Here is a 144179-nt window from a genome sequence, read left to right on the forward strand (position 1 = left end):
TTTGAAAGGATAAATAAAATTGACAAACCATTAGCCAGACTCATCAAGAAACAAAGGGAGAAAAATCAAATCAATAAAATTAGAAATGAAAATGGAGAGATCACAACAGACAACACAGAAATACAAAGGATCATAAGAGACTACTATCAACAATTATATGCCAATAAAATGGACAACGTGGAAGAAATGGACAAATTCTTAGAAAAGTACAACTTTCCAAAACTGGACCAGGAAGAAATAGAAAATCTTAACAGATCCATCACAAGCACAGAAATTGAAACTGTAATCAAAAATCTTCCAGCAAACAAAAGCCCCGGTCCAGACGGCTTCACAGCTGAATTCTACCAAAAATTTAGAGAAGAGCTAACACCTATCCTGCTCAAACTCTTCCAGAAAATTGCAGAGGAAGGTAAACTTCCAAACTCATGCTATGAGGCCACCATCACCCTAATACCAAAACCTGACAAAGATCCCACAAAAAAAGAAAACTACAGGCCAATATCACTGATGAACATAGATGCAAAAATATTTAACAAAATTCTAGCAATCAGAATCCAACAACACATTAAAAAGATCATACACCATGACCAAGTGGGCTTTATCCCAGGGATGCAAGGATTCTTCAATATCCGCAAATCAATCAATGTTATACACCACATTAACAAATTGAAAAACAAAAACCATATGATTATCTCAATAGATGCAGAGAAAGCCTTTGACAAAATTCAACATCCATTTATGATAAGAACTCTCCAGAAAGCAGGAATAGAAGGAACATACCTCAACATAATAAAAGCTATATATGACAAACCCACAGCAAACATTATCCTCAATGGTGAAAAATTGAAAGCATTTCCTCTAAAGTCAGGAACAAGACAAGGGTGCCCACTTTCACCATTACTATTCAACATAGTTTTGGAAGTTTTGGCCACAGAAATCAGAGCAGAAAAAGAAATAAAAGGAATCCAAATTGGAAAAGAAGTAAAACTCTCACTGTTTGCAGATGACATGATCCTTTACATAGAAAACCCTAAAGACTCCACCAGAAAATTACTAGAACTAATCAATGATTATAGTAAAGTTGCAGGATATAAAATCAACACACAAAAATCCCTTGCATTCCTATACACTAATAATGAGAAAACTGAAAGAGAAATTAAGGAAACAATTCCATTCACCGTTGCAACAGAAAGAATAAAATACTTAGGAATATATCTACCTAAAGAAACTAAAGACCTATATATAGAAAACTATAAAACACTGGTGAAAGAAATCAAAGAGGACACTAATAGATGGAGAAATATACCATGTTCATGGATTGGAAGAATAAATATAGTGAAAATGAGTATACTACCCAAAGCAATTTATAGATTCAATGCAATCCCTATCAAGCTACCAACAGTATTCTTCACAGAGCTAGAACAAATAATTTCACAATTTGTATGGAAATACAAAAAACCTCGAATAGCCAAAGCTATCTTGAGAAAGAAGAATGGAACTGGAGGAATCAACCTACCTGACTTCAGACTCTATTACAAAGCCACAGTTATCAAGACAGTATGGTACTGGCACAAAGACAGAAATATTGATCAATGGAATAAAATAGAAAGCCCAGAGATAAATCCACACACCTGTGGACACCTTATCTTTGACAAAGGAGGCAAGAATATACAATGGATTAAAGACAATCTCTTTAACAAGTGGTGCTGGGAAATCTGGTCAACCACTTGTAAAAGAATGAAACTAGAACACTTTCTAACACCTTACACAAAAATAAACTCAAAATGGATTAAAGATCTAAATGTAAGACCAGAAACTATAAAACTCCTAGAGGAGAACATAGGCAAAACACTCTCTGACATACATCACAGCAGGATCCTCTATGACCCACCTCCCAGAATATTGGAAATAAAAGCAAAAATAAACAAATGGGACCTAATTAAACTTAAAAGCTTCTGCACAACAAAGGAAACTATTAGCAAGGTGAAAAGGCAGCCTTCAGAATGGGAGAAAATAATAGCAAATGAAGCAACGGACAAACAACTAATCTCAAAAATATACAAGCAACTCCTACAGCTCAACTCCAGAAAAATAAATGACCCAATCAAAAAATGGGCCAAAGAACTAAATAGACATTTCTCCAAAGAAGACATACAGATGGCTAACAAACACATGAAAAGATGCTCAACATCACTCATTATCAGAGAAATGCAAATCAAAACCACTATGAGGTACCATTTCACGCCAGTCAGAATGGCTGCGATCCAAAAGTCTACAAGCAATAAATGCTGGAGAGGGTGTGGAGAAAAGGGAACTCTCTTACACTGTTGGTGGGAATCAAACTAGTACAGCCACTATGGAGAACAGTGTGGAGATTCCTTCAAAAACTGGAAATAGAACTGCCTTATGATCCAGCAATCCCACTGCTGGGCATACACACTGAGGAAACCAGAAGGGAAAGAGACACGTGTACCCCAATGTTCATCGCAGCACTGTTTATAATAGCCAGGACATGGAAGCAACCTAGATGTCCATCAGCAGATGAATGGACAAGAAAGCTGTGGTACATATACACAATGGAGTATTACTCAGCCATTAAAAAGAATACATTTGAATCAGTTCTAATGAGATGGATGAAACTGGAACCTATTATACAGAGTGAAGTAAGCCAGAAAGAAAAACACCAAACAGTATAATAACGCATATATATGGAATTTAGAAAGATGGTAACAATAACCCTGTGTACGAGACTGCAAAAGAGACACCGATGTATAGATCAGTCTTATGGACTCTGTGGGAGAGGGAGAGGGTGGGGAGATTTGGGAGAATAGCATTGAAACATGTATAATATCATGTATGAAACGAGTCGCCAGTCCAGGTTCGATGCACGATACTGGATGCTTGGGGCTGGTGCACTGGGATGACCCAGAGGGAGGGTAGGGGAGGGAGGAGGGAGGAGGGTTCAGGATGGGGAATGCGGGTATACCTGTGGCGGATTCATTTCGATATTTGGCAAAACTAATACAATATTGTAAAGTTTAAAAATAAAATAAAATTAAAAAAAAAAAAGAATCACAAGAAAAGTGGTTGTTGTCTTAAGGGCTTGAGTGGGATTATGACTAGGGTTGGGAGATGGGGTAGGGTGTTTCCAAGGTTATATTTCTGTACCAGGAAAAAGGTTACAAAAATGTCTGCTTTATGATTATGTTTACAAGGTATGTTTGTTTTAGTAGTCTTCTGACCATAGATTATATTTCTCAACTTGTAAGTCAGGGAAAGAAAGAAATGTAATTATGTTATTTTCCAGTTGAAAACGCACAGTGCTCCCAGTTGTCAGGATGACAAGTTGTATGCTCCCGGTGTTAGCACAGAGGCTCTTCCAAGTCTTGCCCCAGCCATCTCTGCCCCATTTCATCCCATGTACCTCAGTTTCTGACAGCACTGGCCCCCAACATTCCTGTACTTACATGTCACGGTCTTCTTTAATTCCCTGCCTTCTCACTTGCTGCCTTAAATGGCATTTGGCAGTTCTTCATCTGACTAACTCCTCTTCTTTAATACTCAGCCCGATGTCACCTCTTCATTGAAACTACCTCCAGAACCTCAAGAGTTTAGTGGTAATGTTTCTTTGCTCCCGCTGTATATAATATAGTTCTGCAATCATTCTTAACTAATGTGATTATTACAAGAGTCCCTTCCGGAGTTCTGTCTCCCCTACTAACCTGAGAACTCCCAGAATTCCTCCTCTTAAACATCACTGCATCCTTCAATAAAATCAGTCATTCCCTGTCTACAACTCTCCCCTCACACCTGAGGTAGCCCTCACCACGTTGCATATTTACTCTATCTCCTTACAGAGCTGTCTCAACCTTTGTCATACAATGCTTGTATTAAAAAATAAAATGAGATAGCGTAAAGAACCCGGCACAGCATTTAGAACATTTTAGTTTCACAAATTACACTTTGTAAAAGACTATTTAACAGTGCTGACTCAGACTTGTACTAGAGGGCGCTAATTCACCACATAATAGTTTTATTGTGCTCTGCGGGCATTTACACTTGACTTAACTCATCTAAGTGGAGAAGGAAATGGCAATCCACTCCAGTACTATTGCCTGGAAAATCCCATGGACAGAGGAGCTGGTAGGCTACAGTTCATGGGGTCGCAAAGAGTCGGACAGGACTGAGCGACTTCACTTTTAACTCATCTAAGGGCTTCCCTTGTGGCTCAGCTGGTAAAGAATGCAGGAGACCTGGGTTTGATCCCTGGGTTGGGAAGATCCCCTGGAGAAGGGAAAGGCTACCCACCCCAGTATTCTGGCCTGGAGAATTCCATGGATGTCTATGGGGTCACAAAGAGTCGGACACGACTGAGCAACTTTCACTAACTCTTCTAAACAAGAACAAAAGGAAGAATCAGATATTTAGTAAGCAAGCTATCAGCTGTCTTTATTCAAAGAAATAATATAATTAAAAATTTAAGTCTATAACTCACTTGAGATTATTTAGGAGAAGAACAATCCAACAGTCATACTGATGGCATCATAAACCTTATTCCCTAACCTGGGGATGGTCCAACTAGCAGTAGAAAAGTCAAAATAAGCAATGATGATTTAGTGCCCTCACCTGCACTAAAGTGCAGACATGCCAGGCAAGGTGTTTCCTCAACAATAAAATGGGAGGGCTGGACTATACCATCTTTGGGGTCCCTTTTAACTCTAACATTCTATAACACACAATTCTAGCCTTTTAAAGAAACAGTCATGGTCTCCAAAAATACAAACACTCAATCAAGAAGTGACAAAATTTAATCAAAAGTGAAAAACAGAGAATTCTGAGAATCTGTCAAAACAGAAGACAAAAGTTCCATTTTTCTTCTTCTATATAAGACTGGGGTTTAAAAAAAAATCAGTGTGACAAAGGATTGGAAGTCTAAGAGATGTATTGTTTGTGAAAGAAATATTTTTTAGCTTCTTCTATATCTCCACTATTGAGAATAACTATTGTCAATAGTTAATTCAGCCAAATCTTTTTCATCTTTAGGAAAAGGTGGCTTATTTTGTCGAGGCCAGCCAACCAAAAGCACTAGTTTTATAATGACTTTATTGACTTCAACCACCTGAAAAACCGAAAGCATCTATGACTAAAGTAAAAATCCAGGAAACAATACTAAATTAAAGATGGAAGTGAAAAAATTGGTAAATAATTTGCTTTATGTTTATGAAACTCTTCTACTTTGGAAGAAAAATAACTCACAGTTCGAGTGCAGGATGAGACTAGAAATAAAACATAAAAGTCTGATTTTGAGCTGATTGTATAGCTTATACTCTCTGTAAACCATCCTGCAGGGTCCTGAACTATGACAGAGTTGTAGTGATTTCTAAATTATGGGGATGTTCTTCATTATTATTTGATGATTTGAGTCCCAGTTTTCTTTTTTCTAAAATGAGGGCAGAGTGATGAAGTAATAATGACATTGGATGTGGAAGTATTACCAACTTATTTTTTAAAATAAATTATAGGGATGTCCTTTAGTCTGTCTTATTTTTTAAAAAAATCTACTTTGACAAAAAAAATTTGCTTACTCTTTTCAGTTTCACAAGATTAAAGGTAAAAAATTCGTATATCAAAATATGTTTGATATAACTATACTGATAACTCAATTAATAAACAATTATAATGTGGCACTTTGAACATTCTAAATAATTAATGGCAAATAGTGAAACATTGTTTTATATTGAACTTCATGCACTAGCCCATGAAAATTGCAAGCTGTATGGCTCTGGTCACATTCCTTAACCTCTCTGGGCCTAGCTTCCTACTTTATAAGACGGGGCTGTAGCTAGCGTCTTCCTTCCGTCCTTACAGAATCAGCGTGCAGATGTGTGCAGAGTTCTTGCCTATTATCATCATTGGCATCCATATGCTTTAATATAATTGTGGTATAAACATGGACTAGGCAACGTTTTCAAGAATCTTAGCACATTTTATAAAATAAGCCTAGCATGTGGGCTCTTTATATCCTATTAAAAAAAACCCACAAAATTTGTTTTACAGAACTATCAAATACTCTTTCATTCCCGATTTCTTCCTCTGGCATCTAAATTATTTTTTTAAATAAGAAATGACCTCTCCTCAGCAGTGAATTCACAAAGGTCCTCTCATCACCTATAAGGTTCTTAAAACATCCACTAGGCAACACAGAAACTCATTTAGAAACAGAGGAAAACATGCAATAACTTAGACAAGATCCTCCCCTTGCCAGAGCCTTTTTCAGGAAGTCGGGTGTACCCCGAGGTGCCAAGGTGTGACTCTCCACGGTGTAGGTGTGGCTGTAAAGCCAGATGAATAACCCACCCTCGCAGCCGCACCGCCTGCCCACATTCCTGGTGCCCACGTCACATTGTCTTATGTTCTCTAGGAAGTCAGCTGTGCTGGCATAGTCTCGCTCCCTAGATTGCACAATGACATGAACTCAAAAGGCATTCTCACAGATAATAGCTGAAGCTTAGCAAGAGTCTGCTGATTACTGGTGGTTTACAACATCCCACACTAATGGTGTGTTATTTTAAGTTGTGCTTTGACATCTGGGCTTTCAATCCCATGTGGGACCACCATATATGTAATGGCCATAGAGCAGCTGCAAGTGTATCTTGTTCACATCTGTCTTTGTCATGTACTCTGTCCTGAAGATTGATTTTTAGGGCCACCACGTAACCCAGAGATGGCCATGTTAAAACAGCTCCAGGATCTAATGTGTGGGAGGTTAATGATACCAGCTCACGGTAAGAGCTGGAGCTTTGTATGTTAAGGTCTTGGGATGCTGCAGTCTTCTGTGCTCCATTCATGTATTCAGTCAATCAATTCATCAAGTATCTTCTAGGTACCATGTATGTGCCAGGTACTGTGTTAGAACCATGTATATACAATAAGCAAGAGAGTGTAGTCCGAGTGTAGTCCAGCGAAGAAGACAGATGGAGTAGCAATTTTAATGATCTCTTTATGTCTCTTAAGTGTGACTCAAGGGCAGTATTCAATAACAGCAATGTTTAAAATTTTCTTTTCACTGTTTTAAATTATTATTGCAATTTATTTTCAACTTTTGACAAAAAGTTCTGTGAATTCATCTTTCAAAATAATCATACTTTCCTCTCTTCAAATTTTTTTTTTTGTATTAAGAACAGAGCTTTAAATAATACACAGGGCTCTAAGAATTCTCCTCAGAACCCTAACAAATGTCATGGATCCATTCTTCTGTCATTAAAATAAATTCCTCAAAGAGTGAGGTGAGGGAGCTAAGAAATCAAGAATATCTCACAGGAAGGCAATACATGGGAATTTCTTTTCTTTCACCTGTTGTCTCTTATCCTGGACAAAATTTTAAAAGTGGTAAATAATAAATGCTGAAAAATGGGGGAAAAATGGAAAGTAGGGGAAATTTACAAGATGTTCCCCTCAGACAGAAAGGTATTTCCAGTATCCTGCTATTACCACTTCTTTGAAAGGAAAAGAAGGTACCTAAACTACTGCGAACTCTTGCTCAGAAAATAATTCATAAATATATACTAAAATCAATTTTCATTGTTTGATGTGGAAAGTGACGGGCTGATTGAAGTGTTTTTAGAAGCTCGTGCCTCAAAGTCGGCCTTAAACCAAAGCCTCAAAAGCCCGTCCCAGATCATCGATGTTTCCTTTGAGATTCACCATTGATATCATGTGATTCTTCTGTAACGAAGACTTCCCAATTAGACATGTAGAAGAAGTACTTCACCTTTTCTCATTTAGAAGGTAATGCAACTGCCTAGATTATTCAAAATGCTCGTACAATTGGTGTTAATTTTTTTAATGAAAAAATTTTTAGGCCATGCAGTGGGCATGTGGGATCAGCCGAAGATCAAATCCTCAACCCCTGCGTTGGAAGTGTGGAGTCAACCACTGGACCACCACAGAAGTCCCAATTGGTGTTATTTTTTTTTAATTAAATGGAAAGAGAAGAAAGGAGCATCTCCTCCATAACCCTGTTTTTACCTTCTCAGTCTTGTTTCCCATCATCTTATATTATTACTCACCCTGCACTCCAGCCACATCAGTCTAGTTGAAGTTCCTTAGACAAGCAGGCTGAAAATAGAAATGGCAGGAAAATTTGGACAATTTTCTGTTTATTAAGGGACAGTCAGGTGAGACAGGTGATTGGGGCAGAGCCAAGGCAGGCAGCCTGCTCTCCTATAGTAAATGAGACTCAGAGACAAATATCCTCAGTTCAGTTCAGTCGCTTAGTCGTGTCCGACAAATATCCTCAGGGCCCCTTGATTCATCATGTTTTATCAACACGCTCCCACAGAACAGGCACTTCTTTGGTCAGATGTTTTGCCTATGAGCTGGGCCTTAAATATTCCCTCTCTAGACTTAGTCAAGGGAGTTGATTATCTCCTATCTAGACTGTTCGCCACAATACTCAGCACTACTTGGCAGAATGTTTTTGTCGTGATTGTTGCTCTTTGTTCCTCCCACCCACCCACTCACTCATATCATCAACTACCTGAGGACAATGTTTTATTTTGTGGTTGTTCTCTACCAAACCTCTACTTCCTCACACAGTACCTGGCAGGTTGTAGGTACCCAATAAACACATGTCGCTGTCATTCGTATTGTCAACTCACCTGAAAGGTGATGTGGGGCTTCTAGTCACACATACTGGATATGAACGAATTTATAATCCCTACCGAAACTCTATGCAATCCACTTAAGGGATTTTAAAAGTGAAAAAGAGACTAGGAATGAGGATGTCAAGAAAGACAATTCTGACTACCCATGACACCCTTCCCTTCTCAGATTTCCTTATCCCGTCTTTCCCTTACCCTCACAGCACCTATTAGCTTTTAATAGATTATAAAATTTACTTATGAATATGCAAATTTGTCAGACCATTCCTAGAAGGTAAGCACCAAGATGGCAGGATGTTTCTTTATTTTACTCACAGGTGGAGTATTCTAAGCACTAGAACAGTGCCTCATACTTAGTGGGTACTCAAAAATATTTTCAGAGTGAATGAATGAAGAATAGAACAAGACGGTGGGAGCTGAGAGTAGACGGGTGAATGGTAACTAAACAGGAGGCTGAAATCCACATAAACAAGAAAATGGGATTTGAGTTGACAGAAACAAGCCAATTCACTCAGCAAAAGAGCAAGTATGCTCAGGAATTGGTGCCTGTGGGTGTTGGAATGCAAGGGAGTGGAAAATGGAATCACAGCAGGCAGAGTTCACCTGGATGCCAGCGGAAGATGAGGCTGCGGCTCCCTAGAGGGACTGAGAAGAGGATTGTGGTTTAAAGACACAGCACAACCGAGGGGAGGCACGGGCTTAGAGAATACTTGTCTACTTACCAAACACTGAGACTCTAGCCCCTTTTTCCACTTGACTTTGAGAACACAACAGTTAGGCCTATTATGTGACTTCTTCCTCCAACATCTCTCCACTGAACTAACCAGGGAGGAGGTGAGAGACTTTCTCTCTAGTTAAAACTTCTGTCCAAGAGAAAACTCAGTAACAGACTTTGCAATGGCAACAATAGAAATTGGAAAGTCATGGAGCCATGACTTCACAACTCTAAGTTATTTCCAGAATAAATTGTTGGCAAAGTGATCAATCAAGTGAAGGAGAGAATAAATAATTGTTCAGAAATGGAAGGAGACAAAACTTTATTCCCCATTCCTCCTTTCTCAGGAATCTCAGGTAAGATATCATATCTATCCTACCTGAGATAATATTTTTAGATATTAATATCTCAAAAAGATATTAATAAAGAAAAAGGAAACTTGGGGCCAGGAAACAAAAGATATACACAGAAAAGAGGTGCAGAGAATCCTCAGAATCATGGAGAAATATTTGACAACAACCATCATTCAAGGATGGTCCCAGGAACAAAAAGAACTGCCAGATGACTTAGATGTGATTGAACAGAATAAGATGCATGTTTATATTGGAAAGTCTGGGGATAAGATGATGCTGCTTGACGACTAAGCAAATGGAAGAAAAAAAAAAGAAATAATCATTAACTCTGGGAAAAACAAAGTTGTATATGAAAGGAAGTAAGAACATGGCCAGCCCTTAAGTCATATTTACATAGTTTTAATATACAAATACTGTCAGTAAAATAAATTCCTGAGAGTGGGCCAAAAGTTATGATAGCTCTGTGAGAAGAAAGGTGGTGCGTGAGACAAGTGTGAAGAAAGGGGAGATGAGTGAAAGAGCTAAATCCTCTTTTCATTGGTAGGAAATTTTAGACTTTAACACAAACAAGGATGTAATGAACCCAACAGCTAAGATGGTCTGAAATTGGTTACTTCCAGGAAGCAGGAATCTAGAGTGAAAAGGGAGAGGGCAGGAGGCTTTTAAAACTACAAGCCTTCTAGTGCTATTTCAGTCCATGGGGTCGCTAAGAGTCGGACACGACTGAGCACTTCACTTTGACTTTTCACTTTCATGTATTGGAGAAGGAAATGGCAACCCACTCCAGTATTCTTGCCTGGAGAATCCCAGGGACGGGGGAGCCTGGTGGGCTGCCGTCTATGGGGTCGCACAGAGTCGGACACGACTGAAGCGACTTAGCAGCAGCAGCGGTGCTATTTTACTTTTCCAATGATGTGTGCTTATAACTTACAGAAAACAAAAACAGAAAGGAAACCCCCCAAAAGAAACTGCACTGCCAAGAAGAACAGGAAACTCATAATGTAACTTCATCAACTTTTATCTTTTGCATGGCAATCACATCTTGCTTAATAGGGTTTGAACCTATTAAAATAATTGATGACTGAAATTTTAATATTTAGACCATGTATTGGAATGCATGATTTCTTTGTCATTTCCTGAAAACTTGTCAGTACTTCACTAATACTATATAGTGTAAAGCACATATCTAGCTGAAACATTGCTGGAAAAACAAGTTACCTACACCAATAAGCTAAATAAGCTGCAGAAACTGAACTCTTCTCAATGCAAACCTAAAGAGGAAAAAATCAAGTGATTTGCCAACAGAAGTGATGTAAGTACAGGAATAAGTAGATAAAACCTCCCTTTGCTTGAGTTTGTTTCTGCACCTGGAGGCTTAGATTGGTGACCTTAAAAAAATGTGAAATGTGAGAGTTGTGAGTTAAGTTTTATTGGGGGCAATGTGAGGACCACAGTCGGGGAGATGGCACCCCAGAGAACTCTGAGAAACTGCTCCCAAGAGGCAGGGGGGAAGATCAGTATATATGTGATTTTGATGAAGGGGGATACTTGCCATCAAGCACATATTTTTCCAGATTTCTGCTACTCTCATGAAGCTTAGCTAGTCATGAGGAACAGTCATCACCATGAAGGATTTTAGTGCTTTTCTAGATATGGGGAGATGTAAGAATTGGGTTCATAAAATCAGCTCCTGAAAATATCTATCTGAAGACTTGTCTTGCCAATTTTTTCTGAGTATGGAGTGCCTCTTTTCTGCTCTCCACCCTGAACTCCTTTCAGGGGTTGTTGAAAATCAGCAGCTGCAGTAGCACATTATTTAATCCTTGTAGAGGCAGGTAAGTAGGTAAGCCAATGCCAAGTGGCAATTTGTAGTTGACAAGATCATCTCAAGCTTCTTTTTTAAGCACTGAACTCAGATGTTCATATACATCTCCCGCCCCTTTTATTTCCTGAATTACTCTAAGACACAGATGACCATATGTCCTAATTTGCCTAGAACAGTCTCGGAATCTTGTTTGCTTCTCTTTTAACTCTCAGAAGTGTCCAGTTGACCTTGATTTATATTTCTAACGATCAACATGCATTTACTTTTTATTAAGTAACAAAAATACAAGCATTTCATCACTTGTTTGCTCTCAAAAATTTGGGGAAATTTCCATTTCTTTTGTGGTGGTTTGTGAACTGTCAAAATTTTTTTAAAAGCAGTTTAAGTTGTAATATAAATTTTTCTTCTTAAAAAATTAAAGTCTGTATGTTAAAACTATTTTCTAGTAACCTTGGAACAGTTGGTACTTCTTAAAAACTATGACTAAAATCTTTGTGGCAGAATTAAATTCAAATTCTAGGTGACATAATAGATTCTAATTATTAAAACAGTTTAAGAACGTCTTCCAGTTGACTTTATTAAGTTATAACAAGGATCTCAAAAGACTTCTCTCAGCAAATAGGTCTCATCCATCATTATGGCTGTTAAGAATCTAATCAGTTACCAACCAGGAAACAGGCCTCTTCCACTACACAGACAAGCTCTGTAGGCTCAAGATGCCCAAATTTTCTTTAGGGTGAGGACTCAAAGTCCTGCCAATCCTCTGAACAAAGTTCCCATATTATCCAGTAAACCTGAAATACTCCTTTCAGTGAGCAGTGCTGAAACAGATTCCATAATTAATTACTCAGTTTCAAGAGAGATTTAACACCGCTTCTTTTTCTGGAAGATACAAAGAGTTCTTTAGTTTTATTCAAATATGCAGTCCAGTTCCAGTCCAGTTCAGTCGCTCAGTCGTGTCTGACTCTTTGCGACCCCGTGAATCGCAGCACACCAGGCCTCCCTGTCCAGCACCAGCTCCCGGAGTTCACTCAAACTCAAGTCCATCGAGTTGGTGATGCCATCCAGCCATCTCATCCTCTGTCGTACCCTTTTCCTCCTGCCCCCAATCCCTCCCAGCATCAGTCTTTTCCAATGAGTCAACTCTTCACATGAGGTGGCCAATGACCATTGGAAAAACCATAGCCTTGACTAGACAGACCTTTGTTGGCAAAGTAATGTCTCTGCTTTTGAATATGCTATCTAGGTTTGTCATAACTTTCCTTCCAAGGAGTAAGTGTCTTTTAATTTCATGGCTGCAGTCACCATCTGCAGTGATTTTGGAGCCCAAAAAGATAAAGTCTGACACTGTTTCCACTCTTTCCCTATCTATGCAGTATCCCTGATATAAAGCATGTCTTGTTATGAAGAGCTGTGATCTGTCTTAGCATTTTTTTTCTTGCTTCACCACTTAAGTCACTGACTATGGAAATATCTTTTCAATTAAAATAAATACAAGATCCACTAGAAGGAAAACAAATCCTGTAATTAATTTTGTTTTAAAGATGTGCAATTACTGTATTTTTAAAAGTTGCTTTTTAAGTGAGCTAATGTATTACACTGGATCATGCTATGGGGACAAATTCACTGCCTGCCCTAAACTAGTGAAAACCAAAGGAAAGCACTTTTCATCTCTATGAGAAAGTATGCCTGAGTTTTTGGGTCTGGGATCAGGTTTGCTTGGTAGCCTCAAAGAGCAATTTACCCTCTTTTTCAAAATTTGCTTTTGATCATTTCAGACAATTCATCCTTTCTGAATGAGAAAGAGTAGAAGAGAGGAATGTCGAATGAGGTTAAGTAAACGGAGAATCTGTCACATAAAGCAAGTTTAAAACCCCGTAACAGCATCCATGCAGGACAAACGGAAGCATTATTCTTTTGAAAACATTATTCTTTCAAACAGTGTGTAATGACATCCTCCCCAGAGATTTCTTCCATGAAAGAAAAAAAAAAAATACTTCCTCAGAAGTCATTCTCTAGATTTCCAGTATGAGTAAAGCACAGTGAAAAGTCAGACTTGTGGGTTTTTTTTAGTGTAAGAAGATTCAAAATTAAAACTGAGAAAAGGGGCTCCTAAGTTTCTCCACGTTCTTGTTTTCTGTTACTTATCAGTATTTTCATGAACCAAAAGGACATGTACAACGAAAAGGTGGTCATTATTACCTTGGATTTGTATCAGCGAATGTATTACTATAAACTTGAGCCAAACATATTCTGTTTTTGAGGGAGAAATACAGAAAACTCAAAATATGCTAAATGTAAGACAATCCACTCAAGTTCCTTTTAAGTATATCATTTTCTTATGCTGAAATACCAATCTGTGGAATACATATCCAGTATTCTGTACTGCTATTACCTCCTGAGGACTTAATCAAAATTCAAAAATTTTATGTTTTAAAAGTTTGGTACAGGGCTTCCCTGGTGGTCCACTGGTTAAGAATACATCTTGCCATGCAGGGGACAGTGGTTCAATCCCAGGTCTGGGAAGATCCCACATGCTTCGGGGCAACGAAGCCCGAGCACCACAACTACAGAAGCCTGAGTGCCCCAGAGCCTGTGCTCTGCAGCAAGAGAAGCCACCACAATGAGAAGCCCGCACACTGCAACCAGAGAGCAGCCCTTGCTCTTATCGAATTAAATAAAACTTTAAAAATAGTTTTTTAAAGTTTGATATTACCTAAATATCAGAGTTTGGCTTTTGTCTAACTGTTTAAAATATGTTTAAGCAACAAAAAAGAAAATAAGCAACTTATTTTGCTTATTCCAACTTATGCTTAATTAACGCAAGTTCAAATAAACAGTTTTCTTCAAAGATTTCAAAACTGTTGAATACATGTTGAATGGAATGGAAATGGAATGGAATGGAAAAAAGAAAGACACTGCAGAAAAATCACAATTATGATGTTTATTTAGCAAAATAAACTTAGAGAAAGTTTTCTATTAAAAAAACATGAGAATTATATTCAAATTTTAGCTTCCCCATCTTCTTTGGTACCGAAATCAACAGTCAAATATAAAATATTTTATTTTGAAGTTAGTCATTGGGTCTGTAACAGTTGTCCATAGAAGGAAAATAGGAAGTTAAGTTATCTGTAATTGTTTTACTTACTGAACAACCAATGGATGTGTAAAAGCAGTCAATTATGTGTATGCAGAAACCAACATCATCAAGGAAATGTTCATTCATTAATATATGTTTTCTGCTGGAGATATATCTCAAGTTTTTAACAACCTTTTGCCATCATTTTACCATGTTATCTGAACAATAACCCAATATGCAGACACTGTTATTCACATGAATTTTTCTCCAAGGAAGTCGACACCATCATAACCAGGACCTACCAACATTTATTTTCAACATGATTACAACATTAAAAAACTTTCTGTATTTTTCAGAATTGTGTGCCTGGGTCTTTCCATAAAATAGTATCTGGAGAGTGCTAAAAGCATTAAATTAATATTAATAAAATCCAATTCTATCTCTTTCTCTTAAAAAGAAACAGTACTTAAAACCAGACTTTTTTTTCTTTTAAGAGTAGTATTATATGGATTCCTAAATCAGCCAAAACAAACATTTCCAGAAACACTGTGTGACAACCAAGTTACCCTTATTCCTAATTCTTTGCCTCTATGCATACTGAGTTCTCCATGTTCCTGGTTTCTTATGTGGAAGTACTTTCCCCTTAATTTGTTAAAAGAATCTGAAAAAAAAATCCAGTAATAAACTAGGGCAATGAATTTTTCTCTTCTTTTTGCATAGACTTGTGACCACAAAACAATCAAGCCACTTATAGTTTCAATACTAACATTGTGATTGGGAACAAGAAGAATACAACCATAATAATATACAGCTATCTATTAGAAGGACTGCATAGAGACATCTTTGGCCATGAAGACTCTGGGCCCTCTGGAAATAAGTCAGTTGCATTGCCAACATGACAAAGAAAATAGCAATGTTGAGAATCAGAAACAGTCTGGTGTACGAGGCAGACAGAGCTGGGGCTCTGCTGTGAGTCGTTGTCACCATCCGAGCCTGGCCAAACCGGCCGTTCATCACATCACCGTTTTTGTGTTTCTCGTATGTTATGTCTGCAAAATCTAAAAGGTCTTTCATTTCTTCATCTTCATCTACAGGCAGTTCTTTCTGTGCTAAGATCTGAGCTTTCTGACGAACCTTTCTTTCATTGACTTCAATCTGTGCAAAAATATCAGGGACAGCATCCACAAATTTATAGCGCTTGCCTCCCCTTCGGTTCTTCTTGGACTTGCTCTGCCGCTGCTGCTGCTGCTGTGATATGGCAAAAATCCTGTCGATGGCCTCCTCGGTCTGTCTCTTATCTGAAAATCTCAGCAGGCGCTCGGCAGTCTTCCTAAAGCTGGCTGTGTTCCGGACGCGGGACAGGATCTGCTTCTCCAGCAGCTGGAACACGGGCTTAAAATGCTGCAGGTTCTGTTCCACCAGAACAGCGTAGTCCTTCACCTCCGGGACAACGCTGCTCCTGATGGCTGAACTCCGGTCAAACAGAATTTTCTGCCGGTCAGCAATGACCTGCGCAAAGGCAGACTGCCCTGCAGTCTCTCCTGTCCACAGGTAAGTGGCGTAGGCATGCTCGCTGGTGGCCACGAACACATCCAGTTGCTGAGCATCTCCGTGGATGCTGAAGCTCTGAACATCGATGGATGGCCCTATGAAGAGGTAAGCTGCCCTGGTGACAGGACTTCGGAGGTGCGTGGTGACATTCACGTAGTTCGTCCCGTTGTAGGGATAGCCGCGAGGGTATGTCACTGAGGCAAAGGTTCCTTTCTCACTGTAGCCAGTATCATCCATCCAGTACATTTTATAGAGGCCATCTCGCTGCCTGATGAGAGCTCCGTGGACCCCATCTACCACCGTCTCCTCGAAAGGAAAATCCACATTGTGGAAGAAGCTTGCTGCCCTCTCCAGGGGGCTGTCCTCTCCCAGGTGTATCTGATCCACAAGGAGGAGAAGCTGCGGATGCAGGAGGATCAGATTTCTCTGAACGTTCCTCAGGTGAAGCTGGGGGTTATAAGCACCCACACCCTCTCCTCGGATGAAAACCACCCCATTTTTCTCCACTGCGGCAACCACTCTCCCCTGACAGCTAGCTGCTGGGTCGTGCTTATATTTAGACCATTTTGATGAACAGTCTTCTGTGACCTGGCCCTCCCAGGGAGAAAAGCAGCTCTTGGAGGCAGCTGGGGAAAACATCAAAACATTGTTGAAGAAGGTGTACTTCGGCCCATAGAGAGCCTCAGTAATGAAAGGCACACCGTTGGGAGCGAAGGTAAACGAGTTTTGATCAGGATGTTCATGCCCTGCGTTAAAATTCCTCCAGCCTTTGATCCAGTCTTTGTATTTGTTTCTGTGGACAATGTCATATATTGCACGTCCCCCAAGTTTTCCTGACTTGAAGGAAAGGAAAGATCTATTGATTTCTGCAGGCAGCGCACTTCCATAAGTCACAACGCCCCAGTCTTCGAAATAATGCAATGTCGGGGTGCCGAAATCGGGAGGGGGGACAGATTTCAAGCTGGCATCGTACCTGAAAGAATTAATTTTTAAAAATTACGTGATTTTCTGATAGAAGTGAAAGGACATATCAGAACAGTGATGCCACATGGCAACGTGGCTAGAGGAAACAACACACAAATGCTACCCAGAGCACTGGCAGTGTAGATTGCATTATGGACTTTTCTGAAACACCCATGCACAATCAGCATGAGTAAAGGAATGTCCTTGGTGAATGGGAGACGAGTGTACCTTTACATCTGTGAAGGGTGTGAGCCTGAAATGACCGCTGTTGATCATCTCTACATGGACCTTCCTCACTTAATGATTTCAGAACTGCCACCCAAATAAGACTGGGGCTCAGAGAATTAAGCAGCTCACCCAACCTCTAGTTGAGGGGCTCCTATTCTAGGAAACCACACACTAAGATTTAGACTCTAGGGACTTCCCTGATGGTCCAATGGTTAAGACCTCACCTTCCTATGCAGGGGGTTCAGGTTCAATCCCTGGTTGGAGAGCAAAGATCCCATATGCCTCGTGACAAGAAAGCAAAACATAAAACAGAAGCCATACTGTAACAAATTCAATAAACACTTTAAAAATGGGCCACATCAAAAAAAAAAAAAATCTTTAAAAAAATATTTAGACTCTAGCAATCCTTGAGTGGGCTTCTCTAGTAGCTCAACTGGTAAAAGAATTTGCCTGCAATGCAGGAGATCCCGGTTCGATTCCTGAGTTGGGACAATCCCCCAGAGAAGGAATAGGCTACCCACTCCGGTATTCTTGGGTTTCCATGGTGGTTTAGTTGGTAAAGAATCTGCCTGCAATGTGGGAGACCTGGGTTCGATCCCTGGGTTGGGAAGACCTGCTGGAGGAAGGCATGGCAACCCACTCCAGTATTGTTGCCTGGAGAATCCCCATTGACAGAGGAGCCTAGCATGTTGCAGTCCAGGGAGTCACAGCGTCGAACACGACTGAGTGTCTAAGCACAGCACAGCACCATCACTTAGTGATAAGCAAGTATTGTTCTGCAAAAAACTGAAATTCAAATTTGGTACTTACCTCCCCTCTAAAAAAATAAATTTAAATACAGTCCAACTCCACATATTAGATAAAATTTACTGTCAATGCAATACCTAAGAATATAAATGCATGAAATTCAGGAAACAATCTAATAGTGGGGGGATTTATGATTGTTCCTCCCATTGTTCAATCCAGACAAAAATCCAAAGGTTTTGTTTTGTTTTAATCTGCATGCTTTTTTAATAATAAATTTCTTATCTTAATTTATGATACAGGTTTATTATCAAAGTAAGACAATAATTAACATTACTTAATTAACCCGTGATTAAGAACACAGGTCTTGATTCAGAAAGGCTGTAAAAATAATAATGAAGATGACTTTTTGCTTTTGGTGACTTCAGACAATAGCCTTGACAGGTTCACATGATCTGCTGCTCAAGGGAAGAAAGGCAGACCTGCACTAGCTCTTAGGGCTCTAAAGCGAATCCATCAGCTGTGGCAGTTTGGCTTATTGATACTTGATTTGCGCTGTTTTGTCTATTGTTTTGGAGTTTGTTTCAGGACATCAAAAACCTCTACTTTGAGTAGAGGGTTGGCTTAATTACCACGGTTTAACAAATCCAGATATAAGCAAACTGGTCATCCTTCTCTCAGGTTTTGGTCATTTTTTCAGGTATTTACCATTTATTTCTTTCTCTTTTTTTTTTTTTTTGGCCACACGGCATGCGGGATCTTACTTCCTCAACCACTAAGACCACCAGAGAAATCCCTTAGTCAGTTTTCATATTTCCATAAAGGCACATTCTGAACCAAGTTAGACTTACCATTGATCTAACTCCTAGAAGCAACTTTATAGAATTCTCTTGGTTTTTTATTTATGGGTAAGTGAAAACACTATTTGGAGAAAGCAATGGCACCCCACTCCAGTACTCTTGCCTGGAAAAATCCCATGGACGGAGGAGCCTGGTGGGCTGCAGTCCATGGGGTCGCGAAGAGTCGGACACGACTGAGCGACTTCACTTTCACTTTTCACGTTCATGCACTGGAGAAGGAAATGGCAACCCACTCCAGCTTTCTTGCCTGGAGAATCCCAGGGACGGGGGCGCCTGGTGGGCTGCCGTCTATGGGGTCGCACAGAGTCGGACACGACTGAAGCGACTTAGCAGCAGCAGCAGCAGCAGAAGACGCTATTAAGTAATTACTTCGTACCCCTAAATGGAGTCAGGAATGGCTACATATTAATATATGTAGTTCATCTGTGAAGATTGTTCTTAAAAATGATGGTTAAACTATGACAGTTATCACTCTACTAATATTTTTCTTCCTCTTGTTTATTTTTTTTTTTAATGAAAAGAAGCAATCAAACCATGCAAGCTTACTTTGTAGTTGAATGCAAATTTCAATAGCTTGAAAAGACATCAGGGATTAATGATTAACCAATTCTCTGTACCTTTTATTTTAACTTTAATTTATTGGATGCCAACAATGTATTTGGCAGTACTTTAAAAAAGGAGACCCTGGCTGCTCTTTCTAGGCTTAAAAGATTAAGGCAAAAAAAATTACATGGTTCTTTTATTATCAAAGTAAAACTGTCAAATACTGTCAAACACTTTTAAATAGTTTTGAAAATTTAGTAACAGCTTTGCTATTAGAAGATTATAATGCTCCATTTACCAAAACAAAACATTTTACTACCTTTTTTTTTCTTTCGGTGTGATTAGCAGAAAAACTAGGTCTAAATTTTGTGGTTTTTCTCTTTAGATGATTTCAAAAATGATGTAAATCAAAACATGCGTATCTATGAAAGTGTGAGCCAAGGATATCTCTGATACAAGAAAAGCAAAAACAGCAAACAGTAATTAGATCTTAAATGGAAGGAAATGTTTCTAACAGAGTCTCAATACTGCAATATGAACTGAACAGAAGCTGCGAGTGCGTAGGTGGCATGAAGAGATGAGTTTTTCTTTTTTTAATGCAAAAAAATTTAACACACGGTGCCCCTGGGTACAATTTCTCTTTCAAGCCAGTACAATGTAGCATACCAGAGAAATTCCGTGTGAAGAGTACACCAGCGCTGCCCTTTGGACGGCGTCCCTGGACCTTCCACCACACGGTTCCTTCTGATCTGGTCAGCCAACCAGTTGCCACTGCCGTTACGCATGACAAATTTATCCAGGAACACTAATTGGCTTTCCGGACCATAAAACCAGTTGTAATTTGAGTCTGCAATAGCCACAGTTCTTTGAAACCCTGAGGAAAGATGTTTGACAGAATTAAGATAAATTTAAAACTACATACTTCCATAAAGCCCCAATCATTCTGAATCCTTGTTGCAAATTGGAATCAATTGTCTTCTAGGATAAAAATAAGAAACAGAACCATGATCCTTTTGCTCTACCCCAATTAATCAAAATCCTTCCAAAGGTCTTCCACAAACCTTGTGTATATATTTGTTACGTGGCAACTTGTCAGTGGTAATGGAATGCTTACGTGTTGCTCAGCTTCCTCATTTTCCAGTGTCCATGCCATATGCTATTATACTTGTATGGATACATGGGCTATCTATCCTCTTGTGCATGGTGAGTCCCTGAACCTGGAATGAGCACTAGCTTTTCCACCAACACATCCCACATCCCAGGCCAAGATAATAACATGAAGTGTTTCAATTTGGCATTCAATACAGTAGAAGTAGAGAAGACTCTTGAGAGTCTCTTGGACTGTAAGTAGATCAAACCAGTTGATAATCCTAAAGGAAATCAACTCTGAATATTCACTGGAAGGACTGCTGTTGAAGTTGAAGCTCCAATATTTTGGCCACCTGATGCCATGAGCCAACTCATGGGAAAAGACCACAATGCTGAGAAAGACTGAGGGCAAAAGGAGAAGACAGTGGCAGAGGATGACATGGTTGGATGGCATCACCGACTCAATGGACATGAACCTAAGCAAACTCCAGGAGATAATGAAGGACAGGGAATCCTGGCTTGCTGCAGTCCACGGAGTCGCAAAGAGTCAGACATGACTTAGCAAATGGACAACAACAACAGTAGAAATTAGAAGGTTAGAGGAGAAACTGAGTATCTGTAGGAAGAAAACAAAACCATTCCCAGAGAAGATCCTGCCCACATGTACTGTCAGAAGTTGAAGAAAAGAGAAAAAAAATGTAAAGATCATATTGGAATAGGTCAGAAAAACAGAAGCAAGTAAGAACCGAATATTCCAGGCATCCTTGAAAAAGAATAATGGAAGAAAACTCTGGTTCAGACAGGAATAATTGTCACTATAATAGATAGTATAGAGGGAAAATGTTGTTGAGAACAGATTGACTTAACACAAAATCCCTTCTAAAAATCCCTGCATGATCGTATTTACATAATTTATAGATAATGCTTTTGCTCCTGCCAGATTAGTAAATGCTTGTCCAAGTAAATCTCGGAGAAGGCAATGGCACCCCACTCCAGTACTCTTGCCTGGAGAATCCCCTGGATGGAGGAGCCTGGTGGGCTGCAGTCTATGGGGTCGCTAAGAGTCGGACACGACGGAGCGACTTCACTTTACTCTTCACTTTCATGCATTGGAGAAGGAAATGGCAACCCACTCCAGTGTTCTTGCCTGGAGAATCCCAGGGATGGGGGAGCCTGGTGGGCTGCCGTCTATGGGGTTGCAGAGTCGGACACGACTGAAGTGACTTGGCAGCAAGTAAATCTTATTATAAATTGTGACTTTCTGAATCTTCTGCTAATCTGTGAGTATCTTAAAAGCAGATGGTATGTCTTATTACTCTTTGAATCCCTTGCCTATGATAGTGCCTGGCACATCAATGTTCAATAAAGGCTGTTTCACTAACTGAAACAAACACATGAATTCTCCATTTAAAGGTGATTATATTGTCTTTTCCACTTTAGGAAGTGGCCATATACACAGTTCACAGCAAGTCAAAGCCCCAGTGTGGCGGATTATTAGATCTCAGATCAAATTACAAAGCTTTGAGGCTCCTTAAAGGCCTTTGCTTTAGATGGCCTGTGTTTACCAAGATAAACAAAGAAACAAGAGGCTTCTCCTGAATGTGCAAGGATAAGCAATAAAACAATAGGGTTCTGAATGTGAGTCTAAACCAAATCATAACATGGTTCTTCTGAGGGCTCTGTAGTATTTTTTTGATAACTAATGCAATAATGGAGGTTCTAGCCAATCCACGTGTATATAGCCAGAGCAAAAAGATTTAAAACCTGGATTGTTTGCTGTAGGTCCAGAATCACTCAATTAAAAATTGCATTTCACTGGGGAAAAATCCATCCTGATGAAAATTTACTCCTGTTTAGAAGTAAGCAGAGTTATAGTCTGTCCTAGAAATGAATTTAGTGAGAATAAAAGGCTTCTCTCTTGAAAGCCAGTTCTCTTAAAATGCTTACTTAAAAGCTTACAACATAACAACAAGAAATTAGGGGTTTCATAGAAATTCGTTTTTTGGTTAGCTTTCTATATTTTATACCATTTATTTCAATATGGACTATTGCCCACCAGGCTCCTCTGTCCATGGAATTCCCCAGGCAAGAATATTGGAGTGGATAGCCATTCTCTTCTCTAGGGGATCTTCCTGACCCACGGATCAAACCCCAAAATATTTAAAGAGAATACTAAACCTCCAAGTGTAATCTCTATTTTGAATTATGTCTGTATAGTTTAGAAGAAAAAATTTTAAACTAAAAAAAAATAATAATAAATAGGATTAACTAGGGTTTACACATAAAGGAAAATAACATGTAACCATAAATATTTATATTTTTAGGTTCATGAAAAAGAGTTTGTATATGTACCCAAGTTTGTATACACACACAAAAATAAAAGTACCATGGGACTACAAATTATATTTGATCTGTTATACTCCACGTTTTATAATATTTAAATCAGAAATCCTCACATTAACATCCAGAATATTCTTGGCTATATACAACTCTTAAATTCTTTGATTAAAAAAAACATCCCTTTAACCTCAATATGGCTCAAATCCCACATTTCTTAATCTAACCCATCTTCATAATCAGAAAAAATTATAATAAAGTTTTTTTCACTTCTAAGTCTTTACTGTACCTGGCAGAATGGTTCTATACATAAATGCAAAGTGTTGTTTAAGCCATGGGTGGCCAAAGTGGTTGATGTCAAAGTGCCTTTGAACAAGAAACATATACTGGAAGAGTGATCTAGTGGTGTAGCTGCCATATGCAACTCCTTCATAGAGGGAGCCATCTGTCACCTCTCGGAGCAAGACCAGAGACTTCTCCATGATGCTCAGAACTTGTTTGGTCCATAAGTAAGCTTCCTGAAGGTACCCTAAAGGATGAAAACACATGAAAACAATGACTAAGGATGTAACAAAGCAAAAACAAAAATGTGGCCAAATTAAACCCTCTTAGTTATCTAACTATTTTATGCAAATTGCACTTTGTAAAACTCTTACTTATCAATGTTATAAACAGCATCTTGCTAATCCAGGTTTATGATGAGCCCATAATTTAAGAAGTTCTTGATACAGGTCATTTATTAATTAAAGGCAAACCTTTAAATAAGTATCAGTAATTTAATAATCATTAATAAATTGAAATCACACCACATCTGAGGTTACAAATTGACATACTTCATGCCTGCAAGAAAAGATCATGTATACTGAGGCTTTTATTCAATTTCTCTAAATCACCAACTGATAATATTTTTGAAGTTTTCCACTTCACAACAACTGTTGTCATTATTTTACAGAATCTGTAATAAGCTGCAAATTCTAGAAATGCTAAATGAACAGTCTCCAACTTATCCTGTTCTTAGAAGACAGCATCTCGTCCTTTATGTGCTTTTAGATGTCACAGCATCGGACCAGGCAGCACAGAGGGGTGGAGAGAGCACTGGAGTGGTGATCTAAGGTGACAAAAGTCACCTGCGAGTCCCACGTCTGCCAGAAATGAGCTACATGATTTTGTTCAAGTACTTCTTCACCTGCCACCGTTTTCATTTTCCCCAACTGAGAGTTAAAGGTCTAAAATACTTTATAAAATGCTTTTGACTCAGAAATGCTATTTTTCTATCATTTTTGTGAAACCAGCATTTAGGCAACAATAACAATTCCTCACGTTTTGTAGCATTTAGAAGTTACATAGCACCAAACATAACCTTACTTAATCCTTTTAACAACTCAATTATGCACTATTTCTCCAAAATTACAGAAAGGTTGACTTGTCCTCTGGCATACGACTAAAAGTGAACAGAGCTTTGATCTGAACCCAGGTCTTTAGATTTAAAGTTTGTTTTGTTTGCTTGTATTTAAAATACACAACTCCTAAGGATCAAATTAAGCTCCCAGTCTCCTAATGTGAGTAGACTTGTTATTTCTTTCCTATAGACATGTGCATGGTCATCCATGCTGAACTTTCTACCTTGGCCTACTAGATGTGCTGGGTATGGGGGCTTCCAGAGGCCCAGGTACCACCAGCTGTGTCCAAGCCTAAAGCCAAAGTCCCAGACTAAGTAAGTCCCAGATCTCATCTCATGGGGGCAGCACCATTCTCAGGCTCTGCTGTGAACTGGCCCCTTCTCCTATCCAGCTCCACACCTGACATACCAGCCTTCTGGATAGGTTTTAATTTCCATTTTCTAATTATTAGGGTTTAAATCCCAATCATCTTCATCTTTTCCTCATCTGTATCCTCCATCTCCAGCCAGATACAAATGTGAATGATGTTTAAAATCAGGACTGCTATTCCACTGCTCCTCATATTTCATTACCTGATTTTCCTTATTTTTTCCTTCTAAAAAACTTTATCCAGGAGAGATGAGGTAATGTCTACCTTTGTAAATTTCGAATCTATCCACACGAGGTACCAATATTGTTGTTACTAATGTTCTGCCCTGTGTTTTTTCCAACACCCATATATCTTGCCTGGATTTCTCCTTATTTTCACTTATCCATATCCTATCTATCCTTCAAAGTTCTATGAACCATCACCTAAACTTGTTCTGCTGAATGCAAACTTAATACACTCATTTGATATTTAATCATAACTTCATGAGACTCTTTATCTCATTCCCTGGTCTTATTACAAGTATGGCGTAATCATTTAAACATTTCATTTCTGTCTTCTTTCCACTTGATTTGTAAACTGAATACATGTGATCCTGTGGGCTCTCTGTACCAAGCCTCAGACTGGGTTAGCAGAACAGAAAGTGAAAGTGTTAGTTCATTTAAGTTGCGTCCGACTCTTTGTCACCAAATGGACTGTAGACTGTAGCCTGCCAGACTCTTGTTTTTTTTTTTGTTTTTTTTTGTTTTTTTTTCTAATTTTATTTTATTTTTAAACTTTACATAATTGTATTAGTTTTGCCAAATATCAAAATGAATCCGCCACAGGTATACATGTGTTCCCCATCCCGAACCCTCCTCCCTCCTCCCTCCCCATACCATCCCTCTGGGCCGTCCCAGTGCACCAGCCCCAAGCATACAGCATCGTGCATCGAACCTGGACTGGCAACTCGTTTCCTACATGATATTTTACATGTTTCAATGCCACTCTCCCAAATCTTCCCACCCTCTCCCTCTCCCACAGAGTCCATAAGACTGTTCTATACATCAGTGTCTCTTTTGCTGTCTCGTACACCGGGTTATTGTTACCATCTTTCTAAATTCCATATATATGCGTTAGTATACTGTATTGATGTTTTTCCTTCTGGCTTACTTCACTCTGTATAATAGGCTCCAGTTTCATCCACCTCATTAGAACTGATTCAAATGTATTCTTTTTAATGGCTGAGTAATACTCCATTGTGTATATGTACCACAGCTTGCTTATCCATTCATCTGCTGATGGACATCTAGGTTGCTTCCATGTCCTGGCTATTATAAACAGTGCTGCGATGAACATTGGGGTACACGTGTCTCTTTCCCTTCTGGTTTCCTCAGTGTGTATGCCCAGCAGTGGGATTGCTGGATCATAAGGCAGTTCTATTTCCAGTTTTTTAAGGAATCTCCACACTGTTCTCCATAGTGGCTGTACTAATTTGCATTCCCACCAACAGTGTAAGAGGGTTCCCTTTTCTCCACACCCTCTCCAGCATTTATTATTTGTAGACTTTTGGATCGCAGCCATTCTGACTGGCGTGAAATGGTACCTCATAGTGGTTTTGATTTGCATTTCTCTGATAATGAGTGATGTTGAGCATCTTTTCATGTGTTTGTTAGCCATCTGTATGTCTTCTTTGGAGAAATGTCTATTTAGTTCTTTGGCCCATTTTTGGATTGGGTTGTTTATTTTTCTGGAGTTGAGCTGTAGGAGTTGCTTGTATATTTTTGAGATTAGTTGTTTGTCAGTTGCTTCATTTGCTATTATTTTCTCCCATTCTGAAGGCTGTCTTTTCACCTTGCTAATAGTTTCCTTTGATGTGCAAAAGCTTTTAAGGTTAATTAGGTCCAATTTGTTTATTTTTGCTTTTATTTCCAATATTCTGGGAGGTGGGTCATAGAGGATCCTGCTGTGATGTATGTCGGAGAGTGTTTTGCCTATGTTCTCCTCTAGGAGTTTTATAGTTTCTGGTCTTACGTTGAGATCTTTAATCCATTTTGAGTTTATTTTTGTGTATGGTGTTAGAAAGTGGTCTAGTTTCATTCTTTTACAAGTGGTTGACCAGATTTCCCAGCACCACTTGTTAAAGAGATTGTCTTTAATCCATTGTATATTCTTGCCTCCTTTGTCAAAGATAAGGTGTCCATATGTGCGTGGATTTATCTCTGGGCTTTCTATTTTATTCCATTGATCAATATTTCTGTCTTTGTGCCAGTACCATACTGTCTTGATAACTGTGGCTTTGTAGTAGAGCCTGAAGTCAGGTAGGTTGATTCCTCCAGTTCCATTCTTCTTTCTCAAGATCGCTTTGGCTATTCTAGGTTTTTTGTATTTCCATACAAATTGTGAAATTATTTGTTCTAGCTCTGTGAAGAATACTGTTGGTAGCTTGATAGGGATTGCGTTGAATCTATAAATTGCTTTGGGTAGTATACTCATTTTCACTATATTGATTCTTCCAATCCATGAACATGGTATATTTCTCCATCTATTAGCGTCCTCTTTGATTTCTTTCACCAGTGTTTTATAGTTTTCTATATATCCACAAATCAATCAATGTAATACACCACATTAACAAATTGAAAAATAAAAACCATATGATTATCTCAATAGATGCAGAGAAAGCCTTTGACAAAATTCAACATCCATTTATGATAAAAACTCTCCAGAAAGCAGGAATAGAAGGAACATACCTCAACATAATAAAAGCTATATATGACAAACCCACAGCAAACATTATCCTCAATGGTGAAAAATTGAAAGCATTTCCTCTAAAGTCAGGAACAAGACAAGGGAGCCCACTTTCACCATTACTATTCAGCATAGTTTTGGAAGTTTTGGCCACAGCAATCAGAGCAGAAAAAGAAATAAAAGGAATCCAAATTGGAAAAGAAGAAGTAAAACTCTCACTGTTTGCAGATGACATGATACTCTACATAGAAAACCCTAAAGACTCCACCAGAAAATTACTAGAAATAATAAATGACTATAGTAAAGTTGCAGGATATAAAATCAACACACAGAAATCCCTTGCATTCCTATACACTAATAATGAGAAAACAGAAAGAGAAATTAAGGAAACAATTCCATTCACCATTGCAATGGAAAGAATAAAATACTTAGGAATATATCTACCTAAAGAAACTAAAGACTCTTTTATCTGTGGAATTCCTCAGGCAAGCATACTGGAGTGGGTAGCACTCCCTTCTCCAGGAGGTCTCCACCCAGGGATTGAATCCAGGGTTCCTGCACTGTAGGTGGATTCCTTACCAACTGAGCCACCAAATCCTAATTCTCCCACTGCTGAGTGTCATGTGAATTCAGTGGGAGCTATACCTGTCAAAGCTACCACAGTCAGGACCTACAAGGCTGCTCTGAGCACATGGAATTACCGGTGCAGTGTGCCCAAGGTAGCTCCTAGAGTGAGAGCGAGGCAGCTGAGACAGCCAGGGCTGTAAGCCTGATGACTAACAGAGACGTGAAGGACCAGGGATTCCACTCTTTTCTCTGCTCCCTCTTCTCATCAGTGTGGGCCCTGCTTGTGGAAAAGCCCTGGAAGACTGCATCCCAGAGCAAACCATGACTTTACTCAGAAAACAAATGCCTGTGAAAACTCCTGCCAAGGCCAAATACAAACTGTGATCCAATTCGAGCCAGTATTTTAGGTGCCTGTTTATCATCTGGAACAATTTTATCTACTGTGGAGAATGAAGAAATAAGCTCTATTCCTGCTGGTAAAGAACTAAAAATTTATCTAAGGGAATTAAACTGTACTAGACTAAAATCCAAGGCCCTAGACTACCATCCAGCTCACTCTAGGGTTCCTTCCACCAATTCATGATGCTATCTTTCCACAGGCCTGAGGATTTATAAATGGTCTGATGGTAGGTGTTCACGTGGCTGGCTTTTTGACTTTTAAAATTTGGTTTGTATTCGTGAGAGTGGGGGGCAAAAATTTACACTCTTAGTCAAGCTTTCCTTAAGTTACTATAAACTGAATTTTTATTTTCAGAAAGGCAACAAAATATAGTGGAAAGACAATGAAGTTTGAATTTGGCTAGAATTGGGTCCAAAGCCCAGCTACCTTATATAGTTGATGTGAGAATTAAATAAAATATGGGCAAGGATTAGCACATGCCATATGCTCCATTAATTTTAGTTTCCTTTCCTCTAAGACCTAATTAAAAGTGATGGTTGATATGACAAGGGAGAAACTTAGGCTTGGGTAAAATCTGATGCTGGATAATCTACAAAATGCTTACTAAGTCTTATGGGGAAAATAATCAAGAGTTAAAATCTTTTAATTTTTTTAATTAAAAAAATTTTTTTTGAGTTAAACTATTTTAGATTTTCCAGTTATTAGTATATATTTAATATTCTAATAATTCACTGTGAACCAAGGGTCATTTTTCTTATACACAACCTTATTTAGTTATTTAAAGATGTCTCTCAACAGGAGTTGTAATTAAGTCACAATTACAAGAACAAAGAAAATGTGATGGCAGAAACCAACACAATTATTATAAAGCAATTATTCTTCAATTAAAAATAAATAAATTTAATTATAAAGAAAGAAAATGTGATATTAGCAATTATAATAATACAATAAGGCAAAGCAGCTATATGGTCCATAAAAGTCAACTGTAAATTTGACCTGAATGATCTAGATTAACTCATTTTATTTTTAAAGATTTTTTTTGATGTGGACCATTTTTACAGTCTTTATTGAATCTGTTACAATACTGCTTCTGTTTTATATTTGGTTTTGTGGCCCCGAGGTGTGTGGGATCTTACCTCCTCAACTAGGGATCAAACCAGGATGCCCTGCATTGGAAGGCAAAGTCTGAACCACTGGACCACCAGGGAAGTCCTTAGACAGATTCTTTTAAAGTCTTTAGAGGGGAAAAAAAGAAGCAATATATTGACACACAACCTGTGTGTAAGGAATATTCAGTTCAAATAATAAACCACCTGTTTAGCTTTTATAAACTCTATCCAGGCTGGTTGCCTTCACTGTCAAAAATTGAAAAAAGGAATATTCACCACTGATCCTGTGTGTAAGGATATGACTTGGGACAATAAGAGAGCATACTAAAGTAATAAGCAGGCTCATGTAACAAGCAGAAATGAGGAAAGAGAGGTCTCTCAACTCTCCACGTGGTGCCCGAGGTAGTATTATCATCGTCTGGGCTTAGTTAGGAGCCAAGTGTGACCATGTACTTAGACTAGTTATAGAAATGTTTGGTTCACAACATGGTAACTGTGACTGATGTCAGTTCAAGGCATTCCTTGGCTGTACCTACCTTGATTCATCAGAACCAGGCTTCCTGTGAGCAAGGCCATGCAGTTGGTGGGCTGATGGTTGTGCAGGTATTGAAATCCCCATCCTCTCCTGTATGAAGTCTCATACATATACCCCGAGGCATTGGCAATCACTTCAAGAAACTTCTCCTGTTGTGTCTTGCTCAGGTAGTTGTACAAGAAGTCATAGGCAGTGGCAAAACCAACCAGGGAGTGAGCAAGTGGGACTTCATCCCAAGGAGCATCTTTCACCAACCTATAAAGGAAAAGAGACCATGCAAATGAGGGCCACACGGCTCAGAGCTGTCAGCACACTTTTCAAGAATCTACTTCTCAGAACAACAAAGGACACAAGTGAAGGTACAGTCCAGAAGGTTTAATGGCATAAAAAACAGATTTCCCTCCACGTAAGACACAAGCATAAAAGACTGTCTAACGTGAAAATCACAGACTTAACATTTTCTCTTTCCAGTTTCAGGCAATATTAAAATGTTAATTTTTAGGTTTGTTTTTTTTTAACTCTTGATGGGAGATAGAAGAGTATATTTATATTCTCAAAGGATTGAAAGTACATAATATGTAGTGGCCGAGCAAAATTCTCTGGACTAACCCATTAACTAGTGCTCGCCCTCCCCTTTCTACCTGCAGTAGGGTTCTTGGCTCTGTTCTACAACGGTCATGCTAAAACAGTTAAAAGCGTTTATATATCCCATCTTACTTCCCATAGGCTGATCCAGGTGAAGGTACCATGGTATATAGTCTAGGTCCTCTCAGTCTAGGCAGATGCACTTGGTCAACATCATGATGAGGAGAGTGGCTAGAAAGCTGGTGTAAGTGAGTAAAGTGAGCTGATTGCAACTCAGATTTCTGCATCTCATTTTTTTCTCAGAGTGAACTGCATCGATTTCAAGGATCGTCAAGCACTTTTTTAGGGAAGTCTAAAAGCTAATCTGTGAAGTATTAAAATTGTCCTTTTCTAGGAAGGAAAAAGACATGTCTGCTTGACTTGCTATGTAATTCTGCAAAATTGGGTTGGCAAAAAAAAAACCTGAATAAACTTTTTTGGCCAACCCAATACATTAATAGTATGTGGCCTACAGGAAACAGGAAGCTAAAAAGGATCTTTCACAATCACGGTTCTATGGAATGATCCAGGAAACCCTCCCTATCTGTTCAGGATGTATTTGAGTGATCTCTCAAAGAGGGAAACAAATGAAGGGTGTACTGTACTTGTGGGAGGTGGAAGACAGCTCTCAACTAGGGATTAAACGAAAGCTTAACATTTCTATGCCAGAGCCTTTTTTTGGCAAACTAGTAAAGCCTCAGCTTCTTTCTCAATATGTTTTAAAACTCCTAACATATAATACATAGGGGTACCAGGAAATGTATTATTTTGAAATATAATGATCAGTACAGATATTTTTAAAAACTGTGATATATGTGCTCCTTTATTAAGATATTAAGATTCAAAATGTAATGGCTAGGATAGTAACTATGGTAATTTGTAAGTAGTGATGAATATATATAATATTTTGAAATGTATACAGTAACTGTATGATAGGAAAATATCTGTGACAAAGACACAGGTTCTCAGATTGCTATAGTTGGTTATCCAGATACATGATTTAGAAGAGACGCTAAAATTTCAGGCACAGTGAAAATTTAGATGTAATACTTCTCTCATACAAACCCCACAGACATAGATTAAGAAAACTTAAGTTCTGAGAGACTACTTTTTCTAGATTGTGTTTCTCCTCTAGGACTTTATATCAGGTTGGCCAATAGGATCATTTCCATTTCCATAACGGAAAACCCCGAACGAACCTTTCAGCCAACCCAATACTAAAGACCTGATCATGTTAGAGAGGCCTTCTCTGCCCACTCTGTCAGTGTTACTCCTCAGCCCACAGCATTTCTTTCACCTTCTTCATGTCTTTGTCCTCCTGGCATTTAAGTACGTCTGTCTGTGTGTGGGTTTCTCAGGTGGCGCAGTGGTAAAGAACACACCTGTCAGTGCAGAAGCCAGAGACGTAGGTTTGATCCCTGGGTTGGGAAGATCCCCTGGAGAAGGAAATGGCAGCCTACTCCAGTACTCTTGCCTGGACAGTTCTATAGACAGAGGAACCTGGCGGGTTATACTCCATGGGATCACAAAGAGCTGGACACGACTGAGCAAGTAACACGCAATAGACACGTGTGTGCTCAGTCGTGTCCAACTCTCTGTGACCTTCATGGACTGTAGCCCGCCAGGCTCCTCTGTCCATGGAATTCTTCAGCAAGAATACTGGAGTGGGTCGCCATTTTCTTCATCAGGGGATCTTCCCAACCCAGGGATTGAACCCAGGTCTCCCGCATTGCAGGCAGATTCTTTACTGTCTGAGCCACCAGGGAAGCCCAGGTTTATGTGTACGTATCCTCTACCAGAACTGAAGTTCTAAAAGGCAGGGTTATTTTTTCTCCTCTGCTGTATTCACTGCTGGATCCCCAATCCCATAACAGTGACTGGCACACAGGAAACTGTCAATAAATCTTTTGGGGAAGCAAGAAAAAAAAGAAGGAACAAGCCTGTAGGCCACACTGTTGACAGTGAATATGTGATGATTAAGAAATCAGCAGTTTGGAAGAATCGCTTGGTATTTAACAATAATCTCAGTGTTTGGTTAGCTGTGCTAATTATACAGCCTGGCGCTAACATGACTGAAGTGGATGAGCTTCTTAACCAGTTGGCCACGGACAAAGCCACCCTGCCAGTCCGCTTGCCAGTGTGTGTACTGATTGTAAACAGACTGTGAGGAGGGTGAATTAATTCCCTATTTCTAGGAAAGAAAACAACTCACACTGCAAGCTCACTGCCAGGGAGTTAGAAACACAGTCTTCACTGATTCATGGTGACCGTGGAGCTGGACAGAGAACCCAAGGCATTTTTCCCCCAGCCCTGCGTCTCTGCAACCATGTCATCTATAAATGACAGCACACGTGCCCAGTTGTGATAAAGCTGACATCAACGAGCTGCGACCACCTACTGCAGGCTGACATGTCTGATACACCCATGAACTTACCAGTCAACTTACTTTTATAGATAAAAAACAATGTCCAAGCTCCCACATACAGCTGCTTATTCTAAGCAGTTTCCAATTCAACAAAACACTAGTACACTGAATTTTTTTTTAAGTTCCTCATTGTAAGTCAATGCTTCATAAAAAAAAACTTTAAATTATGTAATAAAAAAAAATCTTTAAAAAAAGTTCCTGGTACCATCAGATGCATCACTATATCATTATGAAATCTGACCTGTGATAGCTACATTTCTAAGAGATTATTTAAATTCTTTGCTAATTCTTATGCAGATACAGAGAGTAATTACAGATGAGAGTATAGTTTACTATCATGGAAACCAAAGGAAATGTGCTTCTAGCTCATGAATGGCAGTAAAAGATCTATCTTACTCAGTGTCATCCTAACCATCAGTTTGTCGGTTTATACTAAAGAATCACATTAAGAGGTGAATCATAAAAAAAGATAGATATTAATTTATGAATTTTATCTCACTTTAAAATATATATATGTACATATCCACCAATCTTTTGAAGGTGAGCCAAAAGCCTTCTCTTTGAATGTGGGTCTATGGATCAGTGTCATCATTTTTCCCTGCAAAGAACACATAATAACACAATTTTCAGCCTTGGTTTCTCTAATATAGGAAGAAATTAAAGATATTTGTGAAGGAATATAGAATCCTTCCAGAATTTTGAGTTTTTCCCTAAACTTTTTCTAATCTCATCCATATTAAATTATGATGGAAGTTTTTTATAGTAAGTCATTCCAAAGCATTTAAGCATTTAGAAACATTCTTTTTTTTTAACTTACACTTATTCTATTTGTAGATTATTAAAACTGTACAATTAAATGTATTAGTGATTATATGTATTAGGAAAGATATACCCATCTGAATGCAGAGTTCCAAAGAATAGCAAGGAGAGAAGAGGAAACCTTCCTCAGTGATCAGTGCAAAGAAATAGAGGAAAACAATAGAATGGGAAAGTCCAGAGATCTTTTCAAGAAAATTAGTGATACCAATGGAACATTTCATGCAACAATGGGCAGAATAAAGGACAGAAGCGGTATGGACCTAACTGAAGCAGAAGATATTAATAAGAGGTGGCAAGAATACACAGAAGAACTATACAGAAAAGATCTTCATGACCCAGATAACCACAATGGTGTAATCACTTACCTAGAGCCAGAATCCTAGAATTCGAAGTCAAGTGGGCCTTAGGAAGCATCATTACAAAGAATGCTAGTGAAGGTGACAGAATTCCATTTGAGGTATTTCAAATCCTAAAAGATGATGCTGTTAAAAGTGCTGCACTCAATATGCCAGCAAATTTGGAAAACTCAGCAGTGGCCACAGGACTGGAAGGGTCAGTTTTCATTCCAATCCCAAAGAAAGGCAATGCTGAAGAATGTTTACACTACTACACAATTCACTCATTTCACACACTTGCAAAGTAATGCTCAAAATTCTTCAAACTAGGCTTCAACAATATGTGAACCAAGAACTTCCAGATGTTCAAGCTGAATTTAGAAAAGGCAAAGGAACCAGAGATCAAATTGCCAACATCCCATTGGATCATAGAAAATGCAAGATAATTCCAGAAAAACATCTACTTCAGCTTCACTGACTACACTAAAGCCTTTGACTGTGTGGATCACAACAAATGGTGGAAAATTCTTATACTAGACCATCTTAACTGCCTCCTGCGAAACCTGAATGCAGGTCAAGAAGCAACGGTTAGAATCGGACATGAACAATGGACTGGTTCCAAATTCCAAAAAGAGTACATCAGTGCTATATTGTCACCCTGCTTATTTAAGTTATATGCAGAGTACATCATGTGAAATGTCAGGCTGGAGGAAGCACAAGCTGGAATCAAGATTGCTGTGAGAAATATCAGTAAGCTATATGCAGATGACACCACACTTATGGCAGAGAAAGGAAAAAGGAAAGTGAAGTCGCTCAGTCGTGTCTGACTCTTTGCGAACCCATGGACTGTAGCCTACCAGGATCCTCCGTCCATGGGATTTTCCAGGCAAGAGTACTGGAGTGGGTTGCAATTTCCTTCTCCAGGGGATCTTCCCAACCCAGGGATCGAACTTGGTCTCCCTCATTGTAGGCAGACGCTTTACTGTCTGAGCCACTGGACAGCCAAGTATGACAAAGAGTGAAGAGGAAATAAAGAGCTTCTTGGTGAAGGTGAAAGAGGAGAGTGAAAAAGTTGGCTTAAAATTCAACATTCAAAAAATGAAGATCATGGCATCCAGTCCCATCTCTTCACTACAAATAGATGGGGAAACAATGGAAACAGTGAGAGACTTTATTTTCTTGGGCTCCAAAATCACTGCAAACGGTAACTACAGCCATGAAATTAAAACACACTTGCTCCTTGGAAGAAAAGCTATGACTGACCTAGGCAGCATATGAAAAAGCAGAGACATTGCTTTGCCAACAAAGGTCTGTCTAGTCAAAGCTATGGTTTTTCCAGTAGTCATGTATGGACTTGAGAGTTGGACCATAAAGAAAGCTGAGTGTCAAAGAACTGATGCTTTAAACTGTGATGCTGAAGAAGACTCTTGAGAGTCCCTTGGACTGCAAGATCAAACCAGTCCATTCTAAAAGAAATCTGTCCTGAATATTCATTGGAAGCACTGATGCTGAAGCTGAAGTTCCAATACTTTGGCCACCTGATGGGAAGAAAATAACCTGATGCTGGGAAAGACTGAAGGCAGAAGGAGAAGGGGATGACAGAGGATGAGATGGTTGGATGGCATCACCAATGGACATGAGTCTGAGCAAGCTCGTGGAGATGGTGAAGGACAGGGTAGCCTGGCGTGCTGCAGTCCATGGCGTCGCAAAGAGTCAGACATGACTGAACAACTGAACAACAACAACGTATTAGTGAAAGTGGCATAAACTGATTTGAGAACAAATACAACTGATACTTGCTAAGCACATAATCCTACTGGTGGCAACAGAAATGAATAGACACAGTAGAAGGTGGCCCAGCAGCCTTGACATTCAGCAATCTGTGAGGGCTGCTGCCAGTTACACAAGGCATGGAGGTTAATTTCATTGGCAATTCAGTTAAGCGGTGGTTAGTTAAGAAAATTAAAGAAGTTAAGAGGTTAGTTAGGAAAATTTTTACTGTATTCCTCTTTTTATAAGCTGTACTTTGACCTGTTTAGACAGCTGTTCTTAAACTAAGGCCCATGAACCCCTGGGGTCTCTTGAGACTCTTTCAGGGGATTCATGAATAAAAATTATTCACATAATAGTATAAAGATGTTATATATTGATATTCACACTGATGATGCAGAAGCACTAGTGGGTTAAAAATGTTGGCACCTCGGCAAGAATCCAGGTAGGAGCAGTGAACTGCTCTAGTAATCCTTGTAGGATTCTGCACACTGCCATGCACTCTAAGTTTTAAAGAAAAACAATTACACTTACGAATATCTTTAATAAACCCAGTTTCATTTAAGAATATCCTTCATAAAGTGGTAAAAATGATTGATTTTATAAAATATCAACCTTTTTAGTACATATCTAATATCCTGAGTGATGAAATGTAAAGTATGTATAAAGCACTGTGGGTAGCAAAGTACATAACTGTCATGAGGAGAAGAAATTGTGCATTGAGTTGAGAGAGCAACCAGCTCCTTGTTTTTTTATGAAATATCATTTTTACATGAAAGAATGACTCACTGACAAATTTCAGTTTTTTAGACTTGGGTATTTAAGTGGAAGTTCTCTTGAAACAAGGAAGCCTTCCAGTTCAAGGAAAAGGTTTTGCTGACAGTGACAAAATTTGAGCTTTCAATCAAAAAAAAAAAAAGAATTTTGGAAAACTTGTTACCATGAACTTAAAAGTTTAACAATATTTTAATAAGACTTTTCTGATGAGGTCAGTGATAACAAATGTGCAGGAGATGTAAAAGACGCAGGTTCAATCCCTGGGTTGGGAAGATCCCCTGGAGAAAGAAATGGCAACCCACTCCAGTATTCTTGCCTGGAGAATTCCATGGACAGATGAGCCTGGCAGGATATGGTCCACAGAGTTGCAGAGTTGGACACGACTGAAGCAGCTTAGCATGCATATACAAACGTGTCAACATTTCAGAGATGGGAATAACTCAGAGAATAAACATTCAAATAAATAGGCATGACATTACAAAACCATGCAAAGATAAAAGATTCATTTTAACTGCAAAACATAGCAGTGGACTTTTTACCAGTTAAAATATATAAGGAGCTTATTAACTAACATAATTTCAGAATCCACATTGAAACTAACTTATAAAATACAGATTCCACATAAAACTAACTTATACAAAACTACCATATGTCAAGTTCTAGTATGGTATCAAAGAAAGTGAAAGTGAAGTCGCTCAGTCGTGTCCGACTCTTTGCGACCCCATGGACTGTAGCCTATCAGGCTCCTCTGTCCATGGGATTTTCCAGGCAAGAGTGCTGGAGTGGATTGCCATTTCCTTCTCCAAAGCTATGCATAATTATCTGAAAAGACTCCTCAAATACCCCTCCCTTTTTAGTCACATGTCTGTATGAAGCTGGATTTTCTTCATGTATTTCAACCTAAATACTACATTGCAACCAACTGAACACAGAAGCAGATATTCACGATTTGCAACCGTGTAAAACAATGACCTCTTTCACACTGAATATTTTGTTTCCAAAAATCTGGCTATTTTTTCCTAAAAATATGTTACCTATGTTAATATGAAATTGACTTCTTTTTTTTCAAATGAATGAATAAATATTTTTTAAAATTTCTTAGATTTAGTTTCGCGTATGGTAAATTTTAATGGGCATAGCCCACATAAACAAAGCTCTTTGATGTTCAGTGTCATTAATTTTTAAGAGTGTAAAAGAATTCTGAGTCCAACATTTAAAAAATCTGCTGCCTAGAATATTTCCAAAGGTGAATTTAAGTGAATTTATGTGAAAAAGAATGATGTGAACACAGAAACTATGAATTGCCCAGGTTGGAACACACAGTATTGATAGGGAAAGGCATAGGATTTATCATGATGTGCTGTTACCATAAATCAAGTTATGACTGTAAAAGGAAGAGACATAGTAACCTTTCCAAAATTAGTAGCTTCATTAATCAGAATTTTTATGATAATTTTATGGAGACAGATTGCTTCTATTATCAAAAACGCATTTGAACTACTACGTAAAGAGTACAAAAATAGGCACTCTAAGGAGCCTATTACTTAAAAGCTTGACAGCCTACTTGATGAAATGATAAAACAGTCACCATAGTAACAATGTTGGCATCTACTTTCATTTGCATAGATTTGAGTTTTAAATGATCAAATAATTATATTAAAAACTTTTTCATATAGTCTTAGTAGAAACGTAGTCTGAAACACAGTCTGTAGAAAATTATTATCTGTGAAAAGATTAATACTTAGATATCTAAGATTAACCTTAGGCACTATAATGTTTGCAGAATACTCTGTATAATATCATTTAAATTTTTATACTATTTCATTGACAAATACTGTTAAAGTGAATATTTGGAGTAACAGAGGTTCTATATTCAAAAACCTCAGAACTGTCAAGAAATCACTGATATTTATTTAAATGCATCAATAAATTATTTTTTAAAATACTAGAAACAATGGGATAATGTAACTCCCTTTATAATATTTTGATTATTAGTTCTGTTTTCGAGCACTTTTTACAGCTTGACAATTTTATACCAGGCTTTTCATATGTAACTACATTTTGAAGGTCATGATTTGATTGATTCATGGTATAGGTAAGTTTATGTGTTTTCACAGGTATGTCTGAATGAGGTTCCACTGTTTATTAAACCTTCCCGAAAAGCGGAACTCAAAATAATCCTTCTTTTTTTTTATTTTAAGATATTACATAGTTTTATGATCTATAAAATATTTATATAGTAAATTCATAAAGTAGAAGACTCATATTTAAAAATCTGGTTTATTTTAGACAGTAGATGTTTATGTAAATATAAATTTAAGAGAAAATGAAGTAAGATTTAAAGGAATTAAGAATTTGAATGTAGAATACAGTGATAAACTCTTCAGAAATTCCCAAATATAACTTTACAGAGCAGAGCAGCACCAATTTCACATTTGCCAGCTTCACTGAAGTTATGTCTACTGCACATAAGCCACACCTTTGCCTACAGCATGTACTTGGTCACACCAACAAAACACGCTAATATAAGGCCAGTTCTATTTTTAAATGTAAATCAATTCATTCAAAAGTGTCCTAAAGACAGTTACCAGATAGACAGTCATTCCATTTTTCAACCAAATGCCTCTGTATGCTTGGAAACAAACTCCTGTAAGTTAGGAGAGTCCTGTGTTACCAAGGCTTTTAAAAGTATGACTAATGGCAGTTGTGATTCATCTTTTTTTCCGTGAAGTTAAACATAAAAACTAGCCATAAATGTTAAATGTCAGTAATACGTTACATTTTGTAAGTAATTCCTACAACATTTAGCCAAAGGAAGTGGATTTCTAACCTGGCCGTGTCTGTGAAGCACAGTGGGACCCTGAGAATTGTGAATTGTGAACGGCCAACAAGAGCCAAGTAAGCCTGGAATACACAGAAACTTGATCTGGGGGCCTCTGAGCAGGAGCAAGCTACCCAAGGGGCATGTTCAACTCAACTCTGGCCTGGCGTGTAGTCCATATTCCAAGGGTTTGATCAGGAGACTAAGGGGTGGTATTTGCAACATGAAGCAAAATTAAGTATAGCTGGGAGGAAAGAGAAATTTATACTTCATGTTAATTAAGCACGTAGTGTGTGCCACACCCTTTACATACTTATTTCATTTAATCTTCAAAACTGACATTAGATATAATATCCCCATTTCATGGATTGTAAAAGTGGTATTTGGACAGGAAAATTATTCATTGAAGATCACATAGTTAAGGTAAATGATGAGTCATGAACGGAATCCAGGACTATCTGAATCTAGAATTTTTACTTCTTCTTGGTGGGAAGTACTGTGCTTTTAATCCATGGGGTTGCGAAGAGTCACAAGACTGAAGCGACTTAGCACACACGCACACAGTTTTGTTTCTTATTTAATGTTTGATAGTATTCATTTTTGAAGTCACCCAAGCAGGAATTTGTGTGTGGGAGTAGGGGCAGAGACAAAACTTTTAACTACAGATTCAGTGTCTCAAATAACTAGAGCTCTACAAGGTTATTTCTTTTTTGGTGGACTTTGGTGATTTTTGGTTTTTTAAGAATTCTTCCAGTTGCCAATTTAGTGAAATTTTTGTCATAATTTGTTCAAAATACTCCTTTTTTCCTTATTTTATTGTCTGTAGAATTTACTGTGAGGTACTTTTTTCCATAATGATATTGCTAACCTTTTTATTCTCTATTTTTTCCCCTAATCTTTCTGGCTATTGATATCTCCAGAATCCAGGTTTAAGTTTCACTGATTTTTTTTATTGTTTTTCTAATTTCTATTTTATTGATTTCTGCTTTTTATTATTTCTTTCTTACTGCTTCCTTAGTGTTTAATTTGTTCTTCTTTTTCTGGTTTCAAAAGGTGGAAACTTAGATCATTGATTTTATACTTCCTTTTCTAACATAAAGATTGAACACCATACTACTTAAAATATATTCTGCAAATTTATATTCTGCAAATTAAATGCTATGTTTTAATTTTATTCAATTCAAAATACTTAAAAATTTCCATTGTGATTATTTCTTTGACTCATTCATTATTTAGCATTGTGTTATTTAGTTTAAAAATATGTTAGAATTTTCAAATAGGCATATTTTGTTTTATATATTATAATGCTCTGGTATTGAATACATTTTCATATAGATTGTTTTGTCTTCTACATAAATTGACCCCTTTATAAGTATGTAATATTCTTTTTTATCCTTAGTAATATTTCTATACTTAAGTCTACTTTGTCTGATATTAAAATAAGGGATGCATTCACTCTTGCTCATTCTCTCTCTTCTCATATCCTCTCACATATTTATTTCTATTTTTCAAAATTAATAATCCGGTAGGAGAAAGAATATGTCTTCTTTAAGACCCTCCTTAGGGCTAATAGTACTTCTATAAATTATAGACATTTTCACTCTAAAGCCTTAATGATATATTTATTGCCAAAGTTTTATATGCTACAATAGTTGTTTTAAAATGATGAATTATCCTATAGGCTAAGGTTCAGTCATACATTTATAAATGGTAGTAATAATGGTGCCTGCCATATAATAATAAATTACAATGTCTACCAAATCATAATAAGCAAATATTTGTTCAATTTACTAACATTTTCAAAAGATATATTTTTATTGTTGCTTGAGAAAGTATGATAATAGACAAAAAACATGATGATATATATAAGAAGATAATCTAGTCTTCTTTCATTCAGTTCCCATAAATAAGAAAGTTGAAGGGATTAAGACAATGACTAAATACACAAGAAAGAAGAACATACTTTCAGAAGAGTTGATTTTTTTGAAAAAGCATGTCTGGGCTACACAGGTTCTATAAGTCTCAGAGGACCTAGCAATCCATGCAGGTGACCTTGGAAATGATGGACAACCCCACTTGACCTAAAGAACATGATCTATGACTGACATATCTTATCATTCATGGCACCTACTGGAGTTCTTTGCATGTATAAGTATTCACTGAATCTTTCATGAAGATGTGTATGAATCAATAAGGAAAAGGAGAATTATATCATAGAAGAGTGAGCTCTTCAATTAAAAATTGTAAATGTCAAAAAAAAAACCAAAACAAAGAAAGTCACCAATTTTGCATAAGAACCCAGCCAGAAGAAAGAGCTAGTCGGCAAACCTACCAAGAGCTAAACTAGGCAGAAGGGAACTTATGCTGAAATATAACACAGGATTCCAAAGCCCCACCATGTTCAAGACAGAAAGAAGGTACAAGATGTGGGGAAAGGGGCAGACATGAGAAATGACAATGTGCTTACATGGTTCTTCAGGGTCCACCCAAGGAACATGTGATTCCAACCACAAAACATTCCTGAAACAGTTCTTCTCCCTGCAGACCTCTGGTGAGCCTGGGGCTCCTAATGTACTGTTCCAGGGGCGGCTGGTCCAGGGGCTGTTGGGCTTGAACCTGCATGCTGAGAATCTTCAACTCCTTAAGCTAGCCAAGACTAGAGACACAAATAGACAATGAGTTTTCCTTTTTGAACTTCTACTTTGCACCCTGTGTGTGTACTTAGTCGTTCAGTCATGTCCAACTCTGTAATTCTATGTACTGCCATCTGCCAGACAGGCAAGAATACTGGCGTGGACTTCCCAGGTGGGTCAGCAGATAAAGAATCCGCCTACCAATGCAGGAGACACAGGAGATGCAGTTTCAACCCCTGGGTCAGGAAGATCCCCTGGAGAAGGATTTGACATCTCTGTGTCTAGTTCCCCAGGGGATCTTCCTGACCCAGGGATTGAAACTGCATCTTCTGTGTCTCCTGCATTGGCAGGCGGATTCTTTATCTGCTGACCCACCTGGGAAGCCCACTTTAGAACAACCGCTAGGATAGCAGAAGGACAGAACTAGAATTGACTGTATACAAGGACATCTTCCATGAAATTAGAAGACACTTACTCCTTGGAAGGAAAGTTATGACCAACCTAGATAGCATATTCAAAAGCAGAGACATTACTCTGCCAACAAAGGTCCGTCTAGTCAAGGCTATGGTTTTTCCTGTGGTCATGTATGGATGTGAGAGTTGGACTGTGAAGAAGGCTGAGCGCCAAAGAATTGATGCTTTTGAACTGTGGTGTTGGAGAAGACTCTTGAGAGTCCCTTGGACTGCAAGGAGATCCAACCAGTCCATTCTGAAGGAGATCAGCCCTCGGATTTCTTTGGAGGAAATGATGCTGAAGCTGAAACTCCAGTACTTTGGCCACCTCATGCAAAGGGTTGACTCATTGGAAAAGACTCTGATGCTGGGAGGGATTGGGGGCAGGAGGAGAAGGGTACGACAGAGGATGAGATGGCTGGATGGCATCACTGACTCGATCGACGTGAGTCTGAGTGAACTCCGGGAGTTGGTGATGGACAGGGAGGCCTGGCGTGCTGCGATTCATGGGGTCGCGAAGAGTCGGACATGACTGAACGGCTGAACTGAACTGAAAGACATCTTCGGGGAAAACGATGTATCAACTCAGAACTAAAAAAGACCATTTTCTTCCACAATCTTCATTTCTATATTCATGAAATCACTGGATTCAATATAGAGCACTACCATTTAACTTCATTTTAAAGCTACACATTTAATATTGCAAATATTAAATTCTAAAATTAAAAAGTTTAGGTCAGGTCTCATTGGACGCACCAGCAGCATTCCAGGTTGCTGACTCTTTCAGCAGAGCCGGGCCTACGCTTTTGCAACCATGTCTAAAGGACCTGCAGTTGGCATTGATCTTGGCACCACCTATTCTTGTGTGGGTGTCTTCCAGCACGGAAAGGTGGAAATAATTGCCAATGATCAGGGGAACCGAACCACCCCAAGCTATGTCGCCTTTACTGATACCGAACGGTTAATCGGTGATGCAGCAAAGAACCAATTTAATTTCTTTTAAAAAAAAAAAAAAAAAGTTTAGGTCAGTCTGGCCCTACTCAAGAATACTGAGGAGTCAATTATGCAAAAGCAGAAACTAAAAAGAATATTCTTTTTTACTTAAAAAGTATTCTATATGGTTTACAGAGAAAATGAATTAGTCTGAATGTCAAAACATACCAAGTTAATATAAATAAAACATAGAAGAGTGTTGTTAAATGGGAAATGGCACTGCCATGTCATTATTCCAATGTTTAATTCACTGACACAAAGTCTTTCTATCCAAATACTCAATTTATGCTACCCCAAGTATAATCTACATAAATGGAGCCAAACAGCATTCATAATTGTAATCCATTTTTGCTGGCCAAGTGTGCTTTGGGCTATTGCCTAGCCTAAAAAGGTAAGTAGGAGAAACACTGTAAGTATGATTCAAATTTGATAACAAGACCTCTGTTCTGTAAGAATGGCAGAGCTCAAAGGAGTAGAGTTTAAAACAGGCTTACCTATCAAATTCTAATAATGAATTATGAAAGAATCAGTTATAATGGAGAAATTTCTGAAACTTGAAAAGGTGTAGGAGAGAATAACACAGATTTTCCTGTATTGTTCAGAAAAGCTTAATAAAATGACTTCTGGCCATTTAAAAAGTAGCTTGGTATTTTATATGTTTAGCATGCTTTATATTTATATATGTAAAACATTTCTAAATGTTTCAGTTCAACAGTTCATAGATGTCATCACTTTAGTCAATGACTATGCAAGCATCCAGTGATTATGTGAGAAAAAAATGCCAAAAGTAGACAATTTAATTTTAAGAAAAAATTAAACATGCAAGAAGAGCCAGGGAAGTCAATGAGAATAACAATGATGGAGGGTGACTAGCTCTGCCAGAGAAGAAAACACACTTCAAAACTTCACTCATCAGAACAGAGTGGTACTAACATATGAACAGATATACATACCAATGGAACAAAACAGAAAATTCAGAAATAGATGCAAAAACATATGGAAACTTGGTATATGATAAAGGTATGTGATCCAAAATCAACAGTGAAATGAATCACCTTTTAACAGGTTACATTGGAACAATTAGATAGTCATTTGAAGAAAAAAGAAAACTGAATTCAAACCTCACAGAACATAAGAAAATAAATTCTAAATCAATCAGGCATCTAAATGTAAAGTAATAAATATAACTCTTAAAGCAAAACATTGATGAATTCCCTTGCGACCAGAAGGGAAAGCCTTTCCAACTAAGATTCAAAAACAAGGAGCAACAGAAGAAAAGAGTGACAATTTTGGCCATTTATAAATGAAATGAATCAAAAATAACCCAAAAACCTTTTGCATAGGAAAAAAAAGACCACAAATGAACATGAATAAACTGGGGAAAATATTTTAATCATGTATCTTAAATACAGTTAGACTTATCCTAATATACCAGAGGCTCCTAAAAATAAGAAAAAAAAAACTCATTGGAAAAATGAGCAAATGACAAACAAGACAGTTAACAACAACAAAAAGGCAAACATCTCCCATTCAAAATTTTCATCTCCACTTATATTAAATCTGCAACAACTAATCTAATCAGTGAAAAAAAATCAAGTATGATAAACACTCCAGTAAAAGCTGTGGAGAAATAGAAACACTCTTAAAAATGCTGTCAGGGATGCAGAACAGTATAAATCCTATGGGGTAGAGTTTGGCAACAAATTTTATATGGATTTTATATTTTGACCCAGTAATATCACAAACTGAAAACCATATATGCATAAGGTTATTTATCATGGCATTATTTGTAATATGATCCTAACATGGTAAATTTTGAACCATGTAAATATTTCAGATGTTTAAAATTAAACATAAATCAGAAATAAACACTGAAATGAAATGATACACTTGGGATTTGATTCAATATAAAAAGAACAAATAAGAGAATATGTTCCAAACAAAAGAACAAGATAAATCTCTAGAAATCAAATATGTTCCAAACAAAAGAATAAGATAAATCTCTAGAAATCAATCTTAACAAAATGGAGATGAGTGATTACCTGATAGAATCAAAACAACAGTCATAAACATGCTCAAAGTTAGCAGAGCAATGCATGAACAAAGAGCACTTCAAAAGAGATAGAAAATATTAAAAAGCACCAAGCATTGTAGTCATAACACTGAACTAAATTCAAAAGGATTCAACTGCAGACTACATTAAGTGGGGAAAAAAAAGGATCAGTGAACTTAAAGAGAGGACAGTGGAATTCATCCAGTCAGAGGAGAAAAAAGGGAAAAGAACAACAAAAAACTCCAGTGAAGACAGCATAAGGGATTTATCAGTTCAGCTCAGTTCAATCACGTCTGACTCTTTGCGACCCCATGGACTGCAGCACGCCAGGCCTCCCTGTTTATCACCAACTCCCAGAGTTTACTCAAATTCATGTCCATTAAGTCAGTGATGCCATCCAACCATCTCATCCTCTGTTATCCCCTTCTCCTCCTGCCTTCAATCTTTCCCAGCATTAGGGTCTTTTCAAATGAGTCAGTTCTTCACATCAGGTGGCCAAAGTATTGGAGTTTCATGTTCAACATCAGTCCGTTCAATGAATATTCAGGACTGATTTCCTTTAGGATGGACTGGTTGGACCTCCTTGCAGTCCATGGGAAGGGACTTTTGGGACACCATTAAGAAGACCAGTATACACGTTATAGGGGTAAGAAGAGGGAAGAAGAAAGAGAAGTTTATGCAAAGATATGATTGAAAACTTCCCTAGCCTGAGGGGAAAGAAACAGACACCCAGATAAAGGTAGCCCAGAGTATCAAAAAAGATGCTTCTAAAGAGACCCATGGCAAGACACATAACATAAATAAATTAAAAAAATAGAAAGACAACAGCAACTTATTATACACAAGGGAACTCCCATAATACTATCAGCAGAGTTTTACAAAGTGAGATGATACACTCACAGTGTTGAAAGAAAAAAACAACAACTGTGGATCAAAAATAACCAAGTAAAACTGTCTCTCAGAATTGAAGGAAAGATGAAAAGTTTTCCAGATAAACATATGCTGAAGAAGTTTATCACTACTAACTGGCCTTACAAGAAATGTTAAAGGGAGTTCTTCCAACTGAAATCAAAGGACACCAATTAGTAACATGAAAACACATGAAAGTATAAAATCCAACGGTAAAAGTAAATATACACTTAAATGCAGAGTAATAGTGTAACAGTGGTGGGTAAATCACTTATAACTCTAGTATAAAAGTTAAAAGAAGACTGCATTAAAAAATAACCATATAATAATAATTATTAGGGACTTCCCTGGTGGTCTGGTGGCTAAGACGCTGCACTCCCAATGCAGGGGGCCGGGTTTATCCCTGGTCAGGGAACTAGATCCCACATGCCACAACTAAGAGTTTGTATCCTGCAACTAAGAGATTCCGTGTGCAGCGACTAAGACCTGGTACAGTCAAATAAGTAAACATTTTTTAATAATAATTTTTATTAGATACACAATGTAAAAAGACAACCAAGGTTTCAAAATTTACCTCTCATGAATACTTCCTCTGGAAACCAGTGGAGAAATTAAATTCTCCAAATTAGGATATATACCAAGGAGAAGACAACATGAGATTCATGGCACAGGGGATCCACCACACAAGAGGAAAGAAGAGTAAGTCAACAGCTATACAGCAGATCTAGATTATAATCAGTCAAACGCTGTGGCAGTTTCCTCTTCAAGAAGACGAATTGTTAAGAATGCCTTATTAAAAATATCTTGTTGGAATGGGTTAAGAGATTTACATAACTGCGTGAGAGTCTGGTTGGCAACTGGTGATAAATGCACAGGAAACTAAGCAAATAAAGCAAAAAGGCTATAAGTAATCCTAGAGAAAACAAAAAGTTGTACGCGAATGTAATCACAGTGTAAGATATGGCTCAGCTGCCAACAGCTTTTGCTTCATTATGCAAACACAATACTTATTCAATTAAATATGCAAACACAATATTCATTCAATTAAAATCACAACATATCTACCTTGGAAAGCTGGAGGGACAAGAAGTCTGTACGTGTTTATGGTAGATGGTATGTGTGAGACATGGTGAGTGACGCATCTACAAGCCAAAGGATGCCAAGGGTTGCCCACCTGAAGCTGGGACAGTGGCATAAGACGGTTCTTCAGCGCCTCCAGAAGAAACCAACCCTGCTGACACCTTGACTGCAGACGTCTGGTCTACAGAACTGTGAGAAAATCAACTTCTCTTTGTTTTCAGCCACCTAGTCTGTGGTACTTTGTTACAGCTGCCCTAAGAATAAGGCACCGACCTTACAGAATCTGACTTGTCATCACCGCCATCTGCATGCACCATCTTCCACCTTCCCGCTGCTGTCTGAACACGTGGTGACTCCTACTTATTTTAAAGCAATCCTCTTACATTCTGACTTCACCACATGCCAAAGGGCAAATAATTACCTGTGACATTGAGTTTAAAAACTGAGAGAGATACTTTAAGGGGGAAGGGGAGGGTGGGATGAATTGAGAGATTGGGATTGGCATATATACACTATTGATATTATGTATAAAATAGGTAACTAATGAGAACCTACTGTATAGCAAAGGGAACTCTGTTCAAAGGTCTGTGGGGACATAAATGGGAAAGAAATCCAAAAAAGAGGGGATATATGTATACATATAGCCGATTCACTTAGCTATACATCAGAAACTAACACAACACTGTAAAGCAACTACACTCCAATAAAAATTAATTTAAAAAAAACACATTAAAAAAAAGTGAGGGACACTTTAACAATGGCAAAAATGGTACTCAAATTGCTAAGTCTTGCCACCCTGATGGCAGCAAAATATCAAACTCAAAATGAGGCTGACCCTAAGGTGCTAGGATACATAAAACAATATTTTACTTTCTATTATGGTTTCCTCAATACGGTTAATATTTACCCAAGATCACTACTTTTTTTATGCTTTATCAGAATTTTTCTCTTTTACAATATGCTTTTTCAAGGTTTTGCTGAAGTTGCCTTTTTAAAACAGTGAATGAACTGTGGTTGATTTTATGCTAGGTGCCAATTGGAAGTAATGTGCTGCAGAATTTATTCCACTCAGCCCTGGAAACCTGAAATGTAATCATTAATCACAGACTTGCACTGTTTCCTAATGAAAAAAAGATGCTTAATAATATATCTTAGGAACAAATATTCTGAACACTAGAATTATGGAATAAAGAAGCCACCTCAAAGAGTGAAGCAGTGCCCTCACTGGAGATCTTCAAGAAGAGGGATACTAAGAAGGGATTCTCTGAAAGGGAATGTGTCTATCAGCATGTTAGAAGGAGATTTCAAATTACAAATCACAAGCTATTAATAGATTGTGGAATGAATACAAGGGGCTGTGACCAGCATATTTTTAGTGGAATTTAATGGCATGAAATAGAAAATAGAGTGCAGAGCATAACTTAAATGCTAGGCCTGGTTCTACTTACACATTTACATATGTAGTGTACATCAGTAATATTACATACATTTATGTGTATAAAGGGTTATGATGTCAATTTTACTTCTTACTATAGGTCAGAGTCAAAAAAGGTTTGAAAGTCACTGTCTTAGAGGATAAATGTGCCACATCAGATGCCTCCTGTAGGCAGAGAGGACCCAGGCTCAGGGCTGGCTTCCGTGCGTGGATCGAGGTCAAGACCAGGTTGCCCCGAGCACTTTCCAGCAGAGGATCTGGAGCTAGCCAAAAGGGAAAACCCACTAAGAGTTCACTGGAAAGGAACCCAGACCACTAGAGAAGCTCAGAATGTTCAAAGAGGGCAGAAGATGGTATACAATGGAGGCAGGTATAAAACAGCAAACGGGTCCACACAGTCAATTCAAGAACGAAAAATAATTTGTCACCATGTAGAAAAGCAACAAAAAAACATTTCTCATCCCCTCAATCTGTTTGGGTTTGAAGTCATTTATTTTTAACAGAGATAATGAAATAATACTTATGAACAGCATCCTGTCCAATAATGTTTATTTTATTCATGTCCTGGGGACACAATTTTAAAGAGTCCTTCTTAAAAAGTCATCTGGCAACAAAGTGGGAAAAGCCAGTTTAGGATTTTTCTTTGTGAATCATAAAAAATTTGGAAGATGCACTATTTGCCATAAAACAGAATTAATGGGTAAAGTAAATTTAGATTAAATTATGAGCCACACTTGTAAGCCCCTTCAACATGCCATGGGCACGAAACACATCCCCAAGTTTTAGATCCAGAGTTATCTGTTATACTGAAAATAAAAGTGTTATACTGAAAATAAAAGTGAAATGGCAATCCACTCCAGTATTCTTGCTGGATAATCCCATAGACAGAGCGGCCCGGTGAGCTCCAGTCCCTGGGGTCGCACAGTCAGAAACAACTGGGCACATTAACTCATTAGCCTCCCCAAAGGCTGAATGTAACCACATATGCTTTAACCAAGCAACAGGCTATGACAGAAAAGCAAAGAGCGGAAGAGTCAAACGGGCTTTAATAATAGTGTCAAATCCTTCCCATGTCAACAGGTTCTCCAAAGAAAGTAAAATAGTAAACTTCATATGGTTTTTCAAAATAATGGCTCAAAGTCTAGGGTGGGAAGATACTAAAGTTAATGTAAAATTTAAGCAGTATGTGTGGATTTATTCTCATCTCTCCCTTTCCCTAGATTTTTTCTAAGAAGAGTGAATTCCCTGTAATTGAATCACAGAAACAAACCAAAAGCTGCACATTAAATAGTTAGAAGCCCAAATTGCCATCCATACCTCATCAAGAATCTTTTTTTCTTTTTTCCCCTCAACTTCAGAAAAATAGCATGATTCACTCAAGTGGATACTTTCCTCCTGGAGTGCCGCCTGCATGATGTTTCATCTTGGCTTCACATCCAGAAAGTGATTTGAGGACACCCAAGTGGCTGTAATGTTCTTTTAGCACATTACCTTGCCTTCTCATTCTTCTTGTTGTTATTCATTTATTTATTGTGGTAAGCCTACTTTAATTAAATCTGACCTGCTCTGAACTTTCCTTCTGAATTTTCCTATCATCAACAGAAACTAAGTCCATTGTATTTAGAAGCAAATTTTTTATTGGATAAAATCATTTTTTTTCCCTAATGACATTTTTTAAAGTCACAGTATACATCCAGCAAACAGGAGGCAGCTAAAAATAATGCTGGAGAGACATGAACTCAACATCTCCTCTTGGGCCCATAGGCTCTTCAAACTTTGCTGATCCCAAACCAAACCCTCTATTAGTATTCTCCAAGAGTTCCAGGTGTTGCTATCTCACTGAAAGGTCCCACCATCCTCTCAGCATCCCATAAAGAACGTTTCTTGTCCTTCTTGTCCTCAAATATAATTGTCAAGTCTTATACATGCTAAGGGGCTTCCCAGGTGGCGCTAGTGGTAAAGAACCTGCCTGCCAATGCAGGAGACGCAAGAGACATGGGTTTGATCCCCAAGATCATCTGGAGGAGGGCACAGCAACCCACTCCAGTATTCTTGCCTGGAGAATACCCTGGACAGAGGAGCCTGGTGTGCTACCATCCATAGGGTCGCAGAGTCGGACCTGACTGAAGCAACTTAGCACACACAGCACATACATGCGAAGCCCTAGAACTTTCTGGAACCCATCAATTCTTTCCCTTCTCAGAACCCCTAATCCAGGCTGTCACCTGGATAAACACTAAATGCCTAACTGGTCTTCCTGGTTTGACCTCTGCAATCTACTCTTCCCGTGTGATCAGAGATTCTTCCTACAACACAAATCCTTCCCATGGAGAAACTGGCAGCCTGCTTGCGTCTCCTGATGCGAGAACAGCCACCACTTATGCTTGTGTTAAAGTGATCAAAACAGGAGTTGGATCAAGCTTTGGCACCCAGCTGTGGGTGGAGGAACTCACTACACTGCATCTTGAGGCTGCAGTCAACAATATCCAGACGGCAGGACGCTGAGCAGGTCAAAGGGTCCAAGTTCTTCCACAGATAAATTGTAACAAAAATAAAGGGATGGAGGGGAAACTGCAGATAAAGACTTAAAAAACATTTTTAAAAATGAACAAGACTAAACTTATGCCTAGGGATGCACACTTGAATGAACTATAAAGAAACATAAGGCGTGACTGATGACCCTAGAAGTCAGGGGAGTCTTTGTAGGAGGCAGAGGGAGCTGTGACTAGGGGGCCAATGAGGGGCTTCCCAGGGTGGCTGGCAAAGTTCTATTTCTGGAGTTGGGCTGTGGTTACCAGGGCTAGGCTTTAAAATACTTAACTAAGCCACACATTTGTTCCTATGCTGTTCTACTTTTATTTTACAATGAAAAAATCACACACACCCACACACACACACAGATCTGACCATGTTGTTACTCTGTTAAAACCCTTCAGTGGCCTCACAGTTCTTGTAAGAAAAAGTCCAAACTCCTTCACATGGTGGACAAGGTCTTACAGCATCTGGCTGTCCACTTAAGCCTTGATGCTTGTTTGTGCCCACCCTACATTAAATTTTCAGTTCCTCAAAAGCACCGTGCTTCCTTATGTCACAGTCTCTGAACATCAGTTACTTCTGCTTAGAACTTTGAAACATGCTCTTTCCCTTTCAGTTCAGTTCAGTTCAGGCGAGTTCAGTCGCTCAGTTGTGTCTGACTCTTTGAGACCCCATGAATCGCAGCACGCCAGGCCTCCCTGTCCATCACCAACTCCCAGAGTTCACTCAAAGTCATGTCCATCGAGTGGGTGATGCCATCCAGCCATCTCATCCTCTGTCGTCCCCTTCTCCTCCTGCCCCCAATCCCTCCCAGCATCAGAGTCTTTTCCAATGAGTCAACTCTTCGCATGAGGTAGCCAAAGTACTGGAGTTTCAGCTTTAGCATCAGTCCTTCCAAAGAAATCCCAGGGCTGATCTCCTTCAGAATGGACTGGTTAGATCTCCTTGCAGTCAAAAAAGTAAAGTCTGCCACTGTTTCCACTGTTTCCCCATCTATTTCCCATGAAGTGATGGGACCAGATGCCATGATCTTCGTTTTCTGAATGCTGAGTTTTAAGCCAACTTTTTCACTTTCCTCTTTCACTTTCATCAAGAGGCTCTTAAGTTCCTTTTCATTTTCTGCCATAAGGGTGGTTGGCTGATTCCTATTTGTCCTTCAGGCCCCTGGAGGAAAGCCTTTCCAACACTCCAATGCTGGGCATGCTGAAGTATTAACTACCTCTCTGTCTTCCACCGCACACTGTACTTTCTCAATCACAGCCTTATCATCTGCATTAATATTGTCTATTAGTTCATATTTTCCTTAGATCAACAATTCTAGGCAAGATGTATAACTTGTGTCAATTTTTTATATCCCAATGCCTAGGTACAACATCTAGAACAGAGTAAGTACACAATAACCTTGCATAAAATGAATTATATGCATACATTTGTTTATAAATGAAAACTACCTTTACTGACATCAAAGTATAAGAACACAAAAGCAAAGCAATAAAGATAAAAATAATAGCTAACACCTTATGCCAGTTACTGTTTCATTAATTCATTTAACCCTCTAAACACTACGAGGTAAGTATTCTATAATGTTTATCACCAATTTACAGATGAGGAAACTGAGTCATGAAGATATCAAGTAACATGTTCCATGTCATATGGTTCACATATGGGATTAGAACATGAAAGTCTGACACCATGGTCCTTGATCTTAATTCTAATTAAGTATCACTCCCACCACCTAACATCACTACCATTCATTCCAAATACTGAAGCAGGTGGCTTTAAAATAAAAACAAAATTCTATTGGGGTTACCTGACCAGGAGTACCCATGAATATTATGTGGAAGTTAAGATGATGGACACCAAAACTCAAGAGATTAGGCAGGAGAGACTACCAGGTGCAGGAGAAGTGCTTCAAAGAGCAGGGAATCTGAGACTCCCTGGGGAACTAGAGACAGAGATGTCAAATCCTGACATACCCACTACCAGCCTCTGAGTGGGCCAAAGGTGCAACACCTCTGATTACAGATAAACAGCAGGCAGGTCCTCAGAGTGAGAGTGAGGCCAAATAAGTGTGACCATCCACAGTGCACAAGGCACCAGATCAGATTCGAAACTGAAAACAGATCTTGGACTCCTGCTCATGGTAAGCCTAGACTACTCATCAAAATATGATCATTCATTCATTCCATTTAAGTTATTATTAGTGTCCTTGTGGCCCCTATAGCATATTCCACTCTCAGGCCAGAGAAGTAAAACATGATGATGGTACTACTCTCAATAAGCTTATGTGCCAGAGGCAGACAAATGGTAGAATCTCCACAATTATAGTGCAGGCGAAACATCCTGTGAGAGTTCTGCATGGGTTCCCTGGCACACCTGAATTACACTGGCCAGGGCAGGGTAGAAACTGGAGTTCAAACGGTTTTTACGAAGAAGTTTCTTTAAGCTGCATCTTGAAGACACACACTCCTCATCAGAGAACGAGGTAAGTAACCCCGTTACCACTGTAAAACCAACAAGTTCACATGAAAAATAATACCTCTGAGAACTGAGATGGATGAGGGGCTAGAGAAAATGTTATGGAAGAAGGAGAAGTTAAACAGGATCCTGACGTCTACATCGAGTTGGGGAAAAGGAGGAAGGAAAGGGGTGGATGAGTCTGGATCTCTGCAGGCAGAAAGGTCAGCTCAGGGCTGGTCTGTAAACTTATTACCACCCAGATTGAGGCAGAGTTGAAAATGTCAGTGCACACGGCCCAGTGAATCACTGAGGAAGCACATCAACGCCTGCCGGTGAAAAGCTTAAAACACTAAAATCACAACATTCTAGGAAATAAAAAGATTTCAAGAATCCGAAAGCTGTGGATGGGGGCATGTTTTACAGGAATGATGACAGGCTGATCTTTTTTAACCACCTAAAGATAATTCTTCCTGAAGAGCTCACCCATATCCAACAATGTCACCACCACCACCAACAGCAAAATGTATTCAGGGTAGTGAGAGTGAAGCACTGAATAAAGGGGAGGAAGGAGAGAAACGGCTAGAGGTAAGGAGTGTGGCACTTTCTCTGTTCTGTGGCAGCCATAGAACAGAGAAAGTGGTAGGTGATGAATGTGTAAAAATGAACGGATATGGCCAGGAAGTCTTTAAAATTATACTAATAAATATATACCAAAGTATTTGCCAAGAGAATCTATGAGCACTTCTAATGATTACAGGGACAGGGGGCTTTGAATTCATCTCTCCATATAGTTGGTGATACCAACAAAGTGAGACCATTAAAGTGGAGGGAAAAGTCATGCAAAAAAGTGAACTACGGACTTCCCTGGTAGTTCGGTGGTTGGGAATTTGGCTGCCAATGCAGGGGACACGGGTTTGATCCTTGGTCTGGGAAGATCCCACGTGCCGAGGAGCAACTGCGTCTAAGCACCACAGCTACTGAGCCGTGCACCACAGCTACTGAGCCCGTGCACCACAGCTACTGAGCCCACACGCTGCAACTACTGAAACCAGCACACCCTAGAACCCATGCTTCACAAGAGAGGCCACTGCGGTGAGAAGCCCACGCACTGCAACTAGAGAACAGCCCCACTCACCACAACCAGAGAAAAGCTCGCACGTGGCCATAAAGACCCGGTGCAGCCAAAAAATAAATAAATATATATTTTTAAATGTGAACTATCTTTTCTCTCCCACACACCCACTCTACCTTCCATCTCCTGTCTGCATCACTGTGCACCCATTTGCCCAAGACAAAAACCAAGTCCCAAGCTTTCTACCTCCCTTCCCTTCACTATTTAATTTGTAGGTACCTTAGAACCATAGGGGTAACTTGTTAAAAGGAGAAGTTCTTTGACCTACTCCAAATGATCGTGTTTCCCTGAGTCTGGGCCAGTTCCGGGAAGCTCTGTTTTTAAGAACACCTGTATGATTCTGATGAAGGAACCATAGTTTGAGGAACAGTGTCCCATATCCAATCAATCTCTTTGTAGATTCTCTGTCTTAAATGTCCCTTAAATTCATTCCTTCTTGTTCCTCTTCTCTCTGGCTTAGCCGTGATCTTCACTTCCTCCCTAAGCTTCCACCTAGTTCCCCTCCGCCTGATTCCTCTCCTCAAAGCCATCCACACACAAAGCTTCTAAACTGCAGGCTTACGTGAGAAACATAATGATCTGTCTCCTGACTATGGTTTTTCCTGCTATCCTAAACCAGCATGTTGACATTGCAATGAAAAAGGAAGGATGGAGGAAAGAGACTGTGTTAAACACAGCTAAAACATGCTCTCTTGACAGATACGGCAGAAGGAGATGAAGAAGGAAAGAGCCATTCTGAAGATAACTACGGCAAAAAGAACCAGCCAGCCTTACAAAAGACTGCACAGACATACTCATGTCACTGCTCCTCTCCAGTAGTTGTAAATATCTCTTCATACACTACTAGTAGGAACTTAATGTCGACAAGGCCCTACATCTTAAGTGGTACTAGTACTATTTCACTTAATAAAGGCAACTTAAAAAAAAAGATTATAAAGCAATATTGAAATAGAATACATACATACATATATATGTGTGTGTGTGTGTGTGTGTGTGTGTGTGTGTAGCACTTGCTAACTCAAATCTCTCAAGATACAGGGCAAGGAATGCTTACAATTTAAGCAACATACTTGGCAAGTTTAACATTAGATAAATTTGAGAGCCAGACTGTAAAGATGGTGTGGCACTTACCGCATGTGCATCTTTGCTGTATATATGGGGTGAGCAGCCCAGATTTAGAACCCCTTCAGAAGAAGGATGACGATTCCTCTGGCCTTAAGCACAGCTCCCTAGGACAACTCTAAAAGCCCACAGTGATTTTTTTTATTAAAAAAGCAACAAGTGACACTAAAAGAGCAGGAGGTAGGAGAGAGTGTTACTCACTGTGGAGACAGTTGAGGGTTGCATCAATACTGAATGTTATACTCAAACAACAAACAATACACTCAAACAACAAACAGACCCCACAGGAAAACTAACTTCAGATTTCTTTTCAACTGGGTATGTTTAGAGGTGTATGCAAGACACAAAGGGCTTCCCCAGTGGCTCAGTGGTAAAGAATCTGCCTGCAAAGCATGAGACCTGGGTTTGATCCCTGGGTTGGGAAGATCATGTGGAGCAGGGCATGGCAATGCACTTCAGTATTCTTGCCTGGAATATCCCATGGACAGAGGAGCTGCGTAGGCTGCAGCCCATGGAGTCGCAAAGAGTTGGACACAACTGAAGTGACTTAGCACGCACACATGCAGGACAAGAAGCAAAAGTTAGATCGGGACATGGAACAATGGACTGATTCAAGATTGGGAAAGGAGTACGTCAAGGCTGTATATTGTCACCCTGCTTATTTAACTTACGTGCAGAGCACATCATGTGAAATGCCGGGGTGGATGAATCACAAGCTGAAATCAAGATTGCCAGGAGAAATAACAACCTCAGATATGCAGATGATACCACTCTTAACAGCAGAAAGCAAAGAGGAACTAAAGAGCCTCTTAATGAGGGTGAAAAGAAGAAAGTAAAAAAGCTGGCTTAAAACCCAACAGTCAAAAAACTAAGATCATGGCATCCAATCCCATCACCTCATGGAAAATAGATGGGGAAAAAGTGGAAACAGTGACAGATTTTCTTTTCTCAGGCTCCAAAATCACTGTAGACTATGACTGCAGCCATAAAATTAAAAGATGCTTGCTCCTTGCAAGAAAAGCTATGAGAAACCTAGACAGCATATTAAAAAGCAGAGACATCACTTTACTGACAAAGGTCCATATAGTCAAAGATATGGTTTTTTCAGTAGTTATGTACAGATGTGAGAGTTGGACCGTAAGAAGGCTGGGCGCCAAAGAACTGATGCTTTCAAACTGTGGTGCTTGGAGAAGACTCTTGAGAGTCCCTTCAACAGCAAGGAGATCAAACCAGTCAATTCTAAAGGAAATCAATCCTGAATATTTACTGGAAGGACTGACACTGAAGCTGAAGCTCCAATACTTCGGCTGCCTGATGCTAAGAGCTGACTCACTGGAAAAGACCCTGATGCTGGGAAAGATTGAGGGCAAGAGGAGAAAGGAGAGACAAAGGATAAGATGGTTGAATGGCACCATCGACTCAATGGACATGAGTTTGAGCCAACTCCAGGAGATAGTGAAGGACAGGGAAGCCTGGTGTGCTGCAGTTCATGGGATCACAAAGAGTCAGACATGACTTAGCAGCTGAACAACAGAGATGATATAAAATGTCTCACATTTGTTGTTAGAAAGAAGCATTATTAAACTATTTTAACCTCACTTCATCTGAATGGAGAAGTCTCCTTGTTGTGTATGAAAACCAGCACTGAGATGCTCAGCTAACCTTAACACCTGATTTGGCCTCTCCCTGAGCAATTCCTCACCTGCTTCCTTCTGCCACAGGTCTCGCAACACCAGTCCTTGCCCACTGCCCTCACCTGGAATGATGCTGGCAAAAACCTGTTTATTAAATGGTATACCAGAAAGGAATTCCCAATGGCCAGGTTCCTAAAATGTGTTTCTGTCAATATTAAAGAATCTGATCATCATAAAAAGCCTTGTTGTCATCAGTTTCAGACTTCTGTTTGCAAGGATTTATAGCAGGGTAAAAGCAGTGTCTTTCTTGAGATCACTGAATGAATGGAACAGAGAGAAAAAGAGAGGCAGAAGGGGAAGGAGATGGAAGGGCAGAAGGGAGGGAAAGCATGAAGGAGAAAAAGCCAGGGGACTTGGGGGCTGGGTTAATAGAGACCCTGCAGTTGAGTCCACTGGATTTGTTTCCTTGGATGGATTCCAGGTGCACTATGGGCTACGCCTCCAGGTCTTCACCACTGTAAGGTCATGAGAGGAAAACCCGATCTTTTTACTTAGGGTGCTGTGGCTCTACATCCTCCCCTACTTTGATCCCCAGCTTTACTGTGCAATTTAGAGAAGTAAAAAGCCTGAGAGACAGCTGTAAGGAACTGCATTTGAAGCCCAGCACACCATGCTGAGTGACGTGCTCACCCTTCATTTTGGAACATACAGGAAGAAAACTGATTGGTTCACTATGATATGCCAAGGGCATTTTTTTACTTTATTATTTTTTTTGTATTTTATTTTGCAAAGGGGCCCTCAGATGTCACTCTCCAGAAGTTTGCATTGCACAAGCAAAGAATTTAATACACCGTCTGTTGCAAATAAAATAATTACTCCTCTGTCCAAAAGTTCAACTTTCTTTGTTTCCCTCACCAGTTCTGAATTCCTGTAGCTGACTGGCAGCCATGCAAGAGTGAAGTAATTTCTTTCCTCTATGATTTATTTTCTGATGATAAGTAAGCAAAAATACTGTAAAGGGAAGAAAATGATGCAAAATGAGTACTTCTCAAAAACCCAACTCCAGAGTGAATAGGTAAAATGAAGTCCTGTGTGTCAAGAATAAAGCTACATGATCATATCTATTTCTGCATAGTAAAAATAAACTTTTTAGTAAAATATGTATCAGGCACATAATGCTAAGAGCTTTACATGCATTATCTCATTTAACCCTTGGGACAACATTTTTCACATGGGAAGAATCAATCCACATTTTAAAGACAAAGACACTGGGGTTTTATAGAAGTTAAAAAAAAAAAAAAACCTGCTAAAGGCTAATAAAATAGAATCAAGATACAAGTGCAGCTCTGCATCCGAGGACTGCTATGCTTGGCCCCTTCCCCAGGCTTTACAATGTTTAGACAAAAGCCTTGAAAAGCCCGTTGCTCAGAAATGCACATGGGATAACTATATGATGTCAGTAGAGCTTGAACAACAAATCTTTTGTTACAATTCTATTTTAAATCTATGTTCAATACATTCATTTCTTCATAGTAGGTGTGATATGGCCAACTTATCTATATCTTTCTTAAGTGACTCAGGTGTGGTGTGATTTCCGATGATCATTTAAGTGAATTTTTTGTTTGTTTTTAGGTATAGAAGATTACTGTAAGAACAGGCAGAGTAGTGTAATACCAAGCTCAGAGAACCCATCTATCATAAGCTCAGCTGAGACACACAATGTACAGAGAGGCCACCTGACAGGTATACGTCATCTCACTTTTCTGCATGAGCAAAATTCTACTGAAGGACTAAGCTAGAGTAGGAAAGAAAAGTAGAGTAGCCTGGGACTAAACCATATGTCCATCCCCTCTACCTCCACTCTAGTTTTAGTCAATTTCACTTTGAAGAACCTTCATCCAAGGATACTAGAGCACTCATTCATTGGGCAAAAATATACCTGATACTCTGTTAGGAGATAATAGAGGTATGTATGAGCAAAACAGATCCAGTCCTGCCCTCAGTCTAGTCTAGTATAGTATAAAAAAGACAGCACTGTGCAATTCATCACACATGCACTGGAAGGATGTTCATGAAACTACCATGAGAGTTTTTCATGAAAATTCCAGGAGAAATTTCTTTCTGATCCTTGAGTTAAGAGTAGTAGTTGGAGTACCTGATCTATTTTTAATCCCAGGGACACTATACTTCAAAACTAACTGAACCTACTTTTTTTACTTTTAAAATAAACACTCTTCCCAGTTGGCATTTGCAAAAAATAAAAATAAAAAAAAAAATAAAAGAATTTAGGGCCCACCTGTGGCCCATTCACTCATCGGACATAAGATGCATTTCAGCAACTGCCTCCTTGCTAGTCCAGCTGATATTCTTAATCTTTTCCTTTCCTCTTTTGTTTCTCAGCTAGTTCTTATTTGAGTATTATACTTTGTTTCCTTAATCTTTGGGAAGAAAGGTACAGTAGAAAAAAGTAAAGATAAGTAAATAAAAATATACATACATATGAAAATTTTAGGAAAACTGAGCAATATGTGCTTATTCCAAAACTTCAAAAACCGACTCTTTAGAAATCTCTTAAATCTTGACTAAGATCTGCTTTTATTATTTTCTCACCTTAAAGTTTAAGCTCTTGAGGAAAAAAAACTGATGGAAAATTTTTCATTTTTTGGCACCCAACAGTGTTCCCTTTTTAATTAGGTAAGGACTGAATGCAGAAATCAACCATTTATAAAGAGAATTTCCCCGTGTGCCAACTGACATATATAGAACTTGCTCTGGTGATTAAATGATATAAAAAAATGAAATGACTTTAAGTGTAATAGAAACACATTTTCTATTGTTACCGGTCTAGATTTATGATCTCAGCTCATTTAATTTCTTAAAGCAGTTGTAAAATGAAGTTCTAATCACTCTTTTATATAAAACAGGGCCAACTGTAACCCAAATCCTAGCTCTCATTTGGAACAGGAGATCTATAGAGGAAAAAAGGCTTAATTTAAAAGGTCAAAGACATTATTGGTGATGCTAAAAATAATGTGCCATTTTATATATAGGTTAAAGTAACATCTTTTAAAATTTGATTTTTACAACCAAGTTCAGAACAATTCAATTACCTTGTTACTTTTACTGTTATGGAGAATGTATTGAAGAATGCATGACATTCAAAAGGTAGAAGAACAAAGCAGAGACAGCTTCTGAAAGAGAATATGGACATCTCCACAAAAGCAGATACAGGACTTAGACACGTCTCATCCTTGTGTACTCACTGACACACAAAATTATAATGTTAAAAGATGACAGTACTGCATGTGGTTGTTTTTCAATCACCAACATCATTATCAATCTATGAGATCCCTTTCTTTTTATCAGATGAACACATAAGATCAGTATAGAACTAGATAATATTTTCCATTTAACTTTTCCAATGGCCTTAGACTGTTAAGTAAATCTACAGCTGTGACCTTTTAGCTCTTTACTTTAAAAATATTCAAATTAAATGAACTACATTAATAAATCTGTATGCATATGTATGTCAGGTGTACTTCTTTTTAATACCAGACAAAAGACACATCATTGTTCCTTTTCCCTAAGCCGTCACAATTGGTGCTACCATCAGATTCTTATCTGCTAACAAAAAGGGCCCAAGGGAGCAACACTGAAAGTTTTAATGGAACAATGCCAAAAGGAACATATTATACGTTAAACAGATGTTCTAGTTTTGAGAGCAATTTGAACAAAGATAAGCAAAGTCTCCAAATAAATCCCAAACAAACACTGTTTCCTTACAGCCTACATACACCAAATTATAAACTAAACAAGGTCTAAATACTAAGTAAATACCAGTAACAATAATTATCATTGTCATTCTTATTCATAGAAGGCTTACTGTGTGACAGGAACTGTGCTAATAAAGTATTTTACAATATCTCATTTATTCCTCAAATCTTTAAGTAATTCATGAATAAAAACTAATGACCACCACCCCCCTCCCCGCATTAAGTGATCCTTACACTTAATTCTGAGCAGAGAATATAGTCCTAGCTTAGGTTTCAAATACCCAGTGTTTGCAGCCCTTATCCTTGGTGCAAATTTTAAAGGTACAGAGCTATTTGTTTTTTCATCATTGAATCCCCAGCATCTATATGGTACATGACATATAACAGATGCTCAATAAATGTTTGTTAATGTTTATTAATTGAACAAGTGAATGGACACAATTTACTCATAGGTTTTTATAAAGAGTAGGAAGGATCTTCATGGAATATGGCAAATGTATTAAGCTTGATGAAGCCATTGTAGGAAGCTTTTAAAAATTAAATAGTATTAAATATTGATCTCTTTTATAAATAAAAGTCTTTTATTTTCCCCTGAAACCAAATATAGGTGAACTATATTCTAAAGACAGTGACAACACCTACAATACTTTCTCTGGGCATAATAGGAACATACGATTTAGTTTATTTAAATATAGATAGTTGAACTACGAAAACATTCAGCAGTATTTTAAGTTTCAAAAAGGGACTGATTATATTGAACTCCAATTTATTAAAAATTTAAGAGTCTAAATCTCTTTAACAAGTGGTGCTGGGAAATCTGGTCAACCACTTGTAAAAGAATGAAACTAGAACACTTTCTAACACCATACACGAAAATAAACTCAAAATGGATTAAGGATCTAAACGTAAGACCAGAAACTATAAAACTCCTAGAGGAGAACATAGGCAAAACACTCTCTGACATACATCACAGCAGGATCCTCTATGACCCACCTCCCAGAATATTGGAAATAAAAGCAAAAATAAACAAATGGGACCTAATTAAACTTAAAAGCTTCTGCACAACAAAGGAAACTATTAGCAAGGTGAAAAGGCAGCCTTCAGAATGGGAGAAAATAATAGCAAATGAAGCAACGGACAAACAACTAATCTCAAAAATATACAAGGAACTCCTACAGCTCAACTCCAGAAAAATAAATGACCCAATCAAATAATGGGCCAAAGAATTAAATAGACATTTCTCCAAAGAAGACATACAGATGGCTAACAAACACATGAAAAGATGCTCAACATCACTCATTATCAGAGAAATGCAAATCAAAACCACTATGAGGTACCATTTCATGCCAGTCAGAATGGCTGCGATCCAAAAGTCTACAAGCAATAAATGCTGGAGAGGGTGTGGAGAAAAGGGAACCCTCTTACACTGTTGGTGGGAATGCAAACTAGTACAGCTACTATGGAGAACAGTGTGGAGATTCCTTAAAAAACTGGAAATAGAACTGCCTTATGATCCAGCAATCCCACTGCTGGGCATACACACTGAGGAAACCAGAAGGGAAAGAGACATGTGTACCCCAATGTTCATCGCAGCACTGCTTATAATAACCAGGACATGGAAGCAACCTAGATGCCCATCAGCAGATGAATGGATAAGAAAGCTGTGGTACATATACACAATGGAGTATTACTCAGCCATTAAAAAGAATACATTTGAATCAGTTCTAATGAGGTGGATGAAACTGGAGCCTATTATACAGAGTGAAGTAAGCCAGAAGGAAAAACACCAATACAGTATACTAACGCATATATATGGAATTTAGAAAGATGGTAACAATAACCCGGTGTACGAGACAGCAAAAGAGACACTGATGTATAGAACAGTCTTATGGACTCTGTTGGAGAGGGAGAGGGGGGAAGATGTGGGAGAATGGCATTGAAACATGTATAATATCATGTATGAAACGAGTTGCCAGTCCAGGTTCGATGCACGATACTGGATGCTTGGGGCTGGTGCACTGGGACGACCCAGAGGGATGGTATGGGGAGCGAGGAGGGTTCAGGATGGGGAACACATATATACCTGTGGCGGATTCATTTCAATATTTGGCAAAACTAATACAATATTGTAAAGTTTAAAAATAAAATAAAATTTAAAAAAATAAATAAATAAAAAAGTTAAAAAAAAAAAAAAGGGTCTAGGGATTGGGTGCGATAGCTCTTAAAACTTGTAATTTCCATAAAACCATTTAAAAGTACCACCTCCTAACAGTCCTTCCCAAGATAAAAATATTCCAGTAGCTTGACTTTTTATGCTAGGATAACTTCTGGAAATACACAGCAGATATAAAGGTAAATTCTCAATTTCTGACCTTCATCTACCAGGAGGTCAAGAGAAAGAAATCAACTGTTCAGCTCTATTAAATCACAGGCTGGCTTTTGGGTTACTGGATAATGGCATAGAGTTATACCTGTTTTTATTAATACTGCCACAAAAAAAGTGCCAGGCCTCTAGTATATTTCTACACATCTCCATCAACCAGTAATTCTGAACCTGTAGAAACTATGAAAATGATCATTTTTAAGTTTTATTTTCCTTCTTTTAATCCTTTCTAATGACAGCATTTGTTTAAGTTAGTGTTTATATGCCTGAATGTTTTTTATTATAATAAAATTGCACAGGTCTTGTGCAAGTCTCTTAATGTGATTGTATTTATACTGATAAAGTCTCCATTATAAAGTGGCACTTCCCAGTTACCTACTCTTTCATGAAGTGAAATTAATGTTCCAGAATGGCTCTCTGGAACATTTTCATCAGTATCTTAATCTGTCAAATTTCACTTATCTATCTAAAACAAAAAGGACTTTACCTTTATAGACAAAAGAGATTTTTTCCTCAAATACTATGAACATGGCTGCCATTTTTAACTAACTGTACAATGTCAAGTAACTGTGATATCTGCTAACAGAAATGTATAGTTCAAATATCCAATTTTCATACATCATTGTTTTATTATTTAAAAAAATTTTGCAAGCTTTACTGAGGTATGGTTGGCAAATAAAAACTGAAGTCATACATCTTTTATGTTCTTTCTTGGAGTCAGGAATAGAATGAGTTAATCAAGAACAGAAACTATGGCATATATGGATCAGCTCTGAAACAATCCAAATAAAAAGCTTCTTTTCAATCTAAAATATTGTAAGCTTCAAAATGATTATACATACCTAACAATAAGCCTTAAAAATAAGCTCTGATATGAATGTAATACCAATGCTTCTATAATCTTTTTCAGTAAGAAATTTCAGGAAATCCTTCAAACTCTATAAGCAAACAACATTCTTTATAATATTGCAGAAATTTAGGAAGAATTACATTTATTTACTGTATTGGCGGAATTCAGGAAGCTTGCAAGCTACCATTCTTCACCCCTATGATATGGGAGATGTAACTCCCTACAACATTAAATGCATTCACTGATTTTTCTAATCATTTAAAAATGAGCTCTTTCTAACCCTAGGACAATTAACAGCCTATGTAATTTTAAAAGGATATTTCATATAGTTTGCAATTGTTTTAATGTAATTGGTCCTTGACTATGATTAAAACACAGTTTAAATAAGAATACCCACAGAATCTCTAATTAATTCATCCCATACCTTTTGGAATCAGGTAGGCACATCAATTATAAACAAATAAATTTAAGCTAATCAAGAAGTGACAGGAAGTTTGTTCTCAAATTTTGAACTTCTGAAAGTAAATTATTACATAATTAGAATTCCTCACATAATTATACTACAACTTTGGTTTTCATACAGGTTTGGGCAATTTGCTGGTTATTGGATAAGATCTTGTTTATAAATTGTCAGTTAATCCTATCACATTTACTTTTAGCTCTTCAAGCTCCTAATTGTGCTAAAATGGAAAGAAATCTTAATTGGAGGAAATCTCTTGCTGGCAAAAGGTTTTAATCACTTGGGGGTCAGTCAGAACCTAAGACCTGATGATAGTAATACAAGTGTGTTAAACAAGGGGGAAAGAAATCTCAACAATCAAGATGATACTGTTTACTCAAGGCAGCAAATTAGTTTTTCTTTGGTTAGATTGTATCTATAAATATTTTTCTTCTAACTTTAAACTTGGAAGTTACTAGGTCTTTGAAACTAGAGACCATTCAGAAGCCACTGACAACATAAATAACAAGCAATCTTTCCCCCTCAATCACACACACATACACAGTATATGAAAATCTGGCTTCTGAGATTTCATGTCCCTATGCATTCATTCCTTAAATCACAGGGTTAATACAGTAAGAAGAAAAAGACAAAAATCTACCAACTAGGCTGAGCTGCCATCCTCTCCATGTAGTCTTTGGCCATATCTCGGGCTTCCATGTTCTCAGGATACAGCACACAGAACATTGCTAAGGCCCCCAGGTTGTTGCCGTAAATCTCATTCCAGCGGGCGCTGTATTCCTTGGGATCCCAAGGAGGGAGGTACTCCAAGGGGCTGGACAGCATGGTGTTCACGGCCTCAGTGAGCCGGGCGGCAATGTGCTCGTGGGAGCTGGCGGCCCTCAGCTGGAGCTCGGCCACCTCCGCTCTAGAGAAGTACAGCATTGGGTGGCTGTCATAGTTGGCATTGGTGAAGGGGATCATGACTTCTGGATTCTCGTCAGTGACGCAGGCTGACACGAAGCAAAACAAACATATGAAAAACACACTGGGAGCCCCCCGTGTGTGAGTCCTCATCGTGGCATCAGATCTCCAAATCTCCAAGGCAGCCAAACCATCTTCGAAAGATCCTACAGGAGAATAAAAAGGAGAGGAGGTTATGTCAACCAGGGGACCGTGGTGAAGCAGGAAATATATGGTAGGCAACCACTTTGCATACTATGAAAATTAAGCTTAAGAATTTTCAGATATTTCAAAAATGCAACAAAAATTTGAACTAGAAAGAAACTAAAACCTAATAATTTAATTACATAGGATACATCAGATATATTCATCATGGAAAACAGAACTTTGGATTTGGGAAAATGGTGTAATATTTGCTAGAGTAGAGAAGAAAAACCCTAGCTGGCATTCTTCTCACATTTTATCACACAAAAGCGTTTCAATTTTATGGTATTTTTGGACATTACTATGAAGGCTACAATAACCAAAAGCTGATGGTGAAATGTCTGGGAATCTGAATGGACGTTAGGAAAAAAATAAGAAAATCCTGTCTTAATACAGCCTCCTGCACTCTTAAGTTCTCCCCTCCTTCTAACATTCTCCATTCTGAATGAGGGATTAGGATCAATACATCTATATGAATGTGAGCAGACAAAATATTATGAGTAAGGCTGAATATCCTCTTTGTGTCAGCAGAAGGTGGGGACAGGACTAACAGAAGTAGGGTAAACATCTGCTAAGCCCGTGCGCTCCCTGAGATGACATCAGCAGGCATGCAAGGCAAGATCAGACATGGGGCTGCTGGGACTGGAGACTGACATGCCTTCATTCAGAAAATACAATTCCAAACTTAAAAGGCTGAAAGAATGCGTGTGCATTTTCCCATTATTATTTGAAACCACTGTCTACTTTTTTTAGTTCGCACTCGGGATTTTGGTGTCATTCAGTTAAGTCAGACATTTAAACCAAGCTCACATCTTTTCTTAAACTGCTTAACTTTCTTGAAAATCCTTTTCTTCAGTGGCAGCTTTGCTCACTAGTTAAAGAATGTCTTTCAAAGTAGGAACATTAAAAAAAGAAACCCCTCAGCCTGGTCTATGTCCCACATCTGGGATAAAGCAGGCATAAAATCCCCCAGAGGCAAGTCAGGGAATTCTTAAAATTCTTCAGAGGGGAAAGGTTATGGAAAGCAGACCAGAAAAAGACAGTTTTATGTAAATAATGAACAGTAGTTTTCAATTATTAAAGGGAGAAACTGATGGGGAAAAAAATCAATCTCCCCAGCTGAACGCAAACCATTTTTCCAAGGAAAATCTGCCTCATCACATTCAGAAGAAAGAAAACCAAGGGTTTAACACACAGTGGAGAACAATCCATACTCTTAACTTGGTCTGTGTCCAAGTGATGCAACACAGCATCATTTGCGGATGCTGCCATAAATTCTAGTATTCTTTATATTTCTGAATGTGCTTTAGCCTATATATAAAAAAAGTCAGTGGCAGTGTGTGTGTTAAGTATTTTAGACTTACTTCAAGAACAGAACTTTTAACGAATACAAAATGAATATAGCCAAGCTACATAAAATATATAAAATAGAAATAACTCTTGGACTCTACCCGTATTATGTCTAGCACCCAAATCTTCAAGGCGGCTGGCTGGATCCTTCAAGGTCAGAGAGCTGGCCAAAAGAAACAAGTCTTAGGTGGTTATGTCTGAGGAGGGGTGTGGTATCTGGTAACACAAGAGACGTGGCTTGGTCTGAAAGCTCACTCCCCACCACCCTCACCCTGGAGTTTATTTTCTGCTCTTGAAGAGAACAAGTGCGCTAATTAAAAAAACAAGCCTGCATTATTAAATCCCCAAAGGTCTAAAACTGGATGGGGCCATCAATGCAATTAGCACTTAATTAGCAATTAGCATCCCAGGGTGAGGATGGCTTGGAGGTTTCTCCTTTAACTGACCTCTACATAGATAGAACTGAGAATCTTCTCTGAACTACTGGTTTTTAAATGTGCAGCTCAGGTTCTAGGTGGGTAAGCAGGTGGCGTGGGGTTTGGAGGGATGGGTTGGAAGCTCTGTGAAGACTAGAATCTATATCTCAGATTTTGTACATGCTAAGTTGCTTCAGTCATGTCTGACTCTTTGCGACCCCATGGACTGTAGCCCACCAGGCTCCTCTGTCCATGGGAATCTACAGGCAAGAATATTGAAGTGGCTTGCTGTGCCCTCCTCCAGAGGATATTCCCGATCCAGGGATTGAACCTGGGTCTCTCATGTCTCCTGCACTTGCAGGAGGGTTCTTCTATACACACATTCCCTAAAAGGGGCTAAGGCTGATATGTTTTATTATCTTACTTTCTCTTTTTCTAAGAAAAAAAAAGTTGTATTTTTAAAATTTTGGCTGCACCCTGCAGCATGTGGGATCTTAGTTCCCCAACCAGGGATCAAACCCACACCCCCTGCATTGGAAGGCAGAGTCTTAATCTCTGAGAAGTCCCTGATTTGTTACATTCTCTTTCTCCTGCCTTATGTACAGCACCCTCCTACCCAGGTCTGGAGTCGCTGAGGTTAGAGAAGCTGCTCCAATGAGACCTTCCCAATGCAGGACTGAACCACGCTGTGATCACAGCCACTTCTGCCACATGGCTTCCAGTTACATAGGACATGCCCGAGTATATTTAAACTAGAAGCGTTGCTCCTGAAGCACAGACCTCATTAAGATGTTGTTTTGGGAATGATGCCATCTCAATATGCCAACTGTTACTGAAGGTTCCCTAGTTATTGCTTCGAATTCATGTGGAGGTGTCAGGGCAGCAAGGCTTGAGTTACCACACATTGAAAACATTCCTGTTGGAACACATGTGGGCCAGGGTACAGCCCACAGAAATTCTGCTAAATGATCATCTACGAAGACGGAGGAGAAAAGACTATGACACTCACAGGGACACAAACTGTGCTGCTCTCCTTACGGCATACATGCAACCAGCTATGAAGGCCTTTGCTGATCTACCCAAAGAGTTAACATCTCCTGTATCTGGCTGATGGCTGTATTACATGGGACTGTTTCAGCTGTTTATGCCAGACCTCACCAAAGAGGGGACCACAGCTTCCTTTTTGCATCACAGGGGTTAGCAGTGTGTGCCTGGCATGTACAAGGCAGTTCACAGACACTGAACTTCTGGGCTTAGGAAGTGATAGAGGGGATCTTATCACTAAAATGAGCAAGGAGAAATCTTACTCCTCCTTACTTGAAGCTAAAGCAAGTTCAGAATTTTCGAGATACAGTTTCTGCGAGGAAACAAATACAGAAAAATACTCATGAGGCCTAGACACTCCTGTAGCCTAAAAAACATTCAGTAGTTTACCAAAAAAAAGAAAGAAGAAATGAAACTTAACTAAAGTCTTTAGGCTGGTAACCCAAAGGGAGACCTAGTTCTCATCTACCATCTTAAATCTGTCTAGGTTTTTATTGAAAAGCCCCTATATCCAGGTTTTGGGTTTCCCTTTAACCATCTACCCTCAGTGTTCTGTGTACCCTCTTTGCCAAGGGAAGAGCTGGAATTAGATGAAAGGAGCATTTCTCAAGGTAATTTTAGGTGGACACTGGTGTCTAGGCTTTATGCTAACTTCATGTACTTATTTCAGTGCACATTAGGAAAAGCTATAACTATCATATCAAACCAGATTTCAACAGACACATAAAGTTCCTGTTTAAAATACATTTAAGTTTAAAAGTAAGTTTAAAAGAAAAGCAAATGGATAAGGCAAAAACTGTTGAAGGTGGTGCCTGAATGACTAAAGTTTGGAAGATGCTGAAAATGCTGAGTGAAACAATGGTTATTAAAGGCTAAAGAGTTTACCAAAATGACCAACCGTGACTCTCCCCATCTCTTTAACACAAAACAACCGCCAGTTCCCTTACATCTTTAAGCTGCCCTTGGCCCAGTTCAGGAGCAAGGCACCCTCAAAATGGCAAAATCGTGAGCTCTGCTCAGAGGCTGCCTATGAGTAGTGCACAGTTTACTCATAATTCAGTTCTCAGAATGGTTCTGAATGACGCTTTTTAGCCTCATTTCCCCCAACAGCCCGTCTTTCCTCTTCTCTTCCACCAACTCTCTCTCCTAATTCAGTTTTCCTTCCCATTCTTTCATCTCACTCGACACAGCTCAGAGAGCAAAACATTCCTAATTTTAGACCTAATCAATGAATACAGTACAGTTGAGATAATTCAGACAGAAATATAATCATTTATCCGCTTGTATGCACCACATATATCTGCAGCCGTCCAACTGGCATTATGCTAAGGCCAAGTCAAATAACATAAAAAGGATTTAACAAACCGCCCGAATTCCAATTATCTTAAGTAGGTCCACACAGAGCAACAATAAGCCTAAAGTTATTTTGCTTTAATTCTGGTTCCAACAATCCACTGCAGATACTATGATTGCTGACACACAGCGATTTTGTGTGAAATGCTCTTCACATATTTAATAACTTAACATGGCAAAACAGTACTAAGAGTTACTCTCACAATATCTCAGCATAAATATCTAGAGACAGAAATAAACCTGAATCTCCTAAGGCGTAAACCAAAGTTCTCTCCTTTAGCCAAATGTTTAACATTCAATAACATTAAAAGTTTCCATTTTTGTCGTCCTTACACAAAGAAAGCACAGAAAGCATATACCGAGAAGGAACAGAATTGAAAACTATACCAGCACGTTGGGTTTCAAAAATGAAGTGGGTTTCCAAACAGTCTGGGGTGATTTATAAACGAAACACAGAGTAGTACAAAAGTTCTTTCAGTTCCTCTGGTTTCAGAAATATAGAAAGTATAAAGATGGAAGTAAGAAATCACCCTATAGAAAGTAAACCATGTCCCAAATTAAGATGGATTTAAAAACCCCTTAAAATATGTGCCAAGTCTAAGGAGCACAGCACTAATTAACATTATGGGCGTGGAGTTGGGCAGACTTGTGTATAAGTTCCAGCTCTGTTGTCTACTGGTTTTGATCAACTGACTTCGGCTCTCAGAACCCCCATTCTCTCATTCATAAAATGGTCCCAACTTCCTGAGGCAAATAAATATTATATAATGCACTTAGCATAAAACCTGACATGAAATAAAGAGCTCCATAAATATTTGTTATTTTTAACAAAAAGGAAGACGTTTCAGACATGCAGAATTATATTAACCTAATGATACTAAAGCTGAAACTCCAGTACTTTGGCCACCTCACGCGAAGAGTTGACTCACTGGAAAAGACCCTGATGCTGGGAGGGATTGGGGGCAGGAGGAGAAGGGGACGACAGAGGATGAGATGGCTGGATGGCATCACCGACTCGATGGACTTGAGTTTGAGTGAACTCCTGGAGTTGGTGATGGACAGGGAGGCCTGGCGTGCTGCGATTCATGGGGTCGCAAAGAGTCGGACATGACTGAGCGACTGAACTGAACTGAACTGACCCATAAAATATTTTATTTGAAAAAAATTAAATATCATAAGTAAAAGAATGAGAACTAGAGATGTCAACTGACTAGGGCAAGGTCATGCCACATGTTAAGAGACTTAGCTGAAACTACAACTCAAGGCTCCCGATTCTTTAAGGCATCATTCATAGTAAACTCAACGCTCATTGGAAAGGAAAGCATATAATCCTTGACATTTTTCAAAATTTTTTGGGGGGTTTTGCCCCCAAAGAAAAGCATAAACATTAAATGAACTATTAACTGAGTTCGATTGCTTTCCAAGGCCAGTTAATTACTCTCGGTGTACAAAAAGTGACTGCTTATTACTGTAGTCTTTGGAAGGAAAGGCATAGTGCTGGGAAAAACAATCTCTGGTTGGGGAGCTATTTCCTAGTAACAGGTTTATATCGTGGAAGGAGTACATGAGTACTTGGAGGATATCTACTGCCATTGCCAGAGTTAATGATTTCACCTCAGTCCAGGGTCTGGTCTTGGCTCAGATTATTATCTCAGCTGATCATCCTAGGAGATGGCAGCTGATGTTATGATAATAAAACTAAATTCCTCCTCCCTCAGCATATATAAATGTCAGTGCATTCATTTTTCAGAAATACAACGATCAAGAAGACTGGGAAATATTTTCTGGCTTCATTAGAAAAATACACAGGAAGCAGAAGTATTAGATAATTGCCTGGTGTATAAGGAATCAGAACCAAGGCAGTGGGAAGGGCCCTGGGCTTGGAGCAATTCAAACGGTCAAGAATACCACCACAACTGCACTTGAATGGAGTCTGCGTTGTCAGCCCCTGTCACAAATGCCCCTGGGATACCACTAAAAATAAACGCTAAAAAATGAATTGTAATAGGGTGATTGCAGCCATGAAATTAAAAGACGCTTACTCCTTGGAAGGAAAGTTATGACCAACCTAGATAGCATATTCAAAAGCAGAGACATTACTTTGCCAACAAAGGTCCGTCTAGTCAAGGCTATGGTTTTTCCAGTGGTCATGTATGGATGTGAGAGTTGGACTGTGAAGAAGGCTGAGCGCCAAAGAATTGATGCTTTTGAACTATAGTGTTGGAGAAGACTCTTGAGAGTCCCTTGGACTGCAAGGAGATCCAACCAGTCCATTCTGAAGGAGATCGGTCCTGGGTGTTCTTTGGAAGGACTGATGCTAAAGCTGAAACTCCAGTACTTTGGCCACCTCATGCGAAGAGCTGACTCATTGGAAAAGACTGATGCTGGGAGGGATTGGGGGCAGGAAGAGAAGGGGACAACAGAGGATGAGATGGCTGGATGGCATCACTGATTTGATGGATGTGAGTTTGAGTGAACTCCGGGAGTTGGTGATGGACAGGGAGGCCTGGCGTGCTGCAATTCATGGGGTCGCAAAGAGTTGGACACGACTGAGTGACTGAACTGAACTGAATGTTATTTAGGAAAGAAGAGTAAATGTGCACCACCCACCCCTCCTCAGACCTCCTGCACCACCTCCACACTAAGCTCAGCTCAACAGTAACCATTCTAGTTTGCCCAGCCCAATGGACAGGCCCAATAGTTAATACTGTGTTGGCCAAAAAGTTCGTTTGGGTTGTCTTGTAAGCCGAACAGACTTTTTGGCCAACCAAATATATGTCAAGGATAGCTGACCCTCCCACACTAGAACTGGAGGTGCCCTTATTGATGAAGGACTAAAACAGTCTAGTAAACCAGACAACTGAATGCCCCTGACATTGTACCTTATGCCCTGGTAAACACGTGGACCTTGCAGAAGTCTGCAGCTACAGCTCATTCTTCTTCACGCTTCCAATGAAACCCAAGTTCCCTTCCTGTTTAGGCCTCCAGTCAGGTTTTAGGCAAACCAATGGTCTGAGAGCACTAATATCTCCCAGCAGAGCTATATATTTCCTTCTCTAATCTATTTTAGGGTTTGACTCTCAAAGAAACCTATTTCCAAGTATTTGAGAAACATCTTGCCGTGGTCTCACACATACTACTGCACCGTTTCCATATGTTTTAAGTAGAATATATATATATTTAAAGTTCTCCTCGCTTTTCTATTTCAATTTTATTAAATGCATCATTAGGATAATTTTAAAAATTATTTTTCCTCAATATCAAAATAAAACCTTATAGGTCCTTGGTAGACTTTTGTAGTGAAATAAATCTAATATTATTCTTAAATACATCAAACGCTAAGAAAACATATGGTTTTGGTACCATACAATCATTCCCTAAAATTATACTCCCTGATGTGTAAAGCCTATGGACTCAGCCAAAAAAGAAAAATTTAAAAACCAAGCACTCTTAATCAAAATGAAAGTTCTTTTTTTTACTGATGGCTTACTGTTTCCTTACTTAAGGGTGAAATGAAATATATCTCCCCAAAAAGTCATTTCCAAACAAAAGTCCACAATATGAAATTATAACATGCAGAACCCCAAGAATTTACACAAACTACTGAGGGAGTAATCATAACCCTGAACCCACACGGCAAAACCACACTGTGTATAATAATGGTGTTCACCCCCTTCACACTCAACGCTGGAGAAACTTTAGGTTAGGTCTGTAAGTTAAGTGCAGCCCTGCACAGTCAAAGAAAATTTCCATGTGTCTCTAGGAGAGTTGTTTAAAAGATTCCACATTTTCTCATTCCACATTTTCTCTGAAGTTCACATCTTTGCAGCATCAACAATAGTAACTGTATAACTTCTTTATATAAGAAGAAGAATTAAGCTAGATTATATTTTTAAATGGTCATACATATTTTCTGGTGTCAAATCTGAAATCTCCATCTCGCATGCACCACAGACTTTTGTTTGAGTAATTTAGTGGCTATCAAACTGACGGTATAATTCAGGCGGAGAGTTTTGCCTGCTACACATTTCTACAAAACTAAAAACCATTAAGATTCTTCTTTTGAGAGAGTGGTTGTCCTACAGAAAGCAGAGAGGAAGTAAAATTTTCATGGAGGCAAACAGAGAACAGGACAGAGAGTAGGGGGAGAGAAGTATCTACAACGTCACTGATGAGACTACTACAGTACTGAATTTTGCCCGCAAAAATGCTCAAAGAGAAAATGAAATGGTTTTATACTTTCTAAGACAAGCTATAAGTAAATTCTAGTTTATCTAGCAGTGTAACAGTTGGATATCTTCTGATTGGTACTTGTTACAGTTTTAATGGATTTTCTTAATGATGACATTGGATGACAAAATCCTATTTTCAGAATTTTTTATTCTTACATTATTTTCAGAACAATCTAATGCTGAGTATGAAAGTGAAAGTCGCTCAGTCATGTCCAACTCTTTGTGACTCCATGGACTATACAGTCCATGGAATTCTCCAGGCCAGAATACTGGAGTAGGTAGCCTTTCCCTTCTCCAGGGGATCTTCCCAACTCAGGAATCGAACCCAGGTCTCCTGCATTGCAGGTGGATTCTTTACCAGATGAGTCACCAGGGAAACCCAAGAATACTGAAGTGGGTAGCCTATCCCTTCTTCAGCAGATCTTAGTATAATTAAGTGTATTTCTTTTTTGGCATTCTGAATCTTTTAAAAAGTGGTAGCTTATGTATTTTAAGTTTTCCACTGTATTGTTTTCCAGAATTGGAATACCAATTCCCTACCTATACTGGGAGTAAGACTTTCTTGTATTTATTCATTAATTCAGCTATGTATTGAGCAGCTATAAACCTAGAAACTATATTAGGCATGAGGCTACAAGGTAAAACTTCTCCCTTAGTCCAAAGCAATTTATTTAACTTATTGTACCTGGCCCCAAAGAAAATTAGCAATCTTTTTTGTTTTCAAAATTTTTCGTAATCAAAGATTTTTCTAGAAGAGTTTCAAAAACTAGCTGTGACTTTCTCAGCAATAGCTTTAAACATGAAAACACTATTTTCTGGCATAACTGACTAAAAGCATAAAGCATGTAAAGAAAATGAATAAAGATAATGAAGCCAAGAGCTAAATATAACCTCATACAGTTTCAAATAACAGTTAATTTAAACCAGGAAATGTCCATGAAAAGTAAAGGAAAAATTTTCTTCCTGCCACAGATTCATAAGGGCAGACTGCTGAGGCAGTTAAGAAGGCTGGCCCAGGGGTCAGAGTGGCTTTTTTCACCACTGTGTGACTGTGGACAAGCTAAACCAAATCCCTTATTTAAAATGAAGAGGACAATGGTATTTGTCTCACAGGCTGGTTGGGAGATTAAACGACATAACACCTATAAAGTAATTAACACTTTCTGGTAAGGGTTCCCCCGAAATGCTAGTTCTCATCATTCACCTCAGAACCCGATTAGTGATTGAGGGCACAAGCGGGAGCCAGACTTAAGAGTTTGAATCCCAGCAACACCACATCCTTAGCGATGTTCCTGTTTCCTCCTCTGTAAAATGGGTAAAATAATACATTCCTCACAGGGTTTCTGCGATCTTAAATTAGCTTCAAGCACTAAAAGGGTCACTGGGATTTAGAAAGTGTTCCACAAACGCTAGCAGTTGTCATCATCTTGCCAATGAGAACACCAAGGTCAGTCCCCATGAGAGAAAGCGTGCTATGACACCAGGAGGAAGTGCTCACAAACCATCACTCACAGAAGGTTATTTTTAAAGCAGGTACAATGCACCATGTATTCATAACCTTGTAGAGTCTTCAAAAGCCTACAAATATCAGATATTTTGACAAATATAAAGTATTTGATGCCAAGAAGTTGGTCTTTCTTCCTGCTCAATGGCACATTTATAACTTTGAGGCTACACATTCCAAGTAACTGAACACATGTGAGGAGAAAAGAAGTTTCTACATTTAATACTATTTCTTCGGCAACCAAATTTTATACAGAGAGATAAAGCTTCCTGATAACCATTCTGATTGTATATGTGCTCACCCAGTCAGAAAAATATCCTAAACATAGAAACAACAGTTTTGAAGTTTAAAGATGAAAAACTTACTTCTGAACTTAAAATTTTTAAATCTTATGTTTGATCGAAATACATTTTCTACTTCCCAGGAAAGTGAAAGAAAGTGAAGTTGCTCAGTCGTGTCCGACTCTTTGCAACCCCATGGACTGTAGCCTACCAGGCTCCTCCGTCCACGGGATTTTCCAGCAATAGTACTGGAGTGGGCTGCCATTTCCTTCTCCAGGAGATCTTCCCAACCCAGGGATTGAACCCAGGTCTCCCACATTGTAGGCAGACGCTTTACTGTCTGAGCCACCAGGGAAGTCATAAATGGCATTATATATTAATTTTCAGTTAGCAATGTAATTCTTTGAATTTGTGTACATAAGTATCTTTAATTCTGTAACCAAATCTCCTCCTTTGATTTTTGAGCTATATGACTTCTTTTCTTAGCACCTGTGATGATTACTTTTATACGTCAACCTGACTGCAGCCATACAGTGCTCAGATATTTGATGAAATGTTATTTCTGGTTGTGTCTGTGAAAGGTTTCCTGAAGAGATTAGCATTAGAAGTGGTAGACTGAGTAAAGCAGATTGCTGTTTCAAATGTAGGTGAGTCTTGTTCAATTCACTGAGGATCTGAATAGAACAAAAAGGCAGAGGAAGGGAGAAATCCCCTCTTCCCTCCCACTCCCTCCCTTTCTCTCTGCCTTACTGATGAGCACGGACATCATCTCCTCCTGCCCTTAGACTGGAACTTGTACCATCAACCTTTCCCGGGTTCTAGCTTGCAGACAATCAGCTTCCATAGCTGCATGAGTTAATTCTTCTGCCTCAACATCAACTTCCAGGCTACCCTCTCTCCTTTCTACCTCTTTCCTGACTCCAATCAATACCACATACTAGCGCAGTATCTGCAAACTTCTGTGGAATAAGTCATAACAACAATTATATATTTTTCAGGCAAAGTACCACAAAATACATTTAACTTCTCATACATAATCTACTCTGGTTCATTCATTTACCTATTTACCTAAAACTATGCATATTTAGAATATGTCCTTATAGCATAAATTTACCCTCTAATAATAATGACTCTAGGAAGCACTAATACCATGTTCAAAGCCCTACCTAGCTATGCAGGAAAGTGAAAGTGAAGTTGCTCAGTCGTGTCCGACCCTCATCTACCCCATGGACTCAGCCTACCAGGCTCCTCCATCCATGGGATTTTCCAGGCAATAGTACTGGAGTGGGTTGCCATTTCCTTCTCCAATGCATGAAAGTGAAAAGTGAAAGTGAAGTCGCTCAGTTGTGTCCGACCCTCAGCGACCCCATGGACTGCAGCCTTCCAGGCTCTTCTGTCCATGGGATTTTCCAGGCAAGAGTACTGGAGTGGGGTGCCATTGCCTTCTCCTGGGGTGCCATTGCAGGAAAGGGTTAACTCAAATCCTACACATTTCTAAGAAAGGACTGGCCCATGTCTGGTTCATGGGAGATGAGTTCTAAGCTCTCATTATATTCTATGTGATAAGAGGATCTTGGGGTGCCTGAGGCCTTGGGCCATGTGGTACTATTAAGATGGGACAGTTTATACTAACAATGGGATTCACAATGAACTGTCTTTGCTCTGGGGGACCAGAATCTGAATAGCTACAGTCAGTCATGCAGGCGCTACATGCTTCCAAGACTGAACCCCAATAAAAATCCCTGACCGCCAAGGCTCAAGTGAGCTCCTCTGGCTGGCAACTCTTTGTGAGTGTTGTCACAGATTCGTGCCAGGAGTGGAACTTCATTAGCAGAGGACAGTGGAAGCCTGTGCCCGGTTCCTCCCAGACTTCACCCCGTGCACCTTTTCTCTTCGCTGATTTCAGTCTCTATCCTTCAGCTGTGTTAAACTATAACCACAATTGTAACAGCTTTTTGAGTCCTTCTAGTGAATCACTGAGCCCAACCGTGGTCCTAGGGAACTCCCTGACCTCCTTTTTAGTTCAATGATGGAAATTTCTGTTAGAATTCTGAAAGTCTTGCTATAGCACTTTGTCCCATTACATAAGAAAATGTCATGATACTTTTCACCAACTCTTTCTCCTTACTTAACTTCTGATATTGTTCTACTTTAAACCCCTCAATATGATTGTGTCCAAGGATGTTGCTATTGAAGTAAAGGACACAGCAGAATACTGGACTTAGGATTAAACAACTTAAAAGCCTTAGATATTGTCTAAAAATGAAATACATAATGTTAGGTGGAAAAGCTTAGAAGATTTTCTCTAGGAAGTAATTTGCTGGCACTAAACATACAATTTCAGTTCATTTGTTTAAAATTAAAATGTCGTTTATTGGATGGCAGGTATGCAGTGATGCTTTTAACACTATACACAGTTCCTTTTCACCTCTTACTTATATTTAAGCATTCTTCCATTTTTTAATCTTCTACTTTTTTTTTTTTTTTGCCGTCTTCACATTCTCAAACATTTTTATGTGTACTTTTGTTCTCATTCTCATTTTTGTCTAACGGATCATAGTTCCTTGGCATTAAAATCCCTGAGTACTTTCCAAATGTCCTCCTATGAATCATAATCAAAACTCAGAATACCACAGACTTGGTTTGTAGAACAAAGATACAGAGATGTAATTAACCCAAAGACGCAGGCACTGCTGTCTCAGACTTCCCCATCTCAGTCTCAGTTACTGGCAATCAATCCTGCCAGAAATTCAGGCCCAAACTCCCTTCTTTCCCTTCCCTGCTTTGTCTCCATATTCAAACTATCAGCAAATTCTGTTGGTTCCATTCTCAAAATACATCCAGAATCCAGCCACTTTCGCCACCACCATAACAGCCTAAGCCACATCATGTCTTGCCCAAATCACTGCAATAGCTTCCAAACTAATCTCCGTCTTCGCCCTCACCTACAGTGGTCATTCTCGACACAGGAGCCAGAGCTGACCTGTTCAACCATAACTCAGATTATGTCACCACTCTGTTTAAAACCCTCCAAAGGTTTCCCATCTCATTCAGAGTCAGCACCAAAGTACCAACATGCATGCTTGCTCAGTCGTGCAAGTCATGTCTGACTCTTCAAGAACCCGTGGATTGTAGTCTGCCAGGCTCCTATGACTGTGGGATTTGCCAGGCAGGAATACTGGAGTGGGCTGTCATTTCCTCCTACAGGGGATCTGCCCGACCCAGGGACTGAACTTGCATCTCCTGGATCTCCCCCATTGGCAGGAGGATTCCCTACCGCTGCATTACCTGGGAAGTCCCCAGGTACCACCAATAGTTCTCAAGTCTTTATGTGGAGTCTCCACCTCCTACAACTCTCCCCCTCTTTCCCCTCCCAGTCACATGGCCTCCTTGCTATCCTCATACACATGTGGGTGCTCTGTCCCCAGTGCCCGTGTGCTTGTTCCTCCCCCAGACGTCTACATGGCTTGCTTCCTCACTTCAAGTATTTGCTCAAATGTCACTTTCTCAGTGAGGCCAGATGTGACCATCTCATCTAAGTTATATCCTTACCACGTTTAACCACCATCACTCCCTAAACTCCCTTCTGGGTTGTATTTTCCTTCATGGCACTTATAACTCTCTAATTACTATACAACCTACTTATTTTTTGTGTGTGCCTGGCTTCCCCCTCTAGAATGTAAGCTCCATGAGGGCACTTTGCTGCTTTTTGCTATATCCCCACCACCTAAGCATGCCCAGCACTTAAGAAACAGAAAATATTTATGGAATTGATGAATTTAATAAACGTGTTTAAGATGCAAAGCTCTAAATACTCAGAGATAACTAAACATATAGTTAGATAACTATATAAATACAACTACATAAAAAGAAGAAATAATGATCTTTTGAGTATAACTTTTGGAGGTAAAATGTATTACAATGCCTGAACCTTAGAAGACTGCTGAGTGTGATTATTAATGACAGAGTTGACTGAGAGCTGCCCTCTGCCCAGTGCCCTTCCAACCCTCACTCAGGCAAAGCCCCACGTATACCCTTGATTGTGGTTGGCTCCCGTACCCCCAAGCCCACCATGTCCTGGTCAACGTGCCTGGCCTGCCTCTGACCACAGTCCACTCCCTGAGGATTCCCTGCTGTTTCCCAGCATTCCACAAGTGGTTTTCATGGGTTTCCTCAGAGTTTTCTCCTAAATGTCACCTCAAAACTTTCAGCCCCTTTTGCATGGGATTAGACATTCTGCCGCTCCCTTCTCCTCAAGCTCAGACCAGCCAGGCCTGCTTCATGCACGATGACTGCATATGCTAAGACTTTCACTGAGGATCTTCTGTTTTGAAATTTAAAGTAATTTCCTTCATGTCCCTTCTTTTAACCACATTCCCAAAGATTATCATCATAACATAATAGTTTGTTATAAAGGCTTTATTATTGCTATTATTTGGATATTTTATTTTAAATTGGAGGACAATTGCTCTGTAATGTGTGTTGGTTTCTGCCCTACAACAATGTGAATGAGCATTAATTATATATATATATATATTCTTTTCCTCTTGAGTCTCCCTTCCACCCCACTCCTCTAGGTCATCACAGGGCACCAGGCTGAGCTCCCTGTGCTATATAGCAGCTTCCCACTGGCTATCTATTTTACACATGATAGTGTATATATGTCGATGCTACTGGAAATTTTTCTAAAAAATCCTCTGTACTGCCAATATTTCTTTTATGCAGAGATGTCAAAAGAATAAGGGTGCTTTCTAATGAATTATTCTTCCTTTCACACCTACATTATTCCTATTATTTTGTGCTAAAAACTTCTTGTAACAGTTTTTATAGTTCAGTCTATAAAACATTACTAGTCAAGAAACAATTTTTGCGGAGATATGTTACTAGACAGTGGAGACCATGCATGCTGTGAAGAATAAGACAATAATTTCTGAATTGATGGTGACAGATTCACAGGCCAAAACACATTTTCCAGTAAGAAATAGCCCAACTCAGAGCCTGAAACTGCCAGATATCTAATGTTTGTGTCTGTATGTTCCAGGTCATGAACATTTAACTTGGTGTCTATAACCTCATATCGGTGCATTTACTGCAGTTTTTCCTGACTTTAGCATTCTACTCTGGTAGTGGTAGCCCCATTCTTTGTATCTCTTAAACTAGGAATGCTAAGTCACTTCAGTCGTGTCCGACTCTGTGTGACCCCATAGATGGCAGCCCACCAGGCTCCCCCGTCCCTGGGATTCTCCAGGCAAGAACACTGGAGTGGGTTGCCATTTCCTTCTCCAATGCATGAAAGTGAAAAGTGAAAGTGAAGTCACTCAGTCATGTCCGACTTTCAGCGACCCCATGGACTGCAGCCTACCAGGCTCCTCCATCCATGGGATTTTCCAGGCAAGAGTACTGGAGTGGGGTGCCATTGCCTTCTCCGAAACTAGGAATACACCTCTCATATCCACCCTACTCATTTCACCCCATCTCTGCTCATGGCCGGATTCTACCTAGCTATTTCTTTTAGTCAAACCTGAAGGAATTCTCTTCATCTATGCCAGAGAAAACTCCTCTTGTACTGATTTTATTTCTTAGACCTTCTTCTCATGTCCTGTCCTACATGAATGTGGAGACTAGATGACCATCTGCCAGGTCAATTCCTGAGGTAAATGGGACAGGGGGCAGAGATGACACCTAAGATGCTCCAAATTAAAGATTCTGTGAAGTAATTTTGACTCTTTCAGTGATACATCCTGTATTGTGCTCTCCATGGAGGCTGAAAGCCATTCTCCCCAACCCACAAGCAAGATGGGAACCAGCCTCTTCCGTTCCTGGAGCCACCTTAGTTTCCTCAGTGACTCGCCAGGGGTGACTCTCCTGGCGCGCTCATCTCTTGCAAATGTTATTTGTCTCTACTCTTTTTAATCTTCATGGGTCATTTCTATTGTTTTCGAATAGTTCTCAACCTCTCAGTGACTTGGGAAACTCAACCCTACTAAAAACCTGTGTGCATGCATGTGTAGTCGTGTCCGACTCTTTGCAACCCAATGGACTGTAGTCCCCCAGGCTCCTCTGTCCATGGGATTGACCAGGCAAGAATACTGCTGTGGGTTGCCATTCCCTTCTCCAGGGGATCTTCCCAACCCAGGGATCGACCCACATCTCCTACATCTCCTGCACTGGCTGGCAGATTCTTTACCATTGGCACCACCTGGGAAGCCCAGAGGCATTAATTTCCATCTTACCTCACAGCTGCATACCTACTCACTTACTCATTTTCAATTAACTCCTCAGCAAAATCCTTATTCTGAAACATTAGATTTTTGCCTCTTCTCAAAAGTATTCAGTTCTTCCTTTATCACCTATATTTGGGGACAGTGACACATCATCCAAATTTACGGAGAAAACTGAAATTATCCGGTGTAAGTACAATGTCCCTAAACTTATCTTAATATCTTTATCTCTAATCCTAAATGGAAAGAAGTCATGGAGAGTGCCATCCTGGAAAGATAGAAGAAAGGCAAAAAGATCTTTTCAGGACTTAGGGAGCACACAAATATCCACGGCCAACCAGGCACAATGTGTCCACTGCTGTTCAGGAAACACTGCAAGTCCAGACAAAGAGGAGACAGGAGAGCCATGGATAGCTCATTACTTATTTCCCATGTAAAACCACAGAGGTCTCCTCTTTTCTACAGTCCTTTAGGCATGTCATGGCATAGTATGGTAGACTCAAAAGATCTAACTTGAAATTAGTAATGGGTTGAATTGGGTCCTACAAAAATTCCTGTGTTGGAGTTTTAATACCCTCAAAATATGACCTTAGTTGGAAACAGGGTCCAAATAAACCACAGATATAATTAAGATATAACAATTATAATTAAGTTAAGATGATGTCTTACTGGAGTAGGATGGGCTCCTAATCCAATACGATGGTTATTTTTATAAAAAGGGGCAATTTGATGACAGAAATGCATAAACAGGGAGAATGCCATGACAAGATGCAGCGTGAGATGAGGGTGAAGTGTCCACAAGCCAAGGAACACTGAAGACTGACGGAAACCACCAGAAGCCGGGAGAAAGGCATGGAGCTGGTTCTCTCGGCCTTGGAAGGAACCGATCCTGCTGATGCTTGCATTTGGGACTTCTAGCCTCACAGAACTGTGAGACAATAGATTTCTGTTGTGTGAGCCACTCAAGTGGAGGCATTTTGTTATAGTAGCCCTAATAAACTATATGCAGTCCTAGTCCTACAGTGTTCTCATTCCTAAAATTGTTGTTCACTAAGTCGTGTCCAGCTCTTTGCAACCCCATGGACTGCAGCACTCCAGGCCTCATTCCATTCCTAAAGTAGGGATCGTAATTTTTATTATATATACACCAAAGGCTGCTATAAAAAATAAACATATAGTGCTTACCAAATACTAGGAACTACGCTAGGTAATTCACATGGGTTAACTCATTTAATCTTCACCACAATGCCGTAACACAGATACTAATATTGTCCCCTTTTCACAGCTGAGGAAACCGAGACACAGCAGAATAGTAAGGAAAAGCAAAGTGAAAGTCATTCAGTAGTGTCGGACTCTTTGCAACCCCATGGACTGTATAGTCAATGGAATTTTCCAGGCTAGAATAGTGGAGTGGGCAGCCTTTCCTTCTCCAAGGGATTTTCCCAACCCAGAGATTGAACCCAGGTCTCCCACATTGCGGGCAGATTCTTTACCAGTCAAGGTCACACAGAAAGTGAAGGGGCCAAGATATAAACCCATGCAGTCTGACAGTATTACCCATGAAATAACTATCTTTGTAAACTATCAAGGTCCTTCCAAATTAAATAAATCACCATCATCATAACCACTTCCCTACTCAAGAGCCTCTATTTCCCACAGCAGAAATAACAATTTTCTCCTCCAAGAGCTTCCACAGTCTAGTTCTGGCCTGTCTCTTCAACTTTAGCATTCACTTCCTCCCCACACAAACTCTCCCTTCATGCTTAACTGCTCATCCTTGCTTGAGCACAACTCGTATTTTATCCTCGATTCCCACTGTTACTCTCTATGAGGGTTCCCTCTACCTGCTCCACATCAACCTCCTATCTTTCTCAAAGAGCACAGTACTATCTAGCAACAGCATTCCCTAGCAACTCTATCCACAAGTGGCCTCCCCTATGGCCCCATACACGCATTGCTCAATACTCTTTGGGAATTCAGGGATGATGCCAACCAAGAAAGTGCATCTGCCCTTTTATAAAATGGTAAAACAAAGAAAATATCTACACAAACTACTAAAGAAAAAGGAAGTAAGAAAATTCCCTGACAGTCCAGTAGTTAGGACTCTGAGCTGCCATTGCAGGAGGCATGGGTCTGATCCCTGGTTGAGGAGCTAAGATCCTACAGGCCAAAAGAAAAACAATTATACGAGAATTACAAAGTACTACTGAAATTTATAGAAATCAATACTTCCAACTGAGTTGAAGAAGGATGGATACACTGAGGGGCATCTGAACTGGGTCTTAAAAAGGGATCAGGAAGAATGTCTATAGCTATCTATCTATAACTATCTTTAACTATGCCCACTAATTAATACACTCAGTACTAATAACATGCACACTGAGTTACTTGAAGATACTTGTTTTCTCCTTTTCTCACATTTATTGTTTCAGTCCTCTCTGAATCCAAAAGGGCTCTGAGACAGATCACACCTGCTCAGGTATAAGCCTCTGGGAGGCAGGGATCTTAGATCCCCTTAGATCTTCTTTGTCTTCCCTATGGTGTCATGCACAAATGACTACGTGCAACACAGGCCTTCAAAAATATTTGTGGAAAACAAGGAAAGAATTCATGAAGAAGGTACAGAAGATAGGAGAGAGACTGTCATGAAAGGAGATAAGGGAATTAGCATGATTTTTCTAAGAAGTTCTCCTTGACCTGGCGGCTACCCCACTCCTTAGCTCACTCCTCTTCCTGCGCCTTTGCTTAGCTGGTGGCTATGCGTGCAAGGCTTTCTCTCCTCCCATTTTTGGCATAAAATCCTCTGAGGCCCAGTTCATTCTCCCCTCCTTGCTGAGTATTCTTCGCCCACGTAACCTTCACAGACATTTTTCTTCCTGCAATCCTGTTGCAAGGATTTGTCTGTTCAACACTTAATTGTTCTCATAAAGTTTCATACTCAGTTATCCTTCTCCAACCAGACTTTATAGCTCCTAAAGGCTGGAAACCATGTTTTTTTTTTTTTTTTTTCTTTTTTGCATGCTGCCCTGCTTTGGCTTCAACCAGACGTCCCCTCAAACATGAAGTACCTGGCAAGTACTTGCTGAATGACTAAATCCTTTCAGTATTTCTATCGCTAAAGTAGAACGTTCTTTCATCTGACTCTCAGGTTCAAAAGTACACTGGAAAAAATTATATATCAAAGCATTCATTCCTGGTAACACAGATTTATCTTTTCTAAAACTTGCAATCACTGAACCAAACTTCAGTGGCTTCACCAACAAGAAAAAAAGGTGTAAGCGCACAAAGAAGGGTCTGTTACATAACCACCCGAACACTGCTAGCTCCATTCAACTTCTTTAGGCACAGGATTTATCATTTTATGGCAATTTAGTAGTATAAATACTGCCAACACATTTCTTCCCCAAGAAAGAGATATTGAAAGTGGCCCAACTTACCCTAAAACTTGCCAGATTACATTTAACAAGTTGAAGTGAAACTGAATTTTTCAAGTTCCTGCAGCAGATACTCAAATACCATTTGTTAATCTGAATTTTATTTAGAATAACTCTATGCAAGTCACAGTAAATCTAAAAACTATTCATGCTGAAAAGCTTAGAACCCTAACAGAGCATGTGATTAACAGGATCTCTTACGGAAACAATACTGGTTTCCGTAAGAGAAAAGAAGTGGATCTTAAATTTTTACACTAGAGTTTAAGAAATGATAAACTGAACTATTGCATAAAAGTAATAGATCAATTATTATTCTGCTCTCTATTTCACCTGGGTTCTCATTAGAACCAACATGCTCTAACTTGTGAAAGACTTACATTCAAATTAGAGGAAAAAAGAAGAAATCAACCTCATACCTAAGGGAGACAGCAAAAGACACTTTAACTGGTTAACTCTGCAGGCTTTTCAGTGATTCTAAGAAATCAGTTTCCTCTGAGAAAGGTAACTGTGAAAAACATTTCAAAATTGCTTTAAAACTATGGGCTGTAAAACTAAGTGGAAACATTCCATTTCAGCTGCCTAAGACATTGACATTGTTGGGCTCCTGTTCTTGGCATCCCCCAAACCCACTGACCCAATATTGGCTAAGTCTGCTTTCTAACACCTTTAGCAGCATCAGTATGAACATGCTTTTAAAATGATTACATCTTAAGTCCTGCCTAATTTTATTACTGTGAAAAAACACGACCACTGGCCTGCAACCACAAATTAATTCTACTAGAGTCTATTTTCCTGAACAAAAATGAAACAAAGCTCACGTTCTGTTTCTATACATGCCATTCTTTTTAACCAAAAATACTGCTGTTAAGAAGTCTGGAGTATAAGCGAAGTTTCCGAGCTCTTTCTGACATGGGCAGCCTCTATGTTTTGACCACATGGCTAATGAATGCCCCATACACTCATGTGACCACTGTTGCCAGTCTCACTCTCCCATAAAAATGGGGTAGAGAAATGTAAAAGATATTACTGAAAGTCCAAATGCAACACCACAATCTGCTGCCAAGCCCTTTTTAAAAAAGATTTTCTAAAATAAAAAAGAAATGTAGAGGAAAGTGATCCGTTTGAGGAGAAAATAGATTAGACATAGGGGAGAAGGGCTTTCAGACACTGTTATGTGTATCTGAATGAAACGCTGAAGCAATCTTATGCATGATCAATACTTAACCAGTTAGCAAATATTAATACTTTGCTCTAACAAATAAAAGTGCTAAGTAGAAACTATACACAACTTGTATTTCAAACACTAAAACTCACCATATCGTCTACCTTCACATAATTAAGTCACTTTTAATTTCCAAGATTTTCAAATCCAGATGAGCAGCAGTCATAAAATTAGAACCCCAGAAGACAAATGCTTACATCCCTCCTGGACAACCTCACTTAAACCTTTCTAAACAGAGAAGAACTCAAAGGCCTCCTTCATAAATCCATTCTAAAGGTTAAAACATTCAGAAAAACTTCCCCGTATTTAGCATAAATCCCTCTTGATGCCTGCTGTAAGTCGATTTCCTCTTCTTTTTCTTCAGGGAAGATGGAAAACAGCTGTTCAACATTCCCTTTCAGGCCCCTTTTTCCTTCCTGCCAGGCCCATTTCCCCCTTGGGAGAAGTGTAAACACTGCAGGTGATTCCTAAATCCAGCTGGCCCCTACCCGATTATCCAAGGGGCTGGTGAGCTCGGCCCCGTGCGAGCCTCCTAGGATGCTGTCATCCAACTGCCAAGGCCCCAAGAAGAGCTCTTTACCAGAATCTGTGGAATTCCAGAAATCCTTTACTTAGAGTCTGTCCTCAGATATAGTCAAGACAACAAGAATAGCACTGTATCAAGAAGAAAAGCTGACAGTTGCAACTGTAAAGAAGGTAAGCAGTGTTATCCTCCAGCCTGGCGGGCTTCACTACCACTCTGCCCGGTGTCAGGGTGTTGAGTGCACCCTGGCATGAAACATTTTTAAACTACTTGATGATTTTTATCATGCAATTCTTGAGTTCCTTTGTCACTAACGCAACTTTCTGGATGTAAGCTAACTTTAGAAATGCAATAACCCTTTCAATACTCCAAGGTGCAGAACTACTCTAAATGAAGGTGTTAATTTGTAGTCTTTTATTTCTTTTTTTTCACTTTTTAAAATATGTTTATTTGAAATAAATGAGCATTGTTCACAGCTCTTCTCTGCTCCTTTTTCCCTGCCACCTCTGTTTCCTTTGCATTCTGTCCTGTTTTTTTTCATAATAGGTATTTTAGAGGGATGACAATCCCTTCTCCCCTGCCAACCTGCCAAAGATCCCTACATCCATCTCATACAAATGCAGATGAGCAAATTCTAATGAAAAGTGACTTCAGCATGGATTTCCAATCCCTAAGAAGTAGAGACCACACAGTCTGAAGAAGAGGATGTGACAGTAAAATGTATGCAAAGATAAAAAAGGGCACTTTTGGTTTCCGGAACAGAACAGACTTGTTCAAGAGGCCCATGGGCCTCAGCCAATTACCATGATCCATTTGATCTTTCTGCTAGGGAGGACTGTCGCTTCATCTAGGACATCACTGGCATCCCCTGGTTCACCAACTGTGCTCCCAGTCTATTTTTTTTAAATTAGTAATCTCTAGGTTCACAACACAATATGCAGAGCACTACGTTTTACACTAATGCTGTTAACTCCCACTTCAAGAATTGCTAACAAATATCCCCATTTTTCTCACAATAGTCATTAGACTCCAACAGTAAAGCCAGTACATTGCCTGTGTACTTCATCAATAAAAATATTATAGACCCACAGCTTGGTGAGCCCATTTCCTTTACAAATTCTTTTTAAGAGTTATGAAATGCTGACTCAGCTTTGTTGTGGTATAACATCTGCACGCATTAAATCCCTTTTGCTTAGTAGCTAAGTTTGTTACACATGAGAAAAAGGCAAAAACCTTAATTTAATCAACAAATTTACAACCCTATGGCATCTGTATATGAAATGAATATTTCAAATGGAAACATTTAAATGACTGTGCTGCTGCTGCTAAGTCACTTTAGTCGTGTCCGACTCTGTGCGACCCCATAGACGGCAGCCCACCAGGCTCCCCCGTCCCTGGGATTCTCCAGGCAAGAACACTGGAGTGGGCTGCCGTTTCCTTCTCCAATGCATGAAAGTGAAAAGTGAAAGTGAAGTTGCTCAGTCATGTCTGACTCTTAGCGACCCCATGGACTGCAGCCTACCAGGCTCCTCCATCCATGGGATTTTCCAGGCAAGAGTACTGGAGTTAAATGACTGTGGACCTACTCAATTTCTACTGAATGATCATGTACACTAAACACACAGGGAATTTTACTATGATAATCCTAATATTTTCCACTAATTAAGTAGAGAGGCCCTGTTAATTCCATAAATAATACCAAAAATATTTTTCGCATGTGGACACACACATACACTCAGTTGCAAATTCTCTCTGTCTAGAGCAAAGCAGATGGATGCAGTCTACAATGGATACACGACATACGCATAACTGAGAGTTAACTACACACATGTGTTTTGTTATATTTTTAAAAACAGGACTACACTTACCTAATGGTTATAACTATTCTCAAATATAAAATGCCCAAACAAATCATGCTATTACCAGGATGTTTATAGCTTCTACATATTACTAAAGAGGGAAATTCTGTTCTTTCAGAAATTGTTTACTAACATTTGATGACAACACTTACCAAGATCATGTTTATGGACTACCCTAAGGGAGCTGGAACAAATAGAAGGAAATCCAGTGGTAATCTTAAAGCACACTAAAATTCATAGTGTTATCTGGAATTAAGGACAGAACTCCATTCAAGAAATAAACAGATGGAACTTGCCTGGTGGTCCAGCGGTTAAGACAGCACGCTTCCAAAGCCAAGGGGTGCAGGTTCCATCCCTGGTCTGGGAACTAAGATCCCACATGCTGTGCAGCATGGTAGGGTGGGGTGGGGGTGGGAAAGCAATCATTCTCCAATAAAATTAATTTAAAAAAAGCAATTGTACTCCAAACAAATTAATTTTAAAAAATTAAAAAAAAAATAAACAGATGGTCGCAACCATCATTTCTTCTTTTTCCAAAGTAAAATCATTCCCTTTTCTTTTCTGTGGTATTTAACAGACTCTCTAAACACTGCCTCCTGCAGGTTTATACTCTTCTGGGCATCTGACAGAGGATCTGAAATCCATACCCTTGATATGCTGGAGCTTGCTGAGACATGCAGACGGAAGCAACACAACTGGTAAAACACCCAAAAACCTGAAGCCAGCAAATGAGAGCTGAGCAATGAGCATAGGGCTCTATGGGAATCAGAAGGGGCCCCAGGATGGAACCCTGATGAGGATGATAAGAGATAAGCAGAGTGAGAGGAGCGTGCTGTGGGAAGAGGGCCCCAAAGCAGCCAGTTTACAGAAGCCTGAAAAACACATAAGCAAGCATTCCAGGGAGCTGACAAATCATGGACAGTAATGAGTAGTAAATGGGATAATAAATTAGATCTGTAAGAAAATGAAACGTAAGAGTCTTTAATAACATGGATGTGGAATCATAAAGGAGAAAAGTAGAATAAAATATGCCATTTAGGTTAATCTGAAATTTAAAATAGGCCACTGCTACTGCTGCTGCTAAGTCACTTCAGTCGTGTCCGACTCTGTGCGACCCCATAGACGGCAGCCCACCAGGCTCCCCCGTCATTACTTGTAAATGACAGACAAGTCTCTTCTTTTCATGGTATTTCCATTTCTACAGCTCTAAAATAAGGATAAGACACCTGCTCTATATCACTCTTCATTTCCGCTAGGCTAAAAAATGAAAATATTAGAATTCTTTGGAAAAATATTGAATTACTTTCTCACGCTCACGCTCAGTCATGTCTGACTCTTTGCCACCCCATGGACTGTAGCCTACCAGGCTCCTTTGTCCATGGGATTCTCCAGGCAAGAATACTGGACTGGGTAGCCATTTCCTCCTCCAAGGGATCTTCCCCACCCAGGGATCAAACCCACCCTTCCTGTGCCTCTTGCATTGCAGGAAGGTTTTTCACCACTGAGCCATGGGGAAGCCCTAGGCAGTTTTAAATAGAAGCATTCACATAGCTGTATGATCTACCAGGGACTCTTGTTTTCCTTCCATTGTCTAATGCACAGGAATTCATAAGCAAGAGTTTATTAGGCTCCTTTTTATCCTGTCCACAACACTACCTTTTTTTCTAGTATGATTCTTTTCAGTAATATCTCTCCACCACGCCCTAATCAAACCACTCTTCTACATGCAAGTAGGAGCTGTGAAACACTAAAGTTAGATGGGTAAGAACCTGGGACTACATTTATTTATTAAAATATATAGAAAGATTTTCTTTAAAGAAAAATCACTTCAATTAAAAATATTATCCACTTAATGCAAGGTTTCACTTTTAAAATATATAATTTATATTAGAGTTGGGCATTAGAATCAGTAAGACTTTTTGAAATTCATCCATTTCTAATTACTGCCATCATCAAATAGAAGCATGGATCAGTGCCACTGAGATCTAGGACTTTAAACTCTACTTCCATTCTGCCCTTAATTCATCAGATGAATTTCACTGAGAAGTAATTTCTTTTTGGTACTCTGAACTTATACACTTGCCGAATTCCCATGTCAGGCACTGACTCTTGGTTTAGATTACACTGTGTCATCCAAATACCCACTGGTAATTTGGTGACTCCCAACAAGTTTTTTTTCTACAAATCAACAAGCATACGTGCTAAGTCACTTCAGTCACATCTGACTCTGCGACCCCATGGACTGTAGCCCACCAGGCTCCTCTGTCCACGGCATTCTCCAGGCAAGAATACTGGAGTAGACTGACATGCCCTCTTCCAGGGAATCTTCCCTACCTAGGGACTGAACGCATGTCTCTCATGTCTCCTGCAATGGCAGGCAGGTTCTTTACCACTAGGGCCACCTGCAAAGCCCACAAATTACCATGGGTGAAGATAATGTAATTCCAAGATGAGAAAATCCTAAGGCATTTTATAATATAGTCAAAAGAACTGTCCTGTCCTCTACTTGGAGCCATTCTTTCAGAAGGATTGATGGACATGGAATCTCCACCTTACCCACTCCTTCATAATAGTAAAGATCCAGCCCTTCTCAGTAATCGGAATAAAAGGATCCACTACAATGATGACCTTCCCTCTACAAGAGGGTCTTGATCTCCTCAAAGGCCTGCCACAAACATATTCTAACATAAAAAAAGTTTTGGTTTTTTAATTTATGGGGGAAGAAGGTGAAAAAAGGATAAGAACATGTACAAACATGCTAATGATATCTGGGCTTCTCACATGGCGCCAATGGTAAAGAACCCCCACCAATGCAGAAGACATGAGAGACACGGGTTCAATCCCTGCATGGGGAAGATCCCTGGAGGAGGGCATGGCCATCTACTCCAGTATTCTTGCCTAGAGAATTCCATGAACAGAGGAGCCTGGATGGATACAGTCCATGTGGTTGCAAAGAGTTGGGTATGACTGAAGCGATTTAGCATGCATGCAAGTAATATTTAATACACACTGCAACTACAGAATGCTAATTTTTTACTAGTTTCTTTACCCCTTTGGGAAACAAACATTATTGATACAGTAAAACCCCAATCTAAATGCTGTATCTTCCTTATTCCTTTCCAATCATTTGTTGCAATTGTAATATTGAGTGGAAATCATGTAATTTCTTTCATGGGACAGAGTGTCATCCAATGCAAGTAGAAATAAATACCAAAATATTCAACTACAAATATTAAGAAATGTATAAACAAACATCTTATTGCTTAATTGCAGAATGTATTTTCATCTATGATCTTAAAATACTTTTTCAGAGATTAAAAGAAACCTTTATAATGAGGTCTTGGGAAGGGCAGTACAACCTCAGTGAAGTTAAGAACCTCCTGGATGACCATCAGATCCCCTCAAGGCAGCATTGTGGGATATTGGACTGGTCAACAAATCTCACTGAAAACATGTTATTAGCTAATTTGTGGACTAACTTTATAAATACTAAAGTAGATAGACACACAAATGTTAGGTACTATGATGGTCCTGACTTCATGTGGCTAACTTCTTACCCAGTCTTTCCATAACCAGGCCCCAAACCTCAGAGAGAGGAACTTTAAAAACCTTCTACCCAGCAGGCCCAGGAAGGTGCTAATAAGTCCTTCAGTGACAAGGGGTCTATCCTGTTTTCTGTTGCAAATTTCCCTTTTGTCCACATTTTCTCTTCTCTATTTTTATAGAACACATCTTACCTGCACACTTTACAAAAGGACACATATCTATCTGTATGGTAACCTTGTAGTACATGATATACAAATTTCTTGCATGAATCCTGCAAACAATTTGGGGATCTCATTTTAGAAGTAGTCAGAATATTCTACAAAATATTGCATATCCTATTTCATTTCATACAAGTTATCATTTATTGCGAAATTAAAAAAAAAAAAAAAAAAACTGAAGAAAAGGAAATTCCTGAAAGGTTAAGGTCTATTATGTGAAACATAAAATACTGGGGGAAAAAATTGTTTTGAAACTATTTCTCAGTGAGAACGTCCGTTCTCAAATTTAATGTCAACTAAACCATGACTCTCTAAAGCATGACTAATGAAAAAATGTTTAAAAGAACCCTATAACACGGAGATCCCTAGAAACTAAAAGTGTCATTTCCTGATCTAAGGAATTCCAAGTAAATGAGGTTCACCTCCTACTTATAAGCAATCGATTCGGTTTCAGCCTTCAATGCCCGCCAGCCTGAGCAGAGGTTGATGCCTCAGCCGAGCGATGAAAATGAGAAAATTCTGAGGTCACAAACAGCTTAGATTCCATCCGCGACAGAGCCCATATGGCATTGCTCACAGAGCTTCCCAGCCTGTGAGTCAAGCACGCCCCACCCCCCACCCCACCACCAGGGGCTGCCTGGGAGTGAGGTTTACCAACAATTTCTTCAAGTGTCGGTGGAGCCTGGCGGCTTTGGAATCCGGCGTCTAGGGAGGCTCGAGACGTGCTTGCCTGGCTTCCACAGTCGCAGAGGCTGGCTGCCAGCGCCAGGATCGGCACACCCGACCACCACCACCCCAATTAACAGGGAGACGGAGGGAAAGGAGGGCGCGAAACTGTGCCAACCTACCGGGCAGAGGGAAGTCGGAGCCCCCGGCCGTCCGGGAAATCGCGGCTGGGCCGGCCGGACCCGACGCACAGAAAAGTGATCTCCGAGTTTTTACCGTGCGCCCAGCTCTGCGCTGGGCGCCCAAGGGTTGGAAAGGGACTCAAAGCTGCCCTGCCGCCGGGGAAACTCACGGCTCCGGCTTCACGCCTCGCGCGCCCCCCAGTTGAGCTGGGCTCGGGCGCGCAGGTCGCGGCGCTCGGCGCCCGGCGGGGGACGTGGCTCTGCGCTTGCCTCCCGCCGGCTCCCGGCCAGTCTGGCCGACGACCCGCCCGAGACTCCGGAAGAAAGTTGCGCGGCGCGGGGTCCAGAGCGACGTCCGCCGCGCGCCGCTGCCCACCACTCGCGCGCCCCTCCGCTTACCGCTCCCCGCCGCGGTTTCGTCCTCTCGGGCGTCGCCTCTCCAGCTTGGGCCCAGGCTCCGGAACCCCTTCCCGGCCCCCTTCTCTCCAAGGCGCCCGGGCCCCCGGCGCCCTCGGAGCCGAACCCTCAGCGCGCCAGCCGCGCCATGGGTGCGGGTGGGCGCCGCGCCACAGGATGCGCCGCTGCAGCCTCGGGCGGCGCTACTGCGAGCCGGGCCGGCGCGGGCGGGTGGGTGTGGGCGAAAGGGGAGGAGGGCGGGACGCGGCGGGCGCTGAGGCTCGCTGGAGGGAGGAGGAAACCGCAACGTCACCAGAGCCCCGGGCGGCGAGGATGGGAGGGGGAAACGGGGACCCCTTCCCGCTGCGGGACCCCAACCTCCGGCCCGCCCCGCTTTCTCGCCCTCCTCCTCCTCTCCGAGGACTCGCGGCTGTCGGCCTTCCCCTCCACTCGGGCCCGAATGCACGTACCCCTACCCTGCCAGGCCTCTTTGGCTTCAACTTGCTCTAGTTTCTAAGGACCCCACACGCTTTGGGTTCGACTCTAGAATCGCCCCAACCGCGGGGTACTTTTGGAGGCCCGAGGGGAGGAGCTGATGGATGCTTCACAACAGCTCCGGGAGAGGAAAACGTGGAGAGAACTTTACACCGGAGACTGTTCCCCGCTCCCCGCGCCTTTTCCAAAATTGTTACTCCGTTTCTCCCGGATTCGGTTTTTACTCTCTTCAGAGAGAAAGGAGGAAATCATCTATTTAGAAGCAGTTCCCGCTTTAACCCTTCGAACAAAATACAGTAAATCAAAAGCAGGGGACTCTACAAATGAAACAGATTACAATCAAAGGTCAAGGGTCAGGAACAGAACATTCGAAATATACAGCTGACAGGAAGAAATTTAATTTACCCTATCTCCTATCCTGGGGGGACAAGAGAGAGAGACTGCCATCCGAGTTTTTCAGGTGGACAATCTGCAACCTTAGTAGTCACAGTCTTTAGAGAATTTTCCTACATTTTCTTGAAGCAGCCATTGCACACAGCCTGGTTCAATCTGACCTCAGAAAGGTGTCAGATAAGACCAGAGCCATCATCCCAGGGCTAATAACTTCGCCTCCATCAGTATTAGCATGTAATTAAACTACCGAAGCTACAAGGTACAGAAGTGACAGATCTTCATCCATTCGTTAGCACTAGAGAGGTTTTACCTGAGAGGAGTGCTTTACTCCCTTGCCTCTCCGCTGTTATGACTTCTAAAGGACCACCTCTGTCCATTTTCCCGGTCCTTAGAAGCTCTCAAGACCTACAGATTTCCTCAGGCCACATTAGAAAAAAAGAAAAAAAAATGTGGATGTCGACTTTTCTGCTGTTTTTTTTTTTTTTCCCAGAAATTGCATTTGCAGAGAGATTCCTTACAAAATGGACAAGAGGAAGTGGTTTTGTTAAATATATTAAATGTTCACTCAAGTACACCACTGATTTGCATAAACTTCCAGATGTTTTAGGGGCGGATGGTGGAGGAGATAAGGAGCTCTAGAACTTAAAACTAGTTTAATCTGGTTTAACTCCTCATTTGAGCGGCTTCCCTGGTGGTCCAGTGGTTAAGAATATGCCTGCCAATGCAGGGTACACAGGTTCGATCCCTGGTCCAGGAAGATCCTTGATGCCACAGGGCAACTGAACTCCACAACTACCCAGTGCAACTGACTATTGAGCTGGTGCTCTAAAGCCCATGCTGCGCAAGCAAGAGAAACCACCCCAATGAGAAGCCTGCACACTGCAAAGAAGAGTAGCCTCCTACTCACAGCAACGAGAAAGCCCAGGTGCAGCAGCAAAGACTCAGCGAAGCCAAAAATAAATAATAATGATAATCCTCATTTGCAGTTTACTACAAGGGTCCTTGGAAAGCTAACCCCGGAGCCTTGGTTTTCTTAACTGTAACAGAGGTATAATACCTCCATTGAAGAATATCAAATATTTGAGAGTTGCTACATGCCAGATGCTGTGCTAAGCGAATTACATGTATTGATTCAGCTATTAGAGAAGATTAATTGTGAAAGGGTCTAGCTGTAGTATGTAACCCGTAAGTGTTGTTTCTACTTACCTTCCCAAACTTGGAAGAGACCTTAGAAAAAGCATCTGGTTTGATTTATTTAACCTCCCCATAAGTAGTCATCTAACTCAGTGATTCTCCAACCCAAAACGTTAAAGCAACGGGGGAGATGTGATAAAATAGTTTTTAATGGGGACCCCACACTAGACCAATAAATCAGAATCTCTAAGGCTAACATGTAAGCATCAGCATTTGAAAATCTCTTCCCTGGTGATCAGAATGTGCAACCAGGATTAAGAAATCTTCAAAGGAGACAGTACCCACTGTCATTTATTCCCCTTTGCCCCCCGTTTTGCTGTAAATTGACCTGGAAATCTGCTTCTGAGTAACATCTACCTCTTGCAAACGGTCCCCCATATAGTAGGACTCAAAAGATCTGTAATCCTGCCCTCTGGAGTCTTCCAGGATGCTTGTAGCCTTAATTCCATGGGAGAGTGCTTCAGTTTGCCTGGATATCTACCAAGTCCATCAGCTTTTCCTCCTCTTTTCTGAAAGCCCTTGGAAGGTGGTTTACTTTGCCATTGCTCGTTTCAAAATCTGACCCCCAAAAATGAAATTCAAGGTTTCATTCAAATAACACAAATGTTTAATGGCTTTGTTCTAATTACTGTATTTTCCCAAGTAAATCCTAGGAACTATTATGGGAGCAATGTCACCCTATTGACTCCTATGTTGTAACCTACTAAAACTCGAAAGCAGAAAAGACTTTTTCATGTCTTCTCCAAAGTACTTCTTCCCAGCCTATTCCCATTATAGTTTTTTCAGCACTTTGCACAATAAAATTTAATAGAATCACATGTTAAGTGAGGCCCTTTTACCTTGACATGTTAGGTATCATCGAGGTAATTGAATAATTCTACCTCCCACCTTCATGTGTTCTGCAAATTTAGTCTGTATGCCATGTCAACATTCAAGTTCTCATTCTCAGATGCCTGCCACTGCTGACACTGCATTAGCATGCTTTTGAACATGGCTTTTGAGAACGTAAAGCAATGTGGGTATCACTGAGAAGATTAGAAAATAAATATTTACTGAGACTTTTTAATTTGGGCGATTCAGGTGCTCAGGTAGTACTTAATTCTCTTTTTACCAAACTCTGGCTTTTTCTAGAGAAGTACAATTAGTGAAGAGTTACGTTAAGAAAGTTCTGAGGACAGGTTCATGGTCCAGGAATATGATTGCCCAATGTCCGTGTACTGTTATGGTCTGTTATTTCAAGAAATAGCCTTACTTCTGTCTTCATGCACCCACCCCCTCACAGCCCTGCTGAAAGTAGCTGAGTTTATGCCAGGTTTCCACTAACGTGGAAGACAAACCTTATGGGACTTCATACTTACATATTTGGGAGGCCATGGGGAATATTCAGGCAGTGTTCTGTAATAGTAACTCACCCTAAGGCTGAATATTAACATCACCTAATATTTGTTTCACCTGACCTGCCTCTTGAGAAACCTATATGCAGGTCAGGAACAACAGTTAGAACTGGACATGGAACAACAGACTGGTTCCAAATAGGAAAAGGAGTAGGTCAAGGCTGTATATTGTCACCCTGCTTATTTAACTTATATGCAGAGTACATCGTGAGAAACGCTGGACTGGAAGAAGCCCAAGCTGGAATCAAGATTGCCGGGAGAAATCTCAATAACCTCAGATATGCAGATGACACCACCCTTATGGCAGAAAGTGAAGAGGAACTCAAAAGCCTCTTGATGAAAGTGAAAGAGGACAGTGAAAAAGTTGGCTTAAAGCTCAGCATTCAGAAAACAAAGATCATGGCATCTGGTCCCATCACTTCATGGGAAATAGATGGGTAAACAGTGGAAACAGTGTCAGACTTTATTTTGGGGGGCTCCAAAATCACTGCAGATGGTGACTGCAGCCATGAAATTAAAAGATGCTTACTCCTTGGAAGGAAAGTTATGACCAACCTAGATAGCATATTCAAAAGCAGAGACATTACTTTGCCAACAAAGTTCCGTCTAGTCAAGGCTATGGTTTTTCCAGTAGTCATATATGGATGTGAGAGTTGGACTGTGAAGAAAGCTGAGCACTGAAGAATTGATGCTTTTGAACTGTGGTGTTGGAGAAGACTCTTGAGAGTGCCTTGGACTGCAAGGAGATCCAACCAGTCCATTCTGAAGGAGATCAGCCCTGGGATTTCTTTGGAAGGAATGATGCTGAAGCTGAAACTCCAGTACTTTGGCCACCTCATGCGAAGAGCTGACTCATTGGAAAAGACTCTGATGCTGGGAGGGATTGGGGGCAGGAGGAAAAGGGGACGACAGAGGATGAGATGGCTGGATGGCATCATTGACTCGATGGACGTGAGTTTGAGTGAACTCCGGGAGTTGGTGATGGACAGGGAGGCCTGGTATGCTGCGATTCATGGGGTTGCAAAGAGTCGGACAGGACTGAGCGACTGAACTGAACTGAACTATTTGTTTTAGGGGAGGACCTAAAACACACCAATGCTCAGACTTACTCTCAGAATTCTGATTTAATTCTTTCTAGGACGAAGTCCAGGCATCCCATATTCTTTTTAAGATGACAGATGGTTCCAGAATGCAGCCAAAGTTAGAACCAATACTCCGCAACAATGGTTCCCCAACTCAGCTGTACTTTAGAACTACCCGGTTGGGGGCGCTTTTAGAACTTGTGATGCCAGACTGTAGCCTGTACCAATCAAAGCATAATAACTCAGTGTTTAAAGCCCTATGACACCAGTGTAGAGAAAGCTTGAGAACCACTGTTCTACAGGGGTAATGGGCACTTGAATCAAACGAAGCATTAGATTTAAAAAATAAGTTTGTTTGTAATGCTTCTCCTGGTTTAATAATTATATAAAATATTGTGAAGATCAGTTTCATTTATATCAGTTCACTAATATGTTTATTTCTAAATACATTTGTTGGATATGCAATTTGGGGAAGTGATACTTGATTTCAATATTGGTTGAACTAGTGAAACTGCTTTCAGATTGTAATGTTCATTTCACATCTCTGCTGCCCAAGTATTATAAATACTGAATTCCAATAGCCAGGCTATTCAGGCTTTTTCTTATACTGGTGAGATTAACTGTATGAAGCAATGAAATTCTTGTCTGCTTTTCATGTATTGCATCTTTTAGATGAGGAATAATTAACAGTTTACTGATATTAAAGCTAAGTATGTGATCCATTCTAAAGGAGATCAGTCCTGGGTATTCTTTGGAAGGAATGATGCTAAAGCTGAAACTCCAGTACTTTGGCCACCTCATGCGAAGAGTTGACTCATTGGAAAAGACTCTGATGCTGGGAGGGATTGGGGGCAGGAGGAGAAGGGGATGACAGAGGATGAGATGGCTGGATGGCATCACCGACTCGATGGACTTGAGTTTGAGTGAACTCCAGGAGTTGGTGATGGACAGGGAGGCCTGGTGTGCTGCGATTCATGGGGTCGCAAAGAGTCGGACACGACTCAGTGACTGAACTGAACTGAACTGAACTGATGTGATCCAATGGTATTTTTCAACATCTTTTTCTAACCTGACTCCAAAGAATACAGATTGTTTCTTCTTCTGTGTTAGTTTTTATTTTAGAATGGTGCAAATTTTGAGTGGCCATTTTTACTCTTTGTGGACAAATGGAAACAAAATTTAAAAACCCAAGTAAAGTTTGACAGAAAAGCACTATTCCTTAGAGGTGCTTATGATCTGTACAATGAAGGTAAAAAGAAACTTGGAATAATACCCACCCTTTCATCTTACAAAGACACTGAGGTTAACATAAGTGGTCGTTGTTACAGTTCCTGGTGCTAATTACTGACGGGGATGGGAAGAGATGTCAGTCCTCCTGGTTTCTAGCCAAGCTTCATTTCTCCCACTTCTGCATGCTGCATCATTGACCAAAAAAGCACAATTAACTTCTTTTTTTTGAGGTCCTCATATTTCACATGAACTATGGCAATTTATTTTAAAATGTCAAGATTCATTTTTTCCACTAACAGAATGTCAATGTATAAGGAGAAATAAGCTTTATTTTAGGGAAAAATCAAATGTCTACTCCAAATAGCACATTTATCATTGTTAAATTTGATGCTATAGGTTACTCATGATATAATTTTCCACTGAGATTTAGGCAAAGTAAGCTCAGTACCACATACTTGCAATTGCTACCAAACCAAACTTTTGTCATTGGGGTGAAATCTTCAGTAAAATTTTACTCATCTTGGTAATTTATTCACATTATACCTGGGATTTTTAAGGCATTCAGAAGTCTTAAATTTTCATCTTTCTATTGCACAAGTCAATTTTCTAAGTTTCTTGCTATTATACAAGAAGGACAGTACCAGTGTTTTTGTTCACGGTGAGCAAATTAATATTATTGTGTGAAGGTCAACCACATGTATATTCATATACATGTATGCGTGCTTGCTAAGTCACTTTAGTCATGTCTGATTCTTTTGCAACCCCATGGACTGTACCCACCAGGATCCTCTGTCCATGGTATTCTCTAGGCAAGAATACTGGAGTGGGATGTCATTTCCTCCTCCAGGGTATCTTCCTGAGCCAGGGATCGAAGCTTCAACTCCTATGGCACCTGCATTACTAGCAGATTCTCTACTGCTTGATCCACTAGGGAAGCCCATATACACGTGTGTGTGTGAGTGTGTGTGTGTGTGTGTGTGTGTGTATGATCTCACCTTCTATTTAGTCATTAAGCATGTTGCAACAAACAGCAACTGTTATTAAGCAGACTCAGAGTATAGACTACAACATTCTTGGATTGTATTATCATGGAAAAGGAAAGTGGATCTGCCTGAATTAAACAAATGTTAATGTTGTTTGGGGAAAAATGAATGGGTTAATACTAGAAACTGAGAGTACTGGGTTCTAGGACTAAGTCTTTCAGATGCCAGCAGTGTAACCCCAGAATACATTTTCTTTTTTTCCCCTATAAATTTGGAAAACTTCAGCAATTTAAAATTCAGCATTTAAAACTTGGGGCAAAATCACTCAACGTCTTTGAGTCTCAGTGTCCTTAGCTATAAGTTGGAGAAACTGGGCTTGATCTGTGGTTTTCAATTCTATCTATACACTAGAATCACCCAGCAAACGTTAAAAAATAATGACACTCTGCAGTACCCTCAGGCAAATTAAAACAAGTTCTGGGGAATGCAGCCTAGGCTAGCAGGACTCAAAATGTGGCCCATGGACTGCTGGCATCAGCATTACGTGGTATATTAGTCAGCTTGGGCTGCCACAACAAAATACCAGAGACTGGGTGGCTTAAATGACATTAATTTATTTCTCAAAGTTCTGAAGACTGGCGAGTCCAAGATCAAGGTGCCAGCTGATTCAGTTTCTGGTGAGAGCTCTCTTCCTGTCTTCTTGCTATAACCTCACACTGCCTTTCTTTGGCACATGCAAGTGTAGAGAGAGAAACAGAACTTTCTCTCTCTTCCTCTTCTTTTAAGACAAGTCCTACTGGATTATCACCCCACACTTACGACTTCATGGAACTTTACTTCCTAAAAGTCCTATCTCCAAATATAGTCATATAGGGTCAGGGCTTCAATATATAAGGTGGTGGGGGATACAGTTCAGTACATGGAACTTGGGACTTAAAAAAAATTTTTTTTAATTATTTTATTGAGGTATAGTTGATTTACAATGTTGTGTTAGTTTTGGTGTATAGCAAAGTGAATCTCTTATACATATGTCTGCTGCTGCTGCTGCTGCTAAGTCACTTCAGTCGTGTCCGACTCTGTGTGACCCCATAGACAGCAGCCCACCAGGCTCTCCCGTCCCTGGGATTCTCCAGGCAAGAACACTGGAGTGGGTATCCACTCTTATTTAGCATATTTTCCTATATAGGCCTATATAGAGCATTGAGTAGAGTTCCTGTACTATACAGTAAGTCTTTATTGGTTATCTATTTTATATGTACAGTGTATATATGTCAATCCCAATCTTCCAATTTATCTCTCCTCCCCACTTACCCCTCTCCTCTGGGAACCATGGGATTTTTTAAAATGTCAGCGCCAAGCCCAGATTCTGGGAGTAAGGACCAGAAGTCCATGTTTTAACAAACTCTACAGGTGGTTCTTAGGCACAGTGTGTTTGAGAATTACTGGCTTCGACCACTTATTCTTACACTAGGCTGCACATTGAATCATTTGGGGAATGTTTAAACCTTTGATGCCTGGGGCCCTATCCCAGAAATTTTGATTTGTTACAGGATGCCTACTCTAAGCAAGTTTTAAAGCTCTGCAGGTGACTCCAGTCTGAGAAGTTCCAGTGTAGAAGATCTCTAAGGATCTTTTTGGTTCTAAAATAGTGTAGATTTTAATACAATGACATACATATATGTAAAATAATATTAATAATCTAGATAATATACATCAAAAGGAGGGTGATCAGATAGCTCTATTTTGTAGTTTCAGATACAAACACGTTTGTTAGTCTCTTTTCATTACTTCATTATATGATACATGAAACTGAAATTATTTTGAGAATTTCTATTTTGATAGTACCATTTTCTTAGATACATGGTCCTCATAGGGAACCATATATTTTCATAGGGGATTCCCTGGTGGCTCATACAGTAAAGAATCCACCTGCAATGCGGGAGACCCAGATTCGATCCCTGGGTTGGGAAGATCTCCTGGAGAAGGAAATGGCAACCCACTCCGGTATTCTTGCCTGGAAAACCCCGTGGATGAAGGAGCCTGGCAGGCTACAGTCCATGGGGTCACAAAGAGTCAGACACAACTGAGCGACTTCACTTTCACTTTATGCTTCATAAAAACAGAAGATCTATTTGATGGTCAAATATCTTTCCACAGTACAAAACTAAAGGAGAGTTTGGGTAGTGGCCAGATGATTATGAGACATTTTAAAAGAATCTTACAAATTTGGAGACCAGGAGTAATTCTAAAAAACAAACATAATGTGATTATTTTATAAATCTCAGAAAAGTTTATTCAACTGTATAAATAAAGGAAATAAGGGTATTTCTTAGTATTAAAACATATTAATTTATATAATTTTAAAATCTCTTTTGATACCAGGATATAAATGGCTCTAGGCTAAAACCTGCAGATGCCATTTCCCCCCCAAATTTATAACAATAGTTGTAGAAAGCTGACATTTTAAAAAATCTGAGATTACCAGAGTTCTAACCAATGAATTTAATTGTAATTCTGTCAGCACAAAAGTTAGCACATAAAAGTAGAAAAACACTACTGATATTTTGTCATTTCTGTTCAAGCACATGAACTATTTAAAAACTTCAAATTCATCAGAGAGGGACAAGTAACTAATGAATCAAAACTAACAATCTTCCTAATAATACTGAGTCTAACCACAGAGGTATTCAGTTCAGTTCAGTTCAGTCGCCCAGTTGTGTCTGACTTTTTGCGACCCCATGAACCGCAGCACGCCAGGCCTCCCTGTCCATCACCAACTCCAGGAGTCCACCCAAACCCATGTCCATCGAGTCGATGATGCCATCCAACCATCTCATCCTCTGTTGTCCCCTTCTCCTCCTGCCCTCAATCTTTCCCAGCATCAAGGTCTTTTCCAATGAGTCAGCTCTTCCCATCAGGTGGCTCAAGTATTGCAATTTCAGCTTCAACATAAGTCCTTCCAATGAACACCTAGGACTGATCTCCTTTAGGATGGACTGGTTGGATCTCCCTGCAGTCCAACGGACTCTCAAGAGTCTTCTCCAACACCACAGTTCAAAAGCATCAATTCTTTGGCACTCAGCTTTCTTCACAGTCCAACTCTCACATCCATACATGACCACAGGAAAAACCATAGCCTTGACTAGACGGACCTTTGTTGGCAAAGTAATGTCTCTGCTTTTGAATATGCTATCTAGGTTGGTCATAATTTTCCTTCCAAGGAGTAAGCGCCTTTTAATTTCGTGGCTGCAGTCACCATCTGCAGTGATTCTGGAGCCCAGAAAAATAAAGTCTGACACTGTTTCCACTGTTTCCCCTTCTATTTCCCATCAAGTGATGGGACCGGATGCCATGATCTTCGTTTTCTGATTGTTGAGGTTTAAGCCAGCTTTTTCATTCTATTTCACTTTCATCAACAGGCTCTTTAGCCTCTTTAGTTTTTCTTCACTTTCTGCCATAAGGGTGGTGTCATCTGCATATCTGAAGTTATTGATATTTCTCCCAGCAATCTTGATTCCAGCTTGTGCTTCCTCCAGCCCATATTTCTCATGATGTACTCTGCATATAAGTTAAATAAACAGGGTGACAATATATAGCCTTGACGTACTCCTTTTCCTATTTGGAACCAGTCTGTTGTTCCATGTCCAGTTCTAACTATTGCTTCCTGACCTGCACACAGGTTTCTCAAGAGGCAGGTCAGGTGATCTGGTATGCCCATCTCTTTCAGAATTTTCCACAGTTTATTGTGATCCACACAGTCAAAGGCTTTGGCATAGTCAATAACTGGAACTCTCTTGCTTTTTCCATGATCCAGCGGATGTTGGCAATTTGATCTCTGGTTCCTCTGCCTTTTCTAAAACCAGCTTGAACATCTGGAAGTTCACGGTTCACGTATTGCTGAAGCCTGGCTTGGAGAATTTTAAGTGTTACATTACTAGCGTTTGAGATGAGTGCAATTGTGCGGTAGTTTGAGCATTCTTTGGCATTGCCTTTCTTTATTAAGAACAGTATTTGAGCACTTGATTTAATTATTATTCTGTTCTGATGAGGCCAAAGGGGCAACATTTTCAAACATATGGATACATTCAATATCCATACTGATACTCACAAAGTAACTTGAGAATTACCAGTGAATTGGTACATCCACTCAGAAATTCATGCTCTAATCAAAGTGGGATAATGGTGTCACCTTTGTTTACAACTCCTTCAAAAACCATCTTTCAAATATTTTCTGCATGTTTCAACAAGTAAAAACATTAAAGAGAAATTACAAATAAAATATTAGAAAACATGTCAAGATGTAACTTTCTTTTCATATGCAGATACATGGCAATATTCTTTCTCTGTAAGCAAGTTTATAATCAAAACATAATTTGGTGGATAACTGTTTGAAAGCAATACTGCCATATTGCTTTTGCTTTTATTGGATACCAGTAAGAATGACCATGACCTAGCAACCAGAGAGAATGCTAAGAATGCTAAGAGATCTTGCCTCACAAGTCAACAGATACGATTTTATGAAACAAAGCAAACTATACCAACACTTAAAACCACAAATGAGCTGAGATTAACAAATACTTGCAGTGAAAAGGAAGCATTAGACAATCTGATTTGTAATAATATTGAAAAACACCCAGCTGTTTCCACGTGACCACATCACCTGTTGTATATACTGTATTGAAATAAAAGATCTCTATTACAGAGTTTCTACTTATGAGTGCGAAAGAACAGTAGTAACTTTTGTATGTTCTTAATTTTATTGAAGTAAAAGATCTCTATTACAGAGTTTCTACTTATGAGTGCGAAAGAACAGTAGTAACTTTTGTACGTTCTTAATCTTCAGATGTCATTCTCTGAAAGCCAAAAACCTTCCTAATGTCACAATTCAGTATTAAACTGCATTTGCTAAGTATTAAAACAGTGTTTACTATATATAGTTGTTGTTCAGTCGCTCAGTTGCGTCCAACTCTTTGCAACCCCATGGACTGCAGCACACCAGGCTTCACTGTCCTTCACTATCTCCTGGAGTTTGCTCAAATTCATATTCACTGAGTCGGTGATGCCATCCAACCACCTCATCCTCTGTTATTCCCTTCTCCTCCTGCCTTCAGTCTTTCCCAGCAATCTTTCTTTTCTAATGAGTCAGCTCTTCGCATCAGGTGGCCAAAAGTCTTGGAGCTTTAGCTTCGGCATCAGTCCTTCCAATGAATATTCAGTATTGATTTCCTTTAGGATTGACTGGTTTGATCTCCCTGCAGTGCAAGGGACTGTCAAGAGTCTTCTACAACACCACAGTTCAAAAGCATCAGTTCTTCAGTGCTCAGCCTTCTTTATGGTCTTACTATATATAGGAGACAAAATATATGAATATAGTAGCTAAACCGAAGTTATAAATAGGAGAAAAAGACATATTTAAATTTGATCATGTATGGCTGACAATGACTGCTGAAAATTATAAGATTCTGACAATAATGGTCATTATTAAATTACTAAGAAACTAGGTCATTACTAAGAAACTGGGTAAAATACACTGTTCACTTTCAGTGAGAAAATTGCTAAAATATCACATTAAATATAATCTTTGTTTTTATTAAAAGAAGCATTGTCAGTTAGAACTATTATGTTCTTTTTCTCAGTTCAGAAATATATTAAGAAGTTTTATTTGCCAGTTTTACGAGGAACTGACACCAGTGTCTGTACCTTCCTTTCCCCAATAAGGAGAATAGTTTTAATAAAGCACCTGACCTGCCTCTTGAGAAATCTGGATACAGGTCAGGAACCAACAGTTAGAACTGAACATGGAACAACAGACTGGTTCCAAATCAGGAAAGGAGTATGTCAAGGCTGCATATTGTCACCCTGCTTATTTAACTTATACACAGAGTACATCACAAGAAACATTGGTCTGGATGAAGCACAAGCTGGAATCAAGATTGCTGGGAGAAATATCAATAACCTCATATATGTAGATGACACCACACTTACGGCAGAAAGCGAAGAACTAAAGAGTCTCTTGATGAAAGTGAAAGAGGAGAGTGAAAAAGTTGGCTTAAAATTCAACATTTAGAAAACTAAGATCATGGCATCTGGTCCCATCACTTAATGGCAAATAGATGGGGAAACAATGGAAACAATAACAGACTTTATTTTGGGGGGCTACAAAATCACTGCAGATGGAGACTGCAACCATGAAATTAAAAGACTCTTTCTTCTTGGAAGAAAAGCTATGGCCAACCTAAACAGCATATTAAAAAGCAGCAACATTACTTTGCCAGCAAAGGTCTGTCTAGTTAAAGCTATAGTTTTTCCAGTAGTCGTGCATAGATGTGAGAGTTGGACTATAAAGAAAGCTGAGTGCCAGAGAATTGGTGCTTTTGAATTGTGGTGTTGGAGAAGATTCTTGAGAGTCCCTTGGACTGCAAGGAGATCCAACCAGTCCATCCTAAAGGAAATCAGTCTTGAATATTCATAGGAAGGACTGATGCTGAAGTTGAAACTCCAATACTTTGGCCACCTGATGCAAAGAACTGACTCATTTGAAAAGACCTTGACGCTGGGAAAGATTGAAAGCAGGAGGAGAAGGGGATGACAGAGGATGAGATGGTTAGATGGCATCACCACCTCAACAGACATGAGTTTAAGTAAACTCCAGGAGTTAGTGATGGACAGGGAGGCCTGGCGTGCTCCCTGAGCAAAGAGTCGCAGAGTTGACATGACTGAGCAACTGAACTGAATTGAAATGAAGAAAATATAAATTATTGTTGGTTTCTATCTCTGTAGGTGACTTCTATTGCCTAGACTTTGAGATGACAAATCACAGCTCGATTATTCTGGATGGACAATGAAAGAAGTGTCAGATTCTTTAGTCTGAGTGAAAGACTTCAGTATCAGAACAGTATAGGGAAGCAATAATTCTTATGATATCAACTCCTTTAGAAATTATGCTCTGCTTTTCATATCACTATAAAGTTTTCACTTTAATTTTCTGTTTCTACTTTGGTGTCAGTATTGCTCAGAAGTTTAAACAAGGTTCACTGGCTACTGACCTCCAAGTACTGATATATGGATGAAGTATGAACATGAAGGACAGTATTTGAATAGGTCCCTGATCTTCCATAACCTCTTTCATCTGATGCACCATTGACAGACAGTGCCCACCAAGGCAAGGACTGTGAGCAGTTGAGATTCCACCTGTTTCTTCTGTTAGACGGCATCAGTAAGGAGGAATATGAGCTGAATCTGGCCCAGAGAGCTTTGAGCCGGGATCCAAAGGCCTCTAATAATTGATCTAAGTGTCTTTAAGACTCAGCATTAAGTATTTTTCGTCTTTCTACACACAGTTTTTAAAAGCAAAAAAAACCAAAAAACAAAAAAACCCCAAATCTCCAAACTCCCCCAAAATATCCAACATGGAGTTCTGGGAGGAAGATGTTATAAAAAGAGAATGTCATTATATACGCAGACTTACAGGAAGTGTTCCCTATTTAGTCTACTAGAAAATCATAAGAATTGTTACAAAATCTAATAATCTAACAGTTCCTTTAGAGCAGATTTTTCTCAAACCTTTTTTTTTTTAAACTAAAAACTAATATGGATAGAGGAGATGATAGAAAATAGATATCAATAATAGCAAGGTAGACAATACATGATAAAGATACTAAAATAGGTATGTATAAAACAAAGTTTCAGAAACCAGTTTATTTTAGTCTGTTCCATTAAAAAAGAAAGATTTTCATTGACTAAATAGATTTCAAAACTCACTACTAGATTCCAACTTGCAGCTTAAAAACATTGCGCTGGTGGTTTCTGTGTACATGGGGAGAGATCTTGCTTATGTTTACTTTCAAAGTTTAAAGATATAGACCTCTCAGAAGTATAAAACTGAAACAGTGGCATCTGCATTCTTTCTAATCTATGTAAATCTAACCGTTAAACATCTAATCTAATCTAATCAATCTAATCTTTAAAGCAATACACTACATTTAAGACTTTTCCAAGGGTCACATAGATCTTTTAACAGAAGATTTTGCATTTTTGAAATACACCAAGAAAATTAGCAATTGTTAGAGCTGTAAGGCACCAGAGTTTTCCCACAGTTTAGAAGTAATCAGTTCATCAAAGAGAAGGTCCACCTGAATGATCATGAGTCATCAATTCCTGCCAGTGGGAAGAAGGCTTCCAAGGACTGCACATCCCAGTCTTGCCATATTTCTTCATTATGTCATCTCAGGTTTTTTATCAGCAAAGAATATCTCTTTCCCTCAACAAAGTTAAGACTGCCAAAGACTCTTTCCACCTCCTACATTTATAAATAATCATATGGTAGTATACATACTCAGAGAAGGCACTGGCAACCCACTCCAGTACTCTTGCCTGGGAAAGCCCATGGACGGAGGAGCCTGGTGGGCTGCAGTCCATGGGGTCGCTAAGAGTCGGACATGACTGAGCAACTTCACTTTCACTTTTCACTTTCATGCATTGGAGAAGGAAATGGCAACCCACTCCAGTATTCTTGCCTGGAGAATCCCAGGGACGGTGGAGCCTGATGGGCTGCCGTTTATGGGGTCGCACAGAATCGGACACGATTGAAGCAACTTAGCAGCAGGCAGCAGCAGTATACGTACAAGTATAGGCTGCAGACTGCTGTTGCAGATGGTGTCGATACTGTAAAATCTCTAAACAGTCATCTATTGATTATTATGTTTATGTCTTTTCACAGGGTGAATATTTCTATGGTCAGGAAGAATCAGCAACACTGAAAGACATCTGTAACTTGTGAGGAAAATAGCATAATGATCAGAAATTTTTACTGCACTGGATATAGGGCCTTGGAACCGGGGAAAGAGAACTTAACTTGCTTGCCTTCTGCCAGTGGCAGGGATTCAACTAGATAGTGATGAACTGAAACTAGAAAGCATTTTATGACCTAGTTCTAAGAAATTCTAAAATGAGATTTATTTACCTAGTCTTATTTGCCTGGGGCATTTTAATTTATCAGTGACTTGGATTAATTACTCTATAAATTCTGCACTTGACAGCTCATCTTAAACCAAAGGAATCCAGAAGAACATACATCAAATGCAAAGGCTTCAGCCACGTATTTCCCTGTGTCTTCAGACTTTTGACACACATACATACACAAACAGGTTTTCATACATTTTGGGACATGTACGTACGTAGACTTCAACAGGCTTGGAATCATCTGGGAAAGTGGGTCCCTGGAATGTACCATTCAGAGCAGCAAATATTCCTATTGCAGGGTGATGGATTCTGGAAATATTTTGGATGCTACCTATCTACTTAAAATTCTCAAATAGTTTATTAACAGATGAGAAAGAAGGAAAAATATTTGGGGGTTAAAAAAAAAGTCTTATATAAGCAAGGCTATGTTGATGCCATGTAAAAAATAATTTGTTTTTACAGCTTAAGGGCAGAAGCTAGGGAGTGGCTCACCACCCATCAGCACTTGATCCTTCTGAAGAGTGCACTAGAACTGGAGAAGTAACATTGTTTTCTGGATGCTAGAGAAAACCAACATGTAGTAAATGTCGGGAGGGAACATAATAATGAATTTCAAAGTTTCACACTTCTCAATTAGCTAGAAAGGGTTTGTTTCTGCTTTTTCTTTTTCTCAGTTGGTTAGGGTTTTTGTTTTTCCGAGCCATGCTTTGGAAAGATACCAAGACCTTACTAAAACCACAGCTCCCTGTGGATGTCAAAATCAGTAATTAATGTGAGATGATGAAAGGGGGAGACATTAACTTGAGGCCCAAATATGTCTTTTTAGAAATGAACTTGGAAGCACCAAAGAATTGGACACGACTGAGCGACTGAACAACAATAACCAGCTATGAAGACAGATCAGGTGAGCAGAGATGGCAGCAGGGGCTGAGGCTAGTATGCCTTTCTGTGCCCCAGAGTTAGAGGAGTCCTGAAATATTCAGTGTGGCTACTGCAGCCAAACACAGGCCTCATGGGAGGGAAAAGTCAAGTAGACACTTGATGGAGAGCCAGATAGGTACTTTCTGACTCTACCACCAATTGAGGGACATGAATAAGTCACTGCACCCAACTGGGTGCCAATAACCTCATTCATGGAATGAAAGCTTGTTGTCATCTACAAGATTCCTTCACCTTTAGAATTTGATGACTCAGGATTTCTGAACTGAGGTAGCTGTGGCCTTCTAGATAAGGACAGTCCAGAAGAAATATAATGCTGGCCACATAGGTCATCTGAAATGTGTAGTGGCTACATTAAAATATATCAAAACAAACTGGTGAAATAAGGTTTTATAAAATTTTTCCTTAACCCAGTATGTCCAAAATATGGTTATTTCAACACCCCTTTGAAATATCAAATAGCCGTGTGACATCAAGTGCTCACAAGCGCCGTGTGTTGCTTGCTGGTGGCGGCTCTCTCCCGTTTGGGACACCACTGCTATTGACACTAGAGGAGTTTGCAAATAGGAAGGAGTAGGAGTTACATTTCTCTTCGATGCTGTGAGTCATGGTTCCAAAGCCTGGCTATTCATCAAAATTATTAGAGGAACTTTTAAAAAAATGTATTTCTGAGCGCATCTCATTCCTTGAGCATGGATCATATCTTTAAAAATCTCACTAGATAAATCTGAGATGCAGCCAGTTCATTCCAATCTACAGAGCAGTGTTTAAAACCTTTTTACTGACCTAACTGAGGGTTCGTGCTGTTTGGAGGTAGCTGGCCTAAGGGAAGCAGTGATTTATGGTTAGCAACCCCCGCAGAGACCCTCCAGAGAAGACTATCTTGTCTGCTAAGTGAGCTGGAAGATTTCAACACTAATCCTGACAGCAAAGGGTGCTTTCAGTTATGGAGGGCAATTTCAAGTTAAAATGTATTTAAAAAACAAAACAAAACAGTGAGCTGATGTTGCAAAACAAAGGAGGCCAGATTCTGCTCTGCCAACTGGTGACTTGATGGAGCTGCAGCTGTGGTGATAGATCTACTTTTGAGCCGCTCAACATTTGTTTGCAATGGCACCCCACTCCAGTACTTTTGCCTGGAAAATCCCACGGACGGAGAAGCCTGCTAGGCTGCAGTCCATGGGGTCGCTAGAGTCGGACACGACTGAGCGACTTCACTTTCACTTTTCATTTTCATGCATTGGAGAAGGAAACGGCAGCCCACTCCAGTGTTCTTGGCTGGAGAATCCCAGGGATGGGGGAGCCTGGTGAGCTGCCGTCAGTGGGGTCGCACAGAGTCGGACACGACTGAAGCAACTTAACAGTAACAACAACAGCAACATTTGTTTGTAGACTGGCTGCCTTCAGTCTGAGATATTCTCATCTTCAGATGTCTTCCATCTGCCCCTCGCCACCACCCTTAGTAGTCTTTCCATCTCTCCAGAGGAAAAGTAGAACATAAAGTTCCTTCTGCTTAAACACAAAATAAAGGTCAGCACCAGTACATTTGGAAAAATATCCATCAGTGTTTATATAAAGACAAACCCACAGATATATACACTTCCATGTACACACATACACACAAGGACATTTATTAATATGTGTACTTGAACTACAAATTAGTAAAGACCAACATTTTACTGCTTAGATAAAATAAATGATTAAGGTTTATAGAAGCTCAAGCGCTTATGATGACCATAAGACTCATGCCTCAGTCTTATTCTTAATCTTCCCTGATGCACTTGTCTGACAAACACATTCCACAATCCCACAGATTATTTTGGAGAAGGATAGAGAGAGAGAGAGAAGGAAGGGAGAATGTGGAGAAGGAGGATGGAAGCAGAGAGAAGGAGAAGGAGGAAGAAGAGAATAGAGGGAGGGAAGGATGAAGGACGAATGAAAAGAGGATAGGAAAAAGGAAAGAAGGAGGATTCCATGTGTGGGGCATGTGTGTGGGTTGCTTTGCAAGCCAGCTCAGTTTGTGGAAGGCAACTTTTTACCCTCCCAAAGCCTGCCCAGACTTGCCCTAGGTTATGTTGCAAAACGGATAGTGATTTCTCTGCCAGGCATGTTATTGGAATGAATGAAGTCCCAGATCTGACTAATATTTTCTCCTTGGCCTTCTTATTTCTTTAGCACAAACATCTGGGCTGTGGTGTTTTAAAGTGGTTTAAAGCTCCTCAAAGAATCCCAAAGTTCCTGTTTTTTGTTTCTCTATTTCCTACTACCCAGTTTCAGAGCTACTGGCCTCTACCCTATCTAGCACTGATCCTGTAGATTTTTAAAGTCCTTTAGCTTTTCAGAACCACCATTCCCAGCACAGCTACCTCCATGCAGAGTGTAGAAATGAGGATCAATGACACATGTCAATTCAGTACATATTGAGAGATTCTTTGAGGGCAGGTCCTGTGTTTGGGGACTCTTTATGATTGAAAGAAGAAATGGTTCTAACTGGTAATTTTAGATGAACTGATACCTGGACATAGTAACAGGGTAAGTTAAAGCCTGAAAAAATTAGTGGTGCCTAGGAAGCTACATATAGATAGACAATGTGTAGATATATATATATTAATAATAGCCAATTCACACAAAGTAACATTAAGCAAGACTGTATGTGGATACTGATTCCAAAAATACATAAACACAAAAAATTATGAAACATTCCAGCTAGACATATAGTTTGACCCTTTTATTTTACATATTTATAGACAGAAAATTGAGGTCTGGAGATTCTAACTTTTCTCAGATGATGGATAGAGACTGGAATGGGCTTTGGTTACAGTCCAGGGGAAACTAATTATAACCAAAGAGGTTACATGCAATTAGTAAAGGTTTAATGATGGGACTTAAAGTTCTCATAAACTAAGGAGCAGCGCTCTGGGATAGGAGAACTGTGGTCAGTAGAAAGACGCATGATAAAATGTTCGAGACAACTCTCTGGGTTCTACCAGAATTGAGACGAACATTCAAGACCTTCGTCTCATTCATGCTTACCAGGGAGCTTTCTGATTACAAACTCAAAAGTTCCTAAAGTCTGGAATTAGAATTGGAGGACACCTGATGACAGAGAGGATTAGTCAGCAAAGACTGATCATTTGAATTAAATTGATAAACCTGAGGTTATAAAAGAATATACTTGAGGACACTGCATTCAGGAAAAATTAATCCAAGATGGTCAATAACTCTTATTCTTTTTATCTTTTTGTGGAACATTATTAAAAATTTCAGTACACATGCAACTATTTCATAAGGAGGTAAAAATAATGAAGTTATTAATAAATAACAAAAATTACTATAGTAAAATTACAGTAGAATGTAGTTGTGATATATTTAGCCAATAAGAATGTATTTAATCATATTATAATCAGCTATAAAAATGGTTCCTAGAAATTTAAATGTTAATAAGTTTGCCAACTTATTAACACTTTTCTTAAATAAAAAATACACGTTTTAAAATGTGACATGAGTTATCAGATTTATTTTTATCTTCTACCATACTCAAAACAGACTGTTTTCTCTCATGGTTCTAGGAAGGGTTACTCTCTTGATGCCAGGAGGTCTGAGTATGGAACCGTCAAACTAAAAATCAGATGACTATTCCATTAAAATCAGGGTTCTAAAACTGGATTCATGAGACTGAGAATTCAGCAAGGAGAAAACATTCACATCTCTGTTTTAGAAAAGTTATTAATGGTGTTGACTATATGGAAGTTAAAAGAAAAGTAGGCAAAAACCCAAATTTATACTCAATCACAACAAATGTTCTACTAGCCACAATGTAAAAACAAACTATAGTCTCAATAGTATTAGCCAATTTGAATAGCTTTTAGCAAATGAATGAAACTTACTTTCTAAGACTGTAAATTCTGTGTAAAATGATATACACATATATGGAGATATTATATATAATGTATAGATACATATAGATGTACATGTATATCTATCTATGAAATGTACACATATTTCAACCTATATCTATATGTATATTTTAAATATTTACTTATTTATTTGACCACGTAAGGTCTTAGTTGCAGCATGTGGGATCTAGTTCCCTGACTAGGGATTGAACCCAGTCCCCCTGCATTGGGAGCATAGAGTCATAGCCACAGGACCATCAGGGAAGTCTTTACTTTTATATATTTTTTAAACTGAGCAGAGACATCAGCACAAGCAAATGGCAGAGGAAAAAATTTTCACAAATTTAACCCAGGCAAATTCCTAAACAAGCAAACAAAATCAGCAGCAAAAATAACCTTCAGAAGTGAAAACAAAAATCAGAATCCAGACTTATTGAGATATATTGCCTAATATATCTAGTTATGTCAGGCTCTGTGGTGCAATGGATAGAGCACTGGATTTCTAATACATCCAGTTTTCAAGAAAATGGTTATGACACGTGCAAAGAGATAAGAATGTGTGACCTATATTCAGGAAATAAAGCAGTTAATAAAAACATTGTCTGACTGTCCTCAAATGTTGGATTTTACAGACAAAAAATACAAAACGCTTCTTATAAAAAGCAGCTATTTAGTTCAAAGCACTGAAGTAAACTATCATCTGGAGTTAAAGGAAAGTATGACAGCAATGAATCGACAAATAGAGATTTTCAGCAGGGTGACAGAAATTAGAAAAAAAGTACCAAAGCATATATTCCTGATTTGAAAAATAAAATAATTCACTGCTGCTGCTGCTAAGTCACTTCAGTCATGTCCGACTCTGTGGGGTCCCATAGTTGGCAGCCCACCAGGCTCCCCCATCCCTGGGATTCTCCAGGCAAGAACACTGGAGTTCTTGGGTTGCCATTTCCTTCTCCATAATTCACTAGAAGGCCACAAGAGCAGATTCAAGATGGCACAAGAAAGAATCAGTGAACTTGAAGACAGACCAGTAGAAGCTATCCAAACTGAAGAGACCAGTGGGACAACATCAAATGTACCAATATCCTGGTAGTGGGAGTTCCACAAGAAAAGGATAAAGAGAAAACAGCATAAAAAGTATTTGAAAAACAATAACTGAAAATATAACAAATTTGATTAAAAGCATTAATACGCATATCGAAGAGACTCCAAGAACCCCAGGTAGATAAACCTTCTGCAAGAAGCTCTCCTCACTTTTTTTTTTTGCGACTGTGTATCCTCATGGATACTTACATGACTACTGGAAAGATCACAGCTTTGACTACACAAACTTTTGTCATCAAAGTGATGTCTTTGCTTTGTAATACGCTGTCTAGGTTTGTCATAGCTTTCCTTTCAAGAAGCAAGCATCTTCTAATTTCATGGCTGCAGTCACCATCCACAGTGATTTTGTTGCCCAAGAAGAGAAAATCTGTCACTGCTTCTACTTTTTCCCCTTTTATTTGCCATGAAGTGATGGGACCAGTAGTCACGTACGGATGTGAGAGTTGGACCGTAAAGAAGGCTGAGTGCCAAAGAAGGGATGCTTTTGAATTGTGGTGCTGAAGAAGACTCTTGAGAGTCCCTTGGACAGCAAGAAAATCAAACCAGTCAATCCTAAAGGAAATCAAACCTGAATATTCACTGGAAGCTGATGCTGAAGCTGAAGCTCCAATACCTTGGCCACCTGCTGCAAAGAGCTGACTCATTGGAAGAGCTGGGAAAGACTGAAGACAAAAGGAGAAGAGGGCAGCAGAGGATGAGATGGTTGGATAGCATCACTGACTCAATGGACATGAACTTAGGCAGATTCCAGGAGATAGTGAGGGACAGGAAGGCCTGGTATGCTGCCATCCATAGGGTCACAAAGAGCTGGACATGACTTGGGGACTGAACAAACAAATTTTCATGGGTCCCCTCACAACTTCATGACTATTCCTCTTGCATACTTCCTTTTATCAATCCTTTTTTTCCTCAGTAAATGTATCTTAAAGTCCCATGCAACTCATCTTTCTGTACTATATACTCTCACACAGAAATTATATCCATTTTCACAGCTATCAGTAGAGACTTTCAAATCTTATAACATAAATTCTGTATTTCCACTGCCTGGTTCAATACCTCTTCTTGGATATTTCACTATCTCCCTAACTGCAGAATGGATTCATTCTTGTGTTGTTCCATTTTCTATAACAGCATTAGCACTAAGAGTGGGCAGTGAGCAACCTGAAACCTCAGTTACCTTTGACTTTCCTTCTCCCCAACTTAGTTGTTAAATCCTGCCAGATTCTACAGACAACTGTCTTCTTCCTATTAATTTCCACTACTACTTCCCTATTTAAGGGAAGATTTCATTACTTTCTCACTCTGATTGATCCTACAGCTGGTTTTCATGACTCTGTTCTCTTTAAGCCATCCAAAACACAGTAGTCAGATTAATATTTCTAAGCCATAGCTCAGATCATTTCACTCCATGTTAAAACAACAAAATGATAGTTTCCATGGCTCAAAAAAAAATATATGAGTTTTTTAGCAGAACTTTCCCTTCTGAACTGTACCACTTCCCTTCACCAAGTCCCAATTTCAGTGTTGAAAAAAAACTTTGGAGACGTTTTTCAATTCAACTGAAATAAATCATAAAGTTAAAAAAAGGATAGTTTATTTTTTGGAAAAAAAAAAAGAACAAGAAAAAAGATTATTATTTGTGGGTGGGTACATGTTCCCTGACAACTTGTAAATGTTCTAAGTTTTAACATTATGTAAGTTCTTGGAAGCCTGAAGTAGCCACATCAGCTATGGGAGATGAAAAGTTCAGGACACATGGCCATGGGATATGGTGAACAGATGGACAGGACTGAGGTGGAAGATCCTATCTTGAACTTTGTCATCCAATTATAGACAAGAAAAATTAATTCATCTACTGAACAGGAGCAAATTACTAGTAAATGGATACAGATGAACAGAGATTCTAACACAGGGTGTGTGAGACAAATCAGGATTAGAGCAAACATTTCTGGAGTATCGAGCTTTGCTATTTGGAACCATAGAGGAACTTACAGTTCCAGATGGACCTAGGCAAGGATGTCTGGGCAAGGCTGCAGAGGTCCAGGCACAAGGAGAAGCTGGAGAATCTTGATTAACTGGCGAGAGCTGCTTTGTTTTATAACATGCTGCTGCCTGTACACTATTTTGCTGGAAAATGGAAAAAGCTTTCTGTCACTCTACGGCTTTGTGAATGGAATAAGCTACATGAATTCTGCAAATTAGGTAACAAAACTCTGCAGATGCCGGTTGGGTATGGGTCAAACTTCTTAGCTAAGGTTTCCACTCTCTCTGTACTTATGCCAAAAGTAGTTTTTGGTTCAGTTTATGAATTATAATGTATTCTTAATTTATAGGATCAAAATTTTAAATGTTTTGCTATGAAAGGATGCATATTAATTAAACATAAATGGAGCCAGAAAAGTAAGGTTAATCAGGACACAGAACAGAGATGTGAAGAAAAACAAAGCTCTTGTTACAGAAAGGAATTGATGAAGTTTATCCTTTGTGGTTTTTTTTTTCTCTTACCTGACAGGATCAATGTAAGTGCAAAATTTCTGCTGCAAATGCTGAAGATAATCTTCGTGTTTATACCAAATTGTATTATGTCCTCCCAAATTGCCATGGGTGTTATTGAATGCAGGAGTAAAAAGTCTCCATAAATCAGAGCAGACTTAACATATTTGATGTCCTCAGAGCTACTTCTAAAAAGAGCAAATCACATGGGACATTTTAGTTCACAAACAGTCATTAGGAAGTAGGTAAAACCATTTTCTATGATATATCTGAAACCACAGATTTCATCAAAGCACAATTTTGTAAATCTTTATTTGACCTCAAGACTCTCTAAAATAATCAATATAATAATAATAAAATAAAATAAATAATAAAATAAAATAATAAAATATTATTACTATAATAATAACAAAAATGCTGCTTTTCATTTTCTTCCAGATTAATTCAGCAATTAGAGCATTTCTGATTTTAAATGATGAATTATGATACTATTGAAAAATTTAGCAAAGTAAAACCTGCACAAAGCAACTTTTCTTTTTTTTTTTTTTCAAAAATTTTATTTAAAAAAAAATCACATGCTCCCCATCCTGAACCCTCCTCCCTCCCAACCTCCCCATACCATCCCCCTGGGCCTTCCCAGCGCACCAGCCCCAAGCATCCAGCATCGTGCACTGAACCTGGACTGGCATCTCGTTTCATACATGACATTTCACATGTTTCAATGACATTCTCCCAAATCTTCCCACCCTCTCCCACAGAGTCCATAAGACTGTTCTATACATCAGTGTCTCTTTTGCAGTCTCGTACACAGGGTTATCGTTACCATCTTTCTAAATTCCATATACATGCGTTAGTATACTGTATTTATGTTTTTCCTTCTGGCTTACTTCACTCTGTATAATAGTCTCCAGTTTCATCCACCTCATTAGAACTGATTCAAATGTATTCTTTTTAATGGCTGAGTAATACTCCATTGTGTATATGTACCACAGCTTGCTTATCCATTCATCTGCTGATGGACATCTAGGTTGCTTCCATGTCCTGGCTATTATAAACAGTGCTGCGATGAACATTGGGGTACACGTGTCTCTTTCCCTTCTGGTTTCCTCAGTGTGTATGCCCAGCAGTGGGATTGCTGGATCATAAGGCAGTTCTATTTCCAGTTTTTTAAGGAATCTCCACACTGTTCTCCATAGTGGCTGTACTAATTTGCATTCCCACCAACAGTGTAAGAGGGTTCCCTTTTCTCCACACCCTCTCCAGCATTTATTATTTGTAGACTTTTGGATCGCAGCCATTCTGACTGGTGTGAAATGGTACCTCATAGTGGTTTTGATTTGCATTTCTCTGATAAAGAGTGATGTTGAACATCTTTTCAAGTGTTTGTTAGCCATCTGTATGTCTTCTTTGGAGAAATGTCTATTTAGATCTTTGGCCCATTTTTTGATTGGGTCATTTATTTTTCTGGAGTTGAGCTGTAGGAGTTGCTTGTATATTTTTGAGATTAGTTGTTTGTCGGTTGCTTCATTTGCTATTATTTTCTCCCATTCTGAAGGCTGTCTTTTCACCTTGCTAATAGTTTCCTTTGATGTGCAGAAGCTTTTAAGTTTAATTAGGTCCCATTTGTTTATTTTTGCTTTTATTTCCAATATTCTGTGAGGTGGGTCATAGAGGATCCTGCTGTGATGTATGTCAGAGAGTGTTTTGCCTATGTTCTCCTCTAGGAGTTTTATAGTTTCTGGTCTTATGTTGAGATCTTTAATCCATTTTGAGTTTATTTTTGTATATGGTGTTAGAAAGTGTTCTAGTTTCATTCTTTTACAAGTGGTTGACCAGATTTCCCAGCACCACTTGTTAAAGAGATTGTCTTTAATCCACTGTATATTCTTGCCTCCTTTGTCAAAGATAAGGTGTCCATATGTGCGTGGATTTATCTCTGGGCTTTCTATTTTATTCCATTGATCAATATTTCTGTCTTTGTGCCAGTACCATACTGTCTTGATAACTGTGGCTTTGTAGTAGAGCCTGAAGTCAGGTAGGTTGATTCCTCCAGTTCCATTTTTCTTTCTCAAGATCGCTTTGGCTATTCGAGGTTTTTTGTATTTCCATACAAATTGTGAAATTATTTGTTCTAGCTCTGTGAAGAATACTGTTGGTAGCTTGATAGGGATTGCATTGAATCTATAAATTGCTTTGGGTAGTATACTCATTTTCACTATATTGATTCTTCCAATCCATGAACATGGTATATTTCTCCATCTATTAGTGTCCTCTTTGATTTCTTTCACCAGTGTTTTATAGTTTTCTATATATAGGTCTTTAGTTTCTTTAGGTAGATATATTCCTAAATATTTTATTCTCTTCGTTGCAATGGTGAATGGAATTGTTTCCTTAATTTCTCTTTCTGTTTTCTCATTATTAGTGTATAGGAATGCAAGGGATTTCTGTGTGTTGATTTTATATCCTGCAACTTTACTATAATCATTGATTAGTTCTAGTAATTTTCTGGTGGAGTCTTTAGGGTTTTCTATGTAGAGGATCATGTCATCTGCAAATAGTGAGAGTTTTACTTCTTCTTTTCCAATTTGGATTCCTTTTATTTCTTTTTCTGCTCTGATTGCTGTAGCCAAAACTTCCAAAACTATGTTGAATAGTAATGGTGAAAGTGGGCACCCTTGTTTTGTTCCTGACTTTAGAGGAAATGCTTTCAATTTTTCACCATTGAGGATAATGTTTGCTGTGGGTTTGTCATATATAGCTTTTATTATGTTGAGGTATGTTCCTTCTATTCCTGCTTTCTGGAGAGTTTTTATCATAAATGGGTGTTGAATTTTGTCAAAGGCTTTCTCTGCATCTATTGAGATAATCATATGGTTTTTGTTTTTCAATTTGTTAATGTGGTGTATTACATTGATTGATTTGCGGATATTGAAGAATCCTTGCATCCCTGGGATAAAGCCCACTTGGTCATGGTGTATGATCTTTTTAATGTGTTGTTGGATTCTGATTGCTAGAATTTTGTTTAGGATTTTTGCATCTATGTTCATCAGTGATATTGGCCTATAGTTTTCTTTTTTTGTGGCATCTTTGTCAGGTTTTGGTATTAGGGTGATGGTGGCCTCATAGAATGAGTTGAAATTGAAATTGAAATTGAAAATTGAAATTGAAATTGAAATTGAAAATGAAATTGAAAGGATCAATCCAAGAAGAAGATATAACAATTATAAATATATATGCACCCAACACGGGAGCATCGCAGTATGTAAGACAAATGCTAACAAGTATGAAAGGAGAAATTAACAATAACACAATAATAGTGGGAGACTTTAATACCCCACTCACACCTATGGATAGATCAACTAAACAGAAAATTAATAAGGAAACACAAACTTTAAACGATACAATAGACCAGTTAGACCTAATTGATATCTATAGGACATTTCATCCCAAAACAATGAATTTCACCTTTTTCTCAAGCGCACATGGAACCTTCTCCAGGATAGATCACATCCTGGGCCATAAAGCTAGCCTTGGTAAATTCAAAAAAATAGAAATCATTCCAAGCATCTTTTCTGACCACAATGCAGTAAGATTAGATCTCAATTACAGGAGAAAAACTATTAAAAATTCCAACATATGGAGGCTGAACAACACGCTGCTGAATAACCAACAAATCACAGAAGAAATCAAAAAAGAAATCAAAATTTGCATAGAAACGAATGAAAATGAAAACACAACAACCCAAAACCTGTGGGACACAGTAAAAGCAGTCCTAAGGGGAAAGTTCATAGCAATACAGGCACACCTCAAGAAACAAGAAAAAAGTCAAATAAATAACCTAACTCTACACCTCAAACAACTAGAAAAGGAAGAAATGAAGAACCCCAGGGTTAGTAGAAGGAAAGAAATCTTAAAAATTAGAGCAGAAATAAATGCAAAAGAAACAAAAGAGACCATAGCAAAAATCAACAAAGCCAAAAGCTGGTTCTTTGAAAGGATAAATAAAATTGACAAACCATTAGCCAGACTCATCAAGAAACAAAGGGAGAAAAATCAAATCAATAAAATTAGAAATGACAGTGGAGAGATCACAACAGACAATATAGAAATACAAAGGATCATAAGAGACTATTATCAACAATTATATGCCAATAAAATGGACAACGAGGAAGAAATGGACAAATTCTTAGAAAAGTACAACTTTCCAAAACTCGACCAGGAAGAAATAGAAAACCTTAACAGACCCATCACAAGCATGGAAATTGAAACTGTAATCAAAAATCTTCCAGCAAACAAAAGCCCAGGTCCAGACGGCTTCACAGCTGAATTCTACCAAAAATTTAGAGAAGAGCTAACACCTATCCTGCTCAAACTCTTCCAGAAAATTGCAGAGGAAGGTAAACTTCCAAACTCATTCTATGAGGCCACCATCACCCTAATAGCAACTTTTCTTATATATGCTTTCCTCATATATATGAGGTACTGCATAGTACTGCAGTGGGGAGCAGGGGTTGCAGGGTCAGATTATTTAGATTTATGCACCATCTCTACCATTTATTAACTGTGTGACACTGAACAAATATTTATTGTGTGCCTCAGCTTTCTTACTGTAAAACAGAGATGATGATGATAGTATTTATAGCGAAGGCTATTGCATTAATAAAGACAAAATCTAAACTTAGACATTAACAGTGTTGTGTTTAGTCACTCAGTCATGTCTGACTCTTTGTGACCCCCTGGACTATAGCTCGCCAGGCCCTTCTGTCCATGGGATTTCCCAGGCAAGAGAATACTGGAGAGGGATGCCATTTCCTTCTCCAGGGGATTTTCCCAACCCAGGGATCGAAACCACATCTCCTGTGTCTTCATTGTAAGCAGATTCTTTACCCACCAAGCAACCAGGAATACCCAATAAAGACAAAATCTAAACTTAGACATTATCAGTATATCATAGCTATTCTCATTACAGTCATAAATATTTATACGTATCACAGTCATTAACTGTTTTTGCAACAAAGACTAGGAACTTAGCCTAAAATACATAGATATTTTGAGCACAATATAATTATACCAATAGAATTTGCTGCAAGCAAATACAGCAGACCACATGTCACTCAGGTAGGTAGCATTTTAAGATTAGTATTAAAATAATCTTTATTTTTAACACAACTTTTAGAAGTTATAACTGTTACATTCAAATGAGAAAGACTTGGGCTAAAATCAATTCTATCACATCATGTAGCATCTTGTACCTTGTATATCATCTCCCAGGAATGTATTTTCTGTTAACATACTAAAGGTATACTATTTTACTAAAGATATTATACTAAAGGTATCTATTTAAAAATTTTTCTCCTATAAAACAGATATTTATTTTTAATTACTAAGTATAGCTGAAATAAAATTCTCCCTGGATTCCAAAAAAGTTGACATATGAATGCAAATGTATAGCAGGGATGCAAATTATAATGCTGAATATAATTCTGAGAGACATGTTTATGATTAAATGCACACAGAAGAGGAGAAGAAAACAAAACTTTCAGCACACTCTCTGGGTACAGTTTGTGAAATCTGGATAGTGTGTGAATGAACAGAGCAACAAGAAGTGGAATTGTTTGCAAATAACTTCAAATGGAAAGATGAAATAGAATTGTTTATCTTTGAGAACACGATTTGGCTTTAATTTCCCTAGATGAGATCGGAGTCATTTCAATCTTTAACGAGTTAAAATGATAAAGAGTTGAAATGGGAATTTGTCCATTGTGAGTCAAGGTGTCAAGGGTAAAAGTTTAATCCATTCATTTAACAGACATATGTGTGATATGCTGGGGATATAAAAACACAAAGATTAGAGCTTTCCCACTATAATATTAGAATCTAGTAATAAGAGACACATGTAAACAAATTAGTACAATAATGTTCACTAAGTAAAAATACATTAAAAGAAAACAGTTCTATTTTTAGCTTTTTAAGGAACCTCTATACCACTCTCCTGGAGAAGGCAATGGCACCCCACTCCAGTACTCTTGCCTGGAAAATCCCATGGATGGAGGAGCCTGGAAGGCTGCAGTCCATGGGGTCACTAAAGGTCGGACACAACTGAGCGACTTCACTTTCACTTTTCACTTTCATGCACTGAAGGAAATGGCAACCCACTCCAGTGTTCTTGTCTGGAGAATCCCAAGGATGGGGGAGCCTGGTGGGCTGCTGTCTATGGGGTCGCACAGAGTCGGATACAACTGAAGCGACTTAGCAGCAGCAGCAGCAGCAGCATACTGCTCTCCACAGTGGCTGTTATCAACTGGCATCATCATCAACAGTGCAAGTGGATTCCTTTTTCTCCCACTCCCTGTCCATATGACTCAGCAATCCCACAGCTGGGCATATATCGTGAGAAAACCATAATTCAAAATGACACATGTACCCCACTGTTCATTGTGACACTACTTACAATCACCAGGGCATGGAAACAACCTAAATGTCCAATGACAGATGAATGGATAAATAAGATGTAGTACGTATATATGGTGGAATATCACTCAGTCATAAAAGGGATAATATCAGGTCATTTTCAGAGAAATGGATGGGCCTAGAGTCTGTCATGCAGAGTAAAGTAAGTCAGAACGAGAAAAACAAATATTGTATATTAACCCATATATGTGGAATCTAGAAAAATGGTACAGATAAACCTATTTTCAGGGCAGGAATAGAGCCATGGATATAGAGAACATGTCCACATGTGACATGTGGACACAGAGCGGGGAAAGGGAAGGTGGGATGAATTGGGAGATTAGGCTTGACATATACACGCTGCTGCTGCTGCTGCTGCTGCTGCTGCTAAGTCACTTCAGTCGTGTCTGACTCTGTGCGACCCCATTGACGGCAGCCCACCAGGCTCCCCTGTCCTTGGGCTTTGCCAGGCAAGAACACTGGAGTGGGTTGCCATTTCCTTCTCCAATGCATGAAAGTGAAAAGTGAAAGTCAAGTCGCTCAGTTGTGTCCGACTCTTCACGACCCCATGGACTGAAGCCCACCAGGCTCCTCTGCCCATGGGATTTTCCAGGCAAGAGTACTGGAGCGGGGTGCCATTGCCTTCTCCGATATACACGCTACCATGTGTAAAACAGATAGCTAGTGGGAAGCTGCTATATAGCACAAGGAGCTCAGCTTGGTGCTCTGTGATGACCTAGAGGGGTGGGATGTGGTGAGGAGGAGGATCATGAAGGAGGAGACAATGTACACGTGCAGCTGATTTTCTTCATTGTACAGTAGAGACTAACACAACATTGTAAAGCAATTACACTCCAATAAAAAGTTTTTAAAAAGAAAGCAACTAGGATAGAGATCAACATAGTAAAGAACTGAACTTCTTTCACAGATCATAGTTATGTTCTAAACTGCATTGTCTTAGTGAAAAGAATATGGAGTTGAGAGTTGGAAAGACTTGGTTTAGATGCTGGCTCTTCCAGTTAGTAAACTTATGCTAAAGATCTTTGGCTTTCCTGAGTCTCAATTTTCCTATTTGTAAACTAGATACTGTACATATCCTGAAAGGCAGTTGAGACACAAGTCAGTGCTTGCCACCTGAATGTATGAATAATATATATATACATGCTAATTCCATTCTCTTTTTATGGATAATTTATCAACTTTAAAAATTTTTTAACAGTGAATAAGGATTCTTGTTGCTCCACAACCTTACCCATACTTAAGATTGTCAGTAATTTTAGCTTTTCTAGAGGAATTCTAGTAGTATATCACTGTGGTTTTAATTTGCATTTAATTTAATTTAATATGCATTTGCCTGACTGCTAAAGAAATTAAAGGCCTTTTCTTATAGTTGTTGGCGATTGTGGTATCCTATTTTTGTGAAATGTCTTTCTGGTCTCTTGCTTGTTTTTCATCGGTTTGTCTTATATATTGATTTGCACATGTTCTTTATATGTATGCTGGATCTAAGACTCATATGTGTAATATATTCCTCTACCCTTGAACTTGACCACTACACAATTGAAACTTCTCAGTTATGAGAATAATAAAATGATGTGTTATTTCTAGAAATATTAATAAATATACAATTTATACTTCCTTTTGCTCCTTCATTAAACTTGTTGAAATCATTACACTGCTTCAATTTCTTATCTGCTGTCACTGACAGTAGAGAAGCAGAATTACTTGACTACAGGTAATTAAAAGTGTCTTTTAATAAATGGAGGTTCTTAATTTTAGCATGGTTCAATTATCAGTCTTTTCCTTTTATTGGTACTTTTATGTCCAGTTGAATATAGAGACAACAGATTTATTGCAAAGATTCATCTCTTTTTGTATTCTGATTTGTGCCACTGATCTTTTTGTCTATTCTCACCCCAATACTAAACTATCTTAATTACTATAGATATACAATAAGTATTAATACCTAGTAGAACAAATCCTCCTATTTTTATCCTCCTATTTGAAGAGTGTCTTACCTGTACCTGCTCCTTTCAATTTTCATATATATATATATATTAAAAAAATTTTTAAGATCCTTTCTTTCTCTCCCTCTCATATACATATACACACACTTAAGTGCACATATAAACTTACTTGGATTTTTATTGGAATTTCATTGAACCTAAAGCTCAGTTTCAGAAAAATTAAAATGTAAAATGCTGGGTCTTTCAATATGTGAATGTGACATAAGCCTGCATTAATTTGTTTTTTATGTCTCTCAGGAATGTTTTATGCTTTTGCCTCACAGCTTTTCAATATCTATGCCTAGATTTTAAATATTTTTGATACTATTATAAATTTTTCAGTTCTATTTTCTATTGCTACTTGTCATAGTCCTGCAATTTTAAAAATCTACAGGTAGATATTAGAATTAAATGAGCTTCACAAAGATAATCTTGTTAAAGTCATTTAATTCTATATCTATTGGTAGAATCTTTGGGATTTTCTATGCACATAATCATAACAAATAATAGCAGTTTTGTTTCTTTGAATTCTTTTTCTTTCCTTCTACACTGATTAGGACTATTGTATAAGGCTGACCAGAAGTGGTGATAATTCTCATACTTGTCTTATTCCTGATCTCGGAAGAAAAGCTTGCACTATTTCCATCGTGTCTGTCTATTGGTGTCTTGTAGATTTCCTCTATTAAAGGAATTTGCTTCTATTCCTAGTTTGCCAAAAGATGGTTTTAATCAGCTGCTTTTCTATTAAGATGGTCATATGATATTTTTTATTCTTTTAATGTGGTAAATTCTACTGATTAGCTTTCTAATATTAAACTAACATTGCATAATTACAACAAACCCATCTTATTTGTGACATATTATTGTTTATACATGTTATTTGGTTAGCTGAAATGAAGAATTTTGATGTATATGTTCATGGCATTCTTTGAATAGGAGGGTAAAAGGAGGGGGATTTGTTCTACTAGGTATTAATACTTATTGTCTGACAATACTTATTGTCTGTCTGTAATAATTAAGAGGGCTTCCCTGGTGGCTCAATCGGTAAAGAATTGCCAGCAATGCGGAAGACATGAGTTCAATCCCTGGGTTGGGAAGATCCTCTGGAGGAGGGCAATAATTAAGATAGTGCAGTTTGAGGGTGAGAACAGACAAAGATCAGTGGCACAAATGAGAGTTCAGAAAGACATGCACCTTTGAAATAAACCAATTTTTTCTTCATAATTTCCTGTTCATGTTTTCAGGGTTATGCCAACCTCATGAATTAAATTGAAGAGTGTTTCCTAAATTTTTTTTCTTGAAATGCATAAAGATGTTTACTCAATAAACATTTGCTAGAATTACATAGTGAAATTCTGGACCTATATTGGAGAGTTTTAAATCAGGGATTCAGCTTTTTTCAGTTGTTATGAAATATGCATAATTATTTCGTCATGTCAAATTTTAACAGGCTATATATTTTTTTTGTATCTTTTTTCATTCTACTAAGGTTTTTGAACTGTGGTGTTGGAGAAGACTCTTGAGAGTCCCTTGGACTGCAAGGAGATCCAACCAGTCAATCCTAAAGGAAATCAACCCTGAATATTCATTGAAAGGACTGATGCTGAAGCTGAAACTCCAATACTTAGGCTACCTGATGTGAAGAACTGACTCACTGGAAAAGACCTGATGCCGGGAAAGATTGAAGGCAGGAGGAGAAGGGGACGACAGAGGATTAGATGGTTGGGTGACATCGCCGACTCGATGGACATGAGTTTGTGTAGGTTCTGGGAGTTGGTGATGGATAGGGAAGGCTGGCATGCTGTACTCCATGGGATCACAAAGAGTCAGACACGACTGAGTGACTGAACTGAAGTTTATACAAAATAGTTAAGACACGAAGCATACGTTTATTAGAAATGTAATTATTACCAAAATTTATGGTGCATGAGAGGTGCATTTAAGAGTAGTTCTATTTCTTATTAAAAGTTTGCCTTATTAAAATGAACTTCTTTTTGACATAATTTTTAAAAACAAAGTTGTGGTACTGAAAAAACTAAGAACATGTTATATTCTTTTGAGTTAAAATGAAAAGATGAAAGTAGCAGCACACCTAATGTATTTGACACCTGAAAGGAACCATTTTTAACACCTCCCCCTTAATATAACAAAAATATTTTCAGTAATAATTATGAAATAAAACAAACAACAGTTATCATGTCCAGAAAAGAAATGCATAAATAATAGTTCTAGTAAAAAATTAATAAATGTAAAACAGTAAAATTTTAGTATTTTTAAGCACATTGATGTATTTTTGAAAATGGAGAAAAATGCTTACATACTGGTCCCCATGGCGATGAATAATCCCACTGTGGTTTCTGACTGTGAGCCTTCACTTCTGCAAATTTGTCAATGACTTTGTCAAACTGATCTTTACATATTCATAGTCAATAAAATTGGTATGGCCTCACTCATAGTTGAATGAAGGACATGTATGTATTTTAATTTCAAATACTTCTTGCACATAATAGATACACGAGTAGCTAGGAAAGCTTTAAAATAAAGATAAGTTTATCAGAGATTCATAAAAATCCCATTTCATAGTAAATTCCAGAAATTGCAATACTGTCCATATCTTTGCTCTTTGGGATCAGCACTAATGCTTTAAAACATTTCTTCAGTTGAAAAATTTCCACTAAAATACCTTCACCAGAAAATTCATCATAAATTTATGTTATACTCAGTAAAATTCTTCAAAGCATATAGTGGTAACGAATTATTTGAATGTGCTTCAGGCTCATTTCATATCTCTAACCTCTTTGGTACTATGTAATCCTGTGTTTAAACATAGATCCAAAATAAACAATTATAGCACAGTAATTATGAAATTGTAAAAACAGAATTTGGCTGCTTATTCTTGAAATAAACATATGTAGCTGAGTACATGTCCAGAGGAGTTAGTTTTATTTTCACGTAGACTACAATGTTTGTTAAAGAGCAAATAACCATAAAAAAGATAATTTTCAGCTTATAATTATACTATTAAATTTCAGTAATGGCAAATGTTATTTAGAACTTAGACCTACAAAATTTTTTTTAGAGAGGGGTAGGACCTTTGGCATTGCTTAGAATTGTCAGTGCATAATGATAATAAAGGGCTTCAGGTGGCGCTAGTGGTAAAGGACCTGCCTGATAATGCAGCAGACTTAACAGATTCTGGTTCAATCCCTGGGTTGGGAAGGTCCCCTGGAGGAGGGCATGGCAACCCACTCCAGTATTCTTGCGGGGAGAATCCCATGGACAGAGGAGCCTGGTGGACCACAGTCCACAGGGTTGCAAAGAGTTGGACACAACTGAAGTGACTTAGCACACAACACAACACAGTGATAATAAAAGGTAGACTGGCTTTTTGCTGTCATTTTATTTTATCTCTTTAAAATTTTCTACACATAAAGCAGTCCCTTATTACCTATATTAGGGGTGGGCCACTTGCACCATCCCATCCTTGGTACACCATCCCATCCTTGGTACACCACCCCATCCTTGGTACACCACAAGCTGGATGATGAAAAATAATGAGGGAAATGACAAGGGACATTTATTTCATTTTAACTCCAGCAGGCCACATATCTTTTAGAATTAAGTGATTCCAAGCAATTATGAGAATAATAAAATGATGTGTTATTTCTGGAAATATTAATAAATATACAAATTATACTTCCTTTTGCTCCTTCATTAAACTTGTTGAAATCACTACACTGCCTCAATTTCTTATCTGCTGTCACTGACAGTAGGGAAGCAGAATTACTCTGATGTAATACAGGTGGATAACCAACTGATAAAGTAAGATTAAAAATTTTGGCAGGCAAACAAATCTCTGAAGTACTATTTGAAGTATTTCCTGCCTTATCTGTTCTTTTCAGCACCCTATTACAAACTGAAGGGAGGTAAACTCATTCTGCTCAATATATGCTCATTTTTTTTTTAATCTAAAGAGGAAATGCCTGGAAAATTTAATTAAAGACTTGAGAAGTATACTGTGACTCTCAATAGGCTACAGCAAGTGGTAAGTTGCTGATTCACAGTTTAAAAAAAGAAAAAAATAACAAGATACGGTAAAAGTTCAACATCTGAAGAATGTAGTATTGCATAAGTTGTAGCAAGTAAAATGACTGGAAAAACACCATTAAATTATTTTGCAGTCAGACTTTAACCAAAATGACTACACCTTTTACGTGTTCTATGCTTTATTGACAAATTTTGTTCAAAGAACTAAACTACATGTTTCTTTATTGTCAGAAAATAAATAGCAGAAATGCCCATTGGTGCTTCCTGTTTGGTTCTGCTAATGGACTAATGTTCCCTTCAGCTGTAGCAATTGAGGATGTTTGTATTCTTGACCCCTCCACAGGGAAGCAGGAAAGAATCTGAACTCTGATGACAAGTTGTACTTCCCGCTTAAATGTACTGTTCTGGCCTCTGAGGAGGAGGAACAGACATGAACTTGTGAAGTGTAGTGAAAATGCCAATCAAGAGTCTGACTTCAACAGTCATGTCTTTAAGCTTCATGTGTAAGAACATAATTTCTTAGTAACACACATAATGATTTCAACTACCCTCAAAATTAGGCAGATAAAATACCCAATAAGGCATTTTCTAAAAAATATATAAAGCAGGCAGTGAGATTGGAAGCACACACCAATAATGGGCCCTTGGATAACAGAACTATTTACTAAGAGCATTCTAGAGTCAAGTATTCTGAGAATGCTTCAAAGTTCTAACCTCTAAATATCCTGTAATCCAATGATTTCTATCCCTTGGACACCAGTTGTGTTTCTTCCAGAAAATCATTTGTCCAAGATTCTGATGATGCATATAAAAAAAATCTATCATCCTAAAATTCTGTAGCAATTGCTGCATCCTCAATTGCTCAATTTTCTGGAACCCCAACATCATACTAGATAATTCAGGGTCAGTTATAAGCTCTCCAGATCACATTTGGAAGCTTAAATTCTATTCTAACCCTGTCCCTTAACTTAACCCTCCTCTTTCTTGTTTCATTCAGCTTGTGATCGAAAAAAAGGAGAAACCCATGAAATATGTATTTTAATTTTCTACTAGGAGATAATCCTAGTCTCCTCACCCCTTTTAGTACCTTAGGGCCAACATATTACCCTTTGTGATGTGCTGGGTAACCAGGTAACTGAGGAGAACAGGGTCTGTTCTGGAGAAGGATGGCACTATACCAGCTGAAGACACCTTTTCCTGACTCTTCCCTGTTCTGTCCTCTTCTTACTATCTGCACTGTAATCCCCTTTAGAACCCGTCAATTTATTTTCCCTGGAGTTGTAAGGCCTACATAGAAGGCCTGCATATTTGAAGGTCATATAAATAACACCAAACATGAATCCCAAGGCTACAGTTTAGTAAATGTGAATCATCACATCTAACTGCCTGACTGTAATCATTTTGAACAGTCTATTTAGGATTACATTTCTATTTGGGGTTTCCCTTTTTCCACTGGAGAGGATTTAGGAAAATAGATTTATTTCTTCACTTCTCTAGTAATTTTTCTGCTGCATTTTGCTCTTACACACTATTTTCCCCATTTAGATTTAGATATATTTACTTTTCCTTTCATGAAGTCTTCATCTTAATTCATGCCATATAGCTCTGCAGTAAATTTAAGGGAACACCCAATAGCTTTGCTTTTGACAAATGAAGGGAGAATGTAACAGTTTCTTTGGCCAAGCAAGAGAGAGACAGATTGTGACTATAGTGAGTCATGATTTGGCCACGTCAGCATCAGCCAAAAAACACCTAGACTGCCAGAGCACTTAGATGAAAGTACACGGCAGTGAATTTGCAGACGGTCAAACAGTGCTATGCTGGCATCACTTAAATATTATCAACAAGATCAAAAGAGGTATGAAGATCACAGTAACTTCCAAAAGATTTCACCACAATTGGCCCAAGCAGCTCCTAAGATATTTCAAACAGAAAGGATTTTCTTTCACAGAGAGAGTTGAAGGGGACCCTTACCTCAGATTTTCCTTTATTCTCTGTCAGCGCTTGTTCCTCAGGCTTCTGCTTTCATCTTTTCTGAGCTTCTTCAGGATGAGGATTCTCTTGCAGTTACTACAGTGATGGGCCAGGGAAATAACTGAATGCATGCTGAAAGTCAGACAACAAATTATAAATGGGTCAGGCATTTGAGGTGGCAGAATTATAAAACAGAGAGTAGTGGTCTTTCCTGCAAGGCAGAGGAAAATTATATAATATGCATCAGAGCATGGGTCACACTGTGACAAAACAAAAGCTGTATAAATATCTTAACTTGCAGGAGCCCATCTCTCTCCCCCAGTTGCAACACAGTGCATTAGGTTTTATGGAAAATAATGAAAGGGGCAAGAAATTTGGAGAGTCAGATAGTACTCAGAAGAAGTCATGATTAAACTGAAATGTGAGGGTGAAGTGCATGCTAAGTTGCTTCAGTCGTGTCTGACTCTTTGTGATCCTATGGACTGTAGCCCACCAGGCTTCTCTGTTCATGGGATTCCCCAGGCAAGAACAGTGGAGTGGGTTGCTATTTCCTCCTCCAGGCATCTTCTCAACCCAAGGATCCCACACCCCTCTGTCTCTTGCATTAATAGGTGGGCTCTTTATAACTAGTGCCACCTGGGAAACCAGGTTCTAGAGGATACCAGTGAACAACACAGGTGGAAATCCCTACCCTGTGACATTTACATTCTAGAGAAGGGACATTTTGGCAAGGGAAGTGGATGGAGAGAGTATGTGAAGATTAAACCGATTTTTAATGTAAGGTGCTAGGAACAGTGCTGGAGAAGGAAATGGCAACCCACTCCAGTATTCTTGCCTAGAGAATTCTGTGGACGGAGGAGCCTGGTGGGCTGCTGTCCATGCGGTCGCAAAGTCAGACACGACTGAAGTGACTTAGCATGCATGTATGCATTGGAGAAGGAAATGGCAACCCCCTCCAGTATTCTTGCATGGAAAATCCCAGGGACAGAGGAGCCTGGTGGGTTGCCGTCTATGGGGTCACACACAGTCAGATATGACTGAAGCGACTTAGCAGTAGCAGCAGCAGCAGGAACAGTGCCTGGTATAAAATGTTCAACAAATGCTACCTGCCATTTCCTTATTTTACCAATGAGGAAACTGATATCCACAGAGGGGAAGGAGTCTGCCTACATAACTCAGGCAGCCATTCCCTTCTCCAGGGATTCTTCCCAATCCAGGGATCGAACCCCAGTCTCCTGCATGGTAGGCAGATTCTTTATCATCTGAGCCATGAGGGAAGCCCCGTAAGTAACTAAGAGATGAGGCAAATCAGGCTCCAGGCTACCCCCATCTCACCTCTCTCAACTTACTCCTAGAAGAATTTCAGTCTGGGGCTGGAAGACAGATACTAAAACTGCAGCTAGAACTGTCTCTTGACACAGACCCCTATACCTGAATGGAGAACTTACTGGTGCCATATATCAGAAGCAAACACTGCTAAATGAACTTTTATTTGACATCCCTGAGAACATAGAAAAGATAAAGAGCTAAAGGAACTCACCTTGTTTGTAGCTCCAGCCAGTTCTTGCTATTGCTAAGTCACTTCAGTCGTGTCCGACTCTGTGTGACCCCATAGACGGCAGCCCACCAGGCTTCCCTGTCCCTGGGATTCTCCAGGCAAGAACACTGGAGTGGGTTGCCATTTCCTTCTCCAATGCATGAAAGTGAAAAGTGAAAGTGAAGTCGCTCAGTCATGTCCGACCCTCAACGATCCCATGGACTGCAGCCTTCCAGGCTCCTCCGTCCACAGGATTTTCCAGGCAAGAGTACTGGAGTGGGAGGCCATTGCCTTCTCCCCAGCCAATTCATTTATGAGGGGCTATCTACTGTTCTACATTTACATTCAGTTCAGTTCAGTCGCTCAGTCGTGTCCGACTCTGCGACCCCATGAATCGCAGCACGCCAGGCCTCCCTGTCCATCACCAGCTCCCGGAGTTTACTCAAACTCATGTCCATCGAGTCGGTGATGCCATCCAGCCATCTCATCCTCTGTCGTCCCCTTTTCCTCCTGTCTCCAATCCCTCCCAGCATCAGACTCTTTTCCAATGAGTCAACTCTTCTCACGAGGTGGCCAAAGTACTGGAGTTTCCGTTTTAGCATCATTCCTTCCAAAGAACACCCAGGGCTGATCTCCTTTAGAATGGACTGGTTGGATCTCCTTGCAGTCCAAAGGACTCTAGGTAAAAAATGACTAAGGAAAAAAATGTAAAGTCAGTTCAGTTCAGTCACTCAGTCATATTCGACTCTGCGACCCCATGGACTGCAGCACGCCAGGTCTCCTTGTCCATCACCAACTCCCAGAGTTTACTCAAACTCATGTCCATTGAGGCGGTGATGCCATCCAGCCATCTCATCCTCTGTCATCCCTTCTCCTCCTGCCCTCAGTCTTTCCCAGCACTAGGGTCTTTTCAGATGAGTCAGCCCTTTGTATCAGGCAGCCAAAGTATTGGAGTTTCAGCTTCAGCATTAGTCCTTCCAATGAACACCCAGGACTGATCTCCCTTAGGATGGACTGGTTGGATCTCCTTGCAGTCCAGGGGACTCTCAAGAGTCTTCTCCAACACCACAGTTCAAAAGCATCAATTCTTTGGTGCTCAGCTTTCTTCACAGTCCAACTTTCACATCCATACATGACTACGGGGATTACCTCCAGCATAGTTTGGCCCCAGGTAAATAACAGGGAAGAAACACAGCCCAACCTATCAACAGCAAACTGGATTAAAGATTTACTTAGCATGGCCCCGCCCATCAGAACAAGACCCAGTTTCTGCCTAGTCAGTCTCTCCCATCAGGAAGCTTCTACCCAGTCAGTCTCTCCCATCAGGAAGCTTCCACCCAGTCAGTCTCTCCCATCAGGAAGCTTCCATAAGCCTCTTATCCTTCTCCGTCAGAGGGCAGACAGACTGAAAACCACAATCACAGAAAACTAACCAATCTGATCACATGGACCACAGCCTTGTCTAACTCAATGAAACTAGGAGCCATGCCGTGTAGGGCCACCCAAAACAGACGGGTCATGGTGGAAAGTTCTGACAAAACGTGGTCCACTGGAGAAGGGATAGCAAACCTCTTCAGTATTCTTGCCTTGAGGACCCCATGAACAGTATGAAAAATGTAAAAGTAAACTGTATTTTTATAGCATTTAATATAAAATTATAATAATTATTAAAACCTCTCTCAAATAAAATAGCACTATCTTGTGAATAAAGCAAATCTGAAAATTTCCCCAATATATTTAAGCCAGAGTGTTATTTTAAAGTATTTTTATAGTCAGACGGAAGCTTACATAGAAAGCTTACAGGAGGCCCAGAAAATGTACTGGAATGACTTATCTGAGCCAAACTTCTATGAGATGTCCAAACATTTCTTCTAATCCTTTATTTGAATGACTAATATTTGTTTGCATTACAAGATAACTATAAAGGTTAAAATCCACATGATATAACTAAACTCAAACTTGTTCCCATGACCCTCAAGTCTTAAAAAACAAAAAAAAACCTGAAGGGCTTCCCTGGTGGCTCAGTGGTAAAGAATCTGCCTGTCAATCCAGAAGACTTGAGTTTGATTCCTGGATTGGGAAGATCCCCTGGAGAAAGAAATGGCAACCCACTACAGTATTCTTGCCTAGAAAATCCCATGGACAGAGGAGCCTGACAGGTTACAGTCCACTGGGTCGCAAGAGAGTCAGATGTGACTCAGCAGCTAAACAACACAAAGTAAGGAGGGGCAATCAATTTAAACATGTTGCAATACGTAGTAGAATATAATTTGAAAAATCTAATTTGTTCCATTAGAGTCATGACTTATGATAAAACAACAAAATTTTCTTTTATCCTTATTGTGAAAGCACATGAACTGGAAAAAAGACAAAATAGTAAATCGTGCTTTAGTATAAGAGATTACACTGACTAAAAAAAAGAAAAAAAAGGAAAAAAGACAATCATCAAGGCAGTGACTAAGAGTCTTGAATCCAAAGATAAGTAAAGTGAAATGATATAAACAGTGAGAAAACTACTCTGAGCCTAAGAGGGTTTACGTTTATGTATAATTAATTTCTCTATGAATTTTCTGATTCAGGATATGAGTTAGCAAAATTATTAGGATAGTGAGTCCAAAATCTGTTATAATAGTTAAAAGAATAGGCATAATAAATGACTAGAGGACAGGCTGTTCATGAGCTTAAAACCAAAAAGTTGGAATTTGTGCTTTATAAGAAAACAATAATTAAATCATTTGATCAGCTATACACAGAAATGAATGCTTCAAGTAAGAAAAAGGAAAAGAAAGCCTACTGAAGGTTTAGCTTTTAAACTGGAAAATGTTTACTGAAGGTCTATGTCTGAATCTGCTGGTGATTTAGTGGCTTAAATTACTCCAACTCTGCTTGCAATTAACTTATAAAGGATTTACATGCAAAAAGCATTTAAAGATGCTCATGTATTTATGGGTGTTTTGTAAGCAATCATTATTACTAACCAACACAAAGACAGAGAGTTCCAGTCGAATTTACCAAGTGCTGCATAAACCCATTTAGAAAGCAATGCTATAGGTTTACTATGGTTTGGCTTAATTTAAAAATTAGTTTGTAAAAGTGCAAATTGTATATTATTTTTCCAGGGCTGCCATACATAAAGTATGATAAACTAGGTGGCTTAGTACAGAAAAGATGTATTGTCACAATACTGGAGGCTAGCAATTCGAAATCACAGAATTGGCAGGGTTATGCTCATGGCATCTGGTCCCATCACTTCATGGGAAATAGATGGGGAAACAGTGGAAACAGTGGCAGACTTTATTTTGGGGGGCTCCAAAATCACTGCAGATGGCGATTGCAGCCATGAAATTAAAAGACGCTTACCCCTTGGAAGAAAAGTTATGACCAACCTAGATAGCATATTAAAAAGCAGAGATGTTACTTTGCCAACAAAGGTCTGTCTAGTCAAGGCTATGGTTTTTCCAGTGGTCATGTATGGATGTGAGAGTTGGACTGTGAAGAAAGCTGTGCACCAAAGAATTGATGTTTTTGAACTGTGGTGTTGGAGAAGACTCTTGAGAGTCCCTTGGACTGCAAGGAGATCCAACCAGTCCATCCCAAAGGAGATCAGTCCTGGGTGTTCATTGGAAGGACTGATGCTAAAGCTGAAACTCCAGTACTTTGGCCACCTCATGTGAAGAGTTGACTCATGGAAAAGACTCTGATGGTGGGAGGGATTGGGGGCAGGAGGAGAAGGGGACGACAGAGGATGAGATGGCTGGATGGCATCACTGACTTGATGGATATGAGTTTGAGTAAACTCCGGGAGCTGGTGATGGAAAGGGAGGCCTGGTGTGCTATGATTCGTGGGGTCGCAAAGAGTCAGATATGACTGAGCGACTGAAATGAACTGAACTGAACTGATGCTCCCTGTAAGCCTCTAGGGAGGATCTGTTCTTTCCTCTTCCAACTTCTGGTAGCCCCAGATATTCCTTGGCAGATAATTCCAGTCTCTGCCTCTGTCTTCACGTGGCCATCTCTTTACAAGTACATGAGTCATACTGGCCTAGGGCCGTACCCCACCCCCATATGACCACATCTTAACCAATTACATCTGCAACATTTCATCTCCCAATAAAGTCACACTTGGAGATACTAGGGGTTAGGACATCAACATTTTTTTAAAAACACAATTCAACCCATAATAATCTATACCTAGTGTTTGGCTTACGTTATCTGTCTACAAAAAAGGAGAAAAAAAGTTTAAAGTATATAAACCAGAAAAATGTGAGAGTAAGTTTCTCCATTATTGGCTCTAAAGATTTATAGATTGACATTCCAGTTTCTATTTTCAGAGTAAACCATACTACAAGTGTTAATTGATTTCCTGTTAAGTCCTTACAGGTTTCTCTTCTCAGATTCTCCCTCCTATACCAGGATCCCCCCACCAACCACTCCTCATTCCTTCACTGCGTTCCTGAAATGCTCCTTCCTCTTCATCATCACATCCTTTCTGTGCTTTTGGGATCAGCAGTGTTCTCCTTCAGGAAGGCTGCCCTGACCAGTGACTGTGCACATGGTGACTTACATTCTTCCAAACCTGACTCATGGTCTTGTGCCTGAGTTACTGAACTGGTTACCATCTTACTGATATTTTTCAAACTGTACTTATGTAGTTAAAACAAAAAAGGAATAGATTACACTCTCCAAAGTTGATAAAAGCAAAAAGAAAAAAAAAAAAGTTGTCCTCTCATTGTGAGAAATGGACCATAAAGAAGATTGAGCACCAAAGAACTGATGCTTTCAAACTGTGGTGCTAGAGAAGACTCTGGAAAGTCCTTTGGACAGCAAGGAGATCAAACCAGTCAATCTTGAACATTCATTGGAAGGACTCTTGCTAAAGCTGAAGTTCTAATACTTTGGCCGCCTGATGTGAAGAACTGACTCACTGGAAAAGACCTCAGTGCTGGGAAAGATTGAGGGCAAGAGAAGGGAATTCCATAGGATGAGACGGTTGGATGGCATTGCTGACTTAATGGACATGAGTTTGGGAGACAGTGAAGCACAGGGAAGCCTGGCATGCTGCAGTTCACGACTGAGCGACTGAACAACTCAACCCTGAACCCCACATTCACTACACCTCCACACATCACTTTCATCTATTCCACAAAATGAAGGCTTGGACTAGATGATCTCCAAGGTCTCTTTCAATTTGAAAACACTAAGGCTCTAACATAGAAGATATTAAGAAGGAGGGATAACACATTGTGGTAGTTGATATACTCTAAAATGAAACAGAACCTGATTTAGGAACTCAGTTCCACCTCTTTCTATACTTGTTTCTGAAAAAAGGTTTTTTTCTGGCTGCACCATGGGGCATGTGGAATTTCGTTTCCCAACCAAGGATCAAATCCATGCCCCTGCAATAGAAATGTGGAGTCTTAATCACTAAACCACCAGAAAAGTCCCCTCTCATTTCCTATTTCCGCCTTACTCCAGCCACTGTTCTAGGCCCTGACAATGCAGCAGCAAATTAGACTGTTAAGGTCACTGTCATCATGGTGATTACATTCTTGTAGGATAGACAAAGAATCTAAAAACAATATAAATGTATGAGTAAATAATATGATCTTGGATAGTGATAATTACCATGGAGAAAAGTAAAGCAAGGAAAGAGAATAATGAATGAGGAAGCTGTAAAAGATGTTTTAAATAGCGTGTGGGGATATGTTCTCTGGGAAGTGCTATTTGAAAGAGGGAAAAGGTTTGAAGAGCATCCTCGAGGGAAGCAGCAGCATGAGTAAATATCCAGAGGAGGAAGGCACATGGTCAGGGCACAGGTCTGCTACTTACTCGTTTCATTTTATTTTAGACATAGTATAAATAAAATGGACTTGAATGGTGAATTTAACTCAGATGGCCATTATATCTACTACTGTGGGCAAGAATCCCTTAGAAGAAATGGAGTAGCCCTCATAGTCAACAAAAGAGTCTGAAATGCAGTACTTGGATGCAATCTCAAAAATGACAGAATGATCTCTGTTGGTTTCCAAGGCAAACCATTCAATATCATGGTAATCCAAGTCTATGCCCCAGTAACGCTGAAGAAGCTGAATGGTTCTATGAAGACCTACAAGCCCTTCTAGAACTAACACCCAAAAAAGATGTCCTTTTCATTCTAGAGGACTGGAAAGCAAAAGGAGGAAGTCAGGAAACACCTGGAGTAACAGGCAAACTTGGCCTTGGAGTACAGAATGAAGCAGGACAAAGGATAATAGCGTTTTGCCAAAAGAATGCACTGATCATAGTAAACACCCTCTTCCATCAACAAAAGAGAATATTCTACATATGGACACTATCAGATGGTCAACACCGAAATCAGATTGATTATATTCTTTGAAGCCAAAGAAGGAGAAGCTCTATACAGTCAGCAAAAACAACCCCGGGAGCTGACTGTGGCTCAGATCATGAACTCCTTATTGCCAAATTCAGACTTAAACTGAAGAAAGTAGGGAAATCCACTAGACCATTCAGGTATGTCTTAAATCCCTTACAATTATACAGTGGAAGTGAGAAATAGATTTAAGGGACTAGATATGATAGAATGCCTGATGAACTATTGAGGGAGGTTCATGGCATTGTACAAGAAACAGGGATCAAGATCATCCTCCAAGAAAAAGAAATGCAAAAAAGCAAAATGGATGTCTGTGGAGGCCTTAAAAATAGCTGTGAAAAGAAGAGAAGAAAAAAGCAAAGGAGAAAAGGACAGATATACCCATTTGAATGCAGAGTTCCAAAGAATAGCAAGAAGAAATAAGAAAGCCTTCCTCAGTGATCAGTGCAAAGAAATAGAGGAAAACAACAGAATGGGAAAGACCAGAGATCTCTTCAAGAAAATTAGAGATACCAAGGAAACATTTCATGCAAAGATGGGCTCGATAAAGGACAGAAATCATATGGACCTAACAGAAGCAGAAGATATTAAGAAGAGGTGGCAAGAATACACAGAAGAACTGTACAAAATCACGACCCAGATAATCGCGATGGTGTGATCACTCACCTAGAGCCAGACATCCTGGAATGTGAAGTCAAGAGGGCCTTAGGAAGCATCAGAGTCAGACGTGACTGAAACAACTTAGCATGCACACACACACAACAAGAACACAGTGAAGAGTAAGAGACCTATTAGACATCCAGATGAGGATTGTAGGGAATGACTGGATATAGGAGGGCCTTGACAGTGACTTAAAAAAAAAATTCTTCAGCCTACAGATGACTCATCAATATATTTGGAGCCATTTGGTAGATGAGGCAACCTAGGGAGGGAGCATATACAGAGGAGAAAAGAGGCCAAAGGCTAAATCTGGAACCCTCCCATAATTAGAAGCTAGGAGGAAAAGAAGGACAAACAAAGATAAGAAATAGCTGCCTATAAAATAAGAGCAACAACTGGAGAATGTAGCATTCCAAAGCCACCTACAAATTACAGGATCTAGGCTTTGAGCTTTGGCTTTCTCATCTGTAAAACAGTACTTAACTATAAGAACTTGTGGGGAATGAATGAAACTATATATGTTAAGTACCTACCAGAAAACCTAGCCATGATAAATATTCAATAGAATAATAGTTGGCAAAATTTAGAATATTGTTTATACACATGACTGGGAAAGACTAGAGATCTCTTGAAGAAAATTAGAGATGCCAAGGGAACATTTCATGCAAAGATGGGCTCAATAAAGGACAGAAATGGCATGGATCTAACAGAAGCAGAAGATATTAAGAAGAGGTGGCAAGAGTACACAGAAGAACTGTACAAAAAAGATCTTCATGACCCAGGTAATCACGGAAAGTGTTGCACTCAATATGCCAGCAAATCTGGAAAACTCAGCAGTGGCCACAGGACTGGAAAAGGTCAGTTTTCATTCCAATCCCAAAGATAGGCAATGCCAAAGAATGCTCAAACTACCACACAATTGCACTCATTTCACACGCCAGTAAAGTAATGCTCAAAATTCTCCAAGCCAGGCTTCAGCAATACGTGAACCGTGAACTTCCAGATGTTCAAGCTGCTTTTAGAAAAGGCAGAGGAACCAGAGACCAAATTGCCATCTGCTGGATCATGGAAAAAGCAAGAGAGTTCCAGAAAAACATCTATTTCTGCTTTATTGACTATGCCAAAGCCTTTGACTGTGTAGATCACAATAAACTGTGGAAAATTCTTCAAAAGATGGGAATACCAGACCACCTGACCTGTCTCTTGAGAAATGTGTATGCAGGTCAGGAAGCAACAGTTAGAACTGGACATGGAACAACAGACTGGTTCCAAATAAGAAAAGGAGTATGTCAAGGCTGTATATTGTCACCCTGCTTATTTAACTTATATGCAGAGTACATCATGAGAAATGCTGGGCTGGAAGAAGCACAAGCTGGAATCAAGATTGCCGGGAGAAATATCAATAACCTCAGATATGCAGATGACACCACCCTTACGGCAGAAAGTGAAGAGGAACTAAAAAGCCTCTTGATGAAGGTAAAAGAGGAGAGTGAAAAAGTTGGCTTAAAGCTCAACATTCAGAAAACGAAGATCATGGCATCTGGTCCCACCACTTCATGGGAAATAGATGGGGAAACAGTGAAAACAGTGTCAGACTTTATTTTTTTGGGCTCCAAAATCACTGCAGATGGTGACATGAATTTAAAAGATGCTTACTCCTTGGAAGGAAAGTTATGACCAACCTAGATAGCATATTGAAAAGCAGGAACATTACTTTGCCAACAAAGGTCTTTCTAGTCAAGGCCATGGTTTTTCCAGTGGTCACGTATGGATGTGAGAGTTGGACTGTGAAGAAAGCTGAGTGCTGAAGAATTGATGCTTTTGAACTGTGGTGTTGGAGAAGACTCT

The 144179-nt window shown here is 39.2% G+C and overlaps 1 protein-coding gene and 1 long non-coding RNA gene across 8 annotated transcripts; both read right to left on the reverse strand.

Moving 5' to 3' along the window:
- Positions 1-14485: 14485 nt before the first annotated feature.
- Positions 14486-95333, reverse strand: DSE (dermatan sulfate epimerase). Of its 6 annotated transcripts, none has more exons than XM_086317187.1 (7): positions 95127-95333; positions 68128-68189; positions 66171-66639; positions 30057-30310; positions 23240-23479; positions 20191-20398; positions 14486-17159 (listed from the first exon to the last, which is right to left on the reverse strand). In XM_086317187.1, exons 3-7 carry the CDS (start codon positions 66584-66586, stop codon positions 15398-15400), a joined length of 2880 nt encoding a protein of 959 aa, XP_086173313.1. In that variant the 5' UTR covers positions 66587-66639; positions 68128-68189; positions 95127-95333; the 3' UTR covers positions 14486-15397. The 6 variants fall into 6 exon arrangements, with proteins under 6 accessions (XP_086173313.1, XP_086173315.1, XP_086173311.1 ...); XM_086317189.1 differs by lacking the exon at positions 95127-95333 and adding an exon at positions 87826-88189; XM_086317185.1 differs by lacking the exon at positions 68128-68189.
- An 11299-nt stretch (positions 95334-106632) lies between these two features.
- On the reverse strand, positions 106633-135845 carry LOC147365792 (uncharacterized). Of its 2 annotated transcripts, none has more exons than XR_015132744.1 (4): positions 135305-135845; positions 133765-133896; positions 119300-119475; positions 106633-107235 (listed from the first exon to the last, which is right to left on the reverse strand). It is a non-coding gene; the product is annotated as an uncharacterized LOC147365792 (long non-coding RNA). The 2 variants fall into 2 exon arrangements; XR_015132745.1 differs by lacking the exon at positions 135305-135845 and adding an exon at positions 118787-118921 and having other exon boundaries at positions 133765-133898.
- Between the last annotated feature and the right edge of the window lie 8334 nt (positions 135846-144179).

The sequence above is a fragment of the Bos grunniens genome, chromosome 9 (assembly GCF_055505025.1).
Source record: "Bos grunniens cultivar Pamir isolate PY7600 chromosome 9, Bosgru_T2T1.0, whole genome shotgun sequence".
Taxonomy (NCBI): domain Eukaryota; kingdom Metazoa; phylum Chordata; class Mammalia; order Artiodactyla; family Bovidae; genus Bos; species Bos grunniens.

Bases quoted from the DNA above. Each gene is read 5' to 3' on its own strand.
- DSE (XM_086317185.1), bottom strand. From the start codon at position 66,586: ATGAGGACTCACACACGGGGGGCTCCCAGTGTGTTTTTCATATGTTTG. The intron at 20,399-23,239 runs GTACAGTAAAGA...ATCTTTCCTCAG, and splicing joins GTATAGAACCATTCTGCCAG to GGTTTCAAAGAACTGTGGCT. The intron at 17,160-20,190 runs GTATGCTACATT...TAATTCTTTCAG, and splicing joins CTTCACACGGAATTTCTCTG to GTACGATGCCAGCTTGAAAT.